General features: G+C 44.4%; 5 protein-coding genes across 18 annotated transcripts in view; 1 reads left to right on the top strand and 4 right to left on the bottom strand.

Moving 5' to 3' along the window:
* Nucleotides 1-1,409: 1,409 nt before the first annotated feature.
* On the top strand, nucleotides 1,410-9,311 carry LOC122128666 (receptor expression-enhancing protein 3-like). The gene is made up of 4 exons (XM_042703141.1): nucleotides 1,410-1,558; nucleotides 1,777-1,821; nucleotides 8,777-8,922; nucleotides 9,092-9,311. The coding sequence occupies exons 1-4, from the start codon at nucleotides 1,477-1,479 to the stop codon at nucleotides 9,161-9,163; spliced, it is 345 nt and encodes a 114-aa protein (XP_042559075.1). The 5' UTR covers nucleotides 1,410-1,476; the 3' UTR covers nucleotides 9,164-9,311.
* A 33,952-nt stretch (nucleotides 9,312-43,263) lies between these two features.
* LOC105891210 (cytochrome P450 26A1) lies at nucleotides 43,264-48,993 on the bottom strand. Of its 4 annotated transcripts, none has more exons than XM_031561204.1 (8): nucleotides 48,083-48,993; nucleotides 45,882-46,018; nucleotides 45,490-45,714; nucleotides 45,085-45,366; nucleotides 44,822-44,971; nucleotides 44,567-44,701; nucleotides 44,225-44,377; nucleotides 43,264-43,956 (listed from the first exon to the last, which is right to left on the bottom strand). In XM_031561204.1, the coding sequence occupies exons 2-8, from the start codon at nucleotides 45,975-45,977 to the stop codon at nucleotides 43,618-43,620; spliced, it is 1,380 nt and encodes a 459-aa protein (XP_031417064.1). In that variant the 5' UTR covers nucleotides 45,978-46,018; nucleotides 48,083-48,993; the 3' UTR covers nucleotides 43,264-43,617. The 4 variants fall into 4 exon arrangements, with proteins under 4 accessions (XP_031417064.1, XP_031417065.1, XP_031417066.1 ...); XM_031561205.1 differs by having other exon boundaries at nucleotides 45,882-46,003; XM_031561206.1 differs by having other exon boundaries at nucleotides 45,882-46,000.
* Nucleotides 48,994-49,469: 476 nt separating this feature from the next.
* Nucleotides 49,470-53,873, bottom strand: LOC105891185 (cytochrome P450 26C1-like). Its single transcript, XM_012817340.3, has 7 exons — nucleotides 53,072-53,873; nucleotides 52,600-52,914; nucleotides 52,078-52,302; nucleotides 51,718-51,993; nucleotides 51,414-51,566; nucleotides 50,904-51,317; nucleotides 49,470-50,185 (listed from the first exon to the last, which is right to left on the bottom strand). The coding sequence occupies exons 2-7, from the start codon at nucleotides 52,804-52,806 to the stop codon at nucleotides 49,844-49,846; spliced, it is 1,617 nt and encodes a 538-aa protein (XP_012672794.1). The 5' UTR covers nucleotides 52,807-52,914; nucleotides 53,072-53,873; the 3' UTR covers nucleotides 49,470-49,843.
* Nucleotides 53,874-53,974: 101 nt separating this feature from the next.
* On the bottom strand, nucleotides 53,975-111,642 carry exoc6 (exocyst complex component 6). Of its 9 annotated transcripts, none has more exons than XM_031561195.1 (25): nucleotides 111,460-111,642; nucleotides 96,911-97,082; nucleotides 94,983-95,030; nucleotides 94,651-94,741; nucleotides 93,582-93,627; nucleotides 90,720-90,924; nucleotides 90,467-90,541; nucleotides 89,940-90,092; nucleotides 88,957-89,025; nucleotides 86,108-86,191; nucleotides 85,794-85,840; nucleotides 85,426-85,546; nucleotides 81,397-81,468; nucleotides 80,872-80,969; nucleotides 80,418-80,523; nucleotides 79,881-79,990; nucleotides 77,178-77,289; nucleotides 76,588-76,722; nucleotides 74,287-74,466; nucleotides 72,830-72,859; nucleotides 68,160-68,301; nucleotides 64,473-64,546; nucleotides 57,148-57,260; nucleotides 56,364-56,375; nucleotides 53,975-55,671 (listed from the first exon to the last, which is right to left on the bottom strand). In XM_031561195.1, exons 1-25 carry the CDS (start codon nucleotides 111,582-111,584, stop codon nucleotides 55,539-55,541), a joined length of 2,553 nt encoding a protein of 850 aa, XP_031417055.1. In that variant the 5' UTR covers nucleotides 111,585-111,642; the 3' UTR covers nucleotides 53,975-55,538. The 9 variants fall into 9 exon arrangements, with proteins under 9 accessions (XP_031417055.1, XP_031417056.1, XP_031417057.1 ...); XM_031561196.2 differs by lacking the exon at nucleotides 111,460-111,642 and adding an exon at nucleotides 110,524-110,781; XM_031561197.1 differs by lacking the exon at nucleotides 56,364-56,375.
* Nucleotides 111,643-117,969: 6,327 nt separating this feature from the next.
* The window catches only part of adam8b (ADAM metallopeptidase domain 8b), an 11,852-nt gene continuing 9,892 nt past the window's right edge, over nucleotides 117,970-119,929 (bottom strand). Inside the window, exons 22-25 of one of the 3 annotated variants that reach the window (XM_031560905.2) lie at nucleotides 119,290-119,340; nucleotides 119,065-119,121; nucleotides 118,862-118,936; nucleotides 117,970-118,404 (exon numbers count right to left, since the gene is read on the bottom strand). In XM_031560905.2, coding sequence (XP_031416765.1) covers nucleotides 118,354-118,404; nucleotides 118,862-118,936; nucleotides 119,065-119,121; nucleotides 119,290-119,340 — 234 coding nt within the window. In that variant the 3' untranslated portion in view covers nucleotides 117,970-118,353. The remainder of the gene's footprint in view (nucleotides 118,405-118,861; nucleotides 118,937-119,064; nucleotides 119,122-119,289; nucleotides 119,341-119,929) is intronic. The other 2 variants (XM_012817339.3, XM_031560906.2) reach the window with 2 other exon arrangements.

Raw genomic sequence — 119,929 nt, 5'->3', positions numbered from 1 at the left:
ACACACACGCGTACACACACACGCACACACACGTGGAGTGAACGCAATCAAAGCGATATCTTAATCAGGAGCAGCAGTGGCGACAGAAGTTCTGCTTTTCATTTGAGCGCGGGCCCGTCAAGAAACCACCACCCCACCTCCGTCTTTCCCCCTCTCTCCTTCTCTCCACCCCTCTCCTGAACCGCTCTTTATTCCCCCCTCTCCCCCCTCTTTCCCTCTTTTCTATTTCAGAGGGGCCAACCCACTCTGTCTCTCTCCTGCCCCCCCCCCACACACACACACACACACTCTCTATCTCTCACACACACTCTTTGGGAAGCTTTGGGGTGCAAGGTGGAGGGAGCCCCTCTCTTTCTTCTTCTTCTTCACCACACTCTCTCTCTCCTTCTCTTATGTAGAGCCAGAGTGCCTGTATAAAAAAGACTTGAGTCCCAGACCTCCATTAGAGCAGCCATTGATGGTTTTTCAAAAGGCTGCGTCTGCATTCTTCCTTTCATTTTTCTTTTTCTTTTTCTTCTTTCTTCTCCTCCGCTGTCTTCCGTCCTGTCTCTTTCCTGCCCCGCCATGTCGTCCTCACTATTTTTCTTGTATCCTAACACTGCTGTTTGTCTGTGTATTTTATCTCTCTCCTATCTTTCTCTCTCTTTTTTCCTATGTCTTTCTCTTCCTCTCTTTCTCTGCACCCTTTTCACTCTCTTATCCCTCTCCCTCCATGATTCTCTCTATCTCTGTTTCTTTTTTCTCTCTCCTCTCTCCCTTTCAGTCTTTCTCTAATTCTTCTTACCTCTCTGCCTCTTTCTTTCTTTCTTCCCCCTGGTCTCTCTCTCTCTCTCTCTCTCTCTCTCTCTCTCTCTCTCTTCCACTGACATTACTATCCTGTAGGAGCACTTGACTGCTGCTGCTCTCTCTAATGCAGGTAACCATAAAGAGACCCTTTGCATGCTGTGGGAACTCACTCACACACGTACACACACACACACTCACACACACACTCACACACCATACCAGAAGTGCAGTGTTTGTACCAACAGATATGTACACATAGTATGTGCCCTGCGAAAGTCAACTACACATATCTGGCTTTGCTTTAGCTGTGAAGTGTGTGTGTGTGTGTGTGTGTGTGTGTGTGTGTGTGTGTGTGTGTGTGTGTGTGTGTGTGTGTGTGTGTGTGTGTGTGTGTGTGTGTGTGTGTGTGTGTGTGAGAGACATGCATGACACCTCTAATGCATGCCTATGATGCTTCCGACCATTAAAAAGAGTGTGTGTGTGGGGTTAGGTGAGTGGCAGATGGATGATGGTGAGTGTGTGGTGTGAGGACGACGGGGGTGCTGAGTAAGAGAGTGTTCTGTCCAGTGTGTGTCTGAGTACAGTGTGTGTAAGCACCAATGTTGCAGAGGTTACATGAGAGTGTGTGTGTGTGTGTGTGTGTGTTCACAGGGCCAGGGCGCCATCACTGAGAAACTGCGGAGCTTCAGCATGGCCGACCTGTCTCAGATCTCCCAGGGAGACCAGACCGACTACGTTAACCGACGGGGACTCACCCAGCAAGACGGAGAAGGTACGTTCACACACACGCACACACTCACACACACACACCACCGCAAAAACACTCATGAAATCTTTGCAAGATGAAGGCTACATACTCATACACGCACACCTCTGACACCAACCCACTCACACACACACACACACACACACACACACACACACACACACACACACAAACATTTCCTGCATTTCCTTTTTCATCATTTCAAATGGCTCACCTCTGTACAGGTTCTCGCTCCAAAGGCCCGCTTACACGCAGCCAAAGCACTCCAGGTCTGTCTAGCCTGCCTCGTCTGTGTGTGTGTAGGGGGAGATGTGTGTGTAGGGGGAGATGTGTGTGTAGGGGTAGGTGGGTGTGTAACTGTAGTGTGTGTCTGTGTGTGTGTGTGTGTGTGTGTCTGGTGGGTAGTTACCCCTACTGTCTTCACTCACACCTAATCATGTGTGTGTCTGTGTTGTAGGCGTAGTCTGTGTAACGCTGTCTGATTGCTCACAGTTGGTCTGACTGTGCCATAAGACCCTGGTGTCCATGTTAGTCTGACTGTGCCATAAGACCCTGGTGTCCATGTTGGTCTGACTGTGCCATAAGACCCTGGTGTCCATGTTGGTCTGACTGTGCCATAAGACCCTGGTGTCCATGTTAGTCTGACTGTGCCATAAGACCCTGGTGTCCATGTTGGTCTGACTGTGCCATAAGACCCTGGTGTCCATGTTAGTCTGACTGTGCCATAAGACCCTGGTGTCCATGAGGAAAGACACTTTCCCTTCTGCTCTTAGCACAGTGGCACAGTGGCTGTTAGCCAGCTTAGACCTACTCATGTAGAACCAGATGCAGAGAAATGTTCATCTTTTTACTTCATCTCTAGCTGCTTACATGAGCTTAACTCTTTATGAGGCTAGTTGAGAGTTCAGGGAAATGGCTAAGTCAAACGTGTGTGTGTGTGTGGTATGCAAGTGTGAATTTTGTGTTAACATGCACACATGTGTCACTGATTTGTTGCTGTGTGCATGTGTAGACCGTGTGTGTGTGTGTGTGTGTGTGTGTGTGTAGCTGTCACAATAACAAACTAACTAATGTATACTAATATTACTCATACTGCCTGCCGTAGTAATACATTAGTTGGGAGTGTTGTCTGTTGAATCACTGTGAGAAAATTGAGAATGAAGATGACTATGATAATGATTTACAAAGCGTTCATTCTCGCTTTTACTCTTATCGTCTTTGATGAACTGAGAACCATCTTTCAACAGAGCCCTCAGGCTGGGTAACGCACGTGCACACGCACACACACACACACACACACACACACACACACACACACACACACACACACACACACACACACACACTCGCACGCGCGCGCATACATCATTCAGGAAAGTCACACTCACGCTCTCCTCTGGCTCCCCCTCTCCTCCCGCCAAAACAGCTCCATCCACATTAGATCTTAGCGAGCTCACACACACACACACACACACACACACACACACACACACACACACACACACACACACACACACACACACTCGCAAGAAGCCATCAGGAGAACAGAGGCGTCTGCGGCATAAAAGAGAGGGAGAGAGAGAGAGTGAGAGAGAGAAAGAGGGGTGGGGAAGATGGAAAATAAAATCCCATCGCTTAGTCTGCGGGCAGGCGCCCTGAGCGGCATACCTAATGAGGCCGTAGCTCTCTATGCTAATGCGGCACGCCGTTTGAAATTCTGCCGGCATTCCAGGTCATCTTCTGCCCGTCTGTGCCGCGCCAAGTCGCTTCGGACCGCTCTGCCGCGCCGCAGCCGTCATAAAGAGGCGGTGCTCGCAAATGTCAGCGCCGCAAACACACCGCGCCAGGAAGGTCGTCTGCTGAGCCTGTGAAATGTTAATTGTGTGTGTGTGTGTGTGTGTGTGTGTGTGTGTGTGTGTGTGTGTGTGTGTGTGTGTGTGTGTGTGTGTGTGTGTGTGTGTGTGTGTGTGTGTGTGTGTGTGTGTGTGTGTGTGTGTGTGTGTGTGTGTTGGCGAGAGGAGTTAATTTGTAAAGAGAGGACAAAAATACAAATGACATGATGAGAAATAATTAAAATGGTCGTATTGTTAAGTCAGGTGTGTCGTTTGAAATGTCTCTCCTCTTTTTTTGTATCTCCATCTCTCTCTTGTGCACCTTTTGCCTTTTTCTCACTTTCTCTGTCATTGCACCTCTCTTTCTGGCTAGATGGCATTTTCTTTGTCTTACTTCTCTTTTCTCTCTCTCTTTCTTTCTTTTTTTTGTTCTTTCTTTCTTTCTTCTTCTCTCTCTCTCTGGGTCATTTAAGGCAGTGCTTTGCATGACTGTGTTTTATGGGCTCTGTCTTGCTTCAGCTCAGAGAAAGCACTATTTTATTTGCACTCGCTCTTTCTCTCGCTCTTTCTCTCGCTCTCTCTCCCCCTCTCTTTTTCTCTCTCTCTGTTCCCCGCTTGCTCTTGCTCTCTCGCTCTGTAATACCATTGAGAACACGCAGTATTCTGCCAAGATGTGCAGAGGCCTTGTATTAAGAGCGTTAGGCTAGGATGTTCTTTATATAGGGAACTAATGTATGTACATACATACATGCATATGCATTCATATATGCACACTCGCATGTGCTGGCTTGCCTACTTGAACTCTATATATGCATGTGTACATATACTGCCAATTCTTGTATACCCATTGGTGGACACATGTAAATACTGATAGATAAGCAGGCCACACACACACACACACACACACACTTAAACACTCACATACTCAATGAAACTGTTTTTCTCCCGCAGTTATTGAGCAATCCGATTGACCAGCTCCATGTTGAGGTGCTAAAAATCCCATTGCATGATCTAATCAGTACAATTCTCACGCTCAATATCAGAGCTGGAAGCGTGTGTGTGTGTGTGTGTGTGTGTGTGTGTGTGTGTGTGTGTGTGTGTGTGTGTGTGTGTGTGTGTGTGTGTGTGTGTGTGTGTGTGTGTGTGTGTGTGTGTGTGTGTGTGTGTGTGTGTGTGTGTGTGTGTGCGCGCGCGCTGTGCATTTACGATCCCCCAAGAGGACGATCTGCCTGGCCCCTAAATAAGAATGAAAAAGAGCAGAGAGCATATTAATCATGGTGTTGTGAAACCCCCTTAAACCCCGGCGGGAAGTTGTGATCTCCTGATGAGCTGGAGCACGGTGCTGGAGAGGACAAAGGAAATGCTCAGCAGGATCAACACACCTCATTCCTGCTGCTGCAGCTCCCCCTGGTGGATAGAGCATGGAACTGCGCCACCTTCACACTCCCCCTTTTGTCCTTTAATTAGCTGCCTTTTGTCAATACTTGAGATTGGTTGGATGCCTCCCTTTTATTGCACTTGTGGTGTGTGTGTGTGTGTGTGTGTGTGTGCGTGTGTGCGTGCGTGCGTGCGTGCGTGCGTGCGTGCGTGCGTGCGTGCGTGCGTGCGTGCGTGCGTGCGTGCGTGCGTGTAATCTGCAGCACAGTAAGGGTGGCTCTGGCTAGTGTGTGTGTGTGTGTGTGTGTTGTGCAGTGTGTTCTGCAGCTGTAAACCTCTCTTTGTCCACAGCCCAGTGATACGACTTTAGAACAGAGCTGGCCCAGATCTGAGGCGAATCCGGTCCATCGAGTGGTAGTAGCGCTGCACAACCTTAGAACGTGTGTGTGTGTGTGTGTGTGTGTGTGGCTGGGGGCTGATAACGTAATGATGACTCTGATCTGGCCAGGGTCTGGTTTGGAGCCGTTCCAGCCTCAGCAGTCATCTAGGTGAGACGCTGCATTGGCAGCCCCGGGAGAGAGGTGGCAGGATGCTGGCCCGGGGCCCTGTGGAGAAGCTAACTGCCCATGCTGCATGGATCCATCACTGCCGCAGACTCATCGCTGTCTCTCTGCTTCATAGTCTCGTCTAATGACGACCTGAACACGGTCCAAGCCTTGAAAATGAACAATTAGCAGATAGTTTTTTGGGCCAGCAAAAACGCAGTGTGCAGACATTCGTTCTGTTCGTGGAGGTTCTTTTTTTCTTCTTTCTTTTTTTCTTTTCTTCCACCAGTGGAGCCTCCTCCAGGAGACTTTGGGCTTGACAGAGCCTAGTGACCTTTGACCTGAAGCCACTAAAAAAACAAAAACTGTGACCTGCCACAGGAGTGCGTAACTGGTCTGAGCCTCACTATGCAAAGCAGGGGGTGGGAGACAACTGGTCACTAAGGCTTTGATTGGACCGAGGAGGACTGTGATGAACTCTGAGAAGACTCTGAAAGCTCTGCGATTGGTTAATAGAACTGGAATTTGGTGACCCCACTTGTCCCTCTGGCACCAGCTGCTCCTGGGGTGGGCTAGCGGTGGTGTGTGTCTGAGTGGGGGGTGAGATCAGGAGATGAAGGGGGGGGTTGTAGTGCCAGGAGTGGACTGACACTAGGCCTGGGTGAGTGATCACATGAGCTGGGGCCTTTGAAGAGTGAGAGAGAGTGTGCAAGGAGAAAGACAAAGAAGTGAGAAAGAGAGATGGAGGGAGAGCAGAGAGGGGGAGAGCAGAGAGAGAGAGAGAGGGAGGGCAGGAAGAGAAAGGGAGAGAGGGAGGGCAAAATGAAATGAAATTAAGAGGGGGGCATATAGCTATGTTGGTCCCCCACAGAGAAACCTGTTTTTGTCACTCAAACTGAAACATTTCATACTGTGTGCTCAATGGCTTTCAAAAACCCATGCGTACACTGATGAGGTGTGTGTGTGTGTGTGTGTGTGTGTGTGTGTGTGTGTGTGTGTGTGTGTGTGTGTGTGTGTGTGTGTGTGTGTGTGTGTTTTCACTTGTGTAGCACTTCCAGACTGGATCCATAGGTGACTGCACATGATGAGGCGTGTGCATGTGGTTTTTTTTTTCATTTGTATAACACTTCCAGACGAGATCCGTGTGTGTGTGTGTGTGTGTGTGGCCGTAGGGAACTGCTTGTATGATGAAGTACAATGGCAGCTGTTGCCTGTGGCACAGCGTCTGCTGACTCTGCATGAATAGTGAGAAGTCATGGTAGCACGTGTGGAGTTCACCGTACGTCCTCCCTGACATCTCACGGAAAGGTGTTTCCAGTGGAATGGGACCACACCATACATTGCATTTACAGTTACTATTTAGCATATGCTTTTGTTCAGAGTGTGAGGGAGGACTGAGATACATTATCATTAGAAGCAGATGTGTGCTCCCTGGGAATCAAGCCTGTGATCTGTGTGTGTATTACACCAGTCTACCACAATTTTGCCACAGGAACACAGTAACACAAACAAGTGGCTTATTTGCCTATTAGAGACAGTAAGATGTAGCATACTTATATTCATACTGCTTTGTGCACTTTATCTGTGAGTAATGCTAGAGGTTAGATGCTAACTGTATTTCATTGGCTTTAGACCTACACTCTGCGCAGTGACCACAACGTTGAATCTAATTTAATTAAATCTAATATGTGGGTTGGTGTATATGTGCCGTGTAGTCAGGGCTGCAACGATTAGTCGACGTAATCGACGATGTCGATTATGAAAAATTGTCGACGATGATTTTTATTGTCGACGCGTCATAAAATATATATTAAAAAAAATTAATAATTTTTTTTTTTTTTTTTTTTTTTGGCAGACGCTAGCAGAGCTACTGGTAATTTTCATTCGGCATTGCAATGCACTATAGGAAGTGCGAAATAGTGCATCTTTAACTAATAATAATTGACCATCATTGAGAAAAATGGAACAGAATCTGCAAATAGCCTAGCATACAAATCATGCACCGTTTTCTTTGCCCTCCGTTCTCGTACCTTCATGTGCTGCATATCAGAAATGGCCGACTGAAAAGCGAATTATTCTGAGACGGCTCATGTTACCATGGAAACAATAAACAAAGCTAGCTTTAGTAGCTGCTGCATATGAGAGATGGCTAACAGAAAAGTTGTCATTTTTCTCAATGATGGTCAATTATTAGTAGTTAAAGAAGCACTATTCCAGTATTTCAAAGAGAATGAGCTGTGGGAGCACAAGAACAGTGAGTGTCTAGCAGCAATTATCATAGACATATATGATATATCTATAACTTATAGTAAGGTTTAAGCTTACATGTTGGAAAACAGAACGTCTCATGGAGGATGCTTGCTAACGCTATTTCATTTATGTTAAGTGCAATGTAGTAAATCAGTGAATTATCAGAGTAGCCTGTATTTTCGTTTGTTCTGAATAGTTAACCTCCTCCACTTAACATTCTTCAAATAAAAGATTGTGGAAAAAATATATATTTCATAAGTTGAATTTGAATGTCACTTGCAGCCCAGTTATTCTTGCGTTATTTTGCACTTGCAGAGGCTTGATTGCTAATTTGAGTTACTTTTAAAACTTTATTTGCACTTTCTCTTTACCTTTAAAAGCATATTTGCACTTTAATTTGTATTACTATTTAATTTATGTATTATGATTACATTTGTTACTCAAATACATTTGAAATTCAAATTCCAACATTTTGAGTCGTTATTTTAATTTGCTATGGGAAATAATCATTAGATTAGTCGATTAATCGAAAAATTAGTCGATAGATTAATCGATTACCAAAATAATCGTTAGTTGCAGCCCTGGGACGAGTGCATTATATATCTATAGGAGACTACTGAACCATGTTCTGGCAAAACCAATGCATTGATTTTTATTTAACCAGAACCAGGCAGATCAGCCAAGCGTCTGCATTACCAGATGCAGGCTGATGCATATTTGACATTGATCTGCTGCAACTGGAAATGCAAAATTAACCAGATCTGAGAATGCGTTATGGTTGAGACAGAACACTGGTCTGAATGTTAGTACCTGGGTGTCATCAGTGCAGATTCTATCCTAGGTCTCATGGCATGATCAACCTAATTCAACCATAACAAGAAAGACAAACAAACAAAAAACAAACCTGAGCTTGAGTCTCATCAGCATTTGCTGAAAACATTAACTAAACTGACTTCATCAGTGCCTGGGCAAACAGAACCCCCCCCCCCCCCCCCCCTATTCTGGCAGCAGCTGATCAAACAGCAGTGATGGATCTCTGCTAGAATCTTGTTCAGTAGCCACTGCCTCATTAAGGTGACGGTCATGGTGGGCTTTGTGTGTAGAGGAGAAAACTGGCTTGCAGAAGTTCATGATCTGTGTGAAAAAAAAGTGTACAAATGGTTGACGTGTGGGTGTGTAAGTATTAGGAAGCTGATGGTTTGTGTGTGTGTTTGTGTTAGGAGACTATTACGAATACGAACAGGACGACCGTACAGATGATGATGATGGAGAAGAGCCTATATTCTCAGAGGACGAGGCAGTGACTCAACGTGGCGTACGCCGTTCCCAAAGCGTCAAGATCACACGCTCCAAATTACGCAAGGACGTAAGTGAAAACACACACACACACACACACACACACACACACACACACACTCTCACACTCAGAATACAGTGTGAGGCAATATTAGGGCCTTGTGTTTAATGTTCCTTATAAATTCATAAGCATTTTCATGAATGACCAATCACATCTGTGTGTGTGTGTGTGTGTGTAGGCTCGTTATGGCTCCCTGCGAATCAAAACCAAGAAAAGACCTGCACTGAACACCATCAACTATGCAACATAGAAGCAGCCCAGAGCAAGACTACTGATCTGAAGAGGCATTGGTGTTCTGGGATTGTGTGTGTGTGTGCGTGTATGCGTACATAAGTATGCGTGTTTGTAAGTGTGTGTTTATTTGCACCGTACATTAGTATGTGTGTATGAGAGAGAGAGAGAGTGTGTGTGTATGTGTGTGTGTGTGTGTGTGTGTGTGTGTGTACATGCATGTGTGTGTACATGCATCTATGCATACATGTGTGTGTGTGTGTGTGTGTCCTAATAGAAACCCATGTCAGTGTTGGAGTGTAATCCAGTGCTTTGCATCTAGAACTTCTTTACTGGGTGGCGGGTTCCTCTGTCTCTCTCCTTTCTTCTCCACACTGAAAGACACCCTCACCCCGCCCTAAAAGTCGTTGCAATACTAAGTGTGGCTATTTATTACTATTATTTTTATCATCGAAGAAACATGTATCATATGTTCAGACAGAGGATATCACGGGGAGAGATTTGTATGTAGTTATTTTCATTTTTATTAGACTTTTTAAGTGAGTTTGCTTTCAGAGTAGATTTTTAATGTATCATGCTTCATGTCCATTTCCTGAATTGGAAGGATTCAAGGTACTATTTTCTTTTTCTCAGTAGTGCATTTTGTTTTTTGATGCATTTTTTTCTCATTCTACTGGATGTGGGTCAGTTTTATATGTCTAGTATCTGTAAGCTGTCTATGTTACATGCTGCCTTGCAGGCTATATATTTGGAAGTAGCTTTTTTTGAGGAAATGTTTCAAGGACAATCTTAAATGAGTTAATTTATTCTTGCCGACACACTTGAAAGAGAACCTTCTACCAGCTGACCAAAAGTGTCCCTTAACTGCTCCCTTACGTGAGCTGAAATACCAAAACGAGTCAAAAAAAAGGGAATGGGTTTTTATTTTTTTTTAAAATGTGTAAGTGCGTGTTTGTATGAATGCATCTGAAAAGAGCCTGGCTAGTCCAGAACCCGCAGATGCAGTTTTGCTGAAAAAAAATTGTTGCAAGAAGAAGAAGAAAACTCTTTTGCACATCAAGAGGTCCTGGTTCCTTCCCCTTCATCTCATTGAGGCTTGTTGTGATTGTCCTTAGGAGACTTGGAGAAGATGGCTCTCTCTCTCTCTCTCTCTCTCTTGCTCTCTGCACCAAAGTCGCTCTCTTGCTCGATCACACGCTCTCTTTCTCTCTTTTTTTTTTTTTTTTATCAGGTGTTCAGGCACTGACCGGTGTGGGACACTTGTGATTGGGTGATATATTTTGCTTTCTTTGTACAGGAATTGCACTAGTGTGATTTTTGAATAAAGTTTGAGAGAAATATTAATCCTTTGTCTAATCTTTCCCCAGCCACACTGTAGTTATACTGATAGTGATACGTGACTTAAGCGGTTATTTAGTCTTACATCTTCAAGTCTGGTTGCCAGAGTCGAGTGTTCAGAGACCGTAATCCCCTCTGTAGCACGTTGCTTTCGAGAGGGGCATCTCTTCTAGCCCTTCAACTAATGAACCCCAGACCATGAGTACTGTGTTTAGAGGTGCTGGGGTCCTCTGTCACACCGGGTCGCTCTACATGTAAACCAGTGAGCCCTGTTAAAGAAAAACTCGGTTTCTGTCCTCCCAGTACATGCATCTTGTGTATTGTACCTCTGCCCCCACCCCACCACACACACACACACACACACACACACACACACACACACACACACACACACACACACACACACACACGCACGCACTACCACCACACACACACACGCACGCACTACCACCACACACACACACACACGCACTACCACCACACACACACACACGCACTACCACCACACACACACACGCACTACCACCATACACACACACACACGCACTACCACCATACACACACACACACACACATACACACACTACCACCATTCACACACACACACTCTGAAATGAAGCATTTGGGTCTTCTGCCTTGGTCCTATACTCTCCTGGAAAGCAGCAGGAAGTTGTCTCCCTGCCTGGAAAGCATATCCATCCGTCATTTTTCTTTGTTTCCCTGTGAGGCATCTGAAACACCTCTGCACCTGGATGGATGTAGCCTGTCCCCGTCATAAATAGGCCTTTTCCCTAGAACCGTTCAAAGCTGCCGGTTCCGTACTTGTAGGAACGAGGCTATAAATCATAACTAGATTCCTCCTGTCCTCCGGTAGGTTATACCAACCGTCCTGCTTCAACACAGCCATCCCATCACACACAAACACTGACACACACACCCACACACACTGACTGAAAGGACTGCTTGAGAGCTGGTACTAGATCCTTTGTGAATCTGTGAAAAGCTTTTTGCCAAGTGCAATGCGGGTGTCAGGTTGAATTTGACACAGAAGGGTAACGTTTCCAGATGACTGAAGGGTGCTCAATCAGTTTGACTGAAGTCTTCGACATGTGTTTAAAAATGGCCTTGGCTAAAGTTGGGATAGCCTCCAAGAAAATGAAACAAGGTCACTAGAACATTTGGGCTTCCTTTTTACCCCATCCTATCAGTTACACTGATGTAAAAGCTTGTGCCCCAAAATATCATTTATTTTCCGGAAGAGTGACCAAATTATGGAAATTCAGATGAGACAACCGTGGTAGGGTAATTTTTAGATTGAGGGTTTGTTGATCCAAAACAGCTCAGAGCTAAACTGAATCATTAGTATTGGAGTCTATTTAGGAAAGCAATTATTTAACTTTACATCACTGGAACTTCTGACATTCTGACTTGCAACCTGCCCCAACCTCAAAATGAAAATAATATAGTTTTTCAGTAATTTCTACAAAACTTTGTAAATTTTCTCTTAAGGTTTTTGGCAAGTAGCTGCTGCACTTCCATTACTTATACTGACCATCAACATCCCTCAAATTGAAGGCTTGAACGATCATAATGTCTTAACCTTGTGTAAGAAGCCCTGTCAAGTTTCAGGTAAACCCAGAGACAACACGGAATGGAGACAGACAGCACATCAACACGCCTGTAGATCTGCGTACCAGAGCAAGCCGAGTAGCTTGAGTCACAGCGCCCTCTTCAGGTCTTAAAACATACATACACGTAGGGGTCTTTTTTTCAAACAAACATATAGGCCTGTCATATAAAATATAGTGGATGTTTAAAAGACACAGGGGTATGTTTTGAATATGCATATGAGAGAATTTGTGTAATGTAGAAGAATTTAATATGTAACATATAGGCATAATTAGAGTAAACTGTATGTTATCAACAGCATACTAGTCATGATGTAGGTTCATTAGTCAGGTATTGAGGAGGAGGAAGAGGTGAGGAAGGTTTTAAGTATGGACAACACGGGAAAACGCTGTTCTTGAAATGTCTGAGGCAATGGCCTTATCTTCTGGCAGTCATTCGGAAAGACAAAAACATAGTTAATAATAATTACGAATTAGCCGAAGTTTGCGTAGCAACCAATAACTTGCTAACTTCAAGTTAATAATAACACTGTTTACTCATCGCCAATTCATATATAATCATAGATAAAAAACACTTTTTTTTTTTTGATAACGGCATAAAGAGTTGCGAGAACGAACCGGCTACAATTACGATGCATTCGTGTAACAACCACCCGAGTAATGTCCGCTTATCTTATCATAAGCGAAGCTCATCCATGTAGTATACTGTTCTGGCCACTTGAGGGCAGACTTTGGTTATATACATGGGGAAACTTACTAGGTACCTGTTGAGAAATCAACAAGTAAATCCATAAAGTCTACAATACATGTATGTTTTCTTGGACTTTTTACATTTTCCTCTTTAGTTTAGTCTTAACACTTAAGCTTTGGTTGAAAGGTCCAACGAACCATCTTGTTCAGTTTTACTTTCTGTGTGTGCACCTACTGGAGGCAAGGCCATAAGGTGAGTACTCCTGACAGGTTAGTTACCATTAGGTGGCGCTATAATAAAGGTAATTACTCCTTCAGTCCCCGCTACCTTCCACCATTGTGTTGGCTGTGGTCTCGCATGGTCTCATATGAGAGTTTTATCCCAGCCTTTCTGAAAACATGCACAATATTGCTAAATCCCATGTTATGAGGGGGAAAGCAATGATGTTTTTAGAACATTGGGATGATATTTGGGCTGCTCTAGAAATCCCTACAATAGGTGTCTATAATGCAACTCTCTGGTCACGACCAGATCAAACTTGAAGAGATGACCAATCGACCCCAACCATGTTTTCCCGAGTCCCTGAATGAATTCACATGCTGGTGTCAGAGGGGCAATGAAAGAGGCACATGACCATGCAGTAATCTCAGTCAGAGCTGTTTTCCTGTGACACACACACACACACAGACACACAGACACACACACAGAGAACAGCAGCAGAACGTTTTTATATCACTCATCCTGTTTGTGGGTGTTAGAATGTGACTGTCACAACGTCTTGCTAAGCCAGCCCACAATTACTAATGTGCATGGATTTTATTAAAGCGGGAATTACTGCAGTAAAAGTGTGTGTGAGTGTGATGTGTGTGTGAGTGTGGTGTGTGTTTGTGTGCATGTGAGTGTGGTGTGTGTATGTGTGCATGTGTGTGTATGAGTGTGGTGTGTGTATGTTTGAGTGTAGTGTGCGTGTGTGTGTGTGTGTAGGTAATGTGAGTCTGCACCAGTGGCTTTTTATGGAGTATAACACCAAAAGAGTGTGTTGGTGTTACTTATGGTGTTTATTTATATTCTATCTATAACTGTGATTGTGTGTGCTAACCTGTGCTTATTTATATTATATCTGTAACTGTGATTGCGTGAGCTAACCTGTGCTTATTTATATTATATCTGTAACTGTGATTGTGTGTGCTAACCTGTGCTTATTTATATTATATCTGTAACTGTGATTGCGTGAGCTAACCTGTGCTTATTTATAGTATATCTGTAACTGTGATTGCGTGAGCTAACCTGTGCTTATTTATATTATATCTGTAACTGTGATTGCGTGAGCTAACCTGTGCTTATTTATATTATATCTGTAACTGTGATTGTGTGTGCTAACCTGTGCTTATTTATATTATATCTGTAACTGTGATTGCGTGAGCTAACCTGTGCTTATTTATAGTATATCTGTAACTGTGATTGCGTGAGCTAACCTGTGCTTATTTATAGTATATCTATAACTGTGATTGCGTGAGCTAACCTGTGCTTATTTATAGTATATCTGTAACTGTGATTGTGTGTGCCAACCTGTGCTTATTTATAGTATATCTGTAACTGTGATTGTGTGAGCTAACCTGTGCTTATTTATATTATATCTGTAACTGTGATTGTGTGTGCTAACCTGTGCTTATTTATATTATATCTGTAACTGTGATTGTGTGTGCCAACCTGTGCTTATTTATATTATATCTGTAACTGTGATTGTGTGTGCTAACCTGTGCTTATTTATATTATATCTGTAACTGTGATTGTGTGTGCCAACCTGTGGTCATGGCTGGGAACGCGGGCGTTTATTTCCGTTTACCTATCATTGCAATTGACTGTGCTGAGCTGTGCTTTTAACTGTATGTGTGTTTTCATCTTGTTGTACCTGTGTCAGTGTTGTTGCGAGTATTAACCTATGTGGGCAGCTGTGACTGTGTATTGTGTTGTGTAAGTGTATGTGCGAACACTGCCAGCTCACCATTAGGGACATAGCAGTAGACCGTCACCCCCTCACACCCCTGTGTCCTGCCGGGGGCTCACACTTTCACCACGCCCCAGTCAGAGTGCTCCTGCTTGGGCTGGAGGAGGCCCGTCGGCGGGTCGGATGGAGGATGTGGTGGCCCCCACACACCTCGGCCCCTCGGTCCCTGGGCCCCCACACACCCCGGTCCTCGGCCCCTGGGCCCCCACACGGCCACTACAGGGTGGATTCCACACGCCGCCGAAGACACAAGTTCATAAGCGGGGTTCACTGGGAGGTCAGCCACACTCTCAGGCACCCGCAGTTATGACTCTCCCTCTCTCTTTCCTTCTCCCTGTTTTCCGCTTTCTCCCATTCCCTCTCTCTCTCTCCCTCTCTCTCTTCCAGTCCCTCTCTACCTCTTTCTGTCTTTCTCTTTCCTTCTCTCGCTCTCTGTTTCTCTCTCTCTCTCTCTCTCTCCCTCCCTCTCTCCCTCTTTCTCTGCCACTGTTACACAAATGGCTCTTTAATTGCTTGAATTATAAGGTGCTTGTGTCTCCTCTCCGTCTCTCTTTTTTCCATTCATTCAATCTTTCTCTCACTCTTTCTCTGCCTCCCTCTTTCCCCATCGTCCTTCTGACCCCTCAGAGACCACTCAGGTGGGTGGGAGTGTGTGTGTGTGTGTGTGTGTAGGGGGGGGTGGGGGGGGGGTAAAAAGAGGAGGAGCGAAGTCTACAGTGACCCACGGCTGAACTTTGCGAGGACTTCCTCTTGCCTCAGCAGACAGCTCTAGGAGTACAGATGGTTCTCTCTCTCCCTCTCTCTTTCTTTTCCCCTCCCTCCTTCTCTCGCTCAGCCACTCCTTACCATTCGTCTACCACACATTATCTGCATTTGCTGTTGTTGTTGTCCCTCCTCCCCCGCTCTGTTTGGAGAGAAGTTATCACGACACTTTAGGGCACAGAGGGGTCAGCTGGCTCCTGTGTGTGTGTGTGTGTGTGTGTGTGTTTGTGTGTGTGTGTGTGTGTGTGTGTGTGTGTGTGTGTGTGTGTGTGTGTGTGTGTGGCTGTGTGTGGCTGCTAGTCTTGGAGAGGACTTTGGAAATAAGAAAAGGAAAAAAAAAACAGATTGCAGGGCTGTCATTTTTTGTTCCTGAAAATGTATGTAATTTTCCCTAATGACACAAGCACATGCAAACACGCCAGAGAAGGGCAGGCGGAAAGCCAGAGAGAGAAACAGATAGAGGGAGGGATAGAGAGAGAGAGAGGGAGAGAGAGAGAGAGAGGGAGAGACAGAGGGAGAGACAGAGGGAGAGACAGAGGGAGAGACAGAGAGAGAGAGAGTTGGTTCTAGCGATGTTGTATTGAGTTTGTATAGAGTTATTGTATTGTGAATAAAGCGTATTGGTGTTCATGCCAAAGGAGAAAATAATCTCTCCTGGTATAGTGTGGTGTGTGATGACTGAACACATCTCTGTTTTCTGTAAAACAACAACAAGGATAAGAACACTTGTCTGGCCCCAGTGGAGCAGGCCTCTCTGAGTGAAGTGTGCCAAGTGCGTAAGAGTGAGCAGGCCAAGCCAAGCCAAGCCAACCCGAGCCAAGCCAGGCCGGCCCAGTGCACAGTAGTCAGTCAGGGGGACTAAACTAACACAGGGAGCCTTCAAAGGCGGAAGGGGCGTCATAAATCCATGCCGGCAACAGCAGGCAGTGTACCTCCTTAGCTTCTCTCCTTAGCAGAGTGTGTGTGTGTGTGTGTGTGTGTGTGAGAGAGAGAGAGAGACAGAGAAATGGAGAGCGAGGTATACGTATATACAGAGAGAGAGAGAGAGAGTGTATGTGGGCATGGTACACCTCTGTATGTGTGTGTATGTATGCGTGTGTGTGTAAGAGAGAAATTCTGTGTGTGTGTGTACGTATGCGTGTGTGTGGTGCGGGGCAGCAGGAGGTTACAGCTGCCCCTCCCAGGCTGTTCCTGAGCCAATGGTGGGTGGGTAACACACTGCTGAGATGGCCGAGTGGACAGGTGTCTGCGTACCTGTCTGTCTGCCTACCTGTCTGTCAACCTGCTAATCTACCCTCTTCCTTCCACTTCTACTCTGTCTGTCCATCCAAAATATATAACCCTGTGTGTGTGTGTGTGTGGGTGTGGGTGTGTGTGGTGTGTGTGTGTGTGGTGTGTGTTGTGTGTGTGTGTGTTGTGTGTGTGTGTGTGTGTGTGTGTGTGTACCTGTCGGGTTTCTATACCTGTTGACCTCTTTTTTTCAGAGTTTGTCTCTTGTCTGGCAGACCATTAATACTTTAGCCCCGAAAGGCAGTCAGACTAAAAACATTCTCCCTCCTACTCACTTACTTTCTCCCCCCCCCCCCCACACACACACACACTCACACACTCTATCTCTCTCTCTCTCTCCATCTTTGTCTTACTTACTCTCTCAACCTCTGTCTCTCTTTTTCTCTGTTTCTACCTTTCTCTCACTCTTCCTTGCTCACCCTGTCTATCTACCCCCCACCCCCAGCCCCACCCCCACCCTCTCTCTGTTTTCTGACAGCCGTGCAGGAGGGCCAGATCGCAGCCCTGTGCAAATGTGTCCTATATGAAGTGTGAAATGTGGACGGCCTCTCCCAGTGTGAGAGACAAAGGTGACTGGCCTGTTTTCTTTTCTTTTCCTTTTTTTAGTTTTGGGTGCTTAACGGGAGCAATCCACGTCCAGCCAAATGGAGGCATCCTTTACACACACACACACACACACACACACACACACAGTCACACACATGCGCACGTCCGCAGTGCACACAGCTGTTACTCTCAAGCCCTGGCCTGACGGCCACCAATAAACAAGTAAAGTTCACATTCTTAAAGGTGCGGGGGTCAAGACCTCAAAATAAAGCAGACAAATCTGATGAGGGAATCAGCGCATGTCAGGGTGGGGTGGGGTGGGGGGGGTGAGTTTGGGGGGTGGACCAGGGGGTAATCGGAGGGCAGAAGGGAGAAGCTGCCTGCGTTTCTGGGAGATTTCCTTTGGTTGTCCCTTTGCCGACCTCCCTCCCGCCCCCCCCCCCCCCCCTCCTCAGATGAATGAGGTGTGTGTGTGTGTGTGTGTGTGTGTTAGGCACCAGTTTACTGACTCCATGATGCCCTGGTTCTCTAATATCTCCATAGCAGGTGTTGTGCTACCTCCTCCGTGCCACACACACCCTCCACCCCCACCACACACACACATATATACACACACACTCACAAACATACGCACACACTCACATGCACACGTGCACACACGCACACACACAGACACACACACGCACAAGGCATGAGGCCATGGCTGTGACACACACACTTCTGGCATGAGGCCATGGCTCCTGGGGAAAATTGTCAGAGGTAGCCACAACCCAAAACGTCGAAACAGACCCCTTTCTCCCCCATCCCTACACACACACACACACACACACAAACACACACTCTCCCTCTCTCTCTCACACCCACACAGACTCACACACACATATACTTACTCTCTCTATCTCGTCCACACACACACACACACACACACACACACACACACACACACTCTCTCTCTCTCTCTGTCTCTCGCTCACCCACACAGAGCGGCTCACCTCCCACCAGAGCTCTCCAGCATGAACTCCGTCTCACCGCCTGACCTGATGTTATCTGCTCCTTTCACACTCGCTGCAACCTCTGGTTGTAATTACACCGTGTAATGGAGCATCCTGTCAGCTCAGTAGCTGAGGCCCATACATCTCTCTCTCTCTCTCTCATTCTCTCTCTGTTTCACTCACTCTTTCTCTCTGTCTTTCTCACTCTCTTCTCTCCCTCCCTCCCTCCTCTCTGTCTCTCCTTCTCTCTTTTGTCCGCTCTTTCTCTGCTTCTCTCCCTTCATTCACTCGTTCTTTCTCACATACACAGACTACCGTTTCTCTTTCACAGTTTTTTGTCTTTTTTTTATCCTCTTCTTTTATCTTTCTCTCAAAATATCATTACTCTCTCTCTCATTTTCATATCATTTTTATTTATATGTTGCACTTTTCTTGTCTTTCTTTCCTCCCTCTAATTCCCTCTCAGTCAGAGATGTAGTGCTGCTGTCGAAAAATAAAGGTAAACAGAGGTACACAAGTAAACAGAGACACAACATTCCCACTCTAAAAATAAACATTACCTAGGTAAAGGAGTACAGGTCAATACACCAAGATTGTGTTGGCCACCTGCCTTCATCAGATAAACAGGTCTTTCTTTCTTAGTTCATCTCTTCAACTTGTGGTCTCAGTCCATTGCTTCTCTTTTCTGCATTATGTATGTGTATTCTCTCTCTCTCTCTCTCTTTCTCTTCTCTCTCTGTCTCTCTCCCTCACTCATTTGCTCTTTGTGTGGGTCTGCCAAGTCTGCCTCTGTTGTCATGGTGAGGGATATCAGAGGTGACAGCCACGTAAAAAACCCTTCAGCCGGAAAACCACCACACCAGCTTGGCCTCTCCCATCCAATCCTCTCTTTCTCTTGCTGATCCCTCTCTCTCTCTCTCTTTCTCTCTTTCTCTCTCTCTCCCTGTCCATCAATGGCCCCTTGCCCAGTCCTGCAGGTGCAGTAAGAAAAATTCTGTAACAGATCAGATGAGTGCAGCTGATTCGGCGGCGGGACCCAATCAGATCACTATGGTGAGCAGGTCGAACCAATTAGCTGTCATCTAAAACTTGTTGCGTTGTTAACTGACAGTGTAGGCTCTGTTGAAACTTGGGCCGTAAAGTTTATTAATAAAAGTAGTTCACAAGTGTTTTGTTTTATTAGTTCTTTAGTTTTTAGCAATATAATATTAGGATTCCTTTCACTGTGAGCTGAAGGCCACACACACACACACACACACACACACACACAGATACACAGATACACAGACACAAACACAAACTTGGCCATGGTACAACAGTGACTTACCTAAGTGAATTCTTTGGCCTTTGCTTTTGTGTGAACTCACTCGAGATGACCTAGATGTGCCTGGAGCGCAGCGAGAGAACAACGACAACAAAAACAATGACAACAACAACAAAAACAACAACATGGCTGACCTGGAAAGCAGCAGACTGTGACACTATCACCTTCATTCTCATCATTTCCGTACTCCGTAACTGGCGTCGGCCGAACTGAATCTCACGGAGCAGCCAACCGGTCAGATCATGATTGGCTGGAGTTCAAAAAGACACATAACATGGAGTTTAAGGCCAGTGTTTTTTCTGCGTCCGCGAGTGCGCAACGGTCCAAGTGGCATACATTTTCGTTATCAGAAGGTGTATGCACGGCACTGTGCAAACATCTGTGTGCCCTCCAAGTTTCATGTTCCAAAACAGTGTCTTATGATCACCAAACCGATCACCATAATCACAAAACCGATCACCATGAGCACCATTTCTTATCAGAGAAGCAAAACATTGATTGCTGTTTTGGAACGTTACACATTAAGCCTTTTCTTTATAATAGACAGAGAGGAAAACGCTTAATGTAAGATAATGGTTTTTATTCTTTGACAAGTGTAACAGTTTATGACAAGTCATGTCCGAGGGAAATTTGGTGGTCCTTGATCGTTGTTTTGGAACATTAAGCCATGTTAAGCCTTTACATGTTCAGTGTTTTCTAGAATGTCCCCCTAGAAAGTGGACTCCAAGCAGCTGTCCATGTGCACGGCTGCAACCGATTATAACTAAAGCCCAAAGAGGAGTCCTGTACATTATCTAAAGGAGTTTACAAGAACTGTGACAAGAACAAGAACAAGTTTACAAGAACAAGGCTGTTCTTTGTAATAGTTATAGACAAAGTTATAACCAAAAAGGTTTTGAATGAATTCTTCCTGCTTTAATACCTGGCTGACCATTAGCAGATGGGCCCATCTTTTGTGCTGGGTTTTGCTCAAGGTTTCTTCCTGTTAAAAGGGAAATTTTCCCTGCTCTGATGTACCGTATGCAATTATTGACTTTGCTGAATACATTTTCAATTGACAAATTCACAAATGACTCTGACTCCAAGGGGGGGGGGATCCTCTATGTTCTTCTGGGAAATGTTCACGTTAAAGCTCGTTAACAGAATTCAAATGTATCTATAGTACCGTGGACCATTCCCATTCCCTCAGGGCCCAGGGAGCCTACGGAGCCCCCACAGCAAGCACACAGGCAACAGTGGCAAGGAAACCTTGAGCAGAACCCTCTCGGAATGCTTTTAACTATCCGCGTTATCGCATTTCTCAGAGTCAGAAGAGACAGTTTTGCCGTAGAGGTTTTAGCTCCACGTGGGAAAAGCATAAGTGGTGGTTTTACATGTGAAACCACTCCCCCCCCCCCCCCCCGAGAGTCCCAGTCATTTGTGGACTGAGGAAGTATTAATCAAAGGCAAAGACAGCATGCTATAAATCAGAGCTTAAGCTGGGGTCGCAGATACACACAAGGGCCGCGGTGAAACAGGAGTACTGTACCACACAGTCAGGCTCTCAGGGGCTCTTATAATGGAGAGTTCTTCATGTGGGAAAACACACAGATCTCACTTCTTCTGAGAGTTGAGCGTTTGTCATCACTGGTATTTTTGGATTTGTGAATTAAGGAAAGTTTTGCACCACCATGGTAGTTCTCACGTAATCACACTGGGAGACTAATACCCCGTTTACACGATGGGAAAACGCATATATTTTCATGCGTTTTGTCCTTTCATTCACACGAAAACGGAGGTTTTATCACGGAAAACGATCATTTCTAAAAACTCCGGCCAAAGTGGAGATTTCTGAAAACTCCGTTTTAGCGTTTGCGTGTGAACTAGGTCAAACGGAGTTTTAGGTTGTCAAACGTCACAGTATGCGACTAAAAATGCATCACATCATGTGTCCTATTGTTTACAGTTAGTTTGCTTACTGATCATGGATGCTGTTAAGGTAGTGCTCATTTATACGTTAATGCAAACGCCTGTTTGTATTTACAAACACAACTGCTTTTCTATATGGAGGAGCAGAGGCGAAGAACTGCACGGAGGTCAGCAGTCTTTCTACTGCTTTCACTCCCAAGACGTAGGCTACATTGCCTGCCAACGTCGCCACCGACGGTTTTGGATCCGACCAGGGCGAACTGCTGTCTGGTGGGAAAACTTCGAGAAAGAAGTCGTCCTCCCGGACGAATGGCATGAGAACTTCCGAATGTTGCGCTCATCACTACTGTCTCTTTCGGAGTTACTGCATCCCTCCATAGAAGGGCGTATTTATGCGGGCTCATGTAAACAGAAACTTTTTTGAAAACGATGTTGTGTGTACAACGTTATTTTTGAAAACGGAGGGGCAGAAATATTCGTTTCTGTAAATACCCGGCTATGTGTAAATGTGGTCTAAGAGTGTAATGCCATGGACCAGTGAAGAAGTCAGGAGAGTAGCTGACTGTGAGGCAGTCTGGCCCAGGTCTGGCCAGGCTATTGGTGGAGGGTGGCAGGCTGTCTGCACTGTTTTAAGTTCATGGCGTTTTAATCCGCTCAGTTGTTTGACAGGGCCCACAGAAAGGGTGGGGTGGAGTTATGGGGAGGGGGGCAGTTTTAGGGGTGATGGGGTGGGGAGGGGTGGGTGGTGGCATGAGGGGGTTTAATCAGCCGTAAGGAAACTGTAATAGGGGTGATCCAAGTTCAGTTGTTACATAACACACACACACACACACACGAACACACACACACCCTTGGAGGTCTGTTCACATTTGAATACAATTTATGCAAATTAACCCAGCATTCCACAGCATGAGGCAGGGCAAGAGTGAACAACCAGTGCCGACAGCAATTAGAAACACAACTGCTTCCTTATTTGATTTTTTTTTTCACAAACCCGTTAGATAACCTTACTAAACTTTGGTCACCGAGTCTCGAATAATCACCACAACAACGTTTTTGTCCCTGCCACCGAGCCTGGCAACACAGGTTTTGTGAATGAGCAAAAGGGGCCTTTTTCAGGGTCACTTCACCTAACGAATCACCCCTTCCCTCACCCCCCCCCCCCCCCCCCCACCCCCCACTTCGGCTCGGGCCAGTAGGGTTCAGTAGGATTGTTTGCCACCTTCTGGTCCAGGTCCCGATCGCCGCACAAACCCAAGCCCGTCTGTGAATAGCTTTGGCGAAACAGAGGGCTTTTTCTGGCCCCCTTTGATATGCTGGTGAAAAGCCGTGGCAACCCGGAGACCGAGTTCCGAAACCGAGTCAGGGTTCATTTGTAGTTCAGGAGGGTATCCAGGGGCGACGAGGAACGAGCGTTGCCCTCATGGCTCTGTTTTCACACACAGCACGACCAACAATGCGGCTCTCGACACAGACCCAGAGAACAGCCGACGTCAGGAACAGAACCGGCCCAAATCGGACCCTGACGTGGCTCGGGCCTGCTCCATGCAGAGCTGAAGTCCAGGGAGACACATTTGCTGCTGCTGTGTTCAATAAACTCTAAGATGAGATTTTACCAAAATGGCTCTGCCATGTCCAGTCTCTGACTCTGTTGAATAACTCAAATTACAAAATACACAATCGGTTGTGATTGTCCAAAAACACTCAGAATAAATGAAGTAAAGGTTAATTTGCCATTTTGTTGCTTTGTTGAAGCAGTAGACAGGTATGTGTAAATACACAAGGTCAGGCGTTCATCACAAACTTGAGCAATGTCTCTGCAATGAACAGAAAAAGTGTGTGTGGGGGGGGGGGGGAGGAGAGACAGACCAGTTCATTTGTCATCCTGATAACTAACCCCGTATTCTATCCTAGGTGGATGGGTGGAGATGGATGATGGTCTCACATAGGCTGATACAGTATCTTAAAAAGAGAGGCCAGAGAGAGAGAGAGTGGACAGAGAGAGATAGAGAGAGGGAGAGAGAGAGAGAGAGAGAGAGAGGGAGAGAGAGAAAGGCCAGAGTTGTCCCACAAGTGTCATCTCATCTCTGCCTCGTCTAACATGGATAATAACGGCCTAGTAGCTTCCCTCTTTCCTTTCAGCGATAAGCTGCTTTATCAAAGACTCCTCTTTCTTTCTTTCTTTCTCTCGCTCTTTCTTTCTTTCTCTCTCTCGCTCTTGCTAAATTGGACCCAGCTTGTGTTCAGTCTGTTTCTGGTCTTCGGTGCTCCTGACCGATTTTAGCCTGTCATCACCGACGTCTCAGAAGACCTCATTTAGAGGTCATAACAAGGTAGGGAATCAAAAGAAAATCCCTCTGTATTTTGCCTGGTGATCGTGAAATCTTAAGCACAATCTCACAGGTCAATGATACACTCCTATCCGATGGAACTGTCCTCCCCAAAACCCCAAAAAGGACCTGAGACATTGAATGTAACAGATGTGCGTTAAGCTGAATGTATGGAAAGCCTCTTGACTTTCTTTGCCATCTGTTTGCCAAGCTCCTTGAGACAATTGTATTGTTTTGGCGCTATATATATATAAAATGTAATTGAATCTCTGCACTGGTTGTTTGGTTCTGCTGAAGTGACCCCCCTGTCAGTGGTCTTACACCACACTTAAAAATGGCTTCTTAGCCTTATAACTTATACAAGAACTTTTATAAACTTTAAACTTTTTTGCAGCACCTTTTGGTTCACGGATACAGGACGTGTATGTTGACTCACAACACTGTTACCTACAAAGAAGGATCTGCTCTTGAAAGAGAAAAAAAAACTTCTTTTTTTGGATAATATATATAAATAATATATAAATAATCCTGTAGCATACTCACACAATTCACATCCAAGAACTCAGCAGCCCCTCAGCCCTTGGCTGCGCTGTAACCCTGAGCTGGGATGTATATTTTGAGGGTGAAGGAAGGCGTTTGGAGGACACAAACAGCGTTCAGAATGATGGCTTACGTTGCGTGTGGATTCTGGCTGAGCTCAGACCTGCTGCAAAACAGAGCGTCTCTCTCGCTGATGGATGGAGAGGGACAGAGGAGCCCTCTCAAGGTGAAGCAGAGGGCAATGCTGGGAGAATTCTTCTGTGTGTGTGTGTGTGTGTGTGTGTGAAAGAGGAAGACAGAGATCTGGTGTGTGTGTGCTCATGGGTTTTTGGAAGAATCCTGCAGTATGTCTAGTCCCCTCTACAAGTGTTGGCGCTCCGGGTAAAGATGATAAAAAATGGGTTACAAGAAATTCTCCTTTTGGGTGAGAAAAATCATAATTGAAATTAATTTATTCTGAGAAAAAAGTCCCTTATCAAGAAATACAAGAAAATGTGCCACAATTATTAGCTCCCCTAGAAATTCTTATAAAACATTATTTAACTGAAGCATTTTTTTCCATTTATATTTTACCTTAAATTGATCAGAGTGTTTAGGAACTTTAAAATCCGTAATCCATGACTTTCTGATTCACTGGGGTATAAGTGTGAATTGACACTGAGGTGAAATTCCCTTATTCATTTTTCAACATGGGAAAGATAAGAAAGATAACACAACAATCAAATAAGGGAAAAGTGTGTTGACCTTCATAAGTCAGGGAATGGCTATGAAAATTAGCTACTCACCTGGAAAAGCCCATATCTACCATAGATATTACCATAAATTCAAATCAACAAACAAACAACAAACAAACAAGGCTGACTTCAGTCAGTTTATTGTGGCACAAACGACACACAGCAACACACACGTGCCTTTTAGGTGGCGAACACAGGACACACACACACAAACACACACACGCAGGCAGGCCGAGGTCGCCGTGGAATTTTTCCGGTGCATTTTTCCCATCCCGGACTGCCCTTTCTCCACCCCCGGAGCTGTTACAACTGGAATTGTTACAAACTTGCTTGGAAGAGGAGCCACGTTTATCTTGCCCCCTCACACAGTGGGAAGGATGGTAAGAGAGGCAAAAGAAAAAAGATCCCCAAGGCTCACTGTTGACAAATTTCAGAAAAAAGTAGCATCTTGGGGTCACCTAGTCTCCAAATTTACCATCAGATGCCGCCTCCATGCCAGCAGATTATTTTGGAAGGCATGCCAGACAAAAGCCTTTCCTGTCATGTAACCACAAATGTAAGCACCTGGAGTTCGCTAAATGCTACTGGGGCTTTGACTTGTGTTTATGGTCAGATGAAACCAAAATTGGAAACACTCATGGCATGGAAAGAGGGATGACTTTACTGAAAAGAATCTGATCCCCAGTGTTAAGCCTGGTGGAGGGGCTGTGATGTTGTGGGGCTGTTTTTCCTCCAAAGGCCCTGGGAACCTCGTTAGGGTACATGGCATCATGGACTCCATGAAATACCAGGGCAGTTAAAATCAAAATCTGGCAGCCTTTGCCAAGAGACTAAAACTGAGTCATCATTGAGTCTTCCAGCAGGATAGTGATGTCATGAATAATACAAAAATGGTTTGCTGAACACAAAATCAAGCTTCTGTCATGGCCATCTCAGTCCCCTGGCCTAAACCTGCGGGATGAGCTGAAGAGGAGAGGACCTAGGACCCTGAATGATCGAGAGTCTCTAAAGAGGAATGGTGGCAAGTTCCCTGCTCTACAACCTTATAAGATGTTATACACTCTTTGTTTTATTGACAAAGGGAGGTTGTACAAAGTATTTTTTCTCAAAACAAGGTTGTTTTTTTTCCTCATTATTTCAGCGTGAGACTAAGATAATTCACCAAAAGGTACATTTTTATTTCTTATTATACATTTGAATTCTTTTTACTTTATTCTTTATTTGTATAACTCTTTTTACTCATCTTTACCAGGGGTGCCAGTAATTGTGGAGGGGACTGTAACCCTGATGGTGTGCATATCTGTGCATGCAGGGGCATCCATGTGAACTCCTGTAACAAATAGCCATGTCAACGTGTGTGTGTGAGTATCTGTGTGTGTGTGTGTGTGTGTGTGTGTGTGTGTGTAGGACAGAGGCAGACCATGCGGGCCTGTAAGGGCTCCTTTCTCCTTTCTCTACCTCCAGACAGATGCCTTAGCAAAGGCGTCACGAGGCCACCAGTCACCTTTCCACTCTTCTCCTCGCCTCTCTTCTTCCCTCTCTCTCTCTCTTTCCTCTCCTCTCTTCTCGTCTCCTGTCCCTCCTCTCATCTGTGGCGAGCTGTGCTTTTCTGCGTCTCCTTCTCTCCTCGCTCTCACCCTCCCCTCTCATCTCTACAAAGGAGACCAGACAAGCCCTTTGATGGTGACAATGAAAGATGGCCGATGCTAAAACAAATAGGAGGGGGGGGTGTCTATGATTGATCATGTGATGCATGGCCCCAGCAAAAGTGAAAATGGATGATAAATGTGAGGTTGGGAGCGGTGAGGGTAGGGTTAGGGTGGGTGGCGGTGGGGTAGGGTGTTAAGGTCTCTTCGTAGACACAGCTAATGGATCTCACAGGGTGATGAGAATGGCTTACCTGAAGAGCAAGCGCTGAAACCTGGTGAATGTGACCTCAGGGGCTCAGAATGCAGTTCCATCCTGGCGCTTCACACAGTGGTGCTTTTTTTTTCAGCCATCCTCCGCACTCCAACCAAACCCATGCAAGGGGCATCATTAACGTAACACACACCTCACCGATAAAGTGCTGACCTTTGACATGTCACATAAATATTTTTCCCCACTCGGGGTTACCCAGAGTTCCGCCACCAGCAGACCCAGAGCTGATAGAAAGTTCTTCTTCTTCCCTCTTTTTTTCCTTTCCGCATTTTTGAGACACAAAAAGAAAAGAAAAAAACGGTCTGAATACGTCAGGTTGCACTCGTTTTCACCCAGTCTTGGGCCACGTTAGCGCAAGCCTATTGTACCCTTGTTTGTGTTGTTAGCATCTCTTTAGAGTGGCAAGTAAATCCCCTGTAGCCACTTGGCTAATTGCCTTCTTGTCTCTCTCTCCCTCCCTCCCTTTCCCTCACTCCCCAGACCAGACGCATTGAGGGCCTGTAAAACAAGGCCCGAATCAAAGCATTTTTAACGTGAGGGGCGGCTCTGTTTGCGCCAGTTTTACGACCCCTAGAAGAGGGGACTGGGGGGGGTTGATGATCTGAAAGTGCTACTGTCCCACTTGATGACCCAACCCCCCCCCCCCCTCCCGCCACACCTCCTTCCCGGTCCCCTGTCTCTCCTCAAACTCCTTTAGACACACACCTCAGCCCTAACATTACGGCCCGAGTGTGACTGGGGCGTAAAATGCAAAGTGGGTCCCGGCAACAGCGCGCCAGGGAACAGCCGGTTCAAAGGGAATGACAGGAACAATAGGGAAGGCACTGGCTAATTGCCATGCTAATTCCTTATTCCTTACCCGAGGGTCACTTTCAGGAGGTGGGTTAGAAAGTTACGAGCTCCAGGAATGCCAACCAGGAGGTGCGTCTGCGGTGGGGGGTGGTTTGCGGAGTTAATGATTTTAATGTCCACTCAAGCGGCCATTTTGCAGTGACACTGTTGCTTAACAAACAAACCAATGTAATCAGACAACACGCTAAAGTTGGTGAACAAGAAGAGGAGAGAGACTGCAGAGAGAACATTTGAGTGACGCCTTCTCGTCATCCACCTGTTGCGTCTCCTCGGCCACTCCTTCGTCTCCTTCGTTTCTCGCTTTCTCTTTATTCACCTGGCGGAACCTTTTACCTGGCGGACTCTTTTACCTGAAGTGGCCACCAAGTGAGTTACAACGCAAGCAACTATCCAAACCAAGGAGAAGACATTAAAAAGCAAGCTGGCACGAGAGAAATGTTTCAGTTGTAAGTGGGGTGTAAATGCTAGATAAGGCTCTCTCTCTCTCTCTCTCTCTCTGTGGCGAATTCCTTTCGGCAATTACCCCCCTGGACCCTCAACTCTCAACCACGTCCCCAATTTAGCCCACCTGCCCCCTCCCAACCCTCGTTTGTAAAGTGGCCAGAGACAAAGACCATCTCCCTTCTTGACAGGATGCAAGCGGCTCTGTGGCACAAAGCAGACCGCGTCCCCACTCAACCCCCCCCCCCCCCGCCCACTCCTCTAGACGTGGAGGCTCCAGCTTAATGGCGTCCCTTGTGGCAGGTAGCCACTTCAGATGCCTCTTGCCCGTTAAACGACACCTTATCAGGGGAGGGCAGCACTCCTTCTGTCCATTCCTTTCGCCTCGTCTCGTCTGTTCTTGTGTCTTTTATTCCTTTTCCGAGGGGTGAGGCGAGGTTTGCGGCATTCACAGCCGGGGCTGTTCGGCTCGTTGCAAAGCTTTGAACACACCCCTGATTGCTCGTCATATTCTTTTCAAGGGTTTGAGGTCCTGTGATAAAACTGGAGCGAACACCAAATGTCAATCTGTTTCCCTTTTTTTTTTAAACACATCTTCTGAATGGTTAGTTGATTTCTACAGCATGTCTGCCATACACAAAGGTCATTTTCAACTTGTTAGCTTGTCCTTTGGAATGTTTTATTTAGTTGTTCAGGTGCAAGAGAGTGTAAGTGAGCATTGTACAGATGAACAAGGACAGGATTGATGGTGAAAGCAAAACATTAGTGATGCATGTTTGGAAACATTGCTTAAAGCCTGTATCCTTCCCTATCAATATTGAATATTCATTGAATATTAAATCAATATCAAAACTGAATATTCACTCCAACAATAAGTGAGCGGAGGAAGCTTGAGATTCTATTTTGACCAGGCTCTCATTCCACGCTAAAGGTTTACCCAAATGTGTTTTCTAAAATATCCTGTCAACCTTGGGCAAATACGACACAGACCCCCCCCACAGCTTATCCATCCAGTCTGGCTTGTTGTGGTCGTTGTCTTGTCAGTGGAATAAAAGCTGGCTAGTGGCAGGCCGTCAAAGCGGTGCAGGCCTAGAGAAGAGAAGGATGAGAGGGGGTATAAATCAAGATGCCAGCGGAGAGGATGAAGCATTGCCTTTTAATAGGCCATAAATAAGAATTAGCATCACAGGGGATGTGTTAGGGTCAGTGGAGGACAGGGAGGAGTGGCAGGGTTTGCACACACACACACACACACACACACACACAGACACACACACACACACACACACACACACACACACACACACACACACACACACACACACACACACACACGGGGAGGCACATACCTATACACTCACATCCATCGTCCACCGGGAGCCTCTTTTTTGTTCTCACAGACACACACACACACACACCGACCCACACAAGTTTGTCAAGAGACATACACACACATTCAGAATTCACCAGTAGAATCTCTCTCTTTCTCTCTCTCACACACACACACTGACACTCAAACACACACATACACACACACACACACACACACACACACACAAAGTTCACCATAAGACACTCTGATCAGGGGCTCTGACTGGTTTCCCAGATGCGCCCCCCCCCCCCCCCCCCCCCCCCCATCTGTTCCTGTCTGTCTCGAGCCCTGTGGCTTCTCCTCTGTCCTGCTGCAATGGGTCCAAACATGACCTACACACCCAGCCTGCAAACAATCACCCATTTGCCATAGACATATAAAGTGTGTATGTGTTTGTGTGTGTGTGTGTGTGTGTGTGTGTGTGTGTGTGTGTGTGTGTGCGGGGGTGCGTGTGTGTGCATGCATGCACATGTTTGTGTGTCAGTGTGTGGGAATGTGTGTGGTATGTGGGTGTCTGGATCTGTAAATTCCTATGAGAATGTCTGAAAATTGAATCTACATCTTGATACTACATCTTAAATTATATCAGCTTTAATCGTATTAGTAGCCCTGAATCACTGTGAGAATATGGAAATTCATATTATGTATGATTTTAAACATGATTTATATAATGAAATCCTTAAATGACAATTATTTATTTAAATCTTAATGTCCATACAGGTAAGGTAACTCAGGTAAATAGCCAACTGGCTTATTGGACAGTCTCTCATAAGTATGTGATGGTCATTCATTCAGTACAGTAACAGATACTAAATACTAGAGACCATGAATTGATAAACTTTGCCTTTCGTGGTCCTCCTCTTTCAACACGTTCTTGGAAGTTTGGAGATTTCCAAGTAAACATTATCAGCAGCAGCCGTAAGTATGTTCCTCAGATAAAGCTATTCTGATAGCGCTGTTGAGTGAGTGGTGGTGACCGCCTTTATCTTCTGACCCTCTGAACGTTGAGTGACGTTCTAAAGAATGTTCTCATAGTGGGAAAGTCAACACAGATCACACGCAACTCAAGTGCTAATGCAGAACTAAATCGGTCCAGGTCGGTTCTAGAGTCGACCGCTACCTGGGGTTATCAGGAGACAGACTTGCTGTGACGTCAAATCAGCAGTCTTCAGCTGTGGTACAGACCGTTTAGTCCCAATGGGTGATGGGAAAACTCTCATGTCGTTATTATCAACGTTAATAAGAGAGAAAAGGAACATAATGTGATGCTTACGCTGTCATTTGACCAATAAAGAGCTGTCAGGAAACTGATCGTTGTTTCAGATCCACAAATGACATGTGTCTGAGGGAAATGTCATTGGGGGATGTGTTGCCAGATATTTCAGATAAACATGAAAAGACACTTCAATACCCTCACACAGAAATGGACGCTGAATTCAGAATCAAAGCCAGGATGTAGTCATTAATGTTTGGCAACTGAGTCGGAGATCTTTCTCAAATACATCCAAAAGATGCTTGATTATTCACACACACACACACACACACACACACACACACACACACACACACACACACTCACACTCACACTCAAAATGTAGGATGTAGCCATTTTTGGTTACTGAGTTCTCTTCCAAATACACCCAAAAGTGTGTGTGTGTGCCAATAAAACCTTTATTACTGTTTCATTATTCGCACATAAACACACACTGAGAGCGCGCACACACAAATACATACACACACACACACACACACACACACAAACACGCATATACACACACACTATCCAAATCAAAGCCAATATAGGAATAGATAGCAGAGTTGAGTATCAGAGACAACCTGTCTCTGATCCATATCTCATCTCACACACACACACTTTCACAGACACACACACACACACTCTCTCTCTCTCACACACACACACACACATACACACACTCTCTCTTACAGACACATACTCTGAAATCAAAGCTGTGCTCAGTGGTGTATGGGGACCAGGGTCTGTCTGTCTCTGATGGATGGGTGTGAAGCGTGCTGTGTGTGTGTGTGTGTGTGTGTGTGTGTGTGGTGGGGGGCAACAGTAGTCCCCCCTCTCTCGACTCCTCTGCATCAGATCAGATAGAATCGTCCCAGAGGTCACCCAACAGCCCCATTATCCCATTACCCCACATTAAAATAAAATCCATCACAGGCACACAGGCTGGGAACACACTGAAAGCAGCTCGCTGTGCCAGATTTTGATCATAAGACCTATTATATGAATTAGTTCAAGGAACATAAACAAAAACATCACCAATGCCATTCATTTCCAGCAGTTTATTTTTACATTATTATCATTCACACACATCTAATATGCCAACAGAACAAACATAAAATATAACACAATAAGTGTCACATCAAGAGGGCCAATGCATGATCCACACTTTTTTCGGAAATCATAACACATTTAGTTTGAAGTATGCTCGTACATTATTTTAACCAATGAACAAACAACCGCTAAGGAACTTAAACTGTCAGTATTAACCTACGCACCTTACCTTATGATGTATGCCTCTGCTATGCTAAGCTATCTGTTGCTTACTACATGATGTCTCCCTGTTACAAGGACAAGCTCATCAGAGAATGAACGTTCACCAAGAGTTTCACCAAGACCACATTTTTACATGTCTGAGGCTCTCTTTAGATACAAAACATAGTTTACAGAAAGGAAGTCTTCATATACTTTCTTTTATATGCAGTCCTCTCTTTTCCAGCTAACTGGATAAATATAACCACACTCCGAGACGAGAGTAACCACTATATGATGATCATGTGATGGTCATTTTAAGGCCTCCCAGACACTCCAGTGCCTACCTCCATGTCAACATGCATTTTCACTGTAATATCTGCTTGAGGTCATCCAACTCCTGACAGCCCTGCTATCTGTTTCAGTGTGAATATGTGTCCGTCTAATCTTACCATCCACAGTGCAGTGTCCTATAAACTGCAGATAAGGTCCATCTATCTGTTTTAACTCTTTTCTCTGTAGCATTTTTTAATCTTTACTTTGACCTTGATGGTGATTACTATTGCTATTATAATTATTATTAGTAGTAGAAGCAGTAGTAGTAATAGTAGTAGTGGTAGTAATAGTAGTAGTAGTGGTAGTAGTAGTGTTAGTAATAGTAATAGTAGTATTAGTAGTTGTAGTGTTAGTAGTAGTAGTGGTAGTAGTAGTGTTAGTAATAGTCGTAGCAGTATTAGTAGTTGTAGTGTTAGTAGTAGTAGTGGTAGTAGTAGTGTTAGTAATAGTAATAGTAGTATTAGTAGTTGTAGTGTTAGTAGTAGTAGTGGTAGTAGTAGTGTTAGTAATAGTAATAGTAGTATTAGTAGTTGTAGTGTTAGTAGTAGTAGTAGTGGTAGTAGTGTTAGTAATAGTCGTAGCAGTAGTATGTGGATGAAAGAACTGAAGGTGAAGGATGTTCTGGATGAGAGACCATAGAGGACTGTCTCTCTACCACTGTCCCACGGCTGAGTGGGAGATTTGTAGAGCGCCAGGGGGACCTAAGTCTTTAAGCATATGTGTGTGTGTCGGGGAGGAGAGGTGGAGAGGTGTCACCGGCCCGCTCTGCTCCCTCGCCCCCACCGGCCAGCCAGAGCGCCTGCCTGCCTCGCCCTGCCTGCCTGCCCTCCCACTGAACTGGGGCTGCTGGTTTTGAACCCCTCTCTCACTCCTCCACACCGCCGGCTCCTCTCCCTGTCTCTCCGTCTCTCTTTCTCTCTCTCTTTCTCACAATCCGTCTCTCTTTCTGTCTTTCTCTCTCTCTTTCTCACAATCCCAGCTGTCTTGGGAGGACACTGTGGGATGCCAGAGGATATCTTTTTTCATTTTGTGAATTCCGTTCACAAAATGCCTCTCGTTCCTAAGTATAAAAGCTTCCATTTCCCAGACTCACATAACGCCATGGTAATATACCCCTGCAATTGTCCAATGGGGCTCTTGGTAGCTGAAGGAACACATAAATGTTGTCTGGCCCCAATACTTGAAAAAAATAAAAAACAAGACAAATGACAGATGACAGATCATTTTGATCAATCAAGTGAACTGGTCTATTGAGCCATCTTAGATCGACTCAAAATTATGAATTGTGGAAATATAGTTTATATTATTACAGTAAAGTATAATGTTTGGAGTAAATCCAATGAAATTATGCTAAATATTACTGTACTAAACTGCCTTTGGCACCATTGCTGATCTTCACCTCAGTTATTGTTTACAATTTACAATGATGTACCCATTTAATCCAATCAGCACGGAAAGATCTGACGAATAACCCCACCACTTCATATCATGGCATGATGATTTATTTTTGTTTGAGCTTGTTTGTTTACAATCCATCAGATTTATTGCACAGCATGCCAATTATTTTGGCATGTTGGTCTACAATGGAAGTCCGATGGCTGGCCCCTGCCTCTGGGGGTTGCACAGGGGGCGACTCTCACGGCTGTTAGCCGCGACATGAACTGGCGGAGGCCGAGGGAGGTCCCGGGGCCACCTGCCCACTCCGCTGGAACACAGCAGAGGAGAACGCCAGGCAGGGTTCATGTGCAGGCCAGATGACTCCCTGATGGATGTGTGTGTGTGTAAGCATGTGTGTGTGCACTGATGCCTATGAATGTGTGTGTGTGTGTGTGTGTGTGTGTGTGTGTGTGTGTGTGTGTGTGTTCTTAAATCTGCACAAATATGTTTATGTATGTTCGTATGCTCAGGCATTTTGCGTACGTGCGTGTGAGAGAGAGTAAGTACGTTTAAGACACGTGCTCCTTAGAACATGTGTATGTGTGTGTGTGTTTGTAAGAAATTAAATGACGAATCAGGAAAACACAAAGCAGGTTGTTGCTAAATCACATAATCCACCTTCCTAACCTGGCATAACTAATGATGTCGGTGCGATCGGAGATAAGAACAATTGCAACAGCACTGTGAAAAAAAGCTCTATGCGAGAGTAAACATTCTTAGATAGGATCTCACCATGGATAGGGTGTGTGTGTGAATCGAGCCATGATTACGTCACGTGGGAAGGTATCTCTGAGTGAGTAAGAGAACAGCATCACAGGTAGATTGCACACAAGCCCGTATGATGGGTCACTGTGTGAAGGTGGGAATTTGAGGGCCTTTTCTCAGGAACACTCTTATGCTCGGTATAAATCATGTTAGGGCTATAAAATGAAAATAAAATAAAATGAGTCTACAGAATGAATACACTATTGGCCAATATGATTAGTGAGGTCACAAGGTACTGTAGGTAAAATCTATATAAGGCAATGAGAGTCCAAATAAGACGTCAAACCACCAGTACTTTGGTTGGATTACCATGTTGTTTTGAAGTCATCATATTACACCTGGGTTTCAGTACTGAAGGTTGAGGTCTCTGACAGAGGTCCAGTATGTGCCTCAAACAGGCCCAATATGCGTAATATCTAGTTCTGCTTGGGTTGCTTTCACCCGCACCAAGGAGAAGTTTAAGCAATGGAATTGAGAGAACTCGTTCTACAGGCTGTAGACTAGAGATGGTCTGTGTGAATCTGGCATGAATGTTCTTCAAGAATGATGTCAAGTCTCTGCACAGTTATGGTGAATGGCAAGGGAATAATAAAATCTCTCTGTTAATTATGACAGAGCACAGAGATATGTGAGGTTTATGACAAAAAAAAAGAGATCTGCATAAAACTGGTAAGCTCTTCACTAGGTCTATGTGACCTACATACGGCCTATGCGAAGCCGGTGAGGGTCTATGTAAACGGCTTGTGCCCGGTAACGTAAGCTCTATTTTAATATCTGGTCAAAACAGGTACGGTCCTACATGAGACCTCAGTCAACCACACCAGAGGCTCTATGTAAATGACAAGTGGCCTGACTGATGCGGAGGGTTGCCTGGCCCTCTGTGGGTTTTCTGTGAGTGGCCACGGCTCCTGGGTGATGAAGAGATTAGGCCTGACAAAGGGGGGAAGAGACAGACGAGAGGCTTCCTTATCTCCCACGCGGCCCCAGAAGTCTAAGCACTGCGTCTGTCTGCTCACGCTTGCTCGGGATTCCACAATCCCTGCGCTCCGAGAGAGCCTCCATTAAAGCGTGATCCCTGGGGAAAAGGTCAGACTCTGCTATGTATACAGGACGGGGGGTGGGGGGAGATGTGCATTATGAACGTTTAAAAATGTGTGCTCGTGCTCCGCAAAAGGGTGAAAGCGGGGTCAATAATGGGTATGTTACTCTGCTTCTATTTTCAAAATGTGAAACAAAGGGAGGAATGCATGATCTTCATGTACCGGTGGGTGCCTGCATGTACAGGGGCCACAAAACAGACAAAACATACCATTTAGTCTCCTAGGTGGCTGCTGTCATAGGAATGGTTCTAAAGCGGTGGAACAGTACTTGATTCGGGCCAGAACTGTTCTAGGGTCAGGTTCTACACGGGTCTGGTTTTTATTTTCTAGTTTTATTTTACCTGTGGAAAGAGAACCTGACAAACATCCCTTTGGGATTTGACTGAAATTGTGAAATTACAAAAGGGATCAAGAGGGAGCGAGTCCTGTAATCCTTCCAGAGGATTGGGAAGAAACATTTTGAGCAGATGTTTCTTCCTGGTCATTGCATTCAGTTTACAACTGGTGTGGAGAGTTTGCCCTCTTAATTATCTTATTTACCGATTTGCTTTTTAAGTACTGACAGTTACCAGGAACCTTTTTTTCATGTCCAAACCAAGGAGAGAGAGAGAGAGAGAGAGAGAGAGAGAGAGAGAGAGAGAGAGAGGGTGCGCTTCCTGTTACAAGGGCAATGAATTTGTTATTGTGCCAGCCGGGACAATGCTCTTCAAAAGGGTCAGCTCGCAGAAATGTGTCAGGGACGTGTCACTTCCTCCGAACGCGGAGAGGCCCGCTGGGTCACGGCACTCACAGCCAGCCTGACGTCTCCCTGTCCAAGGGTTTATGACCACTCACGCATTCGCATGGATGCCATCATCAGGAGGTGTGTGAGAGCAGGGTATTGTTCAACCTTTACGCCTTATCGAGCCAAGCCTAGCCTCCGCCCCCCCCCACCCACCCCTACTCCACACCCCCTGAGTAGCAAGTTGCAAGTTCTGGCCTGGACCAGCTTTATCACCAACAACATAATGCAGGCAGCCTGTTGTCACTGCACAAGCTTGTGCCATACCCCTTCGCAACACTTTTACTCCTGACCCGTATCTATGACATTATCAGAGTGAGAGACTGGGATAATACAGGCTTGTGAACGAATATATGGTTGCCTTACTTCCCTGATAAGCGTAAAGCCCCATCGTAAAAAATAACGTTGAATGAAAAATAACGTGAAAAGCGTACTGTAAAAACGATCAAAGACGTTTGGATAAAATAAACGGTTTACCGTCTCAATTGACTAACTTTCCATGCAAATTTATTTGGCTACGTGGTGGTTAGCAATTTCGTTGAAGAGATGCCTTACAAGAGCAGTGTTCTCAACCGTACCTGGGAAAGCGGTGCTACAACTTCATTTAACTGCCTGCCGTGGGCTGACAAAGTTCATGGCTGCGCTGAACTTTTGAACTTAGCATGGTATGTGACGCAGCTCACGGAAGTCTAAGCAAATGCTTCACTTCATAAACAACAACGCTTACGAAGCGATAGTTTATTTGAAGAAGATGTTTGCCTTACCATAACAGTCATTTGCGTGTAGATCACTTACCTCCAACGAAAATATATATCCCTGACCTCGTGTTTTTAAAAAGTAACCATCATCCTTTAGACCTTAAAGTCTAAAGCCTAAAAGCCTACTTAGCGGTTTAAAGCTAAAAAGGTGAACTTCCGACTGAACTTTCAGAATGCTCATCTTGATCTTTTCGAGGGAAACCGCATCCTAAAATGGGCTTGCCAAGACATGACAATTTTATCCAGCTGTCAAAGCCATTATAACACTTTTCCTAGCAAACGAAACATCAACATTCTGAAGTAAACTTAATGAGCATGTTGATAATTATTCTAGCAATTTATTTTTAAATAAATCCCCGCATTACACATCGCATTATTTTATTAGTTTAGCTATTATACACGGTTAGTTGACAGAGATGCATGATAGATTCTCCACAGCCTTACTGTGTTTGGAGCCTGTAACTCATTTTTAGAGGTTCAGCAGTTCAACTGCTGCCCATGTGTTGCATGTAAGACATGCTGTGCTGTAAAACAAATCCTCTCCCAATGTTCACCCTATTACACCTGAGCCAATAAGGCCGGGCCAGTCAAATATTTTCCCTCCTAATCGTGCCAAGCTTGCGAATAAAAAAATATATACATATATATTAAAAATTGAAAATAAATAATTAAAAGAGCTGTGGTCTTCCGAAGGAACCGCCATAAGCATTCTATCAGTCATAAACTGTTTTGGATGTTTGAACTTGTCTACCGAAGTTCAGTAGATATTACTGTTGGAATGCAGCCACAGCAGATGTTGTCTGACAAAGCCAGTACTTATCTCCTGCCTCTATCCTTGGCTTGTCGTGGATGGATTTTCCCTTGTCTAAAATGACTCTGTCACAGCTGTGAACCAAATAAATGTGAAATTATGTAGTGGCATTGTAGTGGTTGTGATACTAGCTGCCCTGGAATGGTGCTCACTGTTTACGCTAACGGAAATTGTCATCTGTGTACTGAAGGGGAAAGACTCAGATTTAGAGAAATAGGAATGCCTTTCCTCAGAAGGATGTTGATCGCTGATAGGCATTTGGATGAGCATAAGCAGTGATTACTCTGGCTATAAAAACCATAATTATCCTAGTATATCTGAGTGTGACAGCTTCTTCATGCACAGACACAAAACGCTCGTCACTTTTCCTCTCTCCGCCTTGACTCTGGCTTGGATGTCAGCCAGTGCCAATTCCAGCCTCCTTAAAGAATGAGGGTGTGTAAGAAGAAACCAACGTCACTCCGACTGACTGCGTTTTCACCTTTTCAGTTTAGGCTGGGTCGTGTGGTGTGGTGTGACGTGACGACATGAGACCGTCAGGGACCCCTCGGACAGGGGCCGTGGAAGTGAGAGTCCGTGAGGCGAGAGAACCTGCCGAAAGCCCAGGTATTGTCAGTCATCAATCATCTAAAAAAAGAAAAAGAAAACTCTTCTTGGTTCCAAGAAGAAGAAAAGAAATCCTCCGAAAAAGTCCCCACAAACAACAATGGAGGGAGTTAGCTTTCACGCATTGCTCTCCTAATTGATGGCCTCGTCTCGTTTGAAAGGAGTTAATGGGACGCGGCCATCGCTCACGCTACAGTTTCACTGAAAGCTGAGATACCTTAAACTGAGAGGGTGGGCGTTCCACTGCTACTCGGGCCAAGCCTCGGCAATATGTGGCATGTGAACCATATCGGGGTGTGGTAGGCCCTTTTTATGCCTTGCCCTGCACTGAACAGCATGGCTCATAAAGTCCCTCCACCCTTGTGGGCTTTTAACGGCGCAGGGTGAGCTGGTGGTGTGCTCTGTGCCAACACTGCCTGAGGTCATGGGTTCAATTTCCCACCCCAGTGCATATCTATCTACCACTTGTTTATTATCAGGGTGAAAGTGACTGTTGCTGGCAAAGCACCAGGATAAATAGGTTTAGGCAAAACGTTACTGTAATTCCAGCTTCATCCAGACAGGGTGTCTAAGCTGAATGTGGAACAGATCAGGCTCTGACCACCTCAAAATGCCGGATCCGGAACTCGGCAGAATTCCGGAACTCAGCATCCACCAACAGAAAGAAGACACCAATCAGATGCACCCTTATGCCATTGATCGAACTATGTTTTGGATGAAACTGAATTTTTGTAACCAAGCCTAATTGACCCCTATTTTCATCACGGGGTCACATATGCTAGAAAACATCAATACAAATGAACATGAAAACACCCAAGGTGGTTTCAATATGCAAATAGCCCCCTATAGGCCTATTAAAATGTTTACCAAAGAATTTCCATGTTAATATCAATGCCCTGGGTAGTCAAACAACACTTAACACTCAATGTTGACCTAAATTCTAAAGTTCTATTATTATCCTTAAGAGATATATCAGAGTATTTAGCATATTCACAACCACTTATCCATGATCAGTTGATTAGATAAAAGTAATGCCTTTTCAACCATTGATAGTTTTAACACATAGTACAAACATTGGTAGTGTGGACCTTGATAGTAATGATTCTGGGGAAAAGTGAGGTATCCGTTTGAAACGTGATTTGGTTGAGCAAAACAAGTGATGAATTGCAACAGTTGTTGCATCAAGATTTTTGTACAATGTGTTTTGTCTCTCTCTTTCTCCACAGCAGTCCAAAAATGTGTTTCACATTAAACACAAACTCAGATGCCTTTTGTTTTTTCCTGTCACTCTTTTTACTCATAATCCATGGTAAATTATCAGGAACATACTGTTTGTATTACACATTCACACATTCACACACACACAAAAACCAAACCCTGGCAGACCAACCAGAGGTGTTCATCTCCACACACATCTCCTCGCGTTTACTTCCATCCATCCATCCAGAGTAAGTGCAGAGCCTGGCCAGAGCGTCCCCCTCAGCAGTGAGGTCATGCCTTTCTGTGGGCTGAACTCTGCCTGACCCACTGGGACCTGTGAAAGCCCTCCACTTGATTATAAATAATAGCAATGGGCTGCTAATAGGTAATCCGATTGGGAGCTGGGGAGCTGGGGGGGGGGGGGGGGCGCAGGGGCGGGGGGGGGGGGGGGGCTGATATGATACACCAGGAGGGCAAGAGGGCAGCAGACATGTAAATGCCATCAAGGGGATGGTTCTCCCTTTGAGTAGACTCTCATGGTAATGAAGAAGCCGTTTTCACATCGCCACACATGCAAGAGTGAGAGAAGAGAGGGAGAGAGAGATGAGGGAAGAGAGACAGAGAGAGAGATAGAGATGAGGAAAGAGACGGGAGAAGAGAGAGAAATACAGGGAAGGGAATAGAGAGAAAAGACAGATGAAAATGTGGGGAAAGGAAGAGAGAGAAACAGAGGGAGAGAAAACATGTGAAGGAGATAAAAGAAAGAGAATGACAGACAGAGAGAGGTCCATTACTGTGTGACTCACTTGCTGGGTTTTCACCTCCTTGGCCGGATACAACTTGGAATTCCCTTGGAGAAACTTAACGGGAAGCTCATATGTTGTGCCTTTACCATGGAAGCATGACACATTTATTTTCTCTTCTCAAAGAAAAAAATACTTTATTTATTTACTTCTACAGAATCCACTCTGTAATGGTTCAAGCTGAAATGACTTCCAGGCCATAGGGTTGTTCTGCTCAGCTTGAAACTTGATAATGTCCAAAATTGCAGTAATATATTTTCCATCTTCAAAACAAATAAAAACTGACTTATCATTTCAAAAACAACTGTTATTTTTTTGTGATAACACTTTCTGAGGAAAAAAAGCACAGCTTTGAGAGACAGCTTTAAGCTTTTTCCCCACATCTTTGAGATTTCCAATAACTTGCTAAATCCCAAACAGCACACCCAGTGAGTGTGGCCCCAGTCTAACAACAATGCTGGGCCAGCAGTCATTACATTGATTTACACAACTGAGAAGGCTGAAAAGAAGTGGGTCTAAATCCTTGTTTCATTTGGCCACTATAAATTCTGTAAATATACGTGTGAATTCAGACCGGAGAAATAAACGGTTTCGCAGAGAAACACAACACAAAACACTTTCAGCTTTTTTCTCTCTCTCTCATTCTGTCAGCACTCAACAATAGGTCAGGCGGATATCCCTCAGAAGATGCGAAGAGGAAAAGTTCAGCTGCATCTATCATGGAGACTTGGGGTTTGCGGCGATAGGCGGAAAGGGCATAAAGGTGTCAGGCGTAGGGCTGGGGTGTGTGTGTGTAAATCAGACCGCCTCACACAGGCTCGGGGGCCAACACACACACACACACCTCTGCCAGCAACGCTTTTCAACCCCCTGCACACACACACACACACACACACACACTCACACTCACACACACACACACACACACTCACACTCACGCAAACACACACACACACACACACACTCACACAAACACCACCACTATCATCCCCAACCTCGCCATCCACCAACACAAGGCTTCTCTCAGTGTCACCCAAGGACCTGATGGCCTGCACTTAATTATTTCAAGTTATCAAGGATCAAAAATCAAAGGTCGAGTTCACAAAGAGTAGCCATCTTTACATTTTTAGAAAACAGGAGAGGAGACCAAATCTTCCTAATATAATATATAATACATCCCAGTTAGACAGACATTTCAGGCCGCAAAAAGAGGACATTTTGACCCGAGAACATGTCTAGTCCCTTAACTCCACTGTATATATCCTGTCCTTAACTCCACTGTATATATCCTGTCCCTAGCCCGTCATGGATCTCCCCCTTCACCCAAAATTCCCACGGTTATTGTCTGCCCAGGATTTATGCGTTCCAGTGCCATCTTTCCTAGATTCGTCTCTGACTCTGAACTCTCACATGCTCTGCTCTTTCAAAAAGGGGCCAATGCTGAGGTCCATTTAGAATAGATCCTTTCTATCCAGAGTCTCCTAAGGAGTCGGGCAGCAGTAGACTCGAGGACTACCCCAGCTCCGTAGACCTCTAACTAGAACCTACGGCACTTCTTTAAGGTTTTTCCTTGCCCCTGTTGCCATTGTGCTTGCACTAAGGGGGTCCAGGCTCTGGGCTCTGTAAAGCGCCTTGAGACAATTGTATTGTTCTGGCGCTATATAAATAAAATTGAATTGAATTCTTACTCAACACTAATCCATATACACTCTTACTCAACTCTAATCCATATACACTCTTACTCAACTCTAATCCATATACACTCTAACTCAACTTTAATCCATACACACTCTAACTCAACTCTAATCCATATACACTCTAACTCAACTATAATCCATATACACTCTAACTCAACTATAATCCATATACACTCTAACTCAACTTTAATCCATATACACTCTAACTCAACTTTAATCCAAATACACTCTGGCTTCTCCTTGACTCTACCTCTCACAAATCTCTGCCTAGCTTTCTCTCTCAGCCAATCCACGGTCCTCCTCAGTCTCCTTGATTAGATTATGCTTGCGTTTATACAGACCAATTCATTTAGATAACACAGATGACACTGCGGACAATTTCTATTCAGCTTTGTTGGCAAATATTCATTAACGGCTATCAATTCAAACTACTTTGGCTGAAAAAGGTTGAGGCTCTCAGTTTATTTACAAGCTGCTGTTTGAAAGATTATAGTTTATTTCATGTCAATGCAATTAAGATGTTCTGTGAACATTTTAGGAATTGGGGACTTTTAATCTTTGTAAAAACCTGTATTATTGCTGAACTACTTGAATTACGTTCAACATTTTATAAGGTTTTGTCTGGTTTCATCAGGCAGACAACACATTTATGTGTAAATTGTTTTTATTAAATAAAGCCCATACAATAAAGTCTCATTTAAATAAGTTGTATACAATACAAAAAAACACACTATATAAAATAGCTACATTACAAATATACACCACAGACTCCTGGAAAAAAATGGTAGTCCATGAAAGAGTAGTGCCTTTCGCTTTAAAGATATGGAGTTTTATATATACATACATCTATCTGTATTAACAAAGTTATATATAAAAAATGTTAAATATATCGGCAATTTCATCTAAAACACTTTTAAATATGTCTATATGTACATCATCCATGCTTATTGGCCATATACAGATTTTTGGGGGTGTGGGGTGGGGGAGTGTGGAAGGGGTGCTAATTGCCGACATAACTACTGAACCTAGTGGGGAGATTGTCCGAAGGGTACACCGTTGGCCCGGTTTTCATGGTTGGGGGTCCATTTGACAGAGTCCAGTTACAGTGCTGCGTGAGCTCGATGAGGAATGTTTTGAGGAGCACTTTGGCGAACTCTTTCCCCACGCACATGCGGGAGCCGCCGCCAAATGGGATGTAGTTAAAGCGCGAGGAGTCTTCGGAAGCCTTGGCCATAAACCGCTCCGGCTGGAAGTCCTCCTTGTTGGGGAAAGTGTCTGCAACGTCATGGGTGTCACAGATGCTGTAGATGACGTTCCAGCCCTTGGGAATCTGGTAGCCCTGTGAATTTGAGAAGAAGAGACGTGTTATTTAAAAGCGATGAGACATGGGGGAAATGCCAGCTGAAAATGTTTCCTGAGAACCTGATCTGACGCAACCTAAACTGACTCACCGAGTGGCAAACTTATACTAAACAGACGTCCTCAATGTGCCTCCACTTTTGTCTGGAATTACTAACGAAAATAAAATGTGCTTACCCCCCCCCCCTCAACAGCAACTAATTCATCCCATATTTAATCTTTTAGAAATCCACAGATGCTTGACTTACGTTGAGTTCAAATGTCTTGAGGGCCACCCGGAACCCTCCAGGAACCGGAGGGTTGATGCGCAGCGTCTCCTTGATCACACAGCCAGTGTACTTCAGCTGCTCCAGCAACTCCATGCTCGGGGTTTCGCCCTTAGAGTACAGCCCGACCTCCTCCTGTGGTCCAAAGACATAAAACATTGGTTAGCCAATAGGTCCTTCAGTGAGGCTCTGGCCATGTGGTCAGTGAATGAATGCAACATCCCCAAGTTAAAAACCCCAAAGTTATTATACCAATTTATTATAAAAATGATTCATCTAATGGAGTGTTCCTGAATAAAAAAAGAATGAGTGTTGTGGGCTCACCTTCTGTTGCAGCTCCTCTCGTACTTTCTGGACAACTTCTGGATGCAGCCCGAGGAACATCACCAGGGAGGTGGCTGTGCTGGCAGTGGTCTCATGCCCACCAAATAACAATTCTGTAGCTGCCTCTTTAATTGCCTGGGGAAAATAAATGCATTTAATTATTATAATGTAAACGAGCTAGTATTAACTGACATCTCTTCCATGAATACAGGTCATATATTAATAACAATGGAAGGGTGCAGATGAGGCTCTTACCTGCATGCTGAATGGCTCCTCGCATTTCCTGCTGTTCTCAATCAGTAACTGAAGAGCATCTTTGTGTTTGCGCTCAGTGTCCTCCTCTTGGATTTTCTTCTTAATGTTCTCTTCGATTTTGGAATGGATAAAATTGCGAGCTTTGAGCCCCTACAAAGAAGACACGGTCATAATGTCAGCGCTACAGTTTTGATTTTTTTAATGAGGCAATTTCGTTTAAAGACATTTTCTTAACGGTAAAAAAAAAAAAACAAGTTACTCACCCGATATAGTCCGCTGAAAGGCACGTCTATCGGAAGGGAAAAAAGATTCTTGATCATTTCCTCAAACGCCTCCACCAACTCCTGTTCGTCTGTCTTGATTTGATCTGGTTCGAAACCGAGCAGGATCCTCATTGCGATGCGGAACATGAGTCGCTTCATCTCGGGATACACGAGCACACACGCGTCGCGTTTAAGCCAGTCCCTCAGGGCACTCCTCACCTCCTCCTGGATAACTGGGATGTACTGCTCGAGCGCTTCCCGGGAGAACGCTTTCATTATTGCCTGCAAAATGCACGGGTTACGGATTAATTTCACGTCACTGGGGGTTATGCGCTGCCAACATGGGAAAGACAAGACAACGGCCTTCCTCGTTGGAGGAGGGCAATATGCCCTTTTATTTCTTACCCTTTTCTTGTTCTTGTGCTGGGATCCGTGCACATTGGAGAGGGTGTCTGAGCCCAGGATAGTTCTCACGGAGGCGGGCCACTGGACAGCAACAAGTTTGTTTTCGCCCAACAGAATTTGCCTTACGTTTTCGGCACCCAGTACGCGCACAGTAGGATTGCCGAAGAGGTGAGTTTTGTAGATATATCCATATTTCTGGCGCTTCATCCTTAGGAATTTTCTCCTCTAAAGTCAGAAGAAACAGACGTGTTGGATTAAGGATTGTGTTTAAAAAAAACAGCGGGAAACTCAACTGCAAGATTTAGCTAACTGTCAGTGTCTAATAACACGTTTTACTTTAGTTTCTATTAAAAGAGAAAATTGAGCAAGACGTAGACAGTGCCTGTACATACCTGAAGAATCAGTTGAAGCGTCTCGCCAATGAACGGCATGCCCATGGTACCTGGAGGCAAGGGACGGGGGCAACTTGAGTCGCGTCCACGGATCATGAAAAACTCCCACAATTTCACTGCTACTAAAAATAGCAGAACTGGAAGTACGACAGTGCAAAGGAAAGTTACAGCCAGAGAATAGAAACCCATGATGGATTTCGTAAGGGATTGCAGCCTAAGAAAACGGGAGCAGTGTTTACGCTCAAGTGAAATGTCTCAATGTTTATACGCCCTTTATATACGCTGCGTCTCGGCCTCCTTTTACCTTGTGCGGATAAATTAGTTCACACAAAGTTCATCTTTAATTGTGGTGTCATCTCGCTCCGCCCACAGGGCAGAAGCCGCTCTAAACTCTCAGCCATTTGTTACAGGCGCATTTTAATACTACCTCCTGTTGAAATTTAGACAATCCGAGGATTTAACTTTGAAAAGGTGTTAATTCCCGACACAATGGGAAGCATCCAAGGTTCTTTGTCGCGAATATTCGGTAGTTTACACTCATTACTTCGACTTAAGCACCGGCTGCAGTGTTTGGGCGGGTTTAATTGAGTTGCTTTTAAACTATTTAAATCCTCTCTTTACATAAAACATAATCCCCTGTTTAATTTAACCCATCGCCATCGAAAAAACAATCTCTTATTCAAATGGTTTAAGAGGTCTTGCTGTGTAGTTTATTTTGTGGCGCAATATTTCATTTTATAAAGTTTATATTCGTGGGAAAAGTTGAACAACTTGTTATACGATGTAGGAGACGAATTGGCTACTGACATCTGGCACAGTTAAGTGTTTCTAATCAAATCCCAGACTTTAACCTCGTTCCTAACTACCTCGCATTTACTGCCTCTCCATGTTACTAATGACAGCAGATCAGAGCGTGGAGGGACTCACTGACATAAAAAATATGATAGCTAGCTTGCGGCGGGTTCAAACTTGGGTCATCTTAAGAAGTGACAGAGCGAAGCAAGGTTACCGGTACACCAGAAGTAAACACCATGAACCACCCACCGCATTCAGAATTACTTTTTTACGACAGCCATAACGTGGTAAAAGGGCAGGCCGGGCAGTCAGTCAAGGAAGAGACAGAATGGCTCCAAATTTTACAGCAACGCATTATGGATTTCCCGTTTCTCATTCTTTGATGTGTCCCACTTTGCTGCCGGAGCGCTTGCCCTGCGTTTCACCTTTGATTCTTTGTGGGGACCACGGGCGAGGACAGGGAGAAGTCATGCATTTGACATCCACGTTGAACAGCTTCACAGGCATTCATTCATTTAGTGCCATTGACTCGGATCATATTTTTACGCACCCGCTGTAATATTTGCCTGTTAACACTTGCCTAACCGCATCGAATAACCGACCCAGGGTGAGCCGTCAAACTTTGTTTATCTAGGTGAATTTATGTTATTATGGGCTTTATCTTCCCCGGCTGGTTATCTCAACTATGTAAAATAGTTGGAGTAATTCCATGCACTCCCTACTGCTGCGCCACACAGATGCTACCTGAAGTTCAAGTGTAGTTCATTCTCACTGTAAGCGAATAAATATGGAATGAAGTATTACTACGCGTGGCATCATCCAAAAAGCCAAAAGAGTTTTTCCTTAAATCGATCGTTATTATAGCCTAATTTTACCAAGGAATTTTTTTTTATTAAAACGTTTCTATTTTATTTTTATAATTTGCTCAACACACTTGTATTTACTTCCTTTTATAGTAATGACGCGCATTTAACCAACGGTTGCCCACTTCTACCATGGAATCATCCCCTTTACCCTAACATCATGGATTTTGGTGTCTAAAATTCGCCACCCAAGTAGTTGCGGACCTGTTCACATTTTTCAAGTCGTAAGAATCTTTCCTGTGCGACTTGGTGTGTACTGAGAGAGCGCATCGTTAGCAGTACCGCGCTGGAAGCTTCTGCAATTCCCCAAGGGCTCTTCCCCACGTTCCCAAGCGCTGACCCGCGTATGACCTACAACACGGACCCTGACATCTCGATGAACTCTAGCGCAAAGCTCGCCAAGTTCACTGTCCATCAAATAACAAGATACGGGAGCCCGAGAGGCAGTAATTACAGCAGCGAGGCTTTATTATCCGCACTGTGATCTATTCATTGGCTGTCAATCACACAAATCAAATAAAAGAGGTAATTAAAAGCACTTACTGTAATCTGGTAATTGGGTCAAGTGATGAACGGCCCGTTCACTTGTATGAAAATAAACTTTAATTGGAGTTGTTAACTAGGGCGCTTGAATATCTTTATCACAACAAAAAAATGTTAACCATATTATTCTTGGATAGCAAACACAGCGAATTGACAGGTCATAAAGCAAATGATAATGAGATTATTAAATCTGTTCACAAAGCTGTAACAGCGTTTCAATGGCTTCCCAAAAGAAATCCCACGTTTTCCACTTCTTAGGCTATTTTCACTTTTTTAATCACTCTAAAAAAATCAACCATATTCATTTGTTGGTTCACCCGCTGCGACACGTGGCACGACCGAATGGCGTATTTATATGGAGATATAGCGCGGACGGATTTGATTTATGAGTTTACATGACACATAGCCCCTGTGTACGTAGTCTGAACTGCTGGCTCCGCGGGAGGGGGTCAGAAGGCTGTAGCAGAGCGGTTCACGGGAGGGTCAACGCGCCGACTCCCTAGGTGTAATTGCTCTCTGCGGTCTGTGTGGAGCAGTCCTAATGAGGTCCTCTTTTTTGTCCATGTCTTAAGTAAGAGCAATTACCTCCTAATTGTTTGCCAAACGTGTTGATTAAATGCTGCTCAACCGACGACCGCCTCTTGCGAGGAATAACCATATGTTAGTGTCTTTATAGACACCCCGAAAAGGATCTGGCGTAAACGAGTGCGTAACAATTGTCACCTGCGGGTAAAGGAGAGCTTCGGCTGGCACGAAACACATAAAAAAGGGCACCAGAATCTGTGTAAAAGCGTAGCTCAGAGGCAAAAGAAATTGGCTGGTGTTTTCTAGAGCACTTACAGAGAGACATGAAAATCGATTTTGAATGTTGTGTCATTGAATCAAAGTGTTGGTTTACTCATCTGTCAGTCAATGATTTCTGGATAGCTAAATCATGCAATTATATCACAGCACATGCAATGATTTGTTTGTATTGGCTTCTGTCATCATTTATTCACGCACAATTAACCCACACCCCACTTGAATACATCACAGAAAACCCACAATTAAATAAAGGACATTTAAGAGTTTGTTTATGTTTTTCTGGTCTTAAATGATTTTCAATACAGTTTAACTAAACGCTTGTCTCTTTTACTGAAGAAAATATAAGCAATCTTTTCACATTTATTTCTCTAACTTTGCAAATATAGTACCATAAGCTTGCTATAAAAAAGTATAAATGTGTAACTCTGAATTTGAAAATGAATACAAACATATACATATATACACATACACATCACAGATAATAAAAAGAGCTTTCAATTTGTACCGACCATAAAGGTCATGAATTTCTTTAAAGCAGTGTCACTTTCTTATTCCTTTCTTTTCTTTTCTTCCTCACTTTCTCTTTGTTCAACTTCCTGTTTTCTATCCACCATTGTCTGGTCCTTCTCAAATGCATTGTTTTTGCCAAAAGCTATACATTCTCCATTCACTCTCATGAGGGATTGAGCCTCTTCTGGTTTAAAACCATGTTTGTATCTAAAGTTGAGGAACTGTACACCACTAACTGCCTGTCTGCATGTACAGAAACCCAAGACTATGGGGTCTCCGCCCTGTCAGACATCCTTTCCTTGACATGTTTCTTTCATACAGAAACACAGTTATGGTTGTGTGTTTGCTTATCGTATGCTGACACAGGCTGCAGCCACCCAAACAATAAATGTGTGGTTGTGATGTAGTGGAAGCTCTTGGACACATATGGGACTGTACGGGACTGTCTCAGGGGTGCTTGTAGTTGAAGTGAACATGGAAGCCGTTGACGGGGTGGACGACGGGGACCGTCTGCATCCTGGGCGGCTTCTTGGTGGCCATCCTCCAATCGGTGGTGCCCAGCAGCTCCACGGCCAGGGTTTTGATGATCACCTGAGCCAGCTCCTTCCCGACGCAGCCCCTCACGCCTCCGCCGAAGGGCACGTAGCTGAAGCGGCCCTTCCCCGCCTCGTCTCGCTCCGCTCCGAAGCGTTCCGGGTCGAACAGGTCCGGGCATTGGTACACCGGGGCGGTCTCGTGCGTGTCACGGATGCTGTACATGACGCTCCACCCTTTTGGGATCTGAAATCCCTGGAGAAAAATAACATGGGATATGGCAAAATGGTATGTTTTGTGTTTATGATGCAGGACTCTTAATATGTACCTGTTACAAAATCCTGGCATCCTCCTGATGGATAGAAATAAACATTATTATCGCTTAAATTCATTACCTCTGAACTGTGTGAAAGTACTAATTTCAGAACCATCTTTTTTAACAACCCTGGGGTTAGTACTAACCTAGTTTAAATTCCTTTGACACCTCGTTAACTGAGATGGTTGACTGGGATATGCATGTTTGCAAACAAGGTAGGGGGTGGGGGGTTATTGCAGCAAGACACTGGTTTAAATGTATTCGCAGAACAACTACATTTGATCTTAGACTCTGCATCATGATCATTTTATTAAAATAGCATTTTTAATGTCAGTAAACGATGAGGATGGATGACTAGGGTAGAATACTAAACTGACAAGAGTGGCGAAGAACAGCTGCAGAAATAAAAGTCACGGAAAGCAATAGTGACAGCCAGTGGATGACTCATTTTTCCCTGAGTCCAAAAGTCACTTTGTATCACTACGTATTCCAAGAAAGAAGTAGCAACGAGCAAAGTCAGATAAGCACACTGATTAACCTGGACGTATTCCAGATGTAATATAATTTTCTTAATGCCCTACACACATTATGTTCTGGTGGCTTTTCATAATGACCTTGTTTACTATCTTGTGAATATAGTTGCGTTTGTATACTTACATCTAGTTCAAACGTCTTCAGAACTGTCCTGTAACCGCCAGAAACAGGTGGGAGAAGTCGGAGTACTTCTTTTACAACACAGTCTAAATACCGCATTCGGCTTAGTTTTTCCAAGGTCAGGTGGGGTAGATGATACCTTGGTCCAACTTTCCCGTGTATTTGGGCAGTGGCAGTAGTGCTGTGATGCTCTGCTGGAACAGACTCTAGTTTACAGTCCTTGCTCCTTTCCACTGAGTTTTCTGGTGACAGACGGGGGGAACTCATTCTACTTATAGTGCGCCCGAGTTCCGATGACTCAATTTCCGCCCGGGATTTCTGGGCTACAGCAGGATGCAGGAGCAAGAGCAGGATGAGTGACGTTGAGGCACTGGCTGTGGTGGCATGTGCGGCGAAAATTAGTTCTACTGCAGTCTCCTAGAAAGCACACACACACAGATGACGAATGAACACATATTATAATAAAACAAGTGTTGCACAAAATACACACTGCAACAAATAAGGAAACCATACCTTCAGCTCTTGGAGAGTTATATCGTAGTGGTTTTCTTTGGCACTACCCAAGATATAATCAAAAGCGTCGTTATATCCATCCCATTGTTTCTGGAGCTTTTCCTCAATCAATTTCTCCATAAAGTTATGGAGGGTATCTCTGGCTTTTATACCCTTTAATAAAATATACAAAGTCAGCGATCAGATCACGATCAGAAAAAATACTCATACTGTAAAGCTTGACAGAGGAGAAAACACAATACTGTTATACATAGGTCCTTTATATACCGATACATGTGTCTGTATAAGACATCGCTTTACTCACTTTACGGAGGCCACTGAAAGACACATCAATGGGGAGCGAGAATAGGTTATCTGTTAGTTGCTCAAACGTTTTGGAAAGGTAATCCATTTGGGTGTCCGCTGCATCCAGCCCCAGAAGCACCTGCATCGCGATACGGAAGGTGAGCATCTTGGTTGCGGCGTAGACATCAATACAACCGGGTTCTGAGCACCACTTGGCAACTTCTTTTTTGATGACATCTTGTAAGCGGGGGATATACGTTTCAAACGCGGCGTGACTGAACGCGTGTGCGAGGATCTAAGCAGATGAGAAAACGTGAAATGGTGAGCATTTTAAATATGAGATCGACACTGATAAATCTTAATTACGCAAGCTTCTTACCTTTCGTTTGCGCTTGTGAAGCTCACCGACCGAGTTGGCCAAAGTGTTAGGACCCAAGATGATGCGTGTGCTTTGTGGCCATTGCGTGGACACCAGGTTATGTTCGCCCATCAAAATCTTGCGAATGTTCTCTGCTCCGGTCACGCGAATTACTGGTTTCCCCAAAAGATGCGTTTTAAAAACACTGCCGTACTTCTCACGCCGTGTGACGTGAAAGTTTGAACCCTGTGGAGACATATTTTAATCTTAAAATTATTTTGCAGTGTTTGCAGTAGGATCAGAACACGAGTAATAAGAACAAACTTGTGCGTAAGGAGCATTTCATATAGTATGTACGCCTCTTCCCAAACGTCTTTCCAATTCCAGGAAATTTGACAGCTGATAAATTGACAGTTGGCTCCTTGCATCGTATAGTAGCATTGCCAAGACACTGCCTTCCTAGTACACTACGTAAATCACTTTACAAAATATAACACATGCGTTAGGTTACTGCGCGCGACTTTACGCACACGGGAACGTTACCTGGAAAAGCCAGTAGAGTGTTTCCCCGACTACTGGCCACCCCATGGACCCCTTAGGGATCGGTAAGTCGCTGTCTCTGTCCCTGGTGATGGACCATCGCAGAGTCCATAGCTGCTGCGATAGGGTTACGAGCAGCACAATTGACAGGAAAGACACGATGGTGGTGGTGGCGAAGAAGGACAGGGTTCCAAGTTCAAACAGGTTCATCCTCGAGGTCCCAAAAGGCAGAATTTAAATGGTGAATATTATCCGTGTTTTGGGGAGACGGGACATAAGGCAGTTGTCTTAGAATCTCTCACGATGCCCTTACAATGCCTGCAGATATCATACATTGCAAAATGGTTATCACCGTCAAAAAGCAACAGCGTACATTTCTGGTAAAACCATGTATCACGTACTCTCCAAATGTAGCACCTGTGTGCGCACATATTTTATTATCCATCTTGCAAAAAACTCAACAGCATTGACTTACTGTGTATTGACGAGTTTTTCCGCAAACAATATTCATCTGCCTGTCTCTTGACAGAGCCACAGATGCGTCGGAGAGGTCATGATCCTACTGCTCTTTATAAATAAGTTGCCATTTATGATCCACCTTCGTTGATGACGTAGGGTGTTTTGGGAAAAGTTGCTCGTTAGAGTCGAAGTCAAGTTTGTTGCCATTCATTGTCACTAGGAAATTGAGAGCGACAGGGCGGTCTGGAGTTATTAAAGACTGAATGGGAAATTCATTAACACACTATCCACCGACAGACAGGCAAGGCTATGCACACACGCATGGCATTCAGACCTTTACGCACGACTTCCGCTCCTTGCGTGGAACTAATTGAGAAGATCCGAGTAAATGTTCTTTAGCTGATGCACACATTGTCTGGCTGGTTAGATCACTTTCTTCCTATCGATAACAGATCAAGTCAGCATGCAGATTTTAAGTTTAATGGAAACTCATCAATACGTTTTTAAAATGAATGTCCCAAACACCATTAGAGACACACAAGCAAAGGTTTGTAGGTTGAGGTTCGCACCTTAGTTGATAGAACGTCCACTCCACAGTGTCTGAAAGGATGTTGGGAAATTATGCCGCAGTGCCATGACGCAGTGATGCTCGGTAACCTGTTGCGCTTGTCATCGCAGTCCAACAAATAATATCAATTAACTGATACTGTTCACCACTATCCGCACACAACATTTGTGACACTAAACTCCTATACATGGAAAACTCGAAGGACAAAATACGTTTTATCTCTGTGTTGTGACGCCAGGAATTGTTGCTTTATGTAACTGGTGTTCACCACTTTCCCTCTCAGTCGTATTGGTCGGCTTACAGGCAAAGCGCTATTGTGTGATTATATCACGATGACAAAGAGCAAACCAATAAAGTGATCACATTTTATTATAGCACACAAATAAAAACAGATGGGATCTTGGGAATATAGCAGTCATTTGGGGGAGAAGAGGGACCGGGAGGGGGAGGAGGAATTATCGTAGGTTCATGGCAAGGGTGCAGTACGGCTAGTAGCCGTTTTAAATGTCCCGGAGCGCTCTTACATCGATGGCTTCACACAGGAATGTTGAAATGTTGAATGGATGAGTCGTATTTGTTTCGGCTACGCAGAGACGACCGAGTGGGCATGTCTAGTAACTCCCCTCTCATTGCATACGGTGAACTTGTGTCTGTTCAATTTAAGTACAATTTCAAACTCTACTTACATATTTAGCATAGGGAGATGCATTTACTTAATCATCTCTTAAAATTGCTGCAGAACTCACATTCTTCTGCATTCCATTTTCTTTTTTAACAAAATAGGTGGTATATACAAATGACATTTTAATTACACAAGCATCTATTTAAAATAAAAATAAAAAAAACAACCTTAAATAATTCAGTGCAAAAAAATGCCTGTTGAAAGCAATTCAGAGCAGAATCCAATCACACAACGTTTGCAAAAGAGTCATTTCCCTAGGCAATGGATGCTTAATGAGACGGCAAACAGACCAGTTATTGCTCGTCACCGTCTCCAGTAAGCATCGGCTTCTAAAGCATCACAACCCAAAAGATTCCTTGTCACCCTGAGGCAAATAAAAACCAAAGAAAATTCTAAGTAGCATTTTGGGATGCCAGCAAACCACATCGTTGTGACAGATAAAATAGACCTTTTTCCAAACGGTTCCTACTAGGATGAATTATACTTCAAGGTCCTTTGCTCTTTTGAACAACCAATCAACCCAAAAAAAAAAGCAAGATCTTCATGCATTTTTGGCTCATCAACTGTTTCAAAGCCAAATTAGTTTCAAGCCAGTCCAGCAGGACGAGAACTGCTGTAGTGTTAAATATATACTGAAATATATTTACATTAAAACTACATCTGCGTGTGGTGTATATGTATGTGTATATATGTGGCTGTGTGTGTGTGTGTGTGTGTGTGTGTGTGAGTGTGCATGTGCGTGTCAGAGAGAGACAGGGAGAGACATAGAGACCAAGAGAGGTCTGCAGGAACCTCAGTCTCGTTTGTTGGACTTCATCATTTCTCTTCAAACTTCTCCTCAGCATCTCCATACCTGCCAAACACACCACCAACTGTGGTGATACAATCATTATACTTTTACAATATACAAAACCAAAAAACAACATAAACAATATCTCTCAAATCGTTAAAAATACGATTTCTCCACACAAAAAAAAGAAAAGAAAAAGGAAATGAAAAGAATATTCATTTTACTGCTCAGAACACAGCCTTCAGGTGTTTTCCCCCCTCAGCAAACTGTCTTTTTCTGGGTATTTTTCTTCTTCACATCTCCACATTTTCCATATATACAGGTTCCTTCCAGTCAGGTAAACAGAAGTTTGTGTTTTCGAGGGGCTGAGCGGAGGAGGGTGCTTGGGGGTTGGGGGATCGGTGTGTTTGTGGCAGGAGGGGGGCAGGGTGTGTTCGGGGGCCTTAGGAGTGCTGGGACATTCCGTTGACTAAACTCCGAAGCTGCTTCACCACCGTCTCAATCAGCCTCTGTTTGTCTCGGTCATTCTTGCGGAACTGGGAGAAGATGTTGTTCTTCTTACTGGTGTCCTTCATTCTGCAGCAAAGAAGGTGAAGGAGAGAGAGGGAGTGATGGAGAGGGAGAGAGAAAGAGGGGGAGGGAGAGAAAGAGAGGGAGGGAGAGACAGAGAGAGAGAGACAGAGAGGGAACGTAGGATGAGAGAAAGAAAGATACAAGGAGAGTTAGAGCGAGAGAGTTGATCACTGTAGGCACCTCTGAAGCTACAGCTATAAACTAAGTATGCTGTCAGTGACTGGCGGGGAGATGCAGTAAAAGTGGACCACACACACACACGCACGCACGCACGCGCACACACACACGCACACGCACACACGCACACACACGCACACACGCACACACGCACACACACGCACACACGCGCACACACGCACACACGCACACACGCACACACACGCACACACGCACACACGCGCACACACGCACACACGCACACACGCACACACGCACACACACGCACACACGCACACACGCACACACACGCACACACGCACACACACGACAGAGGAGAGGGGACAGAGGGGTGAACCAAAGAGGACGAACTGAAAAGTACAGATGACGTGGAAGAATGATGTCTGTGGAACACGAGGCTAGGAATGAAGTATACGTGTACAGGCCAATGACGACAAGCTCAGCGAGTATGGATTTATACACTAAATGACGACTAGTTGAGATGGGATGACTAGTTGACTGTGAAATACTGTACATACCCCCTGTTGACTCTGCATAGAGTGAGCAGTTGGAAAAAAGAGAGAGAGTTTTGGGCTTGAGCAATCAGGATTGACACTGTTGTGACCCCTTACGTTTAACCACCATGATATCATAGAGAATTATCCACAGTATCTCACCAATTATCAATGTCTGATAGATAACTGATAGTATGTATTGACATTCACCCTAACCCATAAAATTAATTTGATACCTTGTGCTCACTTGATAATCTGTTTCTCAATATGTTTCACGTTGTCCATGTTCTACTCCGTAGTTTGTTTACAGTGTTACATGGGCGGTGAATAAATGGCATGACTACACCTTTGATCTTTTAACACACATTACATTGCTCATTCACATTGCACTCCTGTTTTGCATCTTGCACTCTACCTTCCACTTTACTTTTTTATATTCATTGTTTATATATTTGTATCGTATATATTGTGTTTTTTGGTTCTTATGTGTAGTACTTTTCTTATGTGTAGTACTTATTTGTGTTTTTATGTTTTATGTTATGTGTAGTACTTATTGTGTTTGTATGTTTTTATGTTTACTGTATGCACCTTCACACCAGAAAAAATTCCAAGTAGGTGTAAACCTACTTGGCAATAAATCCAATTCTGATTCTGATTCTGATTATCTAATTTTTCTTACTAATGTTTACACAGCATACATGATATATTACAGTGAAGCAAGACCAAACCAAAACCACTGAGCATTTGTAAGGCATCAAGCACACTTTGGTTAAATGTGATGGTCGGTGAGTGTCGGGTGGATACTAACTTCTCCAGGAGGGCCAGAGCTGTCGAGGGGTTCACCCGCAGGTACTTGGAGCTGGGCTGCCCATAGTCAGCCAGGTATGTGGACCAGTCCCACACCATGAACAGGTCCAGGAGCTGAAGAAGAGGAGAGCAGAAATGGTTCAGCAGCAGTAACACACACAAGCTCTTCAGTGGTACAAACCATTTCTTTATTGATTCCTGAGTGATCAGAACTTCTTTATGAATTCCTGATTTCAAAAACAATGTCTGATATCACATGTATTCAAGTTTGCCTGAAACCCTTATTCAAATTGAAATCCGCAGCACCACTAAAATAATAAAACAAAGACATTTATCCAAACAGTGACCAGTGCAGGCTAAAACAGTTTATCTGTGGAATAAAATGTTCTAGTTTTAATAGAATAGAATAGAAAATGAATTATTGTCATTGTATTTGCATACAATGAAATTTGGAGCACTGCTCCTGTCGGTGCGACGAGGGACAACATATAACACAACAACAACATATAACACAACAATAGTACAAATAATAGTATAAAGTTTTGCAGAGAAATTACAACATTGTCTCTTGTTCAAAGTGGGACCAAAGGCGGACAGGAATAGAGACTGGGACTGGTGTGGTAGGACAGAGACCGTGATCTAAGCGGTGCTGATTTTACAACGCTGGCAGTAATGCAAGGCCCTTCAGCTGCTGCTAGGCCGTAAGATACACAGCTGACGTATATGGTGTGTGTGTCTGTGTATGTGTGTGTGTGTGTGTGTGTGTGTAAGAGAGAGAGATAGTGTGTGTTTGAGTGTGTGTGAGTATGTTTGAGTGTGTAGGTTATGGGGGAGGAAGGCTTTTTTTTTTTGCAGAAGCACTGTGAGCAGGGGGTACTTAAAATGCAAAAGAGGTTTGGAGAAATCTCCTGGTGACCTTTGGATAACCCGCAACAAGGCTGATGCCGCTCTACATATCAGCAGGAGCTAACTGTGCTAACACAAACCATTCATGGGGAACAGCCCACTAGCAACCATATCAGCAGGAGCTAAGTGTGCTAACACAAACCATTCATGGGGAACAGCCCACTAGCAACCATATCAGCAGGAGCTAACTGTGCTAACACAAACCATTCATGGGGAACGGCTTACTAGCCACCATATCAGCAGGAGCTAACGGTGCTAACTGCTAACACAAACCATTCATGGGGAACAGCCCACTAGCAACCAGAAGCCGGAGTCAACTGAGCCACCTAGGAGGTAACATTTACCGTATTAGAAAATTACTGGCAGGACAGACCCATGTTGATTAGCCTGTCTGTAATCACCGGCAGTGAAAAACCATGTGCCACAGCCAGGCAGAGGCTTGCACTAAAAATGTCAAGGTTGGGGCCTCTTTTTTTCCCCACTGAATACAACCAGGAGCACACAATGCTATGGAAGCATCTATAAAGTGACTGGATGGTGTATTAGTCTAAGCACAGCCATATTAAGCCAAGTATTAGTTAAACGGCCACTTTAGGAGAAGACTGGAAACAGCCATGGTAATGACTGCACCATGTGGGCTCATTTATACTATCAGTTACAGGGGGGGGGGGGGGGGGGGGGGTAAAGCACTCATGCCACAGGTAGCACCATTTTGGGGCGGTCAGAGGTACAGGTGAGAGGTCTCTCATCAAAACACACCGCGGTGGGTCAACAGCACTCTACTAACGCATGTAATCAGCCAGTAACCAAGGTAACCCTACCAACACACAAAGTAGATCAACTTCAGGTAGCCTCTATGGGGTGTGTGGTTCCGTGGTACTGTGCTTGCAGTTTGTGATGCCCCTTTTGCCCTGCCCCTCAGGTGGAGGCATTTATCGTATCGTATCGTATCTTTTAACGTATCACATGAAACGTGTGTGACTTGCATACTTCGCAACAAAACTCTGAGCCGAGGCGGTGTCATGGTACCTGGCTCAAGTGAAAACATGGTTGTGAATTATTCTCCTGTGTCTCCTGATTTCAATTTTCAATAATGACGACAGCCATTCAGCAGAGCTTTGAGAACTTTTGAAAGCAGTCTCTCTTTTAGACATCTTCTCTCCCATCTTCAACCACAGTCAAACACAACCACCCGCAGAGGTATAGCTATACTCCACGCCTTGTAGAAGTCAGGAATGATTTCATTATTTGGATCCTTCAGAGCTTACCCCAGGGCAGATGTATTGTTCTTTTTCTTTGATTGCAACAAACCGAGTTGGTTCATGAAGCAACTGAAATACATATAATAAAGCTTTTATATGATCCGCAACTCCCTCAGGAAATTCCTGTCTTACCTAGTCATCAAACCCAAATACCCCCATACGGACATCTGTCAGCCATACCCCACTTGTTTGGGCTTTACGATCTATTTTTTTGTTGATAATATTGTATATAGCCATCATACTTTAAGTAAGGGATAATGTATTGTCCGGAGGTCATTATCCAAAAATAAATCCTGACGGGGCGAACAGCACCCCGACGCGCAGCCATACCCCACTTGTTTGGGCTTTACGATCAATTTTTTTGTTGATAATATTGTATATAGCCATCATACTTTAAGTAAGGGATAATGTATTGTCCGGAGGTCATTATCCAAAAATAAATCCTGACGGGGCGAACAGCACCCCGACGCGCAGCGGAGGGGTGTTGTTTCGTCCTGAAGGGATTTATTTTTGGATAATGACCGACGGACAATACATTATCCCGCTTATTATACGGTTACTTGCCAAAAACGATAGAAGACATTCCTCCAACATACCTCTTTTTAATGACTTAGTTGCCGTTTCGTGATTTCAGCTAAGAAATAAATAGTTCTTCAAGCAAATAGAACTTTTAAGTTTCAGGCGTTGCGTAGCAACCAATTACTTGCTGACTTCAAATTACAATGAGTCTGTTACGTTAAATGACCGGACTACTTGCGGAATGATATGAAAGATGTGAATTGGAAGCAAAAAACCCGTTGCCAATGACAGCGGTCAATATCTTTTTGCAGCGGTGAATATCAGGAAATATTCACTGGCGAACGTTGGGATGGCCCATTCAAATCAACGGAACTGTTTGGAACATTCTGACGAGCCGTATAATAAACAGTTATTTTCCAGCTCCAACAGATGTGTTATCCTAGGCCTTTCCCCTGACCTTCATCATCTGTTTCAACCCTATTTTTAACCTACAGGCCCGATCAGCTGCCTTATCAGCTGCTCTGTTATGATATTATTCTGTCTTCCAACCTGTCTGCAATATATTTCAGGACTGCCTGACATTTACCCACTCATTTTGTAGTGTATTAAAGTGCAAGAGTTCAGACACGTGTGACAGAAAGTTCATCTGGAGGCCAGATATATTCAGTTGTCTCTATCCCTCTCTATCTCAAAACACATGTTACAAAATAAGATTCAGCACGTGGTAAATTAATATCTATATATATGATAAACTTTTACCAGCTATTTCTCTCCTATTTAGCTTATTGTCTGACTATCCTTTTTCTAGCCTAGTGTCAGGTTATTTACATAACCACTTCTTTGGGTTCTTTCCTCTTCAGGTCTTGACTACTGTCTATCACTCAGGTGTATGCACTCTGCAAGAAGGTCATGCTGGGGCCAAAGGTTAAAGGTCAGGCTGAGGGAGTCAGTCTAAGTTCACTGAGAGACATGACTTTTATACTGAAAAGAACTCAAAGAACATACCACAACAACTAACCAATTTTTTTTGCTGTTGCTTTTGGGTAGAATGGGGTCGAGAGAGGGGGAGAGGTTTACACATAAATAAACATTTTCACCCCAAAAACAATGATCTCAAAAACGGAGCCCCCATAACTAGGTTTGTACGAGGGGGGGAGGACCAGAAAACTAATTTAGATGCCATTCTTCTAAAACACCTGGAGCATCCACCAGCACAATGGCCCTCTCCGAACATTCCCTGTTTGCAGAAAATCTCAAGATGACCTCAAACATGCTAGAATGTTCTGAGTCAATAGTGACCCTCTCGGTCTGCAGGTAGCACTGACCCCAGAGGAGCCGAGGGCCAAGGAGGCCAGAAGGTCTCTGATGATATCAGCCATGGCCTGCCTACCGCTGTTCTGTCTCCCGGTGATGGGAGCCCTCGGTTGATGCTAATCCCCTCTAAATTGCATTCTTTTGCAGGGGCAGAGAGGCCTGAACTGTCTTCTGAAAGAGCCTTGGTAGAGTGGGGTTAGGGTTGCCCCTGTTCACAGTAGCTGGAGCTGTCAGCTTGTCATGACCTGAAGTCAAGCTTAACACTCCTAATCCCTTTCCCTCCTCCTTCTCTTTACCCCTTCACTGCCCCCCCTCCACACACCCCCCCTCCTCCTCTAACTGCTCCACCACTCGTCGCCTGTCAGTCATCCGAAAAAACGAGGACCTGCTGTTTGACCCTCGCCCCCCCCCCTCCCACTTCACAACAAAGACACGTAAGTTTTTTTTTTCTCTCCCCCCCTTTCAATCTCTTTTGTGTACACACACTGTGCATAGACCATTCATAGACGAGGCTAGAAAAAAGAACAACACGTCCGATAAAAGGAAATAATGATCCCGTAAAAATTCCCACAGACACTTCATGGCGTTCCGAGGCAAGCCCTGGCTCGACCTCCCTTGGTGGGTTAGAGGAAACTTTGCAGTGTTTCATAACAAAACGCTGAACTGTTTAATTAAAACAATATATATAACACCACATAGCAATGGTCTCAGTTTATAGTCAGCCCAAAGGAATGAAGTCTGCAGCCAAATGTTTAGATGGTATTTGTTTTAATGATAATGTGGTTTCCCCCCAGGACAGTTGGCTTCAATGGAGGATCTGACGGGAGTTTTAACAGCACTGCACCCCCACAGCTGATGGGATTATAAGCATCACTAAGGGTTTTAAAATGCAGGATTGAAGAGTCAATTTTCAGCTTCCCTGGATTCTCTAGATGGTGGTTTTCAGTCAAGTAGAGTGTAGAGCTTAATAGGGCAAAAGGGCAACGACACACTGGCTTCTATATCGTTACGAGTGGACAAGTTAACAAGCACTCCACCCAGAAAAAACGTTTAAATTCCACAGTACCAATGGTCCATTGCCAAAACGACTCGATGATGAGTCACATGAGAGGAAGGCAACAGCAGAAGTACAAGACGGTGGGCGTAATCTACATCAATCTCTACCTCCACTAACTCGGCGCACCAAAGTATATCGGGTTGCGGGCTGCAGACAAAAGGTCCAAAGAAAACACTGGAAGATCCACCAGGTCAACCATTAGCCAACAGGTGATTGGCAGGGTCACCGAGGTCATCAATGACCTCTTTGGTCGGGACCCACTCCACGTGAAGCGGTTCAGTTGGATCCATCTGGCGTGGTGCTCCTGGCGAGAGCCGGGAGGAGAGAGAGAGAGAGAGAGAGTGGGCTTTGTGTCGCCCAGAGAGGATGATCGGCTTGAGGTCAGACTTCAAACAGACCCATAAAAGCGTATCAGTCACTGGTAGTTCAGATGAAACGGAGATAGACAGACAAATGGAATCCCCTCAGTTCAAATGCTTTGCATTATACTCCCCAAAGCATTATACTCCCCATAGCAAGTGGCTGGAGAGGTTAAACTTGCATAGCAAATCTTAGGAAGATTTGGCCTCCTCTCCTGTTTTCTAAAAATGTAAAGATGGCTACTCTTTGTTAACTCGATCTTTGATCCATGACAACTTGAAATCATTTAGCCAAAGTGCAGGCCACGTCCTTGGGTGACACTGAGAGAAGCCTTGTGTTGGGGATGATAGTGGTGGGGGGTGTGTGTGTGTGTGTGTGTGTGTGTGTGTGTGTGTGTGTGTGTGTGTGTGTGTGTGTGTGTGTGTGTGTGTGTGATATGAGACTACGGTAGTGGACTCTGTGAACCTCTGATAAAGGCAGACTTTTATTTGGGGGCTCGACCGGGTGTTCAAACCACGTAGATCTCAGAGTGATGCTTTACCAAACGTCCTCCTGGGGAAAAGACAGTGAGGTCAAAGCCTGGCAAGCCACTCAAAAAGGTTGGCAGACAGTCAGGTGGGGCAGGTACCATCACAGGAAACAGCTACCTGGTGCTGTTGAGCAGGCAGACAGCACATGGAATGACTAGCAGGGGCAAACATGACCTGACCTGACTAGGGAGTGCACACCAGGATACGAGTGTAATAAAAAGTAATACAAGTCGTCTGGTTTTTACCGTTTAATTCATATGCAAGCGCGTTTCGTCTATCTCGTTTTAGTAATTTGCGGAAGTTTCATTTCATGACGCATAACCCTTAAGATCGTAGGCTGGAAGTTTTTTGATAAACATCACAGGACAAGTGGAGTAAGGGTTGGGAGGATTCGAGCGGCTAGAGTTTGCACTAACAAATGCAAGAAAACGCAGGCAGCCGTTCAAGAAACTTGATACTTTTAATCCAACATTTTAACGCCGGTGAATAACTATTGTTAGATGATTTATTTACCGTAGGCTGTGAAAGATGATACACCATATGTCACCATGAGGAAAAAAGGAAGATCATCTGGTGGCATTTTTTATGTACTACAGGGGAGCCTTCCCTGTCATATGAAAACCTTGAGAAAGGTATAATGAAGCCATTGCAGCAGCATTTAAGTGTGTGACCCTGTGTGTGTGTGTGTACATATCCTGCCTTAACGTGAATGTGTGTATGCATTTTTATATGTGTGTGCGTGTGTGTGTGTGTGTGTGTGTGTGTGAATGTGTATGTGTCTTTGGTGTCTGTCTGTACATACATGTATGTATGTGTGCAATTGTGCAATCGCTTTAAAGTCTGTGTGTGTGTATGTGTGTGTGTGTGTAAGAGTGACTGTCTGTTGAGTTTGAATGTGTGCATATGCCCAAGCTCGTGGAAGTCTATATTTGTGTGAATGTGTGTGTGTGTGTGAGAGTGAGTGTGTTGACAGGCGGGAACCAGGTCGGCCTGCGAGCTGGAGCCGAGCGCTCCCGCTTCGTGACCTCGCCCCTGTAACAACAAGCACCTCAGGCTTGGCTTAAGAGGTCAGACTCCAGTCAGCTCCAAATCACCCATCGGCTGGAGGATCAGTGGGGCAGCCATGCGCACATCACTGACAGCCTACCGCCGCCGCCCCCCCCGCCCCCCTGCCAATAAAAACCCTCACTCTCACCCCCATTGCCAGATCGCTTCCCATGCAAACACAAACACAGGAGGCCTGGTCGGGTCGGACTGTCATCATCAGGTCATGTGTGTGTGTGTGTGTGTGTGTGTGTGTGTGTGAGAGGTGATGGCTGATGTAATTTTGACAGGGAGTGACAGGAGTTTGACACACCTGGACAGAGCTCTGACATACCTGTCGCAGGTCGATGAAGGCCAGCTGTAAGGTGTCTCCCTGGAAACCGGGCACTGGTTCTGAGCTGGCAAACACTGTACACACACACACACACATACACAAACACACACACCATTACCATAAGAACTAAGCATTGATAAATATGATTCATAGCATCATGAAGACACTTCTTTTAAGCAAAGTACGGCAATCTTACCGACAAAGACAATCACTACTGGCTTTCTATCGAGAAGAGGCACATCTGATTCCAATCACTTTAGCAATCAGCAAATCACAATAACAAATGGGTGTTTGAGAATTTGGGTTTACTTCACGGCTCCCTGAATCAGCCAAAATGGCCAACTGGGAATCAGATTTGTTCCTTCTAACTTTAGTGGTGACGTACTGTGAGGCTCTGGTGTCACAAGATCATTGCATCCCTGGGGACATCGCACTCCATCCGGTTACAATTATGGGTTAGGGTCGTCAATACATACGATCACTAATCTATTAGACGCCGATCATTAGTGAGTTACTGTGGATGATTCTCTAAAGATATCAAGGTGGATAACCTTAAGGGGTCACAACGGTGTAAATCCTGCTCTCTCAAGCCCGGTGTACATGCACAGCAAACAGGGAGTGGCATGTCATTAAGAGTAGTAAACTGCAGCGTGTGTTCGTACACAAGATGCTGTGATTACAGAAATGATAATTCACTCATTCAGCACACACACACACACACACACACACACACACACACACACACACTCACAAATGCGCACACACACAAATGCGCACACACACACACAAACACACAAAACTAGAAAACATGTGAACAGGGAGAGGTCGTGTCCTTCTGTGTGACAATCTACAGCATGTGTCAGTGCATATGAAGATGACCTCTGCTGAACCCTGTTGGAAACGGATATATACACAACACACACACACACACACGCACAAACACAAAACTACATAAGCCCCTCAAAAGAAATAATCCAGTGGACCTCAGCAACACGTATGTAAAAACCCTCATCTGTGTTTTTGGGTGTGTGTGAGCGTGACAGCGTGACTACATGTGTGTGCACTCACACACACTTTCCACTCTCACACTCTCTCACACACACACACACACACACACACATCTGCATGACGTGACCATCGGTGCAGTAAGGCAGTGGGCTTTTGCAGAGACTGCTGGATCAGCAGGTGAGCGAGGTCACGCGTTCACCCCGCCGTTCACCCCCTCCCAGCTCAGCGTCTGAACTCTGCTTCACCCCAGGACGCCCTGCCCGAGGGCCCTATGGAGACGGCTCTCTCTCTCACTCTCACACACACACACACACACACACACACACACGCACGCACGCACACACGCACGCACGCACACACACGCGCGCACACACACACACACACACACACGCACTCGCACTTCCACTCAGACACACACACACACACACACGCACGCGCACACATACACACTCGCATGCATACACACACATACACACTCTCACTGTCTAACGTACACACACACACTCTCTAACATACACACACCCACTAACACTAAAACACACACACTCTCTCTCTCTCTCTCTCTCTCTCTCTCTAACGTACACACACACACTCTCTAACATACGCGCACACTAACACACAAACACACACCCACACCTGAAGGGTGCAGATGGTTCCCCACCCTGTAAACCCGGGGGACTTAAATCTATCTCCAGTCAAAATCTATCATAAATAAGACCCATCGCTCGCAACTCAGGCATGACATATCTGTTACACTCGATGACAGATCTAGTTTTACTTTTATCAATCAGTCAGCATCTTTATCATCCCCCAGGGGCCAATGTGCAGTGCAGCCAGGAGTTATCCTTATATATGCGCCCATAAAATAAAACTCACATTAATTCACATAAAGTTTCCCATAAAATCACTCATCCCTCATGACGGTGACGTTTTGAAACATGCAATGGGAGATAAGACTCTTGCTTTTAATTGGCAGTTTCCACTGAATAAAATGGCCCTTGCATTGCTACTGGGGTCTGCTTAGCGAGGCATTTCTGACAATGGAAAAGAGGGATTTCTTAATGGCGTCCACACTGATGAAATACATTATTTCGTTCACTTTGTTACTGGTATATACTGGATATAACTCCTGGCTAAATGACTAATGTGCATGTGAAGTTCTTCTCTTTTGTTTTGCCTGACGAATCACCATAATTAGCAATGTAAGAAACCATATTAACACAATTAATTAACCATAACAAACCTCTCGTTGCAGGGTGTGCGTTCAGCAATATGCTCTTCTACCTCGCAGACAAGGCAAAGATGCAAAATGAAGATCACTGAGGAAGCACAGTTTCCTTCCATAGGCCTGCAACTTACCAGGAGTTGGACTGAGCTCGCCATTCTTAGTTCATCGCAATCATCCATTGTATACATGCACAACACAAAATACCCAGATACGCACGCACACGCACACACATACATACACAGAAGCCCATTAGAATGTGCTACTAGTCTTAGATACGATTTATTTAACATTGCTGAAAGGCGCCAATTATGCTGTCTCCAGCAATTTAGCTAATAGCGGGGTCGGCTGTTTGAAAAGGCTGCCGTGGCGACGCGTTAAATGGAACAGGTTATTTTTTTTTTTTTTTGAGGAAGTGGGTTGAATGTTTTTCTCTCTAGGGCAGGTAAAACACAGGGTAAGAGGGTGGAGGAAAGTCCAAGGAAAGGGGAACCATGTCCTGGAGACACAGACATGTGCGTGTCTGTATGTGTGTGTGTGTGTGTGTGTGTGTGACTGCACAGCACATCAAAGAGAATTGGAGAGTGGAAAAGGGGAAATTTCACTTTCAAAACAAAAACACAATGAAAAAGAAAAAAACACTTTATCTTCAAGTTTATCCCTCAGTGGACGATCAAACACAAACCAAGATCACTTTAATGTCTTCAGTCTCATGTTCCTCCTGTATAGTTCCCAATGGGCTTCAGCACAGAGGCAGGTTATGAAGTTACTGATTGTGTGGTTGTTCCTATGGTTAGTTTATACTATATTGGTGTTAAACAGTGCATGTTTAGCTAGCCAGTTAACAGTATAATGTTTTATATATATACTATATATCTATATAATGAGCCCAGCCACGTCAGTGAACAATTTAGCTACAGTTTTTATCTTTTGAGACAGTTGGCGAAATCGCAGTAATTGTGTAAAAGTAATTGTCAATTCTAGCGCAATATTAGATATTCTTAATTAATTTAAGTATTCCCCTGTTTTTTTTCCAAATATTTTTTTCAAACAGGGAAGGGATTGCTTAATAGAAGAGCTTGTGATATCTCACATCTGGCTTTGACTTACAACCAACATTTAGTCCACTTCGTAGACAATACTGATATATTGTGTGTCTGTCTTCAGCCTAAACATACTGAAATATGATTTTTGGTCCATATCTCCCTAACGCCCTTATCTGGTCATCACCCAGACGTCTCTACAGCATTCGTCTATGTCATCACGCAATCATATACTTTTAACCCATAGGCCTGCATTTACAATGTCAGAGGTTGTTCTGGTATCGTCCAAGAATATCTGACATGACTGTGCAGGTGGGTCTTTGTCACACACACACACACACACACACACACACACACACACACACACACGCACACACACGCACGCACTCTCTCTCTGAGTGCTCCACTTACATTCACACTGGATGACGTCCAGGTTGAACTGTTGAATGGCCCCTAAGCTGATCTGCTTGAGGTCAGGGTCCAGGAGCATCTGCATCAGTGAGCTGGCCAGGTGCTTACACGCAGACATGCAGGCCGTTTGGGCTACCTTACCCTGTGGAGAAAACACACACACACACACACACACACATGAAAAACATACCCATGCATGCATTCCATACACACACACACACACACACACACACACACACACACACACACACACACACACACACACACATATACATGCATGCCACACACATAAATACACAGAATCATACACACATACATACATGTTAACACACACACATGCACGCACGCACGCACGCACGCACACAAGACAGACATACACAGAAAAAAATGAACTGGTTAGCTTATCATTTCATAATCCCAACCAATGAGCTTCTGTGCAGGTACAGTGCCAATACAGTACTTCAGAGTGGGAGAATACTCATGTCACACACACACACACACACACACACACACACACACACACTTACTCTGACACATAGTTACACACACAAACCCAGATCACACACTGAGACCAGGTCCACGCATGCAAGCAAACTGGGCTTACAGCTGCTGACACCCAAATGAGCAAGGTTGTGTGAGAGTCCAGAGGAAAGGTGCACATATCTACCCATCATAGATGTGTTTCTTATACACACACACACACACACACACACACACACTGTATACACTCATGCACACGCATCATGCACCATGCATACAACCCATCACATATAAACACACACACACACACACACACGTGCATGCATATAGCACCAATGGGCGTGTAGTTGTCTAGTGTAGACCACCATTGGTGATGAACTGCTATGACCAGTAATACATTGTGTGTAATGATGGGCCCTCTGTTTCCACACAACCCTGGTCATTTGGAACATGTATATATGATGTCTATTTTGCCATGATACACCTCAAATGACACAAAAGATATAGAAGAGATACATCAAAAATAACCAGCACAATTGGGTGACTTTGACCAGGACGTAAAAGTCTACAAATCATGGAAGACTGAGAGAATGAAAAGGGATTGTCCACTGAATTCAGTAAATGGAATGCTGAACATATGTCACACATAAGACTCATGTGACCCCTTATTACACCTTATGTCAGCCTTTATAGCACCTTATGTCAGCCTTTCCTTATGACCCCTTTGACCTCAGATGCAGTCCACAGAAGAACACTGAACAGAGTTGAAATCACCCTCATCATCATTAAAAACTCAGTCACTAAAAATGAATTGAATTGGTTCTGTATTGCCAATAGCACTGATGTTTTTGACATGTTCTACTGTATTCATCGGGGGATGTGCAATGCTGGGTTGATTGTTCAGTGTTTGGTTCAGCTACAAATACAGTAGCTGCACCCCTGGAACCGTAACATTCACTTCCTGGGGTGAATGCATGAGAGGACGTGGCTCTCGGTGGAGGTCATGCTGGTGTCAGTGGTAGGGGTTGGGGTGGGTGCCTGTGCTCATCCACAGGGAAACCAAAAGTGAACTGGGGTTGGGGGGTTGGGGTAGAGGGGGGTGGGAGGGTTTCGAGCGGATCGGTATTCAGTATGTAAGCACACAACACGCTAGAGCTGCACAAGCTATGTGTGACTTGTAGACTTAACTGCTGATGTTTGCTCCGCATATAAGAACTCAGATTCCTGCGCGCTACATCATTCTGCTGACTCCTCACTATGGAGGTTCGACTTTTATCTACTGCTCGCTGTTTCACAAACTTGAACTTTACATTTCTGTTAAGCGTGACATATGTACATTTGTCGCCCCTTTGTCGATTTTTATAAATAGCTACGTTTTGTATTTTAGCTAGTGGACTGCAGATGACTGTACTTGGTAGTCTTGCATATTATAACACTACATGCTTCTTCTACAGGCCATGGGACACAAAAAGTGTCTTTTTCCTAAATCTGTCAATATCAAATTCCATTCTTCTTTCTTATTGTCTTGTTCACTAAACTACTGCAACTCAATACAATGTACTATACAATATGCTACACTAGTATGCATTACATTACACTATACTAGCTGCACAGAGCAACAGTATTGGAGTAATCGAGCAGCTACATACATTCTCGAGTTTCTACATTAACACTGACTACTCGTTAATCACGTGATTCTAGTGTAAGAACTGAAGATGGGCCCGTTTCTAAATATTGCTCATTGTTAGTATTGACTACATTTTCAAAACGACTTACTTTGGAGTTTTGGAGGGAGTTGACAGTTTTCAGTTTAAGCCCAGAGTCCTTGAGTTTTTCAGAAACCAATTACTCTATCTCTATAATTGTGTAGGCCTACCCATGCAACCCCTACACTATCCAATATAAATCACGTATGCCACTACAGCTCAACTGCTAAAGCATTAACACTGAGTACAAGGGCTAGATTTCCAGGAATCTCACACCCTGAAGTAAATGTTAAAGCTTACCATCACACTCATGTAAATAGCTAAAGATAAAACTGCCTGGTGAATGAATAAATGCAAATAAACAGTAATACTTAACTGTAAAATAACTGCATTTCCCGGTCAGAAAAGGCACTAAGAACGGACATATAAAGTGATGTGCACAGCTCTATATACATGTAAGTGAAAGGGTGCTGGTTGGGGCAAGAGTAAAACAGCTCTATAAACATGTAAGAGAAATGGGTGCTGGCTGGGGCAAGAGTAGAACAGCTCTATATACATGTAAGAGAAAGGGGTGCTGGCTGGGGCAAGAGTAAAACAGCTCTATATACATGTAAGAGAAAGGGGTGCTGGCTGGGGCAAGAGTAAAACAGCTCTATATACATGTAAGAGAAAGGGGTGCTGGCTGGGGCAAGAGTAAAACAGCTCTATATACATGTAAGAGAAAGGGGTGCTGGCTGGGGCAAGAGTAAAACAGCTCTATATACATGTAAGAGAAAGGGGTGCTGGCTGGGGCAAGAGTCAAACAGCTCTATATACATGTAAGAGAAATGGGTGCTGGTTGGGGCAAGAGTCAACACACACAGGTGTGCAACACATCAACCTGGCCTGGACCTGCGCCAGCCAAGCGTCTCTACACGTCGGAGAGGGTCACAGCCCGTCGTTCCCTGAGGCGATGCTGAACTTCCAGCGCAGATGGGTGGCGGAGGTGAAACCCCCAGCATCCAAAAACTGCTGCACATATTTGGGTCTCCGTCCCAAGAGATACAGACAGATACACTCCAAGAACGATCCGAGGAGGGAGAGCAACGATCCCACCGTACTGATAAGACTGAAAGCAGATCACCTGAAGGCATGTCTGAAGTCTTCACTCGAAACAAAAGGGGGGTTTTTCCTCATCCAATATAATATGACAAGAGTTATAACTGCTCTGCGATTCTTGCACAAGAAAGGAATGAATACCTCTGGAGGATCGTCATGACAAGAGTGTGATGTCTCTCTTTTGTGAGGTTGCGAGCTGCGGAATGAAATAGCTTGTGTGAACAAAGATAAACTCTGCGGCACACCTGTCTTTTGTAAGGCCTGTGTAAGGCCTGTGTGTGTTGCAAGGACCTGAGCTGACAATATGTTGGCAAATTTTTTTTTTTCGTATTACAATATTGTCTTTGATGTCTGTTTTGGTGTATTGATACACATGTTTATTTGTGGAACTTTCTAGATTGTGTAGAAACATACACTCGGGTGCCACTAATGCAAAGACTTTGACAGACATGCAGTGTGTTTTCACTGTGCTCGGAGAGGCTGTCGATAAAAAGAACCTTCCTAAATCACCTAAAAGAGTTGAGAATAACTCTACAGTAGCTGAGTGTTTTCACCTTCTGAGCTATATTATATCTGATAGACTCTGATAGCCCGACGTGGTTGTGTGCTACTCGGTTAGTTGAGTACTACAGAGATCTTCCCATCCCCATCAGGGTGTTCAAAAGCGAGGTGTCTCACCGCTGCATATCAGTCTATGAGCATTGCTTCTCATGATTATTCAAAAAGGCCCACAAATCATCAACACCCATCTTTCCCCTCATTTCAGTTAACTTCAGTCTACTTCAACATTTCTGAAGTACTGATCCACGACCACTCTGATTACAGGAGATTACTGATGATAAAAGATTATATAGAACAAAAGAACATATATGTACACACATACGGGCGTTTATGACATATTTAGTCTTCTGTCTATTCCGCATGATGTATTGTTTCTATAAAGCGCCTGAGAGCAACATACTTGATGTATTAAAGATGATGCACATATATATACACATATAAACATACATACAATTATGACCCATTGAGACCTTCCGAGGTACTAAATCTAGCCTTCATGATGTATTACATTTAATTAGCGTATGACAGCAAAATAAGCCACTGACGTGGATCGCAGACAGTGGCAACCATGGAGATGATTAGAAGGGGCAGGTGGGTGGGGGGGGACACTGGGAGGAGGGGTAGGTAAGGGGCAGGTAGGGTAAGGGGTAGCAGGTTAGGGACGTGCTGGTTAGGTGGCTAGCCTGGCATACTCATACTCATTACATGGAAGGAGGAAGGAGGAAGCAAAAACAAGCGCCAGCTTGGTGGGCAAGGCCACAGGACGGGCAGACGGGCATGCATGCTGTTTGCTCTTCAGCAGGATAGGCAGGGAGGTTTACTTACCGACATCGCGGCATGGTCATTGTTGTTATTCTGAGCAGAAATCACCCACAAAAACAAATATAAAGGAATACAAATAAAATGAAACAAAAGAAAAACAAATGGAGAAAATTAAGGGGCGGGGGAGGGAGAAAGTATGGCGACAATAAATGGACAGGAAAAAAAGGAAGAATCAGAAAAAACCAAGCATGCCTAGCAGAGGACGAAAAAAAGAACTCAAAAATTGCACAGCACCGGAGAACAGAAAGGAAAGAGGAGACATTCCGTTGTAGAACGCAACGTTTTTTTGTGCAAATTGAATGTCAAGAAGAGGAGTGGGAAATAAAGAAGGGGCTCTTCTGGTTAGGCCAGGAAGCTTGGAGAATTAAGCAGGCGAGCGAGCGATTCACTTTGGCAAGCCACAGGGCGTGTTTGGGAGTAGCCCAACACTGATTCACTAGCCTGTGGCAAGTTTCTACAGTTCTACTAGCAGGAACATGATGCGAGCTTCACCAACCCCATGGGTCTCCTTTCCAAAGCAACATGTACGCTTGGCAATCTGTACACTAACTGTGTGGGCACATCCACTTTGAACAAAAGTATTTGCTATTCGATACTTCAGTATAAATCAGTCAAAATTAAATTTTCAGAGTGGGGCTTTTCCCAGGTGAAAGAACCAAGCCCTGGTTTCTCAATAAAGAATCGTTCTTGATCTGGCCGAAAAATTTGCATCAAGTAACCTGACCACCCGAAAAGCTTGGAGGTGGCTTACGATTTCCTATGATTTCATTGTGAATGACTAATACACTTCACCATCACATAAATCTTAGACGCTCTTTTTTTTTTTTTTTAACGTTAAGGTTAAATTTTTCTGAGATTCTTAACGATCATTCTGAAAGTATGGTGTTGCTGGACGACAGGAGGCTCTCTTCCCTTTTAATTTAGTTTAGGATAAGCATTGAGTTTGGAGATTCAGAAGGTTATCGTATTAATGACATTCTCTGAGGCTTGGTTTCCTCAACCCACAGTTCTGAATTGCTTGCCACTTTGTCTATTGCAGTTTCAACTTGTTGCAGAAGATATACAGTATGCCCTGATATAAGCAGTGCGATGGTCTATGATTTTCCAGGGAACCCTTCCCTGTCATGATAGACACAAGTCCACTTCACAAAAGAACACAAATTACAACCATCACGACTACATACATCCATGCAACAACATATCAGTGAGACCATATAAAAACACAGGAAACCAGTGATCACAACGTATATATATATATATACAACCAAAATACCTCACGTGGGCAAGAACAACAAGGACATCACTAACGATATAACATCGACAGCAATAAAAACACACAAAGAAACTCACATAAACACACACACACACACACACACATACACAAATAATTTAAACTAGGTCTTTACATATGTGAGTGTGTGTCTGTGTGTCTGTGTGTCTGTGTGTGTGTGTGAACTTACCGGCAGGTGTGTGAAGACCTGGAAGGTACTACGCAGGAAGTTGATGAGGTCCATGAGGTAGCCGCTGGCTCTGCCGTCAGACTCGGACATGCCCCACTCGTAGTCGGCCAGCTGGATGAACTCATCGATCTTCTGGTTGAGTTTGGTGTAGATCTCGCCCTCGGCTGCGTGACGCGCATCCTGACAACACAACACAACGGTACAGTGAGACTCTAACACATCCTCATTAGTCTCGTCAATGACTTCATGTCAGTTACAGTGTGAATGTTATTGTGCTGCAGCAGCAGTCGGCTGTTGCATACCGTAAACCTGCAATTACGTGGATGCTGACACCTCACCCTACTAAAGAAAGTTTGACTCTCCTACGACCTGTTGGATGAGCAATAAATATGCGACCGTGGTACAGGAGGTAGAGGAGTCGTTTAATAATCGGAAGGTTGCTAGTTTCGATTCCCCACTCCTCCTTACCAAGTGTATAGGTGTCCTTGAGCAAGACACTGAACCCCTAACTGCTCCAGATGTATAAATGCAGTTTCCTTGTAGGTCACTTTGGATAAAAGCGTCTGCTAAATGACTAAATGTAAATGTAAATATCATCTAACACAGGGCAGCGATTCTCTCACATCAGTGACCCACTCACCCACACACTCTGCTGTTAAAATATTAATTAGTCAATATTCCATAGAAGTTAATGGCCTTCCTCTATTGAGTGCAATGCACCTTATTGAGATCTGGGAAGAACTCGATCACTTCGTTCCTCTGAAGAACGTCTATTGTCTTTGCCGTCTCTCCACAGCAAGAGATGGCAATCAAGACTCTTTTCATTAGTGGTACCTCAGTGGTGGAATGACCTTCCTACTGCTATTTGATCAAGTGACACCCATGATACATTCAAATAGCATCACAAAGCCGTTGACGTACGAACCAGAGGACAATGCACAGTCTGAATATATCTTTATGTAGCCAAAGCAGTCGACGAAAGCTAGAAGCTGTGTGTGTGAATAGAAAATAATTTAACATAAAACTAGCGAGACATGCCTAATGTAACGGTGTACTCGAGTTTTTCCGCATTCTCCTATAATTACAGAACATGTAATGGAGTAAACGTATGCACTACCACCAACCTCTGCACTTCACTCAGGCTATTCTTTGGAGATCAGGTGAGATCAGTTGTTAGACGAAATGTCTGAAGTGAAACACACAAAAGGTATTTCCCTACATGGTGAAACGTTTATGTGTGTGTGTGTGTGTGTGTGTGTGTGATATCAGTGAACCAGGTGCTGCAGTAAACCATTCTTCAAGTCTCTCAACACCCATTTCTGACATTAAGGACACGCTCACCTACCTTTTAAAGAGCAGTTAAAAGGAGGCCTGAATTAACCTTAAATCAGATTAATCCCAAAAGTTGTTTCGGTTTTATGCCTACTACTATTTCAATCATGGTGCCCTTTTTATTTAATTTAATCCTATTCAATCTTCGTGGTGGGTTTTAGATTTTGTTACCAAAAAAAAAAGAGCAACACGTGAGCATTTCACTGAAAATGTCACTGCTGACTGAAATGATTGACATCCTGCTTGATTAAAAACTGTTGACACATATTCTATCACTAACACATAAATGAATGCCTGTTGCGACAGAGTGGGTCTTTTCTAGATCATCTCTAGACAGTCAAACTGTTTTGAAAGCAATCAGAGGGAAGAAAATATCACAGAGGTCTAATAACTGTGCTACTCAATGGGTGATGACACATCAAGGACAAGCACAATGCCCTTTCGATCGACTAACTCCATTTCATCACAGGTATGTTTTAAATCCTAAACAATGTGGTGAAAGACAGAGACAGAGAAATCTGGCACCGAGTGCTGACATCATAACTCTTATGTTAGGCAGCTAAAGGTCATGCCCTTTGACCCCTGCATTCTGAGGGTTATGACAGGCAGCCCTGATGGCTTTAGAGTAAAACACTTATCACTCAGTGGCTACTTGTAAGATTTCCTTCTCCCTTACCTTTCATCTTGGCTTTTTCTTATATACATGTTAACTTTCAACAGAGAATAATAACTTTTTTTGCTGATGGCAAAATAATCCTCTGAAGCGTCTGAGGTGTGTGCTTGTGATTACAAAGAATATTTGTATTGATAAATATGCAGATAATTTTGATTTTAGCAAGTCAGTCTATCCGAGTGTACGGTGCCTCATTTATAATATAATTTCAGCGTTTAAAACGTAGCTAAACAAGCATCCTGCCCTTCTGCGTTGCCAACAGCAACAGAGAGTACTGCTTTGACCTATGAACCAACCTTGAAGGTGGCGAGGCCATAGAGCCGCGTGGTGTGGATGGTTTCCGGGGAGACGTTGGTGATGTTGGTGATGAACTCCTCCAGGTATTTACAGGCTTGCTCTAGATGTGTAGTGTTTATGATGATCTGAACCAGCTATGGGGCAGATATGAAAACAAGAGTAAATGCCATTTCATTCACATTTCTGCTCACTGGAAGTGATGAGTTTAATGTGTAGTGATGTTTACCTCAGTGGAGTTTATGTGTAGTAGAATATTCCAATAGTGTTGTTTACCTCAGTGAGGGTTATGTGTAGGGGAGTATTCTAGTATTGAAGTTTACCTCAGCAAGGTCTGTGTCATTTTATAGTAGTGAGGTTTACCTTAGTGAGGGTTATGTGTAGAGGAGTATTCTAATACAGTTGTTGACCTCAGTGAGGTGTAATAGAGTATTCTAATAGAGTTGTTTACCTCAGTGAGGGTTATGTGTAATAGAGTATTCTAATAGAGTTGTTTACCTCAGTGAGGCCTATGTGTAATAGAGTATTCTAATAGAGTTGTTTACCTCAGTGAGGGTTATGTGTAGAGGAGTATTCTAATAGAGTTGTTTACCTCAGTGAGGCCTATGTGAGGCTTCTTGATGAGGTTCTGTAAGCAGCCACTCAGTGTCCTCGTCAACAGCAGGTTGGTGGACTTGCGTAGCATGTCATCAATTTCTGTTGAGCTAGAATAGATACATACAACATTTGATCATATGAAAACATAAGCACAGTTCTCAATTATGGCATACGACCTATGATTAGGAGTGAGGATGACCAGAGAGTTTTAGTCACTACGGGTAGTGATTCAGTCTCTTTTGAACTATGATTTTCCAAATTACTAGCAAACTCTACTGCCTATTTAACATGAATATCATGAAATATGGGGATTATTTTCAGAGTGACAACAGCGCAATGGTAACAGCTCGTGGGACTCAGCACTTGTCTGCTCAGTCAGTCATGTCTGCCTGTTTGGTTTGTTAGTGTTTGTTTGTGTGTGTTTGCAGAGCACTGCCGGCGCTTGTTGATGCAAGAGATAAATGTCATGTTTGGAGGGGCTGATTAGGAGGGAGGTGCGGAATGAGCTGAGGGGGGAGGGGCCTAATGTGTGTGGGAGGGGCTGATTGAGTCAGGGGTGGGTGGGGGGGTGGTTATGTGATTTGACTTATGTTTGTGTGTGTGTGTGTGTGTGTGTGTGTGTGTGTGTGTGTGTGTGTGTGCAGGGGGGTCATCGTTACTGGCTTATTAGCACCACAACAGGCTGAGCTGACTAGAGGTCATTAGCATTGCCTCTCAGCAGCTGGCCTGGAGTGGAGAGAGAAAAGAGAAGAGAAGAGAAGAGCTTAACCTGCTCTGGGATTAGGGCATCCACAGAGCTACCATGGCTCTGGGTCGAGCTATAGGACCACAGGGACATCTTTCAAAATCCTCTGGGACACTGATACCATTCATGTAGATACAACCAACAGGCATCCACTTCATGGGGGGGGGGGACCTGAGCCTCAAAATTAGGGGGAAGATCAGCTGCCCCCTGTGAATACTTCTCTCAACAGGACCAGCTAAAGGTGGACGTATGGTTGGATACTCAACCTGGGGTCCCTTTTCCCCGTTATAGCCATGGCCTATGCAAGTGGCCTGCGCCATTGTGGGCATCTATACTTGTGCGCTGGTGTGTCTGGGTTACTCAGCAACGCAAGTTGGTGAAAATAAACAAAGATGGTGGACCAAACTCAATAAATGGCTGTATTTGGATATAAAAGTTATTTGTTTGGCTTTTTTTTTTAACTACTGAGAAATAGACACTGTACAATCTAATCACTCTGTTATTGTAACCAATATCGCAAGGCATATGCCAGCCAACTTTATAACAACATTAGCCTCGAAGTAAACAGCTAGCTGGTGAAGTTAAATAGCGGTCAGCAATTCATAGCGGTGTGATTATCAATTGACTTGTCAATCTCATTATTATGTCTGCGTTGGCAAAGGCTTTATCAACACGCCTTCAAATGCAAGACCACTCACAGTTGTTGCGATCTGTGTTGCTGCAATCTGTAGTTACATTTCTGGGGAGGTGCGAGTCAGACTACGGCCTTAAGGGTAAATTGAAAACTACCCTTTTTTTATTTATTCATTATGGAGTGACAGGCTGACTTGCAACCAAATGACATGAAACTGTCTATGTGTGTGTGTGTGTGTGTGTGTGTGTGTGTGTTTGTATCTGTATGTGTGTTTGTATCTGTGTGTGTGTGTTTGTATCTGTGTTTGTATCTGTTGTGTGTGTTTGTATCTGTGTGTGTGTGTGTGTGTGTGTGTGTGTGTGTTTGTATCTGTGTGTGTGTGTTTGTATCTGTGTGTTTGTATCTGTGTGTGTGTGTGTGTTTGTATCTGTGTGTGTTTGTATCTGTGTGTGTGTTTGTGAACTGAGGCTCCCATTAGCAGAGCCTGGCTCCCCAGCCCTCCTCGCTGGACCCAACCAACAACCCTCTCGCCCGCCGAGCATCATGGGAAGCGCCGCTAAGCCCCCTGGGATGCGCGGATTGCCGGCCCTCGGCCTGGGAAAGGATTTTGGGTGCCGTCGGACAAGTACAACACAGACCCCCCTCAGAACACACAGTCGCCGCAAATGCCACAAGAGCTCACGGTAAAAACAAATACTGGCAGCGCAGGCTGGGATATAGGGCGCGCGGCAGGACCTGGCTGACACCAGACCAAACCTGCGGAGGTGGCTTAAACGCTGCGGCGCTTCGGCGGCTCTGGCTACTCAACGTGACCGGGGTGACGGCAAGGTCAGGGGTAATTTCCCAGGGAGTGAGGATAATAGGTGTAGCTTAGCTGTTCAGTAAATCACTTTAGTTAGAGTCCCCTTCAGCACTCGGCTGAACAGTCAGACATGGTTGTGTGTTTGTGTTTGGTTTGGTAGTGTCTGTTTGTTTGTGTTTGGTTTGTTAGTGTTTGTTTGTTTGTTTGTTTGTGCTTGCACAGCATGGCTGGGGCCTGTCGATGTTCGATAGGTGTCGAATTTGGAATAGCTTTCAGAAGTATTTCCTCAGTGACTAACAGCATTCGTGGTTTCCAATGAACAATGAGGCGATGAAAAAGATGAAGTCATGATGACTGTTTTTTTACAGACCAATGGACTTCCAAGAATATGATAAAAGAAAAGACAAACACTACTTCTACTATTGTCATATCTCAATGCCGCATCAAACTGATTCTGCTTCTCCATATCTGTGTGACAGATATGTGGAGGTGTGTTGTTTTTGTTTAACCCACTCACCTGCGGTGAAGAGATTCCGAGAACTTAAGGCTGGCGTAGATGAACTCTTTCACCTGCGTGTAGATCTGAGGCACAGAGTGGGACATGGGGAGTTTCTTTGGAAATGGTTGCTGCAAAACAGTGAGAAGAGGACAATCAATGTAGAGTTTTTTATTTCATTTTTTCTATTTCATGTTATGAAGGTAGGTCTGTTGAAGTCATATGAGGAAAGAGGGCACTACCAATTAAAAAAAAAAAAAAAAAAAAAAAAACACACCTAGAGGTTCTAGATTTTAATTTCACATGGTGAGACATTAGTCTACGAGGTCATACACTCTCCTTTAAGCTTAATGCTACTACTCCTCTGAAAGACCTCTGGCCATTAAAGCATGACCCACTCTATGCCACAAGAGTGACACGAGAATCACCATTCATGACTGTCCTCCAGTTCCTGGGTCCTGGAGGCTATACCCATCCTCTTCATGGAGGGGCAGGACCGGCGGGGTTGTGTGCTATATGTGGGGGGAAATATATGACCAAGAAGGGCGTATATGTTACCTTCTCAATGTCGGCGTCGTGAAAGGGGAACCTGCAGACTATAGATTTGTACTCCTCTTCCGTCTCCACCGGGATGGGGCTGTAGTTATCCTGTTCAAATATTTCCCTGTTTCCACACACACACACACACACACACACACACACACACACACACACACACACACACACACACACACACACACACACACACACACACACACACACACACACACACACACACACACACACACACACAATTAGTGCATCATAACATTGTGACATATGAGCCTTAAGTGGGACTTGGAGGAAGACTTGTTCAATTGCTTTGATGTTCTGCTTTGTTGCACATGTTTGATTTATTTAGCAGGGTGGACAGATGGTTGTTTTACAAACAACCACACCCCACACAACTCCGCCATAAAGTAATTCTAAATATCATAAGCGTATTAGCCACTGTGACGGGTTATCCACTGACCTGAACACTGAAGCCCATTTCTTCAGCAGTGTCTCGTTGTACTGATCTCTGATCTCAAACAGGAGATCGAATAATCTGTTCACTGTGAAGCCGTAACCCTGGAGACCACAGGAGGCGCACAGTTCAGCGTCACAACAACAATTAAGCAACACTTACTTGAAAAACCCAAACCTCTTCAGGGTTTATACTGGAGATGACAGACTATTTAAGAGGTTAAAGTACCCACATATGCCCACGTACTGACATGGGCAAAATGCAATTTGAGATTAAAAATGAGATACAGTTACAAGAAAATCACAACTTTTGTGAGGCTTATATGGAATGTGTTACGTGAATATTCACTCCAGTTACCTCAGGACTACAGTGTTTCACAATTATCATTTTTGAATTGAATTGAATTGAATTGAATTGAATTGAATTTCTATCACAATGTGACTCAATGTGACTACTTAGGGGTGAAGGTCCTGGTGTGTGCTGAGAGATTAGAATGGACGGGATACAATCTGAGAATACACACATACTAACCTGTAAAGTGTCAGCGAATATCACAATCATGTTTTTGAGCTCCAAGACCAGGTCTGGATCATCACAGTATGACTACAGGAGAACAGGAAATTAAATAACAAAAAAAGATCATTAATTTCAGAAGACAAAGACAAAACCATAAAACTAGTAAACGAGCAAAGCAAAAAAAAAAAAAAAAAACCTGATGTAAGGTTTAATGTCTGTATTTGCACAGACAAAGTAATGGTTATCAAGTTAATAACGGTTAAAGATTATCCAGTTAATTAAGATAGCTTTGCGTACAAGCCTGTATGAACAAACGACTGAGGTCAAACCAATCAGTAAGAAAAATCACCCTATTCTTAAAGTACTTGCCTCCCCCCCTCGACCCCAACCTTTTCTTACAAAAAAGAAAACCTTGTCTCTTGATTAATTAGCATCAAATGGCTAACTCACGGAGGGTCACTTATTGATCAAATACCTGAGGAGGGTTTATAAAGAGGTCTTATGAAGGAATTAGCACGTGAATGCCATGCCCCCCGCTACTCGTTGATGGAATGGAACTGACTCCATAGGGGGGGGGGGGGGGGGTTAAAGGAGGGGGGGGGGGGGGGGGGGGGTTAAGAAGAGGAGTGACATGGCTTGACCCAGGCAAGGGAGTGTTGAGTGACAGGATTTAGAGAACACACACACACACACACACACACACACACACACACACACACACACACACACACACACACACTCTCTCGGACCACACTCCTAGTTCTTGGTCATACACACACATACATACCCACTTGTCACAAACAGTGTATCAGATGGTCTTCAGTTAATGATGTGATGTGATGTGATGATAAGAAGATAAGGCTTATCTTTCCCAAACGCATTCCCTAGAAAATTACTACAGCTTCTGAACCAGCATTACTAAACCACTGTCTTCTTCCATATTACTGAGATTTGAAAATGGTCAACTTAAAACAGCCCGTCATGCTCAACCAATCAGCAGTGAGTACAGGGCTTCAGTAGAATTTTCCTTTCTATACATACCTCTGACCTGTCAGATCCAAACACTCTCTGGCCTTCAAACTAACCTCACACTCTAAAGCACAGTGGTCTTGCCTGGTTAGAAGTCACAAGATGGTTGGCATGCTGACAGAAAAATCTGACATTGGCTCCTAACCTATAGGCTCTTGTTGTTATTTTCACCTGGGAGGACGGACACCAGTGTGGTACTGTAGAATACAGATTGTGATCGGTGGTTTCATTGCAGACTTGCCCGGGTGTCTTGGAGTTATTATTAAAGACAAGTCATCAGTTGTTTCCATGACTACATCTGCATTGACTGTAATATGCTCTGTGGGTTTGGCGAGTTTGGGCCTGCTGATGTGGCAACATTGGTACTCCCTGATGATTCTGGATTCTGATTGGTTTCCACTTGCACAGAATTCTCGGACACCAGCATTAACACTAAGGGTGGGACTGGGAGTGTATGTCATGGTGGTATCCGACTTGGATCATTAAAAACCAAGGTGTGTAGCTTGGTGTGTGTGTGTGAATGTGTGTGTGTGTGTGTGTGTGTGTGTGTGCGTGTTTCATGTTGCGATGAGATGAGGACTAATAATGGCGGTCCTCTCCCTATCTCTATTAGTTGCACTCAGCTTGGCCATCACCTAGTCTACCTAGACTGGGCCTCTGGTAATGGTGCGACTACGGCTTCTCTCGGATGGCTGGATGTCCCGGTGTGGATGGTTCAATCAGAGTGTTGGGCTTGGCAGTCGCAGGGATATCTGGCTCTGTGGCTCGTGGTTCTGCCACACAGGTTATACTGTGACTGAACTATGGGTCCCTGATTCTAAGATGTCGTGCTTTGGATTGTTAGACCAGTGTTTGGGGCATGGACATGGCCTGCAGTGTTTCTGCAGTGGGTCTCGAGTCAAAAAGAGTCTAGTGGCCTCCGACGCTGAAACGCCCTGTTAAACTGGAGCGTGTGGCGTGGCTATAGGCTGCCGTATCAGCAGACGTGATCTGACCCAGTGGCGTCGAGATCTGACCCAGTGGCGTCGTGATCTGACCCAGTGGTGTCGTGATCTGACCCAGTGGTGTCGAGACCAGCGAGCCCAGTGACCACTGACCCCTCCACCAGCAGCCAGAGAAGGAGCCTTGGAGGGGTGAGTAGCAGCCCGTGGAGGGGCAACAGGAGCAGAGGGCAAGAGAGGTTGATTTACGACCCCCCCCCCCCCCCCCCCTCCTCTCTCTCTCTCTGGCCCATTGTAGGGCTTTCTCTCTCTCTCTCGCTTGCTTGCTCTCTCTCTCTCTCTCTCGTCGTCCCTCGTTAAACATTTACATAAGGGAGGAAAGGAGGGAGGGAGGCAGGCAGGCTGAGACCCAGTGCCCGTGGGAGTGCGTAAATCACTCGCCAAATGAGCGCAGCCTGGCCACTGACACACAGCGGCACTCTACAGGCCCCGGGGCTGGCCCGACACACTCCGCTCAACATGCTCGCAAACGCGTATACACACACACACACACACACACACACACACACAAACAATAACAAACAATGACACACATCAAAACATACACGGCAACTCCCCCTCTCTCTCTCACACACACATGTACACAATCACAACAAACTTGGTGCTTGGCACAAAAACAAATACACACATGACTTACAAACAAACACAAACATCATTCACACAAACACAACAGTCAATTTGACAATCACTGCTTCACACACACACACACACACACACACACACACACACACACACACACACTCACAGACACACACACACACACACAAACACACACACACTCTTGCTCACCAATACTTATTCGCCCCAATGTCCACCACTCTCACCGGATCCTCTTATTCATTTCCCATTAACTCAATAGGTTTAGGGCATCTCCTCATCCTCACACAGCTGTACTACACTTTGCAGTTGCACTCAGTTACTCCAGCTCAGACCAGCAAAAAACAACCCTGCTGTTCTGACATAACTTCTCATCTTATCTCTTCTCCTCTCTTTCTCTCCTTCTGTCATGTTACGGCGACTCGTTTTCAGAGAAGGGCCAAGGTGGTGTGCTTTTTTGATTCAGCTGTTTCAGTCTGTCACTTCATCCCTCTCTTTTTACATCATTCTCTCTCTCTCTCTTTTTCTCTCTCTCTCTCTTCATCCCTCTTCTATTTTGCTGTGGCGTTTATTTTCCAAACGGAACACTTGGGGAATGGTAATTGGACCCATTTCCTGGTGAGCTCTTTCAGCGGCCACCCATTCAGCCTGATCTGATGAGGAGGTCACTGGACCCTAATGGGGACAGATTGCAACAATAACTGCAGATTAACTGTGAATATTCTAAGGTGCTGGGATGGCGGCGTGTTCGCAGTGCCCACTCAGTTGTAAATCAGTCAGGGATTATGCAAATGCCCCCCAGGGGCATTTGGGGAGGCACTGGGGGAGGGGAGGGGGGGGCTCTGTGGCTCACTGAAGGAGCACAGCAGGGGCCGAACTGGGGTTTGAGGTGGGGGTGGGGGGGTCGTGTTGTGCCCCCCCATCCCTCCCCAACCCACACACACATAACACAACACCAAATCCACCCCTCAATACCCCTATCCTGCTGACAGCTGGCTTTCAATCACAAAAAGACACGGCCCAGGCAGGCCAGGTCTGCAGGAGCCACCCCTGCAAGTGGTCTCCCATGACACTGAGAGCCAGGAGCTCCACAGGCCCTCACTGCAGCACCACTGCAACCTGTTGGGGCCGCAGTCACACCGAGGGGACTTCTGTGTGTGTCATCAGTGTTTTGTTGGTACTGGGTTTGCCTGTGTGTGGGTTAGTGCTTCTCTGAGTGTATTATATAGAGTATTGGTTTCAATGGGCATCTTTGTTCACTGCTTGAGTGTGTGTTTACTGAGAGAGTGTGTGAGTGAGTGTGTGTGTGTGTGTGAGAAAGTGAGTGAGTGTGTGAGTGAGTGTGTGAAAGTGAGTGAGTGTGTGAGGCTGTGTGTGAGTGAGTTCATGTCAATGTGTGTATCTGAGAGACCCGTACAGAGTGTGTGCGCAGCACGGCGATGATTTTGGAGAGGGCCATGTTCCACAGCTCATCTGTGAAGGCCCTAGTCACCAGCCCCTGGGTCGCGTGCAAGATGTGGTCCTCCACCACAAAGAACCTGATGCAGAAAAATAAAACAAACTCATTGAAAACAAGAGTTAAAACAAGGGTCAACCAAACACCTACTGATCCTACTAGATTTACAGACACTAATGTATATTACATAAGTGCAAATGTAAATTACTCTCCTCTGAAGTTAAACTGTTTATGTAATTAAGTCCTTAATGTCTTACAGAATAAAAAAATCAAAACTTGGTGGAAATGAAAATGAAGCCCCTCCCACCTCTGGGCTCGACCAATCTTACCCGACTATCTGGTTGAAGTACTTCCTGTAGCCTTCCACGGTTTCGTGCTGGAAAAACAAAAAGACACAAAATGCATGTTCGGGACGGGCAATGCATGAGGGGAAACCCCTTAAGGCACAAAAGTTTAATAAATAGTACACATTTTAGGAAATTTAAATATGCATCACTTGCTATTATCACATGAGCAGTTATAGATGTTATAGAGTTATCCATCCAAACAGACACTCACCATGTTGGACTGGGGAAAACCCTATTATCCCATTAACAGCTATAGATGTATTACCAGTCCATGTTTTTCACACACACACACTCACCATGTTGGATTGGGGCTGCAGGACAAGTCTGGCTTGTTTCTTCCGCTGTTTCCGATAATAATTCTCAAAGGTCTCCCTGTCACCCTGTGGTAAAACACCATGACACACACAGGTCAATTCACTTAATTCAATGTCATATCAATATCATATAAATATTCAATATCATTTACATATGGACATACTGATGAAAATGAACATCAGCTCTATACTGTGGGTTGTTGGTTGTCTAACAGTGTCTGATAAGTCAAAGTAAATAAGTAAATAACAAATGTAAAAATGTCAAAATAACTAGTCATGTTGACGCTGCCTACCTAATTCAGTTCTAGCTCTAAACCCATCGCCAGCACCAGCATCCGGTGTGTCATAAGAGTACCAAATTCCTCTGAAGTTTGATTCGGTCACCTTACAAACTCTCACGCGCACAGATAGTGTAGAAATGGTCTATAGCATCAATGAACACCATGCCGGTGAACTTTGACCTTTAAGCCCTCTGTGCTTGGCTTGACAACTTCACAACGCTAATACACACGCCTGAGGGTGTGTGTGCATGCACACATGCATGCATGCGTGTGTGTGTGTGTGTGTGTGTGTATGCCGAGATGAGATGAGGACAAATAATGGCGGTCCTATCCTTATCCCTCTGCTGTGAGCATGTGCGTGCCTTCATATGCATGTGGGTTTAAATCAGCGCTTTAGATAGGAAACCCCCCCCCCTCAGATTAGTAGACCTGTTTGTAGACTTGTCTGTTTTATCAAGTTTGAAGACTTGTCTGTTTTATCAAGTTTGATTAGAAGACCTGTTTGTACACTTGTCCGTTTTATCAGGTTTGATTAGTAGACCTGTTTGTCCGTTCACAGCTTTCATTAGTAGCTTGTACAATGTTTGTTTTGTGTGTATATATATGGTATATGTCTACATATTGTCCATATGTGGTGTGCAGCCTTCTGTGACGGACTTACAGTAAATAAACATGTTTGCCGACGTGTGAATGTATACGTGGGATCGTATAGACTGGGGCAATGTGGCAGTGATGTTCCTGGAACTGTGTATGAGCCCTTTTGTGTTTTTGCATACACTGTGTTTCACAGTGCACTTCGTGTGTGTGTATATGTGTGTGGTCATGTGTGCATGTGAGAATGTGTGTGTGTGTGTGTGTGTGTGTGTGTGTGAGTGCATGCATTTACGTGTGTGTTTGTGTGCATGTGAGAGTGTATGTGTGTGTGTGTGTGCGTGCATGCATGCATGCATGTGAGAGTGTGTGTGTGAGAGTGTGTGTGTGTGTGTGTGTGTGTGTATATATGTGTGTGGTCATGTGTGTGCATGTGAGAGTGTGTGTTTGTGTGTGTGTGTGTGTGTGTGTCTGCGTGCATGAGTAAGTGAGTGCATATGTATGGTGCACAGGGAGGTCCTCAGCGTTCTCATTAGCCGAGCCATTCAGGGGAAACTGCGCGCCACCCGCTCCTCCCTCCCTCCATCCCTCCCTCCCTCCCTCCATCACCCCCCCTCCCTCTCTCCGACTGATCAGCGGGGCCTTGTCAAAGCACTGCAGTTCGTGCGCAGCATGAATGCCGTCCGGCAGCACAGCCCTCTCTCCTCTCCCCCCTGTCCCCGTGCCCCCGCCCGCACCTCCCTTGCCAGGTTTTGTTTCCCGCGGACCAGTGCCGAGGTCACGGGCCGGTCAACCCCATTAGGGACCGGAGGCCTTTTTCAACCCAGCCCCCCCCACACACACACACACACACACACACACCAGTCACTCTCACCCCCCCCTCCAACCCCTCCTGTTACTCTCTGTCCCATGGAGTGTAAGGACACAGGCTTCGTTCTCACCATATGAGAGAAGTTAGCGCGCTTAGGGGAGGGAAAGAGAGAGAGAGGGGAAGAGAGAGAGAAAGAGAGAGAGAGAAAGAGAGAGAAAGAAAGAGAGAGAGAAGGAGAGAGAGAGAAAGAGAGAGAAAAGCTGCCGCTCCCACCCTTGCTTTGGTAGGGATGGATGGGGGGAGGGGGAGGGGGGGTTCGGAGGGGTGGGGGGTGTTCGGCGGGTGCTGTTGCCCGTTTGACATAGCGGAGATAATAACCGTGGCATGCCAGTGCAAACGGTGCAAATCCCTCAGGCTTTGATAAACCAATGGGATGGGTGGATGGGTGGACGGGTGGATGGGGGTGGGGGGTGTTGTTGATGGCCTGAGGGGCCAGAAGTGGTTCACTGCTAGCGGAGGTCAGGGGGTAGCAGAATGATCTTATGGAGGCAGTGGCCTTTCAGACTCGGAGCAGCATCCGTGAGCAAAGGCCTCACACCCTACCACACACCCAACCACACTCCTTACCACACACCAAACCACACACCCTACCACACACCCAACCACACACCCAACCACACACCCAACCACACACCCTACCACACACCCTACCACACACCCTACCACACACCCTACCACACACCCTACCACACACCCACACACACACACACACCCAACCACACACCCAACCACACACCCTACCACACACCTAACCACACACCTAACCACACACCCAACCACACACCCTACCACACAAACAAGATGTAGCCCTCTACCAGCAAACACAGCCTACACACAGAAACCCTCTCTGGCCACCAGCTAACTGTAACAAACTCGCCGGCACGTGCAGTTGGCGTTTCATAGGGTCTCATCCAGCCCAAGACTTTCCCACGTTGCTGGAAACAGCGCTAGCAGCGTTTGTTATGCTCCTTGCTTGTGTGTGTGTGTGTGTGTGTGTGTGTGTGCGTGTGTGTGGGCGTGCGTGCGTGTCTTGGTATGCACATTAGTCTCTCTGCAGTTGTGTGACTGGAACATGCTAGAAGACTCACCAGGACTGTGTAAATGTGCAGACATCGGTAGACTGGGGAGAAATCTACCAGATCATGTGCTGTTAAAACCTGTGAACAGAACGAGTCATGACAGAAGGTCAGCCAATCACATGTTGCAGAGTCAGCACAGCAAGACTTTTTTCAAACAGAATATCTGCTTTGGCTATTTAGTGGGTATTTAGATTAGATTACATTCAACTTTATTGTCATTGAACAGAGTACAACGAAATGCAGTTTAGCATCTAACCAGAAGTGCAAAAAAAGTATAGTGGTAATATATAGTATATATAAATAAGATCTATACAGTATGAAATAAGATATATGGAGTATGAACAGTATTGACAGTATAGCAGTGGTAAGACTGCGAACATGAGCAGCAGTAGCAGTAGGTAGTGCAGATGTGATATAAGTATATGTAAAGTGCAGGTGTAAGTACAGGTGATGGTAGTAGTAGAAGTTATATACAGAATAAGGTAAGAGGCATGATATGATATAAATTCAATGAATATGGACAAGATATGTATATAAATAGATATAAATATGAATACACTATAGGTGAGAAATGTACAGTAGTTATACAAAACAGTCTAGTGCAAATGTTCAGTGGCTGGAGGAAGGTGTGTGGCGGTCCAGGCCAGGGTCATAATGAAACCTTTTAAGTGATGTGGACTGTCTATAGGCTGACAACACAAACTCCATTCATATATATACACACACACACACACACACACACACACGTGTACACACACACACGTGTACACACACACACACACACATACACACACACACACACGTGTACACACACACACACACAGGGGTCTCACACACACACACACACACACACGTGTACACACACACACACACACAGGGGTCTCACACACACACACACACACAGGGGTCTCACACACACACACACACACACACACACACACACACACACACACACACACAGGGGTCTCACACACACACACACACACACACACCTCTTCCTCGGCCTCCTCCTCCTCTGTGCCCTCCTCTCCGTCGTGGCCGTTGTGCTGGGTTGGGGTGCGCCCGTTGAGGGAGTACAGGGGCTTGGTGCAGCCCAGGCTGGTCTGCTTCTGCATGGCACTGATGAATGTCCTGTGCTGCTGAGCCTGGGGGCACACACACACAAACAGACACAAGTACACACACACACACACACACACACACACACACACACACACACACACACACACACACACACACACACACACACACACACACACACACACACACACACACACACACACACACACACACACACACACACACACACACACACACACACACACACCATTTAAGTGATGTTGACTGTTGACTGATGTTGATGTTGATAGGCTTACAACACAAACTGCAAACACACACACACACCACACACACACACCACACACACACACACACACACCACGCACACCATACACAGTGGATAAATGCCATCTATATATCAATGGACTAGTTTATGCAGCAGTTTTCTAGTGGCACATACTCTCTCTTCACTCCTATCCCCAAGGAGTGTTCTACCAGCTGTGGAGGATACCAGGAAAGTCCCTGTTTTCGCCCACTGTAGAATCAGTTTTCAGTGTAAATTGGAAATAAAAAGTATAATACAGTTGTTATCCTTTGTATATTTGGCAAAAAAAAAACACTTTAATTTTCGGAAACTAATATGCTGCAAAATGCACGATAACATAAAGTGGGCAAATCAACATTTGACAATTTCTGACGGCGGGTAGTCGTACCTGTCTCATCGCCGTCTCTCCGATCTTGTCCGAGTGCTTCCTGATGCTCTCCAGGAAGTCCTTGAGGTCGGACATGGAAACGTCCTTAATCTCGTCGCGGAGTTTTGGGAGCGTCTCGGCCATGATCTGGCAAAAGCGGTAGTGGCTGACCCGCGGGATGTAGAAGGTCTCCAGCTGCTCCATGGTCTTCAGCGCCGCGTAGTATCTGAGAGAGGTGGACAGCGGACAGGTTGTCAACAGGACTGGATAGGTTGTGAAACAAAATATGTCTTGCCTAGTGCAACTTTCCCATTTACTGAACAGAGAGCCAGCCAGCTGAAAGCTGAACCTCATATGAACATAGTAACTATGAAAGTCAGAAACCAAGTTTTTAGGAATTACAAATGTTCCTTTTCCTCACACTATTGGCCAAAGCCACATGTCTCTGTGTAAGCGGACAGACCCAACATGTTACTCACACACTCAGACACACAGACACAGACACAGACACACACCCACACATCCACCAAATGTCTCTGTGAGCGGACAGACCCAACATGTTATCCTGCACGAGTCACTGCACCACGGACAGGACATGACCAACATGAGGACGTGAGTCAGGAGGACAGAGAGTACCCAGAGTCGTAAAGAGCGGCAGAGCCCACAACCTGAGAGCCATCATACTCAGAGTCGTGGGCACGCACTCGCGCACGCACACACACACACACACGTACAGACAAACACAGTCCCATGAGCATGCGTACGCACAGACACACACACACACACAGAGAGTAAGGTTTGACTCCAGCATTGACAAGCATGACAACGTGGACTGTGAGAGGCTCAGTTTGCTTCATAACATTACCCTCAGTCCTGCCAGCTAGCACATCTGCAACCCTTTGACCGTCTCAACCACATCCTTGAACTTCCTTCCCAGTGACCAAGCCTGCCTCATAAAACCCTAGATTTATATCTGTAAATCAAGACCGATGTTTGTACAGCATGTTCTCTAAACTCTTTTTAAGTGTGTGTTTGTGTGTGTGTGTGTGTGTGTGTGTGTGTGTGTGTGTGTGTGTGTGTGTGTGTGTGTGTGTGTGTGTGTGTGTGTGGGTTTATGTGATTCTGACTATTTCACTTTACCCACTTTATTGTCCAGCTGCATTATCTAAACACTCAGGGTGCATTGCCTGTCCCTGGCCATAACTCAACCACAGCCCAGGGGTTAAGCACTACTAGTCCCCATTCCCACGCCACAGTGATTAGAATGGATCAGTCCTTAGCTCCAGGGCCTGCTTAACTTCTATTTCTCAGCACCAGGGACACTCAGGCACCACGTCCTGCTATCAGTATCCATCTCCACCTGGATGTAGCTAAGAGGGCTGCATGTGCCGATGGAAGGGTGCCTGTGAGGGACACAGGGCTCGGGGTGCAGGCGTGGGGGACTGTGGTACCTGGTCCCCCACCCCATCACCAGTGCCTAGGTCCAGGGCTAACTTACACCACGCTAGTGCTGCTCGACTATGGCAAAAATCTTAAAATCACGATTATGTTGGTCAATATTGATTATTTAGCACGATTACTCATTAAGTGTAGGTGTAGCAAGGATGTTTTTCAGCATTAGTGAGATTGTGAACATATGAGCCCGCAACGTTGGATCCTCAGTGCTTTTATTTAATAGAATATTTTTTACTTTATTATTAGCAGTTTTATCATCAATGCATATTAGGCTTATATATTATATTAATACATTTACCTATATCGCTTTACTTATTAGAAATAGTAAATAGACTAATGGGTACAGACAAGTTCATTTGTGTACTGAGTACACAATGCACTGAGTTATTTTCTCATACTCAATTGAGGTAAGCGTAATGGTGCACTGCAAAAATGTTTTTATATGGGGATGTCACCCAAAGTTGATACCGGAAAGTCCACTGTTTTTGCATCAACCCAAACCAAGCTGTTAAAGTATTCATGTCAGGGCAACGTCTGGTAAATAAACCTGACAAACATTTCATACTAAACTTTTTGATGGATACGCTAGGTCTGGGATTGATATTCGTGATTGAAATTCGATTAATCGCCCAGCCCTACACCACGCCCAACTTTCATTCCCCAGAATGGCTACACCATGGATGCCCATCACTAGTCCCTACTTCCTGTCACTAGCTCCAGCCATGGATACCCATCACTAGTCTCTACTTCCTGTCACTAGGAGTGGACTGCTTGGGCAGAGAGAGGACTACCCCTGGGGGGACACAGGCCTTGGGGTGCAGGGGGGGAGGTTGTGTGTGTGTGTGTGGGGTGCAGGGGGGAGGTTGTGTGTGTGTGTGTGTGGGGGTCTGTGACCATGGCACCTTTCCCAGCAGCCCTCGCCGCCTCACATGTGAAGCCCTGAGAGCTTCTGATTAGAGGCACGTCTGGGGGCCCCGTCATTAGCGCACAGTGGCGACATACTGCTCACTGGAGGGGTGAAGGGCGCCAGTGGGGGCGAGAGAGCGCGCGCACACACACACACACACACACACACACACACACACACACACACACACACACACACAAACACACTAATTGCCTCAATTTTGGGGCGAGGGCTGGCGACAGTGTGGCGGTGACAGCCGTAGAGAGAGGAATGGTGGGGAAGGGGCCATGCCCCGGGTCAACCGTCGACTTTTTAAGGCTGATTGAGACTTTTGCACATTATGAGACGTGAGGGAGGTCTTTCCTTTCCTCGACTCCATCTTTCTCCCACTTTCATTCTACGCTGTGTAGGTTGCACACAATTTGGACCAAAAAGGGGCAATAGTTTACACAACATCATAAACCATTCACGTCACACCAAAAAGCGTTAAAAGAAATTATGATTGGAAATAATTTTTGTACCTTTTAAATTCCAGCTGCTCCTTCAGTTTGCTGTACATCTCAAGGACTGGAACAAGAAAGAAGAACCAGGAAGAGGTAAGAAGTGCATTAATCATGTACCACCAATAAACTGCATATCAGCACATACTGTGTTCAAATGTCAAGGATCGTATTACTTCCATTTACGCTTTATAAAATGAAAGATCTCTAAACGTTAGGGCAGTTGTGGAGTTTACATTGTTCAGAATGATATCTGATCAATTACATATAAAATATAATATAATAAAATAATATAATACATCATATGGTCCTGTACATTTAGATGCAAAATGCAACACTGAGTCACAGAATTGGAGATAACAGTGCACCTGCTGTGTGTCTCTGTGTGCAATGTTTTAGTGTTTATGTGGACATGTTTGTGTGTGTGTGTGTGTGTGTGTGTGCGGTGTGCTTTGAAGTTTGTTTCTGTGTGTGTTTTTGAATAGGACATTGTTTGGCAGCCACTGTGTGTGTGTGTGTGTGTGTGTGTGTGTGTGTGTGTGTGTGTGTGTGTGTGTGTGTGTGTGTGTGTGTGTGTGTGTGTGTGTGTGTGTACATGTATGTGTGTGTGTGTGTGTACATGTGTGATTAGGACAGCTTTTGACAGCTCTATCTGGGAGTGTGTGTGTATCCTTCTGTGGATCTGATCATGATTAAAAGTGTTATATGTGTGCGTGTGCGTGTGTGTGTGTGTGTGTGTGTGTGTGTGTGTACAAATCTGAGTCCAGTGTGTGTGAGCACAGCTCAACAGGGAAAGCAAGTGTGAGCATTTCTCTGTGTATCTGTGAATTAAATAATGTTTGAAAGCAAGCGTGTGCGTATTTTTGGTGTGTGTATGTGTGATTGCGGTTTGTGTGTCTATGTTTGCGTGTTTGTGATCGCAACAGTGTGCGCGACTGTGTGCAACATGTCTGTCTGTCTGTCTGTCTGTCTGTCTGTCTGTCTGTCTGTCTGTCTGTCTGTCTGTCTGTCTGTCTGTCTGTCTGCCTGTCTGCCTGTCTGTCTGTCTGTCTGTCTGTCTGTCTTTGAGGTTGTGCCCAGACAGCCTCACCTGGGATGCAGAGCTGCAGCTTCTCCACGGTGGTGGCCATGTTCCTCTGCTGGATTCGACAGCGAATCACCTCCTCAGTTTGCGTCGTCACCTTACATAAGGGGCGGGTCAGAGAAGGTTAAAATGCCCTGTGACAATTAACGGCACCGTTCACCCCATCTCATTGTACCCGGCCCTCACTCGTTTCATGGGTTTGAATCTCTTTCTCAGTCCTTTCACATCTAACGGTACATGGTGGCGTCGCCACACACACACACACACACACACACACACACACACACACACACACACACACACAAAATTAAGAAACCCGTTGCAGCGGGGAACTGTACCTCTCTCCCGGCCTCCTGAAGTCTCTGATTAGTGTCGGTCACTTGTCCCTTAAAAACATAATATCACTTTTGTTAGACAAATAAGCCCCCACAATTCCCTGTTGTAGCTGCTCACCCTTGTAATCAGATCATGCTTCATGAAGGGGCACGGACAAAAGCGCGCAAAATTCAAATTAAACGCGCTGCGGGGCCTCGAACCCGGGGTCGGCTGGGACGCTTTTATGCGCTGTAATCGCTTGTGACAGCCCCTTCCAACAGATTCTGTGACAAACTTCTCGATTTTACTTGGGGATTTTTGAACTCAGGCTGCTCCCCCGGGCCCTGTCAAACAATTCAATTCAATGACCCAATTGACCACTGGTCCCCTTCTTGATAACCTCAATGAGCTCTATGCGCCATTCTTTGTCTGCGGCCTCCAATGCGCGGGGCATTTTTCTGGTAATTAAACATCGGGGCTCTCGTTTCATTTCGTTCGTTTTTCATTTTTTTTTTTCTGCGGCGGTCTTCAATGCGGATGGAAAGGCACTGGGTGGGTGCTTCACATCAGAGAACACAGGGACCCCTTTCCAGGGCCCTAGATGAGTGGGGTGGAGGGGTTGAGGGTCTGGGGTTCACGGTTTGGGCGAGTGGTGGAGGGGGTGTGCATGTCTGTGCGATGGTCAGTGCCCTCGCAGGTGCAGGGAGGGAGCACACGGCCAGCCACTTTCCCACATTGTGCCACTCATTAGGTCATCGTAAGAAGCAGGCGTGATCGGGATTTATTAAAAATCTCATTAAAATCCCGGGCTGTTCCCCTGGGACCGGGAAGAGAGAAAGAGAGAAAGAGAGAAAGAAAGAAAGAAAGAAAGAAAGAGAGAGAGAGCGAGAGAGAAAGAGAGTGAACAAGACCTTGTTTGACATACTCGTTATGTGAACATGCGTTTTTTTATGTAACGTGTTTGCATCTTAATTGCGGCCTTTCGGCGAACCACCCCGCGCTGTTTGGTGCATGCAATCTCGCATTGAGTCGCCTGTAAGGAGAGCTAACGAGAGTTTGGCCAGGGCCACCAGACCATCTGAGGAATAGGAACCCTGGAGTTGGGGCTGGTCACGGAACACGCCTCAGTCAACCGAGCGCAAGTACCTTGGAACAATTGCTTTTGGATGCTTAACTACAACTACAAGGTGCGATGAATTTTTGAGCTACGGCTTCATGGGGTCAAATCATCTACATTCATACCAACGGGGGATTTGAGACGTGTAATAACATGTCTAACCCCGACACGACAATCTCACGACTCAGTCTGGGCTCCTCGAAGCATCAGGTCGGGAGGTCCTTAAGTGCGGGTGGGTGGTTGGCGTAAGGGGCGATCTGACCACCTGCATCCTTTGCTCTAACTTTTCCTCAAAGAGGGAAACAGAATCCCAGCGGAGGGTGAGCAGACCGCAGAATGGCCAAGTCAATAACGAGAAGCTTACATGTGTTGGCAAACCGCAACTCAGGCCTCTTTTGATCACAGAACTGTAATAAGGCAACATGGCCTTCCATACCCATTTCAGTTATAGGTACTTTCGCTGAGACCCATACTTATAATGCTATAAAAATACTTACTTCACAGTTAACATTTAAAGTCACCTGGTTGCACTACACTTTGCACTACAGAGCAGTTGGAAGTGGTTTTCTATCATGGCTATGACCACATCTAACTCAACCCTAACATAGTACACAAATAATAAATCATTGCTGAATGTTAATCTTATTGACTCAGACACCCTGACACAGATAATAAGTACTCTCAAGGTCACTCAACAATTCTACCCCCACAACACTAGCAGTCTGCCATCTACCTGATTAAGCACCATCTCCTTCCATGACAGTAATATATAAGTATAATAATATAATAATAATATTAAAAGTGTGCAAGTAGGCCCTGTGATCAATGGCTCACCATGAGTTTCTCGGCATCTGCTCGGACTTTGAGCAGCTCTGTGATGGCGTCCACGAAGCCTTGGTGGTGGAAGTTGCACATCTTCTCGATCTCGCGGTCATGGTTGCGTATCCTGGCATCCAGCTTCTCCATAAAGCGTTTGTGTGCGTTAGGCTGGTCATCGTAGACAGATCTGAAAGAGACAGACAGTGTGTGGCGTTATAAAGTGTTCCTGAGATGACCTCAGTTCCTGTTTGCTGGCTTTACCACCGATTTCGATTGCTTGTGATGGATGAATGCTTTTGAAAATCAAAAATCCATCTCGTAACTTTTGTGAAGCTTGATCTGAAGAATTTGGGTGAAGATTGGAAGAAATTTGTGGCCAGAGAATAAACGTTAAAATTCCAATATGCCGGAAATTCTTTGGGAAAATCGGCCTACGGTTCATACGTGCATAAACCCTGCTCCAACTTTGACCTGTTGGTGGCGGAAACTTGGAGAAAATAAATATCATCCAACAAGGTGCAGGGCAGCGATTCATAACACCACTGACATTCTGGCACACACAGGCAGACGACATACACTCTGCTAAAATATTAATCAGTCAATGTCAAAATGAGTTGATGGTCTCTATTCATTGTGTGCAATGCATCTTATTGAGATCTAGCAAGAACTTGATAGAGTTGACATGTGAGCTGCAAACATTACTGTAATGAACAGCAAAGCAAATGAACTTACACTGCAGTAGACTACATATCTGTTGTATTGTGTGCTACCTGGGATCCAGCAGGCCTACTGTTGTGCAAATTTCTTCTTCTTTGCCAGCGTGAAAATTTAGGCCTAGAAGTATTACCACCCCACTCCTTTTGAACATGTTCTCCCTATGTGATTTGTGTATGCGTGTCTGTGAGTTGTGTAAATTGTATAAGCTACTGGATGTCCTAAAATTTCCCTCGGGATTAATAAAGCATCCATCTATCTATCTATCTATCTATCTATCTATCTATTGAGAGGTCTTCACCTGAGAATGCAGTGTCTGATAGGTCTACTGTATCACAAGTAGGTTGTCACAAGAAGACAAACCGAGTTGGTTCATGAAGCAACTGAAATACAAGCTTTTATATTATCCGCAACTCCCTCAGGAAATTCCTGTCTTACCTAGTCATCAACTAAATACCCTCAGATGGACATCCGTCAGCCGTACCCCAAATGTCCACTTGTTTTGGACTTTGTTGTTAATATTGTATCGAGTCATCATACCTTAAATGGTTCTTTTCCCGTCCCAACAGAGGTGTTTGCCTAAGCCTTTCCCCTAACCTTTATATCTATGTATGTCTTTATGTTTTTGTGATGCCTAATTAACCTACTGGACACGAGGCCCTATCAGCTGCCTTATCAGTTGCTACGTTGTAATATTTTTCTCTATATCAAGATGCCTGACATTTACCCACTCATTTCGTAGTTTATTTAAGTGCAAGAGTTCAGATACGCGTGACAGAAAGTTCATCTGGCGGTCACACGTGTTCAACTGTTTTGCATCTCCTCTCATCCCCAGACTTTACCACTTATATATTCTGCACTACCACTTATCACTTTGCTCTTTGCACTTTCCAAACACACACACACACACACACACACACACACACACACACACACAAGCACAAGGACACTATCTTGCACTATCCATCCACACAAGCACAAGATCACTATATTTTTTTGCACTCTCCACACCAGCAGCACAAGAACGCATGGGTTTGTAGGTAGTGTAGTCAAGAAGTTAGATCAATTAGTTAGAATGTAACCAACGATTTAATCCACACAGTCGTGGATTGGACGGAACTTGTCCATCAGAGACAGAGCAATTTGTGTGATATCCAAGGCATCAATAAATTTAATCCACTTTGTACACATCACAGACCAAATGATTTGGGCAGACATGTACCACATCCTAATTATTCCATGAACACACACAAAGTGGTCAGCGCGCGCGCGCACACACGCAAACGTACACACGCACAAGTACACACACACACACGTACACACACACACACGTACACACACGCACACGTACACACACACACACGCACAAGTACACACACACACACACACACGTACACACACACACACACACACACACAAGATCTGCTAATACATCCATCACTGGCCCCTCCTGGGTCAGAGAGTGTGACCATACATCAGCAGCAACCCTATCAGTATTGGACTAATCTACACAAACACAAGAGGCCAACGATCATTGATCAGACTGCACACAATCAGGGGGGCGTATTCATCAAGGAGTGGTTAGCCTATCCACAAGAGCAACAACCAGCCACCAATCAATCCAAAGGCAGTCTGGCAGCAACCAATGCGTGGGCACATTGCTCAGCCACCAACCAATCGAGACACATATTTTCCAGAGGTCAAGAGATGTGTCATAAGCCCACATCCATCAGGAACCGGCCTATGAAGAAGCTGTTCATTATCACATCCATTAGTCATCAACCAATCAGAGTGGATGAATCAGTTCTGAACCAATCAGTGAGCTCACCGATGGCAGTCTGGGTTACCTCTGAGGGCCTCTGAGTGAGGGCTCTCTGGCTCTGGCCCCAAGGTCTGAACAGGTGCTGTGTGCTTCACACTGAGGTGCGGCATGACAACGAACCAGGAATCCTGAGCTTTCAAAAAACTCTCTCCTTCTGTCCTTCTGTCCTTCTCTCTCTCTCTCTCTCTCTCTCTCTCTCTCTCTCTCTCTCTCTCTCTCTCTCTCTCTCTCTCTCTCTCTCTCTCTCTCTCTCTCTCTCTCTCTCTCTCTCTCTCTCACCATCTCCCTCCTTCTCCCTCTCTCTCTCCCCCATGCATCCATGCAAGTCTCTCTATCACCTTCTCCCTCTGTCCACCTCCCTTTCTTTCCCTCCACCTCTCATGCCATCTCCCTACCTCGAACCGTCCATATGTCTCTCTCTCTCTCTCTCTCTCCCTCTCTGTGTGTCTCTCTCTCTGTGTCTCTCGCTCTCTGTCTGTGTGTGTGTATCTCTCTCTCTGTGTCTCTCTCTCTGTGTCTCTCTCTCTGTGTCTCTCTCCCTCACTCCCTCGCTCTCTCCCTCTCTCCCTGGCACAAGCTCAACAGCTCCAGATGGTCAAGGGTGGGCCTGATGAGTATCAAGTCTCAGCCAACATCTTCAGGCACGTCTCAAGACAGAGATGGATGACAGAGAGCAGAAGAGAGAGAGAGAGAGATGGCTTACTGAAGCCTATCTTCAAAAACCTCCTATGGCATATTTCTTCCTGTGAGAAGAGTCAGTTCTGATATCTCACACTGATTATATTCTGACTTCAGCTATGGGAGAGTTACTCTGCCTGACAGAGATTACGTGCCACCTCTCTTGTGTTCCTTTCTCATGCTATGTGCAGGGAATCCACGGTTCCATGGTAACCACGGTAGGCCTACATACACGAATCAGCTGCGTGCTTACACCATTTTCTGGCAACGTGCGGAAGTCCACCAACAGCGTGAGCGGACTGCTATAGGGTGAACCAAGTCAACCAAGATGGCTTCATAATGCGAGACATCACTACTGTGACTGCATCTTCTCAAACAGGGATGCTGCCCAACATGCTGTTAGCGTTTGAGCCACACCGTCTCAATGCATTATAAGCATAACAAAGATAAATCCTTGACACTTTGTAATGAGACTAGAATTGGAGTATGATTTAGGTTTAGGCTCAGGGTTATGTAAGCACAGTATCAAAGTGTATTACATACTTACAGAGTGTTTGTTACACTACCAGAGCAGCTTCACTGTAATAACAAAGGCTGTTTGGTGTAAAATGTTATCAACATTTCCTCCTGAAGTGTTTAAGCTGGATAAGCTGTTGCATTATAACGGGTGTGGGGGAATGAAGGTGGTATCCATTAGTGCTGCAATGGCTCCCTCTACAGGACAAAACTGTGAATTACATGAAGGACAATAATAGCCTCGTATTATAATTTTAGTGATATTCTGTGAGCTCAACTGAAATAACACAAATCTTTTGGCTAGATCCTGTTGGTAGACGGAATTGTCTTGTTTCTCCAAATGTGAGTGAGTGCCAAAATCCATTGGTCCTGAACCGTCACACCACAACCCGTTATTACAAATTTAAAGGTGTTTATTAAACATTTATTTAATTTAACTTCATTAGTATGTGTGGTTCTTTGAAATAAAAGCCTTTGATGATTTTAATACCATCTTCCACCATTTCAACCGCAGAATCAAGGGACAAGACCACCTGTTGTCATGCCACAATCCCCTTTCACCTAAAGCAAACTAATTTCATAATCCATATCCCACAGATATAATGGCATGATATCAAGTGTGGGTGCAGGGAATTGGTGAGCTATTATCACACTCCCCCGCTAGCTACACGTCTGGAACTGTGCACACGTCTGACAGAGCTGTCAGATTTGTTGCATAGCGACAGCCATGTTCTGCCCAGTTCCTTGAGGGCAGAGGGGATCCTGGGTAATGGCTACTCTACATGGTGCAGTCAGCTTTCATAGCGTTCCTTCCATAGTGAATGTTGTTCAAAAATAACAAAAGAGATGATCATCTTGGACCAGCATTAAAGGTGTAAGTCCTCGATTCTGGTGAAAGACTGTTGATATTTGAAGTCAACAGCCAATCAAATAACACTCCTACCTTCAGTGCTACTGAAACAACATGTCATTTTTTTCTGGAATCTTTTATGGCTCCATCCAAGCCACTTTGTTTGTTTCCCATTTACTCTAGGATTGTAAGGAATCACCAGAGCACACACACTGGACTTCCTGTGAAGTCAAACTATAGCCAAGCTGTACTACTGGGCTACGTGGAGGTCCAGTAGCGTAGGCTACGAGCGGAGTGATGTTTGCATTAGACAGAGGGTCATGTTAACTAGGGGTGGGGAAAAAAATCGATTTTTCGATTTCTCTCGATTCTCTCTAGAACGATTCTGTCTCGATTCAGAAAAGTTCATAATCGATTTTTGAATTAAAAAAAAATTAAAAAAAATTAAATTTTTTTTTTTTTTTTTTTACACATTCATTTTGTGTTGAAATGCAAGCTGCATCGATTATTGCATTGTTCATAGAAAGTCATAATTGTAACAAGGAAAAACTTTTTCTCTAATAAAAAAATTGATCTGTTGATTTTCTTTAATTATCAAACACAAAGTAGGAAGTGATTTGAGACTCTGAGTAGCAAACTCAAATGTTTTAAAAATTGAGATGCATCGATAATCGTTTTATCGGTTTAGAATCGAGAATCGGTTTTGAATCGAATCGTTGACCTCTGAATCGGAATCGAATCGAATCGTGAGGTGCCAAGAGATTCCCACCCCTAATGTTAACCAAACAACAGTAAAAATGGATGGGCAGCGTACAGCACATCACACTCACCACTGCCAGGTTAATGGGTCCAAAGTCTCAACTCCTCCACAGACACTAAAACCACCAGCACTTAAACCACAATCCAGTCTCGAGTGAAGACAACTCAACAGGGGTTGCTGACCTGAGAAAGACCTAGGGCAGAGCTTATAAATGAACACTGCACATACTTCATGTACGCTACTCTGGCCTAATTAGCTTAACGGATCCCATTTCAAGCCTTATGATAATGAATACATAGAACACAAAAATGACAGTTTTAAGTACAGCTGATTTGTTGACACATTTATGTAATGAAATAAATTGATGACATTCATCCTGTGTTTTACAGCAAGGCCACATCCTGATCCTCAGGCTTATAGTGGGCTATAAAAACAGCTTTAACAATCCACCACACCCCTGAGGAACCTCGGAAACACCTGGAAAGCACCTGACACACACAACATGCCAACACTCACTGCACTGACCCCTCATGTCCACCAGAGGGCCCTGTTACTGCATATTAACGACTGACTGTCTTAAGCAGAACATAGTCAAAGTCAAAGTCAAAGTAGCTTTATTGTCAATTTCCTGCATGTCAGACATACAAGGAATCGATAAAAACGTTTCCCACTCTCCCACAGTGAAACATATAAAGTGCACAGGCACAACAACAGATAAGACAAGACATTTAGATACATATAGATATACATATAGATATAAAAAAACATACAGATACACGTACAGCAGCAGCAGCATACGTTTTTCTTTAAAGTGAGGTTATGGTAGTGCAAAAAGGCAATTTAGTAATGGCAGCAAAAGACATCCTGTAAGATGTATTTGTTACATTCCCAGTGCAGGTATAACAGTAAGTGGTAGATAGATAGATGGTGTCTGAGGCAGCCTGTACTGGTGATTCACAACCCATTTAGGCCCATTAGTCTCACACATGCTGTCAGCGTCAGCCCCACTGTAGGCCCATCAATCCAGCCCTCCTGTCCACAGTGTAAATATATCAAACACAGAACCGAGAGCTGAGAGACAGGGGCGTTGAGAGAACGGGATGTGTGAGTGTCCTAGAGAGAACCGCTTCTCAGTCAGCTTACTGAGAACTGCAGGATAATAACAATATGGCCCCTGACAGATCACTGCAGGATGATAACACTATGATCACTGCTGGATGATCACAATATGGCCCCTTCGTGGTCACTGCAGGATAGCAACACTATGGCTGGGCTTGTGGCAGCGGGTGACAAGCTATGGTCAGGATGTCACTGAACACCCGTACTCATCTTTCTGTAGGGTGTGTGTGTGTGTTACATCCCTGAACATTTTCCATGGCCTATGTATACTGTTGTGTGCCTTTTCCGTGTTTTACAGACAGCCCAGCATAAGGCTTAATTGCTGTTCTATTCCCATTGGGTGCCCGATCAGAGTCGGCCCCTTAAAAAGGGCTTGGTGACGTCACCCAAGTAGGATCGTTCTGGAAGAGACGCAGTTGTCGTTGTGGCGGCCACCAGGATTGCCGCATGATCTCGGAGCCTCGCCGAGGCCGTGAGACCTACCTGTCTCGGAGTGAGAGTTCGAGAGGGAGGCTCAGGATTCTTGGAGGCTTAGTTCTGGAGGCCTGTTTGTTGCTTTGTTTCTTTGCTACTTTGAGCTTTTTGTTGTTTCTATTTTGGTTGTCTCCCCGTTTTTCCACTATTCCATATATTTTTGGTTTAGTTTAAAAATAATAAATTAATGATTATTTTTGTCTTATCCGACGTTGTCTGCCCGTTTTCTTACTCCCACAAACTTGTTTTTGTTTACGTTGCCTGGCCCTAGCAGGGAACGTAACAGTGTGTGACTACTGTATATGTGATCTACTTAAGCGACTGTTCACTGTTGGTGTGTGTGTGTGTGTGTGTGTTTACAAAAATTGTAGAGAAATTATGAAAGTTTCTTCACAGGATGTTACAGAGTTTTGAAAGAGGTTGGAACTGGAAAGGTGTAAGTTTGTTAAAAGTAAAAGGCCATAAATGAATGTAAAAAAAATTATTTATTTGATGAATTTAAGAAATAAATCAAATGTATTTGAATGTATTTGATTTGCATATGAATATCTGACCTATGAATACTCATTTGAAGGCTGTGAGAATCTCCGTTTTAGAGTTGCTGCTGTGTTTAATCCGGTTTACCGAACGTCCTGGTAATCTTTGATGGGTTACTGCTCTCAAAGCTTCTTGGATGCAACTTCAACTAAACCACTCACAGCAAATCCAAAGAGGCTGCTACACGAACAGATAAAACATGGTATGTGGCATGCATGGCAGTGTAAGGTGTAAATCCATCTTATAAAAGCATCTTCCTGACATGCACTAAACACAGCCCAAATGGCACAGTAGACTGCAGCAGTGGGTTATACATGTAGCCTGGTGTGTAATTTCGTAAGGTGCAACCCAGGGTGGATTGACAGGGCAGCTGTCTGCTCTTTTACAGCAATACACACACACGTGCACGCGCACACACACACACACACACACACACACACACACACACTAAACACTACAAACAACACATATATCTGGAAGCTGACCAATACAGCCAGTCCTGTACTGAAAGTCAGTGAGCAGTTCTTCTGGAACATTCTGGGTGATTGCGCATTGGTCAAGGGGCACATGCTGATGAACATGGGGAGGAACACACACACACACACTCCCCACTCTTCTGTGATCTCACTCACAGCCATTCCTCAGTCCTCTAGCTTCCAGGCTGCTGGTCTTTAGCTCTGTCAGCACAATAACATTAACGCCTCATATTACATCCCTTTGCACTCAAACCTAAATATTTACAGTAAGACACAATTATTCAGCCATTTCTGGGACGAAAATAGTTCTATCTATCACCACACATAATACAACTGACTGTAATTGACTTTATATTAAAGCACAATAGCCCTGCATCTGCACCTGAATACACACAGCACAAGCTGTGATAAACGCAAGTCATGATGTGCTTGTCTGTGCTCCAAGTTCCACAGGATGAAGGCATCCGCGCATTGGCAGTGTCATATGGAGGAACGGTGAGGTCCTGAGTGACCCGTGCTCAGCGTCCGTCCTCCGGGTGCTGACTGAATGACGGCCTGGAGAGAAGGAGCTTCCTGTGGGGCACCGGAGTCACACAGCAAGGCACAGCAGGGCCAGGGACTGACTGGACTAGGCTGCGACTTCTACATTTAGGCCTATCGTGCTATTGTGCTAGTTTAATATTCGTTCTGTTTTCTATGTTCCCGTGTGTGTGTCTGTGTGTCTGTGTGTGTGTGTGTGTGTGTGTGTGTGTGTGTGTGTGTGTGTCTGTGTGTGTGTGTGTCTGTGTGTCTGTGTGTGTGTGTGTGTGTGTGTGTGTGTGTGTGTGTGTGTGTGTGTCTGTGTGTCTGTGTCTGTGTGTGTGTGTGTGTGTGTGTGTGTGTCTGTGTGTCTGTGTGTGTCTGTGTGTGTGTGTGTCTGTGTGTGTGTGTGTCTGTGTGTGTGTGTCTGTGTGTGTGTGTCTGTGTGTCTGTGTGTGTGTGTGTGTGTGTGTGTGTGTGTGTGTCTGTGTGTGTGTGTGTGTGTGTCTGTGTGTGTGTGTGTGTCTGTGTCTGTGTGTGTCTGTGTCTGTGTGTGTCTGTGTCTGTGTCTGTGTCTGTGTGTGTGTGTGTCTGTGTGTGTGTGTGTGTGTGTGTGTCTGTGTGTGTGTGTGTGTGTGTCTGTGTGTGTGTGTCTGTGTGTGTGTGTCTGTGTGTGTGTGTCTGTGTGTGTGTGTCTGTGTGTGATACATGGATATGCAGGAATGACAGTTATAGGTGGCTTGACTGACTGCGGGGGCCGCTGAGTCACACAGCAGGGCAGGGCTCCTCACCTAAAGGGGGCACTAAATAACTGACTGCCTCTGAAAGGAGGGGGAAGGAACACTGAGTAACGTCTATGGCCCACAGCCTCAAATCTGCAGAAAGCACGTCTACGGTCGAGATGAAAACTCTCGATAAACCTCAACATACACAAAAACAGTCACTATCGTATAGACTCATTACACACCCACTCACAGACTCATCTGCTCGCATGAACACTTAAATCGGTTCTTTATTGACATTTAATAGAGCTGTTACCAAAAATTGCTGCAGATAAATGCCTCACACGAGACACTTTTCAGCAAGGGATTTCGAATAGCCTCTGAATTCATTCTTCAGTTATGAGATCACTGATATTTAAACAGCAAAAATGCTGTTAAACAACATATCTGCCATACTCCAGCAAGACAGATAAATAACAATATGGGTGGATGGAAGACTCCTCCATTCCTATGCAGTGGTAGCCTACTCTGCCAATATAAGAGGATACATGAAATATAAATGAAAAAAAAAAAAAAACATCAATGCCTGTTCAGAGCTCTAAGAGAGCTCAGCCTGGAACCAAATCCATCAGAGAGACGGAGGGAGACGAGAACAAACGATGCTGGGGTCGCCCCTAGCAACGGTTGGCATGTCACCCATGACGTACGCTACCTTCAGAATGTGTAGGTCTACTTAGTAATGGGGCATTGGATTTGACATGGGAACGACAGACATCATAATGAGCCGCTTTCTTTAATTTCGGCAACCTCTACTATAAAGGCATGAGCTACTGTCTTCACAAACACAAACAAATAGGGGCCTAACGCTGAAGTCAGTCTAAGAGAGCAGCTAAGAACTGGTGCTGAAATGCAGTGTTAGGAGCGAAGCCAATGTGCAATATCTTTCCGCTACCTAAATAAGAAAACCCTCCTTCTGTCCCAAAGCAAACTTAGGCGTTTCTGAGTTTAAAATGGCCCTGCTCAGCACCCCTGGGCCCCACTCTACCCTTCCACCTGTATTTGGGCTGACTGGCATCCTGTGCTCTGGAAGAGGAAGTGTGTGTGTGTGTGTGTGTGTGTGTGTGTGTGTGTGTGTGTGTGTGTGTGTGTGTGTGTGTGTGTGTGTGTGTGTGTGTGTGTGTGTGTGTGTGCGTCCATGCGTGCATCCGTGTGTGTGTGTGTGTGTGTGTGTGTGTGTGTGTGTGTGTGTGTGTGTGTGTGTATGGCAGGGGGTTGAGGTTGTGTGGCATCTCTGGTGATTTAAAGGCTGCTTCCTACGTTAACAGCTGCCCTCCACAAAGACCTATGGCTGTGATTACACTGCTGCTGGAAGTAGAAGAACAAGGACAAAATGCTACATCAACGGAAATCCTCTGTGGTAGTCACGCGCACACACACGCACACAAACGCACACACACATCCATACTGTATGGCAAAATATACATAGTATAGTATGGCATAGTATAGTGCACACAATATGTGCGTGCACCCACACAATCACATACACACACACACACTCGCTCTCCTATCAGCAGTCTAAAGCTGGAGTTTCCTCCTTCCTGTTTTTTTGGCCAGCGCACCAAAAGGTTGACTCTTCCTGTCCACCCCTGCAGCAGCTGTCAGCTCTGATAAAAAAAAAAGAGAACCATCACAAAAAAACAACAAAAAATGACACAACCAACAGCTCTCCTCTCCCTCCACCAAACCAGAGACGTTACAGGAGCCTTTTTAATGCTAAGCTCACCAAACACATCCCACAACTACGCTTAAACTATTTGTTATGGTCGTCTTAATGCTAACAGTTTTCCCAGAACTGCGCTCATTGTGATCCTCACCAACCCCTGAGTCCCATAAAGGCATTACAATGATAAGAGCACTGCTAAATAATGGAGGAAGTCCTAGTTCAAACGCACTTGCTTTTTATGATGATGATGATGATGCAATTATAACTACAGGGCTTGTTTAGAAACTGGCATGTAGATACAGAAGTGAAGACAATGAAATATAAAGAGAGTGAATAGTAGAAGAAGAGGATAACTGAGCCCTTGGTGGCTTGTGAATATCTCATACAACAGACGTTGATGCTAGTACACCGTACAATGTGCACGCAGGCCTATGAGAAGACACATAGAGCCCTATATAAGAACTATGCCTGGGCTTACTTTGAATACAATTTGACTAGGGTTGGGTAGGGTTGTCTGGAAGCCTGGGCAAATTATTTGCTTGACCTTAGATTCAAATGAGAAGGAACAGAATGCTTGGGTTCTCACACACACACACACACACACACACACACACACACACACACACACACACACACACACACACACACACACACACACACACACACACACACACACACACACACACACACACACACACACACACACACACACACACACACACACACACACAGCTTACTTCCTAGCAAGCCTTTTGTGACGCACCTGAAACCTGCCAAACCAGGAAATATTTCTGTCAAGTCAAACATAGTCTGAGGCGAATCTGCTGGTGGAGATAACCTAGCCAGAAGGCATATCTTTACTCACAAGAATGCCTTTAGGATTCCATAGCTCACAGGCACTGTTGCTGTGGCGATCTGTGTAGAGCGGAATCATAGAGCGCAGTGATCTAGAATCTCGGGGTGGAATCCTGTCAAGGGTTTGGTATGGTTGGCAAATGCATCACTGCTGTGTCTCTATTCCCAGATATAATAGAGATAAAAGATCTATAGCATTCAGAGAATGGTGTTGACATGAACATGACAAACAGTGACATGTCTAACATACCTAGGAACACCAGTGACAAATAATCTGACTGCTCTCCACACACTCAAAGCAGATTATAAACTATTCAACCACATTTTTATTTTAATACAATCGATTCAAGTTGGACAAGTGATAAGTGTAAGATTCCAAATAGCCAACTTATCCACACAGTAACACTGTATTCTGTCTAACAGACAAGAACTTCACTTTTATGGGGATGTCTGTTTCTCTCAGTATCTCTACAATTGTAGCTTGGTTTTGCGAGTGGGTTTTATATCATTCACATATGGAATAATAAAAAGCTACCAATAGATCATGACAACACGCTAGTTCTAAAGAAACGGAACACATCAAGTAACCACCTGGAACACCTGATGTAGAACAGCATGTACGCTACCTAGCTGTCACACACCTACCACTCTAGGTACCTATCTGGGTTACGTGGTAGCTAAAGCGTAACGTTACCAGTGCTGGCAAAATAACGGGTTTCAAGTCTTGTAATAAAGGACGAGGAAGGGTTTAAGAGGAAAAAGCCGACGCTTGTTCCACAACAACATGGCAAGCTAAGGCCTGTGTTATACGAACTAACAGTGACGTTAGCCTGACAAGTGAACTGCCAGTCATAATGAACAGGAAGATCAAGATGGCACTGTTTACCCTTACTAACGCGTCCATACTTGTGAAGGTTTATGGACATATAACGTTAACGAATTAATTCAAGCAAGCCCAACATCAGCTATAGTGCTTTCACGTTGATCACAGGAACATCAACAACAAACAGCCTGTGTAAGTTAGCAGCCCAACTACACATACTGTTCAACAACCTTGAGGCAGCCAAGCTAGCTTTATAGCTAACTGGCAAATGAACATCAGCCACACCCACTTCATTTCTCAAATATAATTAAAATAGGCTATTTCATCAGCGAGTGTCAACATGGTCAGTAGAACATGCAGGCTTCTCGGAAATGTACTAAAAAGGGAACCTGCAGCGCAACCAGATATTGTACAGTTCCTAGCTAACGTGAACGTTAGCTGATTGGATAATCAACAGTCACCATAGCCAGGATAACATCATTCTACTGAGTTGCCCAGCACAGGCCCAGTCCTCATCCTAAATCAGACGTGATATATTGAAAACTCGTATGGCAACATGTATGACAAGGCAACTGGATATAAATCTTATGGGTCAGAAAAGGATAAATTAAAAACCATTAATGTTAACACTCTTATGATTCCACAAATGACGCATCATATCACTGCTATCAGCTAGTTGGCTGGCTAATATAGTTATAGTAAACAGTGAACCATGGCTGGCTCTTTATAAGGACCACATAGAATTGACAGTCCTGGATAACACAGCAAGAGAGCGGCCTAGACTTCAGCAGCTTTATATATAAAGATGCCGAGGTGGCACTGAGCGTCCAACAACCTTGGGACAATGTGAGATCATACATTGCATTCATCGCACTGTTTGCGTACAGTAGTACCTCTCCACTTCATCAGTTGGCGTTAGCTAGCTAGCTAATGTTAGCTAACAAAGGCCTGATTTCACATCTCTTGTGCTAACATCACCGTCTACTCACGCAACTGGAAAAAAAACCCATTAAAGGTCCCCTTATATGACATTTCCTTACCTAAGTGTTGGGCCAACGCAGGCTGTGTCAGTGCTCTCAATTTCCTGCAGGATACGTTCATGCTCCGTAATACTCTCCAAGGTTTCATTCTCCGCCATGTTGGTTGTATTCATCACATTAGAGATTCGGCGAAACTGCGGGGAGAACGGCTAGTACTGCAATTGACCTCTAGGAGGCGACATAATGCGGATATTGCTCCATAGATTTCACTCATGCTTCATGCATGCTTCAGACAAATCCGAAATCAAATCTGCTGTCAAATTAGGTGAACACTGCGCACACTTTTGAAATTAGAACCACGCCATGTGTTCATCAGTCGATTACCTGTTTTTATTAAAAAATATGGTTCTACATACTTCACGCATTTTAAATGCTATCTCATATAATTTGATTCGGACTGAGATGGACTTTTATATAATTTGAACTGAGATTAATTTAATTAATGTTAGGCCTCCAGCGTCATCATTATTATTTCTCAATATCATTATCGTATTGTAGTCTAATTCAAAAGAATATTAGACCATACATCTCATTAGTGGCTGGTTGATTGCATATGAGTTGGCTACATCAGCCTTCCCAATACCACGGACCACAACTTATTTTGTGGAAGAAGTCTCAACTCACCTAAAAATACACCCTTTCAAATGTAGACTATCAGGTTGTTTAGAATTCACAGGTCAAATATAACTGTACAGTAAAATGTAGAACTTGGACTCATTTGACTTGAAATAGCACACTACAACAAAACTACACATATCCAAAATCATATTAATGACATCTCAGCAAGTAAATTCAATGTCATTTCATATATGTTTATTTATTTTAAAATCTGTATCATAACTCAAGCATCTGAAACTATTTTATACAGAGTTAGGATGTCAATCTAATGTCCACACAAGCCAGGTCAGAGGTGAATAAGAGAATCCCAAGCCATACCTCAATGTGGTCCCTAAAGGTAAGTCTACGGACTCCAACTCCGCTAAAACATTCCCATAAACCTTTTCCTCCCGGTCGTCCTCTTCGGGTGGGTCTGGCAAGGCTTTCATAGCCTTGTTCTCCATGTCTCTGGCCCTCTGTCTGAGTTGTAGATTCTAGTGGAAATGTGCCCTGGACTGAATCTGAACAAGTACTATGTCAGCAGAAAAAAAGGCAGCCAAGGGGAAATGGCAGCCTTGTGATCCAGGGAACTTTGAATCCAACGAAACACAGTATATGGCTTATTTTGTTAAATATTGTCATGCTTTTGGCCACAACTGCTATGTGTTAACGTATAGTATTTAGCATACAACATTTGTCAGCCCTTAAAATGATCCATAATCACAATCAATTTAACACAGGAATAGTCATGCCACTTATTCAGTAGACACCAAAGTAAAATGTCAGATATATTGCAGTTAAAATTAATTGGAGTGTGAATGAGTCTAAATTGCTTCTAATCAAATCTAAATTTGCATGTTTGTTAAGATTGTTGTAAAGGCAGTTTCAATCAGTACTTTTAACAAACTGTTTCCTTGTCTGATAGAACTATTGATAGTTATAGTTATAGTATGATGTTGAACTATTGATAGTTATAGTTAAGGTATTTAGCAGACTCTTTTGTTCAAAATGACTTAGATAAACATATCTATCATGACTTACATATAAAACATTAGATAAAAAAAAACAATAAAAACAACAATGAGAAAATTAAGTTATAAGCATAATAAAATACAATTATAAAAGTATTAGGTATTAAGTATCGTTTTAAAGTAAAACCACCAGTTATTACTATGGTAATACAAATAATAATTCCAAATACTAAAACTGTGAATATATTTATAAAGTATGCTTCAATCAAATTAACTAATTAGACTGTGCCATCAATTATTTATTCACTAGTAGTTAGGTGTGACTAGACCTAAAATGTGCTGCTTTTCTACCACAGACCAAATTAAGTGATATAGCACAGAGATGATCAGAGAGGGAAGTCTGCTTCATGTATTCAGGAAAAGCTGTCTGTGAATCACACAGGAAGGACAGCTGTTCTGAGGAGATTCCCTGGAGCTTATAACCATTACGTTAGGTTAGGTGACTTAGTAATAGTAGTAGCAATAGCAGCAGTAGTAGTATTATAGCATTTGGGGCACATGAGGTGAATTGTTCTTCGAAGGTTAGATGCGAGTTGAGGGAGGTCAGAGGTCAAATATTCTGTGGTGATACTCAAGAGGGAATGTCTCGTTGTCTTTGTTTGTAAATGTCACTGTTTCCTGCTAGACCTTTCTTATCTTCTGTGTTGGGAGCCAGCAGCTTGGGCTGTCAAGTTGTGAAATACCACTCACAACATTCGCCAATAGATGGCGATCTTAGCATTTGAAAGGTAGCAATCTACTGACGTATGCATTCATGAAGTTCCAAAACATACATTTTACATGCATACCTTTAATGAGCATGTGTGTGACCACAGAGTCAGACCCACTGTCTTGTTAGATGCTTGCTGTACAGGAACAATCTAGAACAAATGTCTAGACAGCATCCAAATCAATAAAGTTGTAATAATTTGAAGGCTTGATTGGTGTTTATGTAGTGCATATGTCACACGGGGTTGAGAATAGCATGTACTAACCAGCTGAGCTCCTTCCTTCCTCAAAAGTAAGTTGGGGGGGGGGGGGGGGGGCACGTTCACAATGGATTTCCTGCTTATTCACTTTCCTGTCACTTCAAAGATGTCCGGGTTTGTGCACTGATTGAGATCAGAGGAGCCTTACACCTTGGGAGAAGTATGACGAATGTGTAGGCGAAGACCAGATCTGTGTGTCTGTATATGTGTGTGTGTGTGTGTGTGTGTGAGAGAGAGAGAGATAGAGAGTATGTCTGTGTTTACATGATGTCTATCAGTGAGAGGGATAAAAGAGAGCCTGAGTGAAAAGAAAAGACCTAGTTGAATGTGTGTGTGTGTGTGTGCATGAGTGCGTGCGTGTGGATGTGCGCGTGTGTGTGTGTGTGTGTCTGTGTGTGTGTGCACCAGTGAATAAGGTTGACTCACTAACCACAGGGATGTAACTCTGCCAGGCAACACCAATTTTGTCGTCCGTCCGTCCGCCCCCCCCCCCCCATGACGACCTAAATTCACAGCCTTTCCTATAAGGCTGACTAGTCCACATCCTCTTTATTCAGAGGAACTGACAGGGCTCCATTTTGAGTACCATTGTACCTATTCTCTCTGTTAGCGCTCCAGTGGTCACATTTAATTCAGTTCAATTCAATTCAATTCTATTCTTATGGTGAAATGTATATTCTATCTGCATAGGTTTGTAACCTATGACCTTAGTAATGTCCTAAATTTCCCTCGTGATTTATAAAGTATATATATTCTTTTAATTTAAGAAGCAAAAACAAAATGTTTACTCTTCTCTAAATCCTTTTTTTCAGAAAACCAAGAATGCTTTGTCACACCCCTGTACAAATAGGGGTGTAACAGGGATTTCTCGGCTGTCTGAAAGAATTATTTTCTGGTTTGTGTTTCATATAATCCTTCTTGAGTTTCTTGGGACTCTCTCCAGTTGAGAGACCCTTCTTTTTGCCCCTCTGGAGACATACAGTAGCATAGCAACTTTGAATCCATCGACAATCCAGTTGTGTAAACTGTTGTCATGCTTCTGGCCACAACGGCTATGTGTAAACTGAGAAAGAATAGTATTAAGCATTCAACATTAGTATAATCATTTATGAAAATCATTTAAAACTCGATCAATTTAACAACCAGGAATAATCATACAAAGTCAAATGTCAGATGCATTGCAGTGAAAATCAGTTGGACTATGAATGAATCTAAATCGCTTCACATTTGCATGTGTTGGAAAGATTGTTGTAAAGGCAGTCTGAATCAGTAGATAATTGTTGTCCTTGTCTTAAAGAACTATTAATAGTTATTGTAAAGATATTTAGCAGATGCTTTTGTCCAAAGCGACTTACAAAAACATTAGATGAAAAAACAGTAAAAACAACGAGAAAAATCACTACTTGTACAGCATCACACATTGCAACAGGAGGTGCTATTCAAGGACTCTATTCTATGATTCAACGCCGAGGGGCTTGTCAAGGTTTAGTGATTTAGCTGTCCTATGAACATTTGCTTCTCTTGATGGAAGGCCAAGGAACAAGCACACACACACACACACACACACACACAGGTTTTATATCCCAACTCACTCCGTCCAAACCAAGAGAGAATGTGTATAATTATCCATGAGTCACCTCTTAAAAGTGAATCATCACAGATTTTTGCCACGCACACATTCACCTGAGTTCCCCCTTTCCACGCGGCAGTATTTCGTTTCCTTCATTTCTTAAATATATTTCTGACCTGAAACATTTGAACTGTTTTGAACTAGCATGGTTCAGTACAGCAGAGAGTAGAGACATTTGCTAGCTCTGATCCTGGATCTGTTTCGTAAACCTTACTAAGCTGTTTTTGTATATCAACGCAGGGCAACCCCGGGTCAGTTAATGGCAGCAAAGTGCCATAATTATGAGTAAGACTCCCTTCACTAAACCCACAGACAATAAATAGCTAAACATAGGGCGGTTCTAGTGTGGAGGGCAAACACCAACATGCCCCCCGTATCCCGACCGAGGTCTGTCTTTGTGCGCTGGATGGCTCACTGGGAAGCTGGAGCCAGTGTGTCCTGTGTTTCTCATTCCTCAGAGCTGTCGGAGCTGTTTGTGTTGGGCTCCTGCCAAACCCATCTGCCTGACAGCACTGAAGGATGATGGGGAAATGTTAGACATCATCGCTGCGGGTTCGGTAACAGAGAACAAGGCCAAACAAGTTGGGAGACAAGACTCAAGACATCGAATTTATTTAACTGTTCTCTTTCTCAATAAAATATTAAAATGAACTTGTACATACTTTGTAATTTGTATTTAAAGAAGAAAAGGCCACACTACCACAGAGGTGTCTAGACGAGCAAATGTGTCTGTTGAAATAGAGTAATTGTAGTTGAACTCTGTGTAAGTGTTGTGGAACTCCTTCTGTGCATTTAAATGTTTTTTTTAGGTAATGCACTCAACTGTTACTTTACCAAGTATCCTTATTCAGAGTTAGTAGGACCTTTTTTTTAAATCTGATGTTAGATGGGCTAAGTCCTCCCCAATACTGGGACAAATGTGAGTCAGCACTGGTATTCTACAGTGGAAGTGTGTGTTAGAGTGTCGAGCCTGGAGGGGAGTTCCTTATTGAATACAGACCCTCTCTTTCAAAGTGAACTTACACTATTCTCTTGAATTTCTTAATCAGTGTGGGTGAGAGTGCTGAGCCTGGAGGGGAGTTCCTTATTGAATACAGAGCCTCTCTTTCAAGTGAACTTACGCTATTCTCTTGAATGTCTTGATCAGTGTTGGTTAGGCAACATGGCAAGCAGTTTGAGCCATCTGTCATTTCCTGAACAATGCAATACTGTAACTGGCTTCTCCTTTCAGTGTACAGTCTTGCCTGAAATGTACAATGACAACATCCCAGTAAAAAAAAAAAACGTGCAATCCTGCATGACTGTGTAAGAGGCTGTGGACTCTGAACAAACTAACTAGGTTACACTGTTGTACATTTTTGAACATTAACATGTTGCTCTGACAGAAAAGAGAAGCTTGTCCTGGAGTCCCTCTCTGTGTTCTCACTCCCATTAGAAGAAGGTTTGGCCCCTATTTGGTTTAAAGCAGCTTTACACAGGTCAGTTTCTTGTTGAATTACAACGTACATACAAAATTAGCTCCCTTAATGTATGTGCCCACTTAAAATGGGGAGAAGTGGCTCCAGTGTTTTTTACAAGTAAGGTCACATTATCAAGGTCAAAAAGCACAGAAGTCAAAGCACTGGCTTCCTGGCATCTTCACAGAAGATGGCACAGTGCCACATGACAGGCAAGCAAACACATGAGTGTGTAATCAGTCATTTAGCTTTAGGCTTTATTATGTCGATGGGGATGTTTTCTGCAGTCACTTGCCTTCAGCTACCTATAGACATAAGTCTGGAAAGTCCTAAAAACTCCTGGCGTCAATGACTTAGTTTCCGGTGTGCCTCCTGACAATAATTCATATGCTCAGCTACTGCAGACAGAGCTGGTGTAGTCAGTTAGGAGTTGGACACAAGAGGAGGGGAAGTCATGCTGTCTCCTCATGCCCTCAGGGGAGTAAAGTGTTGCAAGAAATATGGCAAGTGACGCTCAAAAACACGCATTCATTTAGCCACAAGAACCTTCTTGTTGTCTTTGACCCCAAAAAAGACACATTTGAAGGGCAGACGTCTTCAAAATGGCCTTCTTTTAGAACTGTGACTGCATTGAAATGACATTCTATTGCATGGACTTTGAACTCGGTTTCTCTTACTCACAGATGGCAAATCCACAATACATCCTCAATGTATATTTGTACTAGTGCATTAGTGTGATTTCCCTCTAGCATGTTCCTGTTAAGACTGCCGAGGACGCTTGTAATGACTCCCGCATGCTCATCGCTCTGTCATCTCTGACAGTTTTGTAAACTCAGGATTTCCTGGGAAGATATGAGTTGCAGCAGTTGCGTACTCACATCTTAACACGTCTCTTCTTCATCTGATATAGATGGCAGTGCTGTTTCTGTCAACACACACGTACCTTGGATGGTAACACAGAAGTAGTCTTATGAAGAATTTGTATGCCCTATTGCAAATTGCACAGCAACAGTATAATTAATATACAACTTAACTAATTAACACAAAATGAACCAGCATCAACTGGAATGTTAATGCTATCGTAACATTTGCTGTCACCTTACACAGCTTGACTTTTATTTGTACAGAATTCGCTTTCAGCTTTCAACTGTGGCCGTATGCACTCCCAAATCACACTGCACACTGAATCAGTCTGTCTGTCTATTATGAGACTCAGATGGGTGTAGAATGTGTGTAGAATGAGAGAATGTCCCTAAGGTCAGCTAAGATCCTGGCATTAAGGCTTTGTCAAGATCGGAGGGTGGACATCTTTCTACCCGGTTAATACTGAGAAATGACATAATTCATCCGTACTGATGCAAGTCTAAGTCACCATTAAGACTGACTCAGTGCAACACTAATGTGCAACAAGGCTCTATTCTGAGTTTGAAACTTAGGTGGATTTCCTGTTGCATAGTGGTGTGGCTTTGGTAAGTGATGAGGAACAGAGATGGTTGAGATGGTTTTCCTGTATTTGCCACATCAGTCATTTTGCTGCTATATTTAGTCATAGATTTCACTTCAGGTTGCTGAACGCTTACTTTAGAATCCAGCTTATGATGTATATTTATTAGATTTAGCAACTTATTGTTTTAGGTTGTTTCAGCTTAACACACGAGACAGTGGCGTCGGACATTCATGACATGGTTATATCATCTTTATCACAGAAGGTTTGAGTTAGGTGAACAAGTGAAAAAGACCATCAACATGAAAAGGAATACAACTTCATGGTTCTTTTTTTTTAATCAACAGTCACATTCATAATTCATCATATTATATAAAATATTACATTATATTTAAATACTTACATTAAATAATAAGTGACACACAGAGAGGATGGTAAGAAAATGGAAAAAGTGCATTTAGGGATGACATTCATTATTTCAAAAACTACTCAACTTAAAAAAAAAAAACAACAACAAGTGGTATTCCCTCCCGCATCACTGACTTCACACATGGACTTGACACTGAAGGCTTGGTTCCTGAGCACTCAGAAGGTTTGCACCAGTACAGTTTGGCTGTAGTACAGTATGGACGGCTCAGGAATCTCAATCTGAGGATGGCTCACTTTGATTGGGTGACTCACACAGTGACCTCGCCCGGAGTCATCATCTCGGCATGGTGGGAGGCCTCAAAGCCAGCTTTCCTGTTCCTGACTGCTGAGGGAAAAAAAAGAAGCAGGGATTGAGCCCCAGCCGCGCAGTAAACACTGGAGTGAACTTCAGCTGTCCACTATGCAGACTATGCACTACAGCATTCTTTGTATCGTTTTCTAAGAGGACCATTGTGCTGACCATGTCTATTAGGAAATGAACTGCGGTCATGATCATTTCCCTGAAATAATCAACCCAATGTAAAGAGTGACGCACATGTGAGCCAAATGTCCAATTTGAATGAGTTATTGTGATCACTTTATTGTAAGAGTTGCTTAGTCAAGAAAAAGGCTGCAGTGAGTGGATCTAGGCATGTTTAGCAGCTCCTCTTCACAGCAGAAGATTCCAAACAGTGATTTTGTCATACTACAACTACTAACACTGCTAATGTGTATATCAATTATACTAATACTGTATTTGGGGCAGTTTACAGGCAGTAGGTGGGCTTTTCGGTTAGTCTGACCTGTGTCTGATTCCATCCTCCATTCGTCGCAGTTGTTTTCACTCGGGGCACTGGAGGTGGAGTGGGCTTATGAGCCTATTACCAAAAGAGAGACACACACACACAAACACATTTATACACACACATATATTAGACACAGTGCAAAATTAGTGACAGTACAGTAAAACAATTTCTTTTATCAAGTTTCAACTGGCTCAACTGACATAATTCGACGCAGATGGCTTCACTGGGGGCACTGGAGGTGGAGTAGGCTTATGAGCCTATTACCAAGAGGCACACACACACACACAAACACATATACACACACACATATATTAGACACAGTGCAAAATCAGTGACAGTACTTAAAAAAAAACTGCTCAACTGACATCATTCTTCCTAACTCATTGACAAGTCTGATGCGTGCGGGAAGCATGACACACACTTACCAGTTTAACAGGGGCGGCAGGCGAGGGCTTTGGTGGGGGGGCAGGCCTCATCTGTGGGGTTTAAAACACACACATTTCCATTGGATCATCTCAGGCCAGACCAGCTTTGTGTGTCATTAAGCTGGTTTTGTGTTCACCAGTGAGTGTTTCTCTCCAGGAGTGAGACAGGATTTTTTTCCTGCCAAGCCGTGACACATCTGATTCTGACACTGCACTGCACTGCAGGCGATGGGGCTTAACTTAGCTTTATTTGTTGTTTCAGGACTTGAGTAGTGAAAGTGGAATGTCTCAGGGGCGTAACTATAGGGGGGGCAGCAGGTGCGACTGCACCTGGGCCCGTGGGTCTTGGGGGCCCGTAGCCGGGGTTTTTTCGTGCCCAAGAAAAATATCTGCGCAGGGGGAGGGGGCGTGGCGGCGGTGGTTAGTGACATACCCTGACAATTTCACAGTTTAAAGTGTTGTAGGCTGAATATCTGCACAGGGGGAGGGGGCGTGGTGGCGGCGGCGGTTACAAACATGGGGTACGGGACTGTAAAATGTTTGGGAACCACTGCCTTACGCCACTGACTAGGGCCCGTCATTATAGCCTGCACCTGGGCACGTCTTAACTACGTTACGCCACTGGAATGTCTACATAGAA

This window comes from Clupea harengus, chromosome 23, assembly GCF_900700415.2.
Source record: "Clupea harengus chromosome 23, Ch_v2.0.2, whole genome shotgun sequence".
Classification (NCBI taxonomy): Eukaryota; Metazoa; Chordata; class Actinopteri; order Clupeiformes; family Clupeidae; genus Clupea; species Clupea harengus.
Note: the sequence above shows the minus strand (reverse complement) of the source record. Positions and strands in the feature narration are given on the sequence as shown.

Coding starts and splice junctions, on each gene's coding strand:
- LOC122128666 (XM_042703141.1), top strand. CDS start 1,477: ATGGCCGACCTGTCTCAGATCTCCCAGGGAGACCAGACCGACTACGTT. Junction 1,559..1,776: donor CACCCAGCAAGACGGAGAAG/GTACGTTCACAC, acceptor ACCTCTGTACAG/GTTCTCGCTCCAAAGGCCCG. Junction 8,923..9,091: donor GCTCCAAATTACGCAAGGAC/GTAAGTGAAAAC, acceptor GTGTGTGTGTAG/GCTCGTTATGGCTCCCTGCG.
- LOC105891210 (XM_012817373.3), bottom strand. CDS start 46,070: ATGGGTTTCTATTCTCTGGCTGTAACTTTCCTTTGCACTGTCGTACTT. Junction 44,972..45,084: donor CTTTCAGCGGACTATATCGG/GTGAGTAACTTG, acceptor TCTTCTTTGTAG/GGGCTCAAAGCTCGCAATTT. Junction 44,378..44,566: donor GAGAGGAGCTGCAACAGAAG/GTGAGCCCACAA, acceptor TTTGGACCACAG/GAGGAGGTCGGGCTGTACTC.
- LOC105891185 (XM_012817340.3), bottom strand. CDS start 52,806: ATGAACCTGTTTGAACTTGGAACCCTGTCCTTCTTCGCCACCACCACC. Junction 52,303..52,599: donor CACTCTACTGGCTTTTCCAG/GTAACGTTCCCG, acceptor ATGTCTCCACAG/GGTTCAAACTTTCACGTCAC. Junction 50,186..50,903: donor TGAAGACGTTTGAACTAGAT/GTAAGTATACAA, acceptor ATTTTTCTCCAG/GGATTTCAGATCCCAAAAGG.
- exoc6 (XM_031561195.1), bottom strand. CDS start 111,584: ATGGAGAACAAGGCTATGAAAGCCTTGCCAGACCCACCCGAAGAGGAC. Junction 85,841..86,107: donor TGCAGCCCCAATCCAACATG/GTGAGTGTGTGT, acceptor TTGTTTTTCCAG/CACGAAACCGTGGAAGGCTA. Junction 64,547..68,159: donor GGACGTCATCCAGTGTGAAT/GTAAGTGGAGCA, acceptor GTGTGTGTACAG/TGTTTGCCAGCTCAGAACCA.